The sequence below is a fragment of the Osmerus mordax genome, chromosome 7, assembly GCF_038355195.1.
Source record: "Osmerus mordax isolate fOsmMor3 chromosome 7, fOsmMor3.pri, whole genome shotgun sequence".
NCBI lineage: Eukaryota > Metazoa > Chordata > Actinopteri > Osmeriformes > Osmeridae > Osmerus > Osmerus mordax.
In genome coordinates this window covers 5442302-5570501 of record NC_090056.1, presented here as the reverse complement: position 1 = coordinate 5570501, position 128200 = coordinate 5442302, and the positions used below count along the sequence as shown (strand labels likewise).

The following is a 128200-nucleotide window of genomic DNA, read 5'->3' as shown; positions in this document are numbered from 1 at the left end:
CATTCTTAAACTTACTCCACCCAACCTTTCTTATTTATCCTCTTTTCCACTGTCTCTCAGTTGTTCTTCCCCACCTCTCCTTCTTTGGCCTCTCTTTCCCTTGTCTGTCTATTTCTCATCCTTCCTTCCCCCTTTTCTCCTCCTAACCTAATATTTTGAAGTGTCTATCGCCATGGTTACCTGTCTTTCTCCATGTCTGTCTTGTTGAGTGAAGTTTACTGTGTGTGTTTGTTTGGTTGTCACATTAGAGAACTCACAAAGCTCAGACTTTGTAAGGGAATTTCCCACAGTCTCTTTATGTCTGTCGTTTGTTCCATGGTGGTGTATTCACATGACAGTGAGGTGAAGACTGAGGAAAAAAGAGGCAGAGAGAGATTGTTGAAACTGAACTTTATTGTTCAATTTCTTTGTGCAACGCCACACCACATTCTTTGGATAAGTATAGAATAAGTGCATTACTCAAGGGTACAACAGCTGTCGTTGACAAGAAGCTGAGTTTCAGATAAGGTTAGTCGCCTGCCAGGGAGAAGGTTTGTTTAGATCTTGGTTGGAGCTGGTAACAGCTTCAGTATGGTCCCTGTGGTGCAAGTGGCTGCTGATTAGAAGCCTCACCAAAATCCCCCATCTTCATCTCTCTCTCTTCTCTCTCTCTCTCTCTCTCTCTCTCTCTCTCTCTCTCTCTCTCTCTCTCGTTCCCATTACTCCTCCTTCTTTCCCCTCTTCTCCTTCTCCTCTGTTTCTCTCTCACACACAACTTTGCCTTGAAGACAGGAATAGCCATCCCTCTATTATACTTCTCCTCTGATGGAGGGATGAAGGGATGGAGTGAGAGAACTACCATTGCTGCTGTAATTTGGTGGAGATGCCAGTGTTTTTGACTTGGGTCGGATGTTTGCTGGTTTACAAAGAGTGAGGCAAAGGAATGCACATACAGGCCCATACTTTGGAAAGCTGATATGGTGATTCCTCCCTGACTGACTGACTGACTGGCTGACTGGTGACTGGCTGACCACTTGACTAGTTAAAAAGCGAACTGACTGCTTCTCTGGCTCCTTGATGTTGACTGGGAAAGGAGACTTTTAACAGTGTAGGATCTGAACTTCAAATGCATTGACCAGTTAGTGACTGAAGAGTGAGCAACGCCAAACACGAATTATGAGACGAGGAACAATGAAAGTATCAAAGATACAGATATGATCTCTTGCTAAATCTCTCTGGGGCATGAAGGTCAGAGGATGGCAGTTTATAGGGAACTCAAGCAACAGGTGTTTTTTCAAATTGAGGCATGCTCTCAATCAGAAGGCAAGACAGGAGTCATAAATCAGTCAGGCTTAGCCTATCAGAAGGCTTCTCTCAGCCAAGGGCCCTAAATACCGCTGACCCTAAACGCCCAGGCTCTGACTGGCCCATAGATGGTCTCCTACAGCTACTGACCACACTGAGGAAAAGATGGCCTGTACTGCACAACTGTCCCTCCACAATCAATGTGAATCAATACAGAGAAATACGGTGAATGAAACCAAGAAGGCAATTAATTATATCATATCATATAATAATAAAGTATTACCTTGTTCTCCCAACTGGGATTCCTATACACTAATGGAAACTGAATTTTGAGAAACTGAAATTGAAAAGTGAATTTGGAACTTTGGTACAAGTTGAAAGCAATAAGATTATAAACCATTCTATTCCATTTCAATTGTGCAATTTCTAAATTAGCATACAACATTCACTTTGAAAATTTCAAATTTCATGTAAAACACTAAACAATCTAAAAATAAATCCCGCTGTGTAGAATTAACTTTGTACAGTAGAGTTGTGTGCAGTATTCAATAACACGTGACCCTCCAAAGCCAGGTAGTGTCTGAATGGTTAAACACAAAATACATTTTTGCAGTTTATGTGCTTCCGTTCTGGCTTTCATGTGTGTGTGTGTGTGTGTGTGTCTTAAATTCTGTCCATCTCCTCTGGTTACATTCCTCTAACATGGTCATAGCCAGTGGTGTTTTTTAAAAGCATGGTATAATTTGGTGGCTATTTTTACAGCTGAACCCAGACTGAAGCCATGCTGGGTTTTCAGATGTCCAAGCAAGTCCACATAAACTGCAAAAGATTATGCCTGTTTACCCCTCTCGTTTTTCTCTCCACCCTTACTTCTCTTGCTGAATCCATAACTAAAACACTGACACAGAATTTGGTCCTGTTATTGTGGCCTGAGGTCTCTGTGGGGAGTGAAACTGGGGGGGGTGAATGTTTATATCGCCATAAACACTTGACGTTCTGTGTTTGAAATAGTTAGCCTAAACCTAAAGAACCGCAAATACATCCAGGCCGTCGTCCAGGCGATAAGGGGCCTGTTTATATATGGCCAGGGAAACACGCTTGACCATGACTCTAGTCAAACTGAGATGTAACTGAGATAACCAAGATGAGGTGCGATGCCACTACAGAATAACCCCAATTTGATCAAATCCTTCGACGTCATAAATCGTCATAAATATTCCGTAAATATCCTTTAAGGTTTTTTTCATCTACTGTTTTCAAAATCAAAATTGTGGTCTCCTGTATTCGCGAGGTTATGGATGTGGTCAGCTTGGGATGAAAATATGTTTGTGTACATCGTTTATTTACATTCTCTAGGGTGTGTAAACACCACTGCACTAATAAAGGCTGGCAATGACTCTGTCTGGCTTGCTCCATTCCCCCCCAGTCAGTTATATTGGTGAGAGTGTGTTCTTGGTACCTTGGTGTGCTCTGGAACACTTTGGCCTAAAAAGTAATATAATAATGGCTGTTTCTTCAGCTCTTCTGAAAATCAGGAATGCGGTCAGTGCTGTTAAGGCAAACGTTTAACAATTGATTGTTTGAATGGTCTGGGCGAAGTGTGGAGGACGTCGACTAGGGAAACACACACGCACACACAGTCACGCTGGTAGGTAAACACATACGCTGACAGACGCACACAGCCTTTTGAACAACGTGTCCAGGGATCAGGACAGGGATCTGTAAAAGGGAGGCATTTCCGACCCATGTGGAACCCACTTGGAGACTGCTGCTGTGGTTCCATCAGTGGCCCAGCTGAGCGTCCCCAACGCAGCCCTTTGACAGGGAGACCAGGACATATGGCGGCCTGGGTTTGGCATTGCATCTCTCTCTCTCTCTCTCTCTCTCTCTCTCTCTCTCTCTCTCTCTCTCTATCTCTCTCTCTCTCTCTCTCTCTCTCTCTCTCTCTCTCTCTCGCTCTCTCTGTCGCGCTCTCTCTCTCTCTCTCTCTCTCTCTCTCTCTCTCTCTCTCTCTCTCTCTTTCTCTCTGTCTGTCTGTCTGTCTCTCTCTCTCTCTCTCTCTCTCTCTCTCTCTCTCTCTCTCTCTCTACTTTCCCTTTCATCATTCCCTACCTCTATCCCCTCCCCATGTCTGTTATCTATTTTATTCCTTCACCCCTTTCTTTCGCTGCCACCCCCCCTCTCTTTCCTTCTCTCTGTTTCTTTCTTCTTATCCGGTCACTGTTGTTCCCTCTATCCCAGACCTGGAACAGTGAGAGCTCAGAGAATACTTGATAACAAGGACCTCATGGTGTGTTGATAGAATTAGTACATTTCCTTTTGGAAGTGATGTATCGAAGGTCATTAGACAGAACTTGACAGGGTTAGAACCATGATAGGATTAAGGAGGTTTATGATGACAAGAGGAAAGAGTTCCTGGTTTGGACATTTTAAAGTTCATGATTCTCTAGATGATGGTTGGTAATAAGTTCGGAAGGCTTGTTTTATGGATGAATCACATTAAACTGTTGTTTGCTATTGTTTGGATTAGGGTTAGGGTTAAGTATGTGTCAATTATACTGCAGATCAGGGTTACTGCAGAATAGGACACATATTCCCAGTGACCTCAACTGCCAGGAGGAGTTTATGGTCAGAGATGACATCATGGAGTATGTCTGTTCAGGCTTGTACACACACACCCCACACACACACACACTCACTCACTCACACACACCTGTGCCTCTCTTCTTTCTAACAGACACACACACACTTCTTTCCTCGCTAAATGAATGGTTACAGTGTTTAACCTGGGATCCAAGTTAACTTTTTCCCCTGGCTACTGTCGGCTCAGCCGTGATTGGCCAGTGAGCAGAGCCTTGCTTTCAGGGAAAGGGGATTGGTCCGGATCTGGCACCATCTAGTCATCCTCATCCTCCTCACTCTCAATGCCTTTTTTGTTGGCAGACATGTTGTCAATACAACTCCCTTCAACACAGTATTATTCTTCAAATGTGTCATCAATGTGTGTGTGTGTTTGTGTAACACTGTATAATAATAGATGTGTTTAAATTGTTTTAATGTGAGGACACACATTTCTCCATTTACACCTTTTCACTCACTCTCTCTTGTTTGTACTTTTTTCATTTCACCTTTTGGTAACTCTCTCTCTCTCTCTCTCTCTCTCTTTCTCTCTCTCTCTCTCTCTTTCTCTCCAGGTGTGCATGTGAAAGATGCTGGCCCACTCCTCCCTCCTGCTGTTGCTGTGCCTGGCTCGCCTGCCCTCCCCCACCTCCGCCCTGCCCTTCGAGCAGAGGGGGTTCTGGGACTTTGCCATGGACAGCATGGACGGCGGCGGGATGATGACGATGATGAGGGATGAGGAGGAAGGCTCGACCATGGAGGAGTTGCCCCCGCCTGAACTCCCAGTCTGCCCCTTCGGCTGCCAGTGTCAGCTCAAAGTGGTCCAATGCTCCGACCTGGGTGGGCTGTCTGTGTGTGTGTGTGTGTGTGAGTGAGTGTGTGTGTCTGCGTGTGTGTGTGTGAGTGTGTGAGACTGTACTGTAAGTTTGTCCGTGTTCCACAGATGGACCTGAAATACATCTATTATTCAGATTCTACGGCATTCTACAGCATTCTACAGCATGTCATAAAGTACCCATGCAGATGTGTGTGTTTGTGTGTTTCATACGTGCCGTTGTTCTATTTTGCCGGAGTGCACTTTACACAGGGGGTATTGTGATATTTGGTGATGGAAGAACAAACAAGTTTGGTAAGAGAAGTTGTTCTGAGAGCTAATTTGGCCAGGATAGTCTTGTATGACTTCCCTGGCCAGGGAGAGAGAGAAGCAGAACTTTCTGTTATCGGAGAAATTCTGAGGGATGTGCGTGTATTTTGATAAAGAATGGCATCTCTTTGAGGGATTTTGTGTTCCCCGACATCGTGCGGGAGAGGAAGGAGGAGGGGGAGAGAGAGACAGCGAGAGACGACGAGGGGGAAACGAAGCGAGCGAAGAAGCGAGCAAAGGAGGAGAGACGAAAAGAGGGAGGAGGGAGGAGACACTTTGATGGGAGGAGATGAAAGGTTTCTATGTAATTTCCTCTCTTCGTTTTTTAAGGAGCTGTTTCATGTTGTTCTTGGGACACGCACAGGATGCCTGACGGAAAGAAGGGCAAAGATGGAGCAGAGGAGAGGAGGGCTTAGAAATGTGGAGGCTCGGTGAAAGAGGAGGAACGAAAGCCACGTGTTGATGTGTGTACAGTGTCTTTAGGGCGGGGGGGGGGGAGGGGGGGGGGGGGGGGGGGGGGTAAGGAGTTATTTGTGGTCCACTCAAGTCAATACAAGTAGCTATTTTAACTTGTGTCATGGACTTGTCATATTGTAATGGAGTCACTGAGATCACACCACAGATTCCACTTTTTACTGCGATTTGAGGAAGTGATTTTTCCCTTTTATTGTGAGAGTAGAATATGACATACAGTCAATGGATACCCCCCCCCCCTCTCCCATTGATTTGTGTGTGTTTGACAGTGGATATCCCTTCTTTCAGCCCAGTCGACTACAACAGCCTCCCAACACAGGCCTGGAGGAGCGTAAAACGACGAGCACTTCTATCAGACGCTCGTTTGTCTCCCGATGTTTTATCGAATCTTTTTTTTTTTTTTTTTTACAAGCTAGCTATGGATTTCTTGTCTGAGACTCTGACTGACTGAGTATAAGTGGAAGCATATCATTAGCAAGATGTCAGTGCTTATTTAAAACAGATGTATATCGGCTGTGGTGTCTGTTTCCCTTCAGTGTGTGTCCTGTCCGGGTGTTGAGTGTTTGTGTAGGACCGTATTTAAGGGGCGCTGGGGTTTAAGCTGGGGCGGTGATGGGCCCTGTCCCGTCAGTTAGCGGTCAAAGTGTGGAGGTTTGTTGGGGGCCGTGTGGGAAAGAGTGGTGGTTTGGGGGTTTGTCTGGGAAGGCAGGGGCAGGGAGGGGGGGAAGGGGATGGTTCCAAGTTCCGTTCCAAAATGTAGTGGAAGTGCTGTTTGTTTGTGTTAGGGGTGGAGGGGCGGGGTGGTGCATCTTTAACATCTGTTCCATCTAGTAAATGGTGAGAGTCACTGTTGTGGTAATGTGCTGCATGATAGATTATTACAGTAGAAAAAAGTAGAACAGAGTATGGTAGAGTTGAGCAGAGTAGTGCAGAGTAGAGCAGAGCAGAGTAGAGTAAAAGAGAACAGAGTAGAGTAGGGTATGACAGTAGAACAGAGTAGAAAAGAGTAGAGCAGAGTAGAATAGAACAGAACAGAGTACATTACTTTGACAGTGCATGTCCCCCCCCCCCCCATCCGTAAAGCAGAAACCTCGGTGTCTGGAACTACCAGAGTGACTGTGGATGGTTGTTGGGTCACCAGTAGCAATGATTTAGCAGCATTTGGACCTGGTAAAAGCTGGCAGTAGCTTAGTCTATTTAAGATGACCTGACAGTGGGGACTGACTGGCTGAGAATTGAAGCACACACACATATACACACACACACACACACACACACAGATGCACACAAACATATTCACACACACACACACATAGTTTTGTGATGGTCTTGTTAAAACAGAGTTGGTTCAGTTTTCCTAGAGTTTCCCAGAGAGTCTGCATTTCTCAAGCCTCTTCGTTTTACATAACGTGGGAATATTGGTTTCAGGGGCTGGTCTTGACAGAATGCTGTACAATTCTTAATTGCACATTGTGCTAGAGGATGGGATGCACTTTAATAACCCAACATGTGATTATTATGACACATTTGAAGGTTAAATAAATACTAGGGGCGTTATTGTGCCAGTAGATTTTCAATAGTGTGTGTGTGTAGGTTGTTGGAGGGTGGGGCCAGATACAATTTACTGCCATGTCTTTAAACTCCTTTAAAGGCAATGACTTTGCTCTCTCTGGACTAGGGTGTGGTCTCTGATGAAGATATAGAAAGCCAGTCATGTTTTCCTACAGTAGGTCAGCTTGTGTTTGATAGTCACATTCTCTTAGTGTGATAAATGCTATGTGTTTGTTTGTGATTGTGAGTGTTTGTTTGACATGCATGTGTGTGTGTGTACAGTATGAGTGTGTGTGTGTGTGTGTGTGATGGTGTCATGGTTATGCACTGCTATATATCCACACTAGATTTGATGTAATTTTGCTGACAGTGCTGAAGTCATGTCCTCTGGGACAATGAAATCCAAACCATCTGGACTCCATCTGCTGTTCCAGTCTGGGTGTGAGGGTGTGTGTGGCCGCATGTGTCGCAACATGTGTGTGACTGTGTGTTTGTAACTGGCTTATCCATTTTTTTTCAGCATACTGCAGGCTAATTCCCTCAGAATGTCTAATAGGCTTGTGTGTTATAATTATAAATCTTTGCTTGTACAGGGATATCAGATGTCACTACTGACTGTGTGTGTGTGTGTGTGATGGGCCTGCAGGTCTCACAGAGGTGCCTAAGAACATCCCCTCTGACACCAAACTCCTGGACCTGCAGAACAACCGCATCACTGAGCTGAAAGAGAATGACTTCAAAGGCCTGGCCAACCTCTATGTGAGACAGACCAGCCTCTCCCTCCACATCTCTCCCAAAGGCTTCTTTCATTGTCTCCTGTCTGCCTCCCCCCTCCCTCCCTCCTCCTTCTTCTCCTCCTTCTGTTTACCTCACTTATTTCTCCCTCTCTTTACCGAGTGCCGTACTTGATTTTCCACCCACATCTTTCTCTTTCACTTTCTCATCGTTGCCCACCCTCTCGCTCTCCCTTTTTCTTTCTCTCTTTCTCTGTGCCTCCTCTATCTCCCTCCCTCTCTCTCTTCTAACAATCTGTCTTTCTTTCTCTCCCTCCTCCTCTCTTGTTCCCCTTCCCCCCCTCCCTCTCCATCTCCCTGTCTTTCCTGTGTGGATTACTTGTGCTTACGCTAGGCTTTCATGCCCTGGGAGCCAGAAGGGGGATTTTCTTGCTCACGTCCTTTCCTCTCTACCAGAGAGACTCGTCTCGTTCACATCCCTGCGTGCAGGAGAACACACCAAGAGCAATATTGAGCCTGGCGGGAGACAGAACTCCCAACACTGGACAATGGCATCTTTATTACGAGATGTTTTCTTCAGCCATGTCTTGTCCTGTCCTGTTCTGTACTCTGCCTGCATACCTGCCTGCCTGCCTGCCTGTCTTCCTGTCTGTCTGTCTGTCTACCTGTCTGTCGACCTGTCTGTCTGTCTGCCTGCCTGCCTGCCTATCTGTCTGTCTGCCTGTCTCCATGCTTGTCTGTCTGCCTGCCTGTATGTTGGTCTGTCTGTCACTTTTCTGTGTCAAAATGAAAGGCTGTGATTCACCGTCTACTCTGGTGCTCAGTAGCTTCTGTATGCAAGAGAGGAGCAACCAAACTCACTTCCTGTACTCTCTCTTTCTCCCTGCGCTGTTTCTCGTGTCCCTTTTCCCCCTGTCTTCATCTGGCTCTCTCTCTCTCTCCTGATATCTTGTTCTCTCTCTCAATCCAGGGATTGTTGACATAACACACGATAGCCCTCATACTGCCAAGAGTACAATCAAAAGTGGTAAATCAGCAGTAATTACAGATGTATCATGCTCTCTCTCTCTCTCTCTCTCTGTTTTTCCCGGACACCTTCCCCAGGCCTTGTCCCTGGTCAACAACAAGATCTCCAAGGTCCACCCCAAAGCCTTCTCCCCCCTCAAGCACATACAGAAGCTCTACTTCTCCCGGAACTTGCTGACAGTGGTACCCAAGAACCTGCCCCCCTCCCTGGTGGAGCTCCGCATCCATGATAACCGCATCAAGAAGGTGGCAGAGGGGGCCTTCTCAGGCCTGGGCAGCATGAACTGCATAGGTCAGCCCCTGCTTTCTACTCTGTAGTCTGAAGTCTGGCCACGCCTTGTGTGATTGATCGATACAACTTGATTATTGCGGTGCTTGACTGCAAGTTTTTTATACAAATCAAGTCGTAACTGACCTTATTAGTTTTCTCCATTAGCTAATGATTCGAATTGGACTATATTAGGCTTGAAGTAAAGGGATAACAGCCCCCAGTACAGCCCTGGAATATAATTCAGTGCATGTGCAATTAATGGCAAATTGTATTGCTGTCCCATAGAGGACTCAGTATAAACAATTGTTTTTGTACATTGATTGTGATATATCATTATAATTCCTTTAGGGGAAATAGAGACTTTAAATGCATGCAGGGCTAAGGTGTTAACCCCGGCCCGATATTAAGGTTCTGACCTAGTGGCTGTCTGTTGTAGAGATGGGTGGAAACCCCATCCAGAACAGTGGATTTGAACCTGGCGCCTTCAAGGGACTGAAACTCAACTATCTTCGTATCTCAGATGCCAAGCTTACTGGGGTTCCTAAAGGTAACTGCACACACACACAAATTATCTGTGTCTCACACACACACTTGTTCCCTCACTTGGATGTGTGTGTGATTTCCCCCCTCTAGACCTTCCAGACAGTCTCCATGAGCTTCATCTGGACCACAACCAGATCCAGGCTATCGAGCTGGAGGACCTGAGCCGCTACAAACACGTGTACAGGTACACACAAACACACATACAGTACAAACACGTGTACAGGTACACACAAACACACATACAGTACAAACACGTGTACAGGTACACACAAACACACATACAGTACAAACACACACCCACACACACAGATCAACCACTGTCCATTCTTTAAGGCTGTTACGACTGAAAAATACACTATCAAGGCCTTTACTGGCACATTATTGGCCAATAGTGCCACTCAGTGGTGATTGTCGGCACTGTAAATAAACGGCATTGCAATTACCTTTATTCCTCTTTTCTCTTCTTGCCTCTTCTTTACTCTACTCTACACTTCTCCTCTCTTTTTCCCTCCCTCCCTCCCTCCCTCCCTCCCTCCCTCCCTCCCTCCCTCCCTCCCTCCCTCCCTCCCTCCCTCCCTCCCTCCCTCCCTCCCTCCCTCCCTCCCTCCCTCCCTCCCTCCCTCCCTCCCTCCTCTCTCTCTCTCTCTCTCTCTCTCTCTCTCTCTCTCTCTCTCTCTCTCTCTCTCTCTCTCTCTGTGTTTCGCTCTCTGTCTCTCTCTCTGGTTGGCAGGTTGGGCCTGGGCTTCAACCACATCCGTATGATAGAGAACGGCAGCCTGGCGTACATTCCCCGTCTGAGAGAGCTGCACCTGGAGAACAACCGACTCACTCGTGTGCCCAAGGGTCTGCCTGACATGAAGTACTTACAGGTGTGTGTGTGGGGTGTGTGTGTGTGTGTGTGTGTGTGTGTGTGTGAGCTTGTGTAAGTATAAGTCTCTTTTACATCATATTTACCGTACTTAGTTTTGTATGTGGTACCAAGGTGAGCACAGTGCTACTGTACAAGCCAAGCTACGTCCACCCTCAGCTAAAATCCTGTTCCCTGCCCCGCCCCGTTCCCCTCCTATCCCCTAGGTGGTGTATCTCCATTCTAACAACATCAGTCAGGTTGAGGTGGACGACTTCTGTCCCCGAGGCTTTGGGATGAAGAGAACGTTCTACAACGGCATCAGCCTCTTTGCCAACCCTGTGCAATACTGGGAGGTCCAGCCCGCAGCCTTCCGCTGTGTCAGCGACCGCTTGGCCATCCAGTTTGGCAACTACAAGAAGTAAAGAGAGCCAGAGAGACAGGGAGACAGAGGAGAGGAAGGGATGAGGAAAAAGGGAAGAAGGGGAGAGGAGAGAAGAGAGAGGAGAAAGGGAGTGGTTGACATGATTGATGTTGTGAGGGGAGGAGAGAGAGAGATGGGGGGTATTGGTTAAGGAAGAAAATGATTCATAAAATTGACATGTATTTGATTCTTTTTATATTTTCGGGAGAAAGAGAGGGGGAGAAAACAAGCAGAAATGAGCATGAAGTGAAAATGTTAACCTTAACAAAGGAACCTTGAGTGTGAAAGATTTCTGTTGTTTTGAGTCCGACACCGCTGATTGGACCATAAAATATAAAAGAGTTTTTGTTGTCAGGGACAAAACACAGATCTGTTTTTTTGTGGTTTGGATTTTCCGGAGAATGGTGCTTTTCCCTTTTGTGAGATTATAAAGAACAGACATAAAGTATGCAGGTATTGAACATTTGTGAAACACTTCATTCCACTTTTATACAATAGGTTTTAATGTTTTAGTAGTTATTATTGTAAATCATCATTTTGGTGAAGATTATATACATGCAAGCAATAGATACGTTATATACAGTTTTTATCTAAACACACTTCTTGTGTTGATTTTCGTAGTTGCATTCCATCCTTTACCTTTGTAAATGTTGAAGCTACAGTGAACGACATTTCCAGGCTTCTAATCATGGTCAGTTTCAAAGAATTTTGTTAAATCTGCAATTGTATAATTGGTCTCCCACATGAGGAACTAGGTGGTATTGACCCAGATCTTTAACATCAAAAGTCTGTCAGTTTTCCAGTAATTACTTGGTCTTTGGCACAGGAAACTGTATCATCCACCTTCCTGTGTGGACGTTGATTTGTGTCATCAAGCCCAGCACATGGTATTATACTGCACCTTTATAAAGGAATCAACTTGACCTGCAGGACTTGACCAGTAACCACATGGACACAGAGTGAGCAGTTCCTTCCTGTGCTTTGGGGCCAACAGGACTCTGACTCTCTTGGTTAAACACATATCATCGCTCCTGTCAACAAGAGCAGTGTCTGTGATGCTTGATGTTAACTGGGTTCCATGAGGAGGGTGGAGTTGCCATTAATGCTATACTGTATTCTGCCAAGCGGCCGCATGTGAGAATAAATATCTTCAAACTTGACGATTTGTGCGAAGCAGAGAGAAAGAGAGAGATTGAGAGAGCAAACGTGCCCCTAGTTTTGGAGGCTGGTGTGTGAGAAATAAAAGAGAATTACAACCGTTTCTGAAAGTTTTGAAGTATGTGAAAGGGAGATGCATTTGTGTTGGATTGGTTGGTTGACTGTGTTCTTGATGTAAAAAAAAACCCAGTACAATCACTAAATGCAATGATGGATGGAATGTTTTATCTACACATATTAGTGTAAAGAAACAGGGGAGAGTGATATGTAAAAGTCTCCTTTAACGCTGTCTGATGTCTCTGACTAAACATTAGCGCATTCTTCATACACACACCATTCCATCCACAATCAGCTGTTGGCGCATTTTCAATTTGCCCCGCAAATCACGTCATCGCACTGGCCGACCACAAGTCTCTCCGAGGGGCAAAATGCTAGGCTACAATGTGAGAGATGGACTGTTGACATCGGACGGATGCGGCCGTAGCGGTGCTTTTGCGTGAGAACAGCCCGATGACCGTGGGTTCTAGGCTATGGGAGGATTTCGTCCGTAAGATGAGAGATTACGAAGAACAGTCGATGTGAGAATCAGGAGCATCTGGACTATACTGTGTGTGTGCTTCTCCTCGCTCGGCCCAACCGATCTACCATCAAAGCCGGGGGCTGAATTTGAAATGTCGCAGGAATATGGGGGTGAGCCGAAGAGCAGAAATCACATTTAGGTCTTTAAATGTAGGCTGCAAACGCAAAATATACAATATTCAAATGAAACCATTTATAAAATCGAGTGAATCATCTGCAGACATCACAATATTGTAACTATATGCGCGTTATTTCTTAACGATTGCACAATTATTCTTTTAGTTAGCCTATTTGTTATTAATTGCATTATAGATCATATTAATTGATTCCTTCACCTGTCAGTTTTGTCGTCTGATCTTGGAAACTTGAGTAGCCTATTTGCACATGGACGCATTGATTCCTTTGACTTTGAGACCAGCCTCATTAATGTCATATTAAAATGTTACAACTGTAAATAAATAGGCCATGATGGTTTTATCGGTTTGTACACCTGTCTGGAAAACAGAAAGTATGGTATTGGACTTTATTTGATATTCGTAAACCACAAAAGTCGACGGTCGCTTTAGGGATCGGGGTAAAAGTTCCTTTATAATAATATATAATAATCAAAATGTCTAGGCCTGTATATTTTTTATGAAATCACAAAATATTTTATTTCGGAAAACAAAGAGTGTGAAGGTAATATCAAATTAATGCTGCTAAATGTTAATCCAGCAAATATTTATCATTGCTTATCCTACAAAAAAATGAATGAGCCAGATATGACGACATTCAGAGTATAGCTCACTACTAATTTCTCTGTTAAAAGGCACAATGACAGGAAGAGTAAAAAAGAGTCAAACTAAACGTTCCCAGCTTGACAGCACCAACACACAAAAACTCAAATAAAACTCAGATATGACAATTGTAGGCTAACATTGCACACACACAGACAGTATTACACTTTTTACAACAATACTCTGTGGACAGTGTAGAATCACATAGTTTAGATGTAGCAAAAATGAATTACTCATTCAGTATGCAATTTTAAGTTATTATTGTTTTTTTTACATTTCTTTTGCAGTGACTTGTCTGGTCTTGAGACAATGGATGTACCTGCTTGGCTACATGGTTGCAACCTCCCATTCATAGTCATGGATACCACCCTCTGAACTTCCTGAGGCTCCCCATCCTCATAGCCCTCCCCACCCCTCCCTCTGTCTTCCCTTCTCCACCTCCCTTGCCTATCCTTCCTTTACTTTTCTCTATATTCTCTCCCTCCTGGTCTTCTCTAGTCTCTCTGTGTTGGTCACTCTATCTGTCTCGAACACGCCTACACACACACACACACGCACACACACACACACACACACACACACACACACACACACACACACACACACACACACACACTCATTTAAACACACACACAAGCAGTCAACTTGATCTTTTCTCCCCCCCCCCCCCCCCCCCTCTCTCTCTCTCTCTCTCTCTCTCTCCCATTCTCCCTCCCCCCCACCATGCCTTGTTTTGGCCGTTCTCTGGACTCCCCATGCACGCTGGCCCTCCTGGTGGGCTTCCAGTTTGCCTTCGTGCTCTACTTCTCCCTGGGGGGGTTCCGGGGGCTCGTGTCCGTGTTGGTCCACACCATCGAGCCCGAGTTCGACTACTCGCGCCCCCACGATGTCTACACCAACCTCAGCCACCTGGGGGTGCTGTCGCTGCCTGTGGCCCACACAGGCACAGGACCCCCAAGCACAGCAGCGCCTTTAAAGGACTGCCTGATCCCTTCACCGCTGCTGGGTGCGTGCGCGTGTGTGCTTGTGTGTTTCTAGCAAGGGTTTTCCATTAGGGACGTGTGTGTAAGTGTGTGTCTCTCTCTGCAGAGTAATGCACAGCAGTGTAAAGGTTTTCTCCGGTTTATGCGAGACTATGTGTGCGTGCGTGCTTGCATGTGTGTAGTCGCCTACAGTACATTTGTGACCCGTCCTGTTTTTCCCAGTGTTGTGACCAGAACCGCATCGTTTTCATTGTTCTTTTTTGGGTCTCCTCCAGTGGGCCCCGTTTCTGTCCGTCTGTCCTCTCCTCTGTCCCTGGAGGAGATCCGACAGAGGAACCCTCTGGTGTTACCGGGCGGACGCTACCGGCCGCCGGACTGCGAGCCCCGCCACCACACGGCCATCGTGGTGCCTTACCGTAACCGTCAGACTCACCTCCGCTCTCTCCTCTACCACCTCCACCCGTTCCTGCAGAGGCAGCAGATCCACTACAGCATCTATATCGTGCACCAGGTGTGTGTGTGTGAGTAAGCGTGTTAGGAAGGGTTTGTGTGTCTGCCCTGCTGACTTGTCCTTTTCGTCTCGCTGACAGTAACCCCCCTCGCTCCCCCTACCCCCCCCCCCCCCCCTTCCCTCCCCCGTGTCTTCCTGTGTTGCAGTGGGGGAACGCCACCTTCAACCGGGCCAAGCTGCTGAACGTGGGGGTCCGCGAGGCTCTGAGGGACGAGGACTGGAGCTGCATCTTCCTCCACGACGTGGACCTGCTGCCTGAGAACGACCACAACACCTACACCTGCCACAAGCAGTTCCCTACACACCTGTCTGTAGCCATGGACAAGTTCAGATACAGGTAGCTTACGCGCGTGTGTGTGTGTGGTGTCTGTGTGTGTCAGTGTGTGTGGGTTTGCGACATCTTCACCAACTGCACCTTCACATCTTCAGTTCCCGCACACACCTGTTTGTGACAATTGTACAAGGCTTTCATGTGCTTATATTTTATTTTTATTGTTGGTAAATCGAGATGAAATCTTAACAGAAGCAAGGATAAACTTTTTCCTCCACTTACCATAGTGGTGCTTGTGAACATTTGGCGAATTAAATAAGCTACTGTACAACAATGCTTCTAAAGCTATAGACATCTCAGAAAAAGCTATTTCTTACGTACACATAAAACATTTTTGTGAGGAATTATAATCGTATTCTCGATGGTTACTTGCCGCTGCAGATCTACATAATGCCATACATCATCCAAATGCGCTTGTAAGTTTAAAGTGAAGTATTTGTCCCCCTTAGGCTGCCGTACCCCCAGTATTTCGGAGGGGTGTCAGCGGTCACCCCAGATCAGTATATGAAGATGAACGGCTTCCCCAATCACTACTGGGGATGGGGCGGGGAGGATGACGACATCGCTGCCAGGTGAGAGGAAGTGGGTCTAGGAAAGACAGGAAGAGGAAGTGGGTCTAGGAGAGACAGGAAGAGGAAGTGGGTCTAGGAGAGACAGGAAGAGGAAGTCACTGTCATGTTCAGCCTCACCTGTGAGAAACATGGGGGTGAGGGAGAGGAGGGCATTCTGGGAGTGTTACAAAGCAACCTCCAGTCGATGTAGGTGAGGACTAGCATCATCACATACATTTGTGGCATGTTCCTCTCTCTCTCTTCCACCTCTTTTTCTGTTAACCTCTCCCCCGCTCACACAAGTGCATTTGTTGTTCATTTAACGTTTGCCGCTTCCGGTACTTTTTGTCGCGTCATCACTTCTGTCTGTGTTCATCCCACGTCTTCCATATTCTTCCCCCTCTCCACCACCAGGCCATGGCTGTGCCATGTCTCTCTTTCCTGCTGCTCTCTCTCCCTGCTGCTCGCACTTTCTCTCTCCCAGTCCTGACATCGACAGATGAGTATACTCACTGGGTGTGCAAGAGGTCACCATCAGAGCTCCTGGTTTGTATACAGGCAACACTTTTTTTCCGGAAGGTCCCTTATGATTTTGCAAACCAACTGCAAACAAACGTTGAGCTAGCCCTATCCTTCATGCTAAACTACATCAGCAAGAAAGAAACTTTGAAGTTGCAGTTGCTATATAGTAACTGTCTGGCTTGAGCAAAGATGCGATTCCATACTCAAACCAAGCGGGTGCTACAATGCACATTTTTACCTCAAGCGTACAGATATCCTGAGTCCAAATCAAACCAATCTAGGACAAGTCAACATGGGTTTGTACTTGTATCATTATAATATGCTTCCCCTGAGCTTAGACGTCAGCTACTTTTTAGTTATACTTATTTTTGTGACCCCCTAACTAGTTACTCTATTCCACAGTGTCTACATTTGACAAAATGGCTTTAACTTGGAGGGACCTGAGATGGAATGAGGGCATTCATTTTACTGTTCACTGTCACAATTTTTAAGCCTACATAAGCTTTACGTGTCGCATCATATTGTATGTATATATGCATATTGTACGGCTCCTTATCTGCATGCTGTCTACTGTGTTGTCTTGGTGTTCGTGCCCTTGTTTTGGATTTGACAATATTGTTTTGCAATAGAGTACAGTATTTAGTACTTGTATTGTGTGGTATAGCAGTGCACTACAGTACAGTTCAGTTTAGTACATTACAGTATAGTACATATTACCTAGTACCTATGCTTTACTGTGAGAAAACCTTGTTTTGGAATAGTATGTCTGTCCAGTAATGATCATGTCCTGTATCCTCTGTCTGATTCCTCCTCTGCCTCTCCAGAGTGCGTCTCTCTGGGATGAAGATAGTACGCCCTCCTGTGGCCATTGGCCATTACAAGATGATCAAGCATAAAGGTGACAAGGGCAACGAGCAGAACCCACGCAGGTATGAATGACAGGGGGCAGATGAGCATGTCACACACACTCTCTCTCACACACACACACACACACACTGGCAACCATACATAAACTGGATACACACACACCGTATCACTCTCTCCTCTCCTCCCTCATTGGAAAGGTTTGACCTGCTGAAGAGGACCAGGCTGAATTGGCGCTCTGACGGCCTCAACTCACTGACCTACGACCTTTTATCCAAAGAGCTGGAGCCACTCTACACCAACCTGTCTGTCAACATAGGCGACGACCCCCGTCTTCCCCTGGCCAAACTCCCGCCCCCTGTCCCCAAACACGGCGTCAAGAGAGCTGGGGGAAGGCCTAACTTCTCCCATCACGGCACCCAGAGGGAGGGGCAGATTGGGAAAGTGTCTTTGCCTGCCAATGTGACTACAGCCAAGCTTGTCGGTGAGCAGACAGACCCCGCCCAGTCTAAGAAGGCAGCGAATGAGACGACAGAGGAAAAGATGGGTGTGGTCAAATAGGAGCAGGAAACCGATGGAAATACGGGCCGCTTCTTCAAAGTCTTAACTGGCCGTGCTCCCTTTTGATCAGCGCCGATCAAAAATTACATTGATTGTCATCGAGTTTAGTCCTTTCACAGTAACACAATGGAGACACAGGAAAAGGGGAAGAAATCCACTTCAGACTACTGGAATGCATTCAAGAAAGCTGTTGGAACTGCCTTTCTGCTTTATGGAATCCTGTGTGTTCCTACTGTGAACGAAAACGACGAGCGATGCTAGTTAGCCACATCCGTAGGTGAACATCGAGCACTGTTTCCAACCAGCCTCAAAAACATGGCACTCAACCCTGGACAGCATTCAAAGTCCACCACAAGTCCTCGAAGCATGTATGTTGAATATGAAGCATTAGAAAGAGAGAGAGAGAGAGTGTGTGTTTGCTTGTGTGTTTATTTTAACTTCAAATGCCTGAATAACTCAATGAGGATTCAGACAAACCTCTCTCTGCCATTCGGACACCAGGTTCGCAAACTATCTGCCCACTGCTGCTGTCAGCCAATCATATTCCAGCTGACTTTTAACTTCAGCCAATCTGCTCAGACGCTGCTGCTGTTGGTCCGCCCTACTGTGTGGGTTTGTGTTTCTGTGCCTTCTCTCTTTAACGTCCCATTTTATAGATTTGGATGAAGATTCAGATCTCATAAATTAAAGGTCTCAAATTGCTATTGGGGGAGGCTAAACTGATTCCAAATCTGTGCTAAAGTACCTATCTGGAGCAGCATTTTATATGTTGTGCAACGATCAGCTCTCTCACACTCCAGAAATGATCAGATGACTGTAGAGTTTATATTTCTATGAAGAAAAGTGTGTTTATTTGTTTACATTGATGTATCTATTTACTGTTTGGTGCCTCTTTAGATTGTGATCTTTTGATTTTAAGACAATCCGAGCGTAGAAGTGAAACTGTGTTACTTACCGATTGCCTCACAAAATAGATGAATCTCATAACTATCTTCATGCCTGCCAGATATTGTAGACTTGGCTATATGTAGTTATAGTTTGAATATATATACTGTATATGTACATATATTCTCTTTATGTGAATGAACTTGTGCTCACTGATTTTGGTGATTTTCCTTTTTTGTAGCCAGTATGAACATTTTGGGTTATACTGTAGACATGTGACTTAACATTTGCCAGTTCATGATTGTGTTTTGATATGAGAAAAGCTGCTGTTATGACAATGCACTTGGAAAGACATTAGGTGTTCTTTATTTCCACTATCCACAGCAAGGTGTCCTTGGTTCGTGCTATGGGGTTATATAAACCTTTCTAGTCTCTCACTCAATAGGCACCAACCTCTAAACATGGGGGAAAACATCTTTCACCACAGCGCAAAGGAAAGGAAGATGAACTATTACATTTAGACATGATGAGAGAGATTTACGATATGTGATTATGAGTCCCTTTAGTATTCATATACACATATTTTGTTTTCCATCTCTTCCATTTTGAATGTAATGTTCATACTAAAGCACTGTTGGTGATGGAAATGACTGCTTGGAGCATGTAGTAGAGGGTGCCTGTGTTGGTTTATATTTCCTGCTGCTGATGTGTACAGTATATCACATCAGTATATCACATCAGTATATCACATCAGTATTTCACATCAGTTCCCAATATGATTGGATAAGGGTCTAATAAGTACATCTGAACATCATATTTATGTTACTAGAATAATTCAAAAGAATCTGTAATATCTTGTTTTTAGGATGACTGATTATATCGTATTGTACAATAATTTGACTTTGACTTACTGTAACTTTTACTCATACGTAATATTACAGATAATAAGCTAATCTGAATGTATTTTCAGTCAACCACTGTTTGTACTAACTCTACTATACTATACTCAAGCGTAAACTATACTCAAGCATAAAAGTAAAAAAGTAAGGAAAGTGAGCTACATTTCATTTAAATGTTTAATTTATTTTACTTGTACCATTCTAGACACAGTACTATACTGCATAGTAATGTACTATACTAACAGTTAATAACTGTAGCTGTTCTACAGATTCTGTCATAAATACTGTGGATTTGATTGAACCTAATGATGGATTTTATACTTGATTGTACACCCAGAGAGCGATGCAGCAGGTATAAATAACGAGGGGAATGTACTGTGTGAAACACACTTCATATACAGTACAGTACAAATACAGTATTTGACCTTGGAATCCAATCCTATCATTATGTATCATGCATTATGACGACTATTATGATATTAATGTTCAGAAGCGACCAGTGTTCAACAGTATGGATCCAGCTCTTGATCCAAGTCATGTCTACACCAGTAGACATATTCCAGCCAACAAGTCGTATTCATCATAGCATTATAGACCGTTCGTGGTATTATTATCAGTCGAAAAATCGGAACCTTTTAACTTGAGAGTAGCAAACAGAACAAATAACTGTGTTGACAAATCTGTGTTGCTGCCGATAGTACAGTATTTACAGTATGTGCAATTAGCAGCACAACCTGCTAATGTTTGCCTACTGTATCTTTGAGAGTTAGGATACAGATAAATGGGGGCTACTGTTAAGCATTGTGCTCTTTGGTTGTAGCTGAATACCTACTGTTTGGTGGCATATCACTTTTTCAGTGTTTATGTAATTATTTCTGGTACATATCACTTGTTTGCAACCACTGACAGTAATCTTTACTAAATACTCTGATCAGACTAGTGAGTATTATAGGACATAGTGTGCTAAACTGGAGATTGTTGTATATTTACTAAAATAGCTAGTTTTATATAATAGCTAGAGATATTTTGATGAGAATGCATTAGGGAGATATACTATAGGCAAAATCTACCAAACTCACTTTTCGTGACATATCTTAGGTAATTTCAGTGCAATGTTTTTTTTTATGACGATAGGATTGTGGGAGTAGACGAGTAAACATTTTTTTAAGAACCTTTTGTATTCATTTAATGGTTATGCACCATGCAAGCAGAAGGATTGACGTGTGACATGTAATGTACAGTATTGGTTGCATCTCAGTTGCGTTTAGGACAAGTACATTATCAAGCTTTCAGCTGGATTAGCGTTGTAGTTGGTGATGACGTCCTCTGGTTTGCTGTATCCACTGGTCTGGTGCATGTCTGGGATGAGGACAGGTTGATGGATTGGTGTGTGTGGAAAGCAAGACCAGCAAAGTAGGCCATCCAAGACAGTCAAGGGACTATGACTTGTAGTGTGGATGATACATCTATGTAACATGACATACTGAGAGACAAACAGACCAATAAAACATCAAAACAAACAAAAAAGATGCCTTGTTTCTTTTCTCTTTCGTCCATAACCTGCCACTGGCAAGGAGTGCACATCCGTTTAATAGGTTTTAAGTTACACATCCATTATAATATTTTGCATTCATATTTTCTTTATTTACACAGATACTGCTAATTCAGTCACTGAGATTGCTATGGCATCAAATGATTAGCCTATCAGTGCAGCAGCTAAATGGGAAGTCACTAGTGCAAAAATGTTTTCGTTTGTATTTTTTTCACATCATTTTAAATGGTCGTGATTTAAAAAAAAATACAAAAGTTACACTCCCTTCCATTTCTTAACCCTAGTTGGTTTGATAAGCTAGCATTTTTATCAAGCTAAATTATCTAGGTGAACTAGGTATCTTGCTAAATCGCTTAATTCAATGACAAGTAGACCTAGGCCTATAGATTCCCGATAAAAAAGTATTGATAAAATGGCTTCAAAGTGATTTATTTTTATATACTTTTTGAAGTACAGCTGATCAGACCCCCTATTTTCTCTGAAACACAACTCAGAGATTCAACCTCAATGCAAGAAGGGTACCAACCCTATATTGTGGAGCATATCTGCAGGCTCACATAGCAAATCTACAAAATGTCTCTATGAGTCATTAATGACATTACAGCCTACATTATGTTTTTAGTAGAGGTGGTGCTGTATGCGTCTTTAAAGTGTATGTGTGTACTGTAGCTACACTTGTTCTCAGCTAAATGAATAAAGATATTTGCTCATCCAGCATCCTAAAAGCTTCACACACACATCTAACTTCTCTGTGATGTCCCTGTGTTCATTTCCAGTGTTGAGGTTTCCAAACAGCCCTTCCACCAGGATTCATGGTGCATCACTGGTTCCCAACAGTGAAAGTACTGACAACAAACACGGCAGCACCTCCCCTTTAAGCACTGCTTTTGCCTGCTTCTCTGCTAAAAAGCTATTCAATGGCATCGGTGGACAGTATTTAAACTGAGTAGGCCCTATGAACAAACACACAGCAATGTACCATCCAGGAGTCTACACCAAGGGTTCTAAATCAGATAGCAATGTCAGAGGCTGTTCTGTAGGTTGTAACGTACGTGTGTATTCACACATGACATACATCTGTGTCCAAATGATGACATCACACTGTATGTTCCATAACAGGCCATAAAAAGCAGGATTAGAGAGACAGCTAGAGATGAGATCATGCTTAGAAATAGATTTCTGTTTTTTGTGTTTGATCTGTTTCATAATCTCTGAGTCAGAGATGCATAGAATCACGACGCTGAATCTGCCCCTTTAAAAGCAAGGAGATGAAAGGGAAGTTCACACCAGTTCAAGGTGCTCAACGCACCACAATAAAATGACTCATCGACAGCTCCCAAAGTTGTTGGCCCGTCATTTGTACCGTGTAAAAAATAATCACAGATCTTTGTACGTCGATGTCTTTCTCAGCAGAATGGTGGCTGTTTGGACTGACGTGGGGGCTTGCTGAAGTGACAGGGCAGCAGGGGCACAGAGAGGTCTGAGACAGGCGTTAGTCTCCTCCTGTTAGCTCCTCAAAGACATGACTGACCTCTCCTATCCTGCAGAATCTGCGCGTGTGTGTGTTTTGCGTGTATCCGATTCGTATACACACACATATTGTATTTACGCATACTGTACCCGCATGTACGTGGCACGCGGGGTTAGTTGGGGAAGTCTGTAACCTTCTGAAGATTCCAAACGGATTTTTATGGTAATCATTCAAACATTTTTGTCATGAATACCACAAATACTCCTTGAAGTCCCCCTTTACCTAATCAGTCATGTCACTTCACCTGCTCCAGTGTCCCTGTCAGCAGAAGCACATACACGCAAACATGAATACTTACTCATGTACACACACACATACTTGCTTACACACACTCACACACACACACACACACACACACACAAACACACACAGTGCGTGTCTGGAGCAGGAAGCTTTTAATCTGAGAACGTCAGCAAATTAAGAGGGGTTAAGAGTAACCAAATATACAATTAACACATTAATGTCCCACTGCGTAAAACCTAACTTTAGAAGAACTTCTTTCCACCCATATATTTACTGTAATTACTATGAAATCAGTGTTTTGACATTTTTTGTGAGATATCTTTTTAGATTTCTTTCTATGTGACACCTTGACCAAATCTCGTATAAACACATCCCCCGAAAGTCGTTCCACTGTGGACGTTTTAACTCTTCTTCCTCAAACCACCGGGAGTCAGATGGCTGAGTGGTTAGGGAATCGGGCTAGTAATCAGAAGGTTGCTAGTTCGATTCCCGGCTATGCCAACCAAATGACGTTGTGTCCTTGGGCAAGGCACTTCACCCTACTTGCCTCGGGGAGATTGTCCCTGTACTTACTGTAAGTCGCTCTGGATAAGAGCGTCTGCTAAATGACTAAATGTAAACCAGGTCAGACTGAGCAGGGCAGAGCACCGTCACAGAAAAACATCTGAGCAGGATCCTGACGCCTCGTCACCGACTGACATGCTGTTATAAACAGGAAAACAGAAGCTGTCGTGGCTGTGGGTCGCTGGCACCACAGACACATCCCATCCCGTAGCAGCAGCAGTTCAGCTGCATTTCAGCTGTTTCTGGGATCCATATTTTCAGCCCCAGTGGTCAATGTCCTCTGCCCTGGGCCCTGTACTATTCACAACTACATATACATCAAGTACATTAATTCCGCTGTTGTGGCCGCACAGTGCGGATCTAGGTCATGCAGTAATTGCAGCTTGTTTTTTGTTGTAATCTTTTGCTTTTTTTTTTGCCGACGCTTATAATAATGCCAACATCCTGTCCTACACAATCTGACCTTGACGTCTTTCAGGTGATTTCCAGCGAACGCATGTGTACATGTGTGTGTAGGCGTGCGTGCACATGTGTTTGTGTGTGTGTGTTGTTAAGATGGGGTAGGTATAATGAGACACGGGGTGAAAGAGAATAAGCCGCTGTCTATACTTAGTGTTTGCCTGCAGCTATGTGGTCATGATAGAGAGATAGTGTACAGGGGGTGGATGTGGGTGTGCAGGCAGAGCGAGAGAAGGAGGATGACAGAGAAGGGAGGGGAGGACGAGAGGAGGAGAGGAGCCGGCAGGGGGGGGGTTTGGAGGGGGGGGGGGTGGGAGGGGGGGCTCTGTGACGCACGCTGATCCACTCTGCCGCGCTGCCATTGGCTGCGGCCGCCGCCAGTCGCGGTGACAGCAGAGGGAGAAAGAGAGGGGGCGAGAGAGGGAGAGAGAGGGAGAGAGGCGCACAGACAACGCTGGGGGAGCAGATTATGAAGCGGAGCTCGGCAGAGGCAGTCTCTCCTGCATTGTCTCGATGGCTGCACACGCATTCCTCCTCCTCCTCCTCCTCCTGTCCCTCACCCTGCTGTCTGCACTCAGCCAGCCAGCGCTCTCCTTCGATCAAGTGCCTGACATCCTCGATAGAAGGTAGTGCGTCCCATTGTGTGAATGTCTGTGCCTGTGTGGTGGTGGTGGTGGGGGGGGGGAGGGGGGGAGGATGGGGGGCGAGAGGCAAGCAGAGATGCTGATGTGTCATGAGGGTCTTTTCTCTCTTTCTTTCTCTCTCTTTCTCTTTCTTTCTCTCTATCCCTCTCTTCCCATTTGTATTTATCGTGGTATGTGCAGACATCATCTGAGGCTTCACCTGTCTTTACTGGTGATTTTGTTTACAGTTGGACGGGGTCTAGATTTGTCCCCTAAGGTGGCATGTGTCAGAAATTGGTCATCGATTTGGGGGCTGTTGTTGCTGTACAGTGGTGTCGGTCTGATAGGAAAGAGGTAAATAAGGCCAGGACAATGGGCCTGCAGGAGAGAGACCTAGCCTCGCAGTCTTGGAGCAGGTAAACAAGGATGGGACTGTGAGGAGAGGAGGAGAGAGGAGGAGAGGAGGCCAGGCATCGCCGATTGTCTTTTGGGGTTTTGTTTATTGATGCAGTCAGAGAGAGGGGAGGGAATTCTAGCCAGCCATGGGCTGCATCATGCACATGCGATCCTGCAGGTCAAATCGAAATGAAATATTCTGCTGGCAAACCAGGTACAGCGCTAGCACAGAGGAGAGAGACAGAGTTAGTCAGGATACGGAAAGTGCGTGCAAGATGTATCACTTGAACTGTGGATTTTGATTGACCAAGGGCATTGCAGTGCTAACTTTAGTTGATTCAATTCATTTCAGTTGGACTGGAAAACGTACTTAGAAAAGTACCTAGAATATTCTTGTGTTCATTGTGTGGGATGTTGCTGATAGTTATAAGACAAAACAACATGACAGACTCTCCAGCCTACCATTCAGCGCCACTCTACATTCCAACATGTTCTATGCACACATGCCTCTGAGATGCTTGTGGAGGCGTCTGTTTATGTACACAAAGCTAAGAAGTTCATTCAGAAATTCTAGGGCTGAGATTTCTGACAATTTACAATGGATTTTCTTCCGTTTTTCTATTTTTAGTACTTTTGATCACATGTTTAAGTCCTTAATCCGTGGACAGATATGTGGCCTACCTTTGCTTTCTCACAATTCACACTTGGTCACGAAGAGCAGAAGAAATGTAAAATGTGAGTTTCAAATAGTCACATCGACTCACTGTCCAAATGCATTTGCTGTCACGTTTATGCATTAAACAGTCCGACAACTCCAACTCCTACTCAGCAAGATGAAAATGCCTTTACAAAGAAGGGGCTCTCATTTCTGATGTCTCCCTTCCTGGGGTAGTACATCCAAGAAAAGGTAAAATGGTTGCCTCACATTCAGGAAGAGGCATAGTGCTATCTTGGCTACAGTCATTAGACTGGCGCTGTGGGATAGTGGCCACAACCAGAGTGACTGATGTAGAGTTGTGATGTAGAGTTGTGGTAGGATGCTGGTGGGGGTGGGGAATTCAAGAAGGAGAAGAAGGATACTTTTTTTTGGGAGGAGAGAGGCCCACTGATTTATTATTGAGTAATTGCCCAAAAAATACAGACTCTATCAAGTTTTTTTGACATGACCATACCATGAGAAAGAGGCATGACTGTGTATCATATACAGTATGAGTAAAATCTTCTACGAACCCAATTTGTACCCATTGTGCTACAACAGCGAATTCTTTTTTTGCCAAACCATTTTTTCCCTCTTATTCAACTTAAAAATACTCTCATTGTGAAGCATCCGCACATACTTTAAAAACTATATAGTCCTGTTATCCGAGTAAATCCCATTTGATTTCAAATTCATTTCAAGTTTAACTCCATTCAAGAAGAGATGCACGATGGGGACAAACAGGGCGGCAGGCAGAGGAAGACCTGGTGTGAGGCAGTCCTGGAGGCAGTCCAGGAGGCAGACAGAGGCAGGCAGGGAAGCAGATGGAGGAGAGCATGAATGAGGCAGACGGAGGCAGGCAGGGAAGCAGATGGAGGAGAGCATGAATGAGGCAGACGGAGATCCCTGAGAGGTTTAAACACCTCAAGGTTGACCTGGAGCCACGCCTCGGCCATTAAAACACCTCAAGGTTGACCTGGAGCCACGCCTCGGCCATTAAAACACCTCAAGGTTGACCTGGAGCCACGCCTCGGCCATTAAAACACCTCAAGGTTGACCTGGAGCCACGCCTCGGCCATTAAAACACCTCAAGGTTGACCTGGAGCCACGCCTCGGCCATTAAAACACCTCAAGGTTGACCTGGAGCCACGCCTCGGCCATTAAAACACCTCAAGGTTGACCTGGAGCCACGCCTCGGCCATTAAAACACCTCAAGGTTGACCTGGAGCCACGCCTCGGCCATTAAAACACCTCAAGGTTGACCTGGAGCCACGCCTCGGCCATTAAAACCCATGTTTACCTCTCGGTAAACACTTAGGACTTAATCAGAGATATTATCGACTATTATTGGACACACACACACACACACAAAGAATAAGACATCTTGGCATAGATAAGGATTTCGGTTTCCTGTGTCTACCTCTGATTTGAGGGAGAGAATCTGGAGAGGGTGTGTCCCTGTGTAAGATCAAGCAGAATGAGGCAGAGAAGGCTTGTTTACAGTTTGGTGTGCATCACACCTTGCTTGGTGGTGCACAGCAGAGCACTGCGCTGTGTGTGTGTGTGCCATATACTGCATGCACGTAGGGATGAGAGTGTGTGTGAACACGGCTCTGTTTCGGAGATCGCGTGTACATTGTTGTGTTTGTGTCCTGTGCCACTGTGGTGCGAGCGTGTGGGTGTGTGTGTGTGTGTTTTTCCGGTCAAGTTGGTGTGCGAGTTTCTTTGTTTTGTTTGCCTGTTTGTGTGTGTCTCCTGTACATCTCTGTGTGTGCGCCTCTGTGCGTGAGTGTGTGTGTGAGCGAGAGAGAGAGAGAGAGAGAGGTGAGCCAGGGAGTGGCTCGGGCATGGCTGTGATGATATAAAGGGCTGTTCAGCACAGAGGCACCGTGTGACAGGCTGAGCCAATGACAGGGTTGCAGCAGCCCCGGGTTGCTGACCTCGCTAAACTGGCACAGGAACAAACGGCTGGGCTTAGTTAGCATGCACACACACACACATGCGCACACACTCACATGCGCACACACACACACACACACACACACAAAGAAACACAAGGTATTTTTCTCTAGCTTATCACAGCCAGCTGAGGTCTCGGTTTGGGCATGTAGATGTGTTGTGTTAGTGTCCGTTGTGGTTTCTGTTTATTCCGGATGTTGCGACAAAGTTTTGGAGGAGCCTAGTGGTTGAGGATTCATTGTGAGAATTTACAATGCTTTAAGATTATGTACAAACACATCTTTTTTGATGATTTGCTTTGGATGCACGGATGGCCCAACCAACGTGGTCCTACCCTCTTCCTTCCCCAACCTTCCACAGTATTTATGAGTCTTAAACTGTCAATGCATTTCACATTCTTTAAAACAGGCCACAGGCTCACTTAGTTAACGACGCTGGGCTCATTTAACATATTGTATTTGGTGTCAATCACTGTTGTAGTGGTCGGATGTTTAGGGACTTGCATTCATAAATATGAATAAGGCTTGTAAATCAAACATGCCGTTCAGATGTCGAGTTTTATTGAAGGTCTGTGTCATTATACATCGGTTTATTTCATGTTTGGTGTCTGGGCGGAGGAACAGGTGCAGGTGATAAGTCATACGTGCCAAGCTGCCTTCTCACCCAGTACTGCCAGCTGCCGGCAGTACTCCGAGAACGAACACACACACACACACCCGTGCATGCTGTACACACACACTCTTGTTAGCAGTCTCACTCAAAGTTCACATCACATCATCCGTGGTATCACTTAGTCATACCAGATTATCTCCCGGTCATCACAGTGTCTGGCTGTCTTCTGGTTTGGGAGGACTTACCGAGTACTTGTAATTTGATTTAAAGTGAGGACACAGCAGCTTATTTGCCAGTGTCATTCCAGTGACCTGGTCCTAAGTCAGAATCAAAGCCACTGAGTGGGCAAGAATGAACTAGTTTCCCTACATGACACAGTTATCACAGACTAGAGAGAGTCAGCATGACTGGGTCAAAAAGGGGTCGGCGCGGCCTCCTTAAGTTTTAGTCCAGTGTAGGTAATGTATGTAGAGATGAAAGCACCATCAGATTTTATTCATGCTCCTTGTGTGAGTTTATACCCTCCAAAGCTGGTTAAGGTAGTGTCAGAAAGGCTGTTTTTTGGGAGCACCATTTTAGTGGCCCTCCGGAGCATAAGGAAACTACACTGGAAGTCTATTACAGCAAAGTTTCGCATGTGGAACTTTGAAGGGACCTTTTTGGTCTACAAATGAAGGTTCATGTATTGTAACAATCTAGCTAGAAGAAACTCATGAATTGAAAGTTTTATCAGTACACAATTATTTTTTCTCTTAGACATAGAGTCTGATATACAAATACTCTTTTTAAAATGCATTTTTACTTTACTTTACAGTACTGTGTAAAATGTACATTGCAATACTGTTCTATATTTATACAATTGACTTTATTTGTATTTTATCTTTATTTCACAAGTTTGTGAAAAAGACATCTAGCACGTGTCAGGGGAACATCCCAAGCCCATTGGAAAGAGTGACACTTTGGTTTGTCATTGTGCTTAAAGTTTGGGGTTCGTGGCAACGGGGCCACATTGGGTCGCCCAATGGGAATTTGACCTTGCTTGGACTGTTGCTTCCTGATTTCTGACGGAATAAAACTGGATTAAAGGGACAGAAGACAAAGGTCACATAAACCAAAAAGGACATGCCCAGGCCAATTGTTTAACAAGTAATTAACCAATTCCAGTAATGACAGCCCCTATCTCAACTTCAACTATCCTTTAATTCATGACCTTACAGTGATGTCTAATCCCTGTCCTTACTTTAGCTTCTCTTTCTTCAAGTGTAACTTCCTAATCCTAATCTTTAAACAGGTGGCCTGGCACTGGTTTACTGAGAATGACCCAGGTGTCTACCAGAGATAACCGCTCCAGACAGGCTGGCTTAGGAAACCCTGGCAACACCCTGCTTGCTCCCTCGTAGCAACAACCCTTGTTTACCACCAACTGCCTCTCTGACAATAGAACGGTTGTAAAATACAGTCAAATACGGTGGCAGTTGATAGCAGACTGACAGAGATGGAGAGTCTAAGTGGAAAAGGGTTAGGGTTACTGTACTGAGGCTTCCTGTGAGACACACAGTAGTTATATGTGTTTCTGTGAAGTTCCTGAATAACTGTAAGACCTGCAAGTTTCCCCAAATGACTAGCTTCTAAGAAATATCCCAAAACATGTGCCATTGTTTCTGCAAAATGTCCATGGAACATCACTAGTAATACTAGTTGTTTGCTGGTCAGTTGTCCCAAGGTTATGTGGGATTAGCACTTGTTCCCACGCCCACACAACCAGTGTTCCAGTTGAGTCCAATTACACTTGTCAGGTTAGAGTATTTCTGAAGCCTATTGCGGTGCAGCATTGGCGCCTATTTAAACCACCAGAAACAAAACACTGCTACGGAAGCCGACCATGACATGGCCAATAACGGATTCAAACTCAGGCCACGGAAGTCAGGTTTCAGTCCACGTCATACGCATACTTAACCTGTGTGTGTACGTGTAAGTGAATGTGTGTGTGTGCGTAGTCTCATGGTAAGTCCATTGCCACGGCATTATGTCTGATTACACAGTTAAAGGGATCTGTCTAGAATTAGACACCAGGGGTCCGGAAGCCATGCCTGGGAAGGCCCACACCAGCCTTCCCAGGGCCAAGGCCAGGGCCAAGGCCAGGGCCAAGGCCAGGGCCAGGGCCAGGGACAGGGCCAAGGCCAGGGCCATGGCCAGGGATAGGGCCAGGGCCAGGGCCAGGGCCAGGGCCAGGGATAGGGCCAGGGCCAGGGCCAGGGCCAGGGCCAGGGCCAGGGCCAGGGCCAGGGCCAGGGCCAGGGCCAGGGCCAGGGCCAGGGCCAGGGACAGACTGACCAACTAGTTAACATAAGGAATGACAATGGATATCTGTCCTTTGTGAATGTCGATCAGACCTCCTGGTAGGACTGTAGTTAGTCCACAGCATCTGAATCAAAACATCAGCTGTGGAGGCACGTGCATGTGTACATACTGATATCAATAGCAGCAGTGAGGGAGATGTTGTTTGGGAGGACAGCGCATATTTAGTGCTTCAGAGCAATTCTAGCAAACTCCCATGCATTTGCATTGCTAACAAGCTGATATGGGGCAAACAGCAGCGTCTCAGTTGGGGTGGACACAAACACAGTCTGGATGAATGGATGAGTGCAGTGGGAAGCATGGTGGGAATGCTACAATCCAAAATGGCTTGAATAAGAATGAACAATCATGCCCCCCCCCACCCCCCAGCCAACACAATTGCACTTTCTAGGTAGGGATTCTATGCAATGGGACTCAATATTGGATGCCTTGATAATGTTCTTTATATTTTTCTTATTTTATTTATTGTGTGAGTGTGTATATGACAGTGAGTATTGTTTTAGAGGCTGCACAAGTACATTTCGTTGTATGGTTTTACTGCACAATGACAAATAAAGTCTAATCTAACCTAGCCCTTCGACATGTCTGCTCTTGTTTCTACAGCTCAAATGTCCCTCATCAGTCAGTGAGAATCAGAACAAGTAAGTCACAACACTTTGAAGTGACAAGAGACCTGATTTAATCAAAACTGTCATGTTAATGCTAATACTGTACAACGGCCGGGGTAGCAGCCCCTGCATGTCCACATCCATATGAATGTCTTTAATTGCTACACTGTAACATCTTAGCACTGTTCTTGTATAGGATATTTTGTTTAAAACCAGGATATGTGTTTCAGATCCAGATGGACTGGGTTTGGAAAGTGAAGAAATTGTTTTGTCCCCTGAAGAGGAAAACCCACTGAGGAGAATACTACAGGTAGAAAGCGCTCTGTACTCTCTCTCTCCCTCCCTCCCTTACACCCTCCTTTCTGTCTCTTCCTCCTTCCCACCATTCTCTCTCCCTCCTTTCTCACTCGACAACGCACAGCACAGCGTGCTACAAGGTCCCTTGTTCAACGAAAATGTCCCACGTTCTAATGTCATATCTCTGCCAACACTATAGTGTTTCCTTTCCTGTTTGCGACACTGGAAGTGTTTCCTGCATCACAGGCACAAAGCCTATGAGGCGGTCATCTAAGAATGCGAGGCTGTGACCAGCCAGCTTCATCAGCCCTTTGAGGGACATCCCAGTCATGGCCTCTGAGATAGTACAACATCTCCATCTAGAGGACAATGTATTTGTAAAGCAATACTCTCTACCTATCGCTTAGGAGTTCTGACTGTGCTCCCTACAGAAAGTTGCAAAGAGGCTTTTTTTCTTTGGGTAACCCATGTCTATTTCTCTCGATCTCCCCCTCTCCACACAACTCTGTCCGCCCCTCCCTGGCCCCTCTCTCTTCCACTTTATCCCTCCACCTCTCGCCCTCCTTCCACATCTCGGGTCGATCCCTCCCTAACCTCCACCGCCCGCATGTCCTTCCAGCCTTACGGATGGCATCACCAGGGCCAGGACCTGAGCAAGCGGAAGCTCCTCCAGTCCCTCAGCTCTGGGCCCTACTCCCCCCTGAGCGTGGTCTACAACGGCAACACCTGCATCCTGTTTAAGGCCAAGCGGCTGGCCATTCGCTACAAGAACCACACCTTCGTGGACCTGACGGAGAAGACCTTCGGGCCCGGCGCCCCTGTAGACACCAAGGGCTCCATCTGCACCAAGGAAAAGGCAACGTAAGGCACAGTTCTCCTCTCTACGTGCCCTTGTTTTGGTTGACCAAGCACTAAGAACTAGAAGAACGTTCAAATCAAATTCACCCTATAGAAATGTATGTGAGTTACTTTTCAATAGAACCAGGCTTGATGATGAAACCAGAATAGTAGACTCCTCTGTTGTTGCAGAACTGAACCAAAATCATAGATGACAGTAATTGTGGAGGGTTAGTTGGACGGATCCTTTGGTGTCATTGCAGCCTGTGGGACGGGGCAAATTAGGTGCAACAGGAACTGAACTGGGACCCTATTTTGTGATTGTAACTGGCTGCTTCAACAGCAGTGTGGTGAATTCTTCTCATAACAGAATATGAGATGCGTTTGTTTCTCGGCAGGCAATCTCTCTGATGGTTGTTTGTTTTGGCACACAGGCTCTCCCTGAGGTTTGGAGATGTGGAGGACCTACGAGGGCTCGTCATCCGGTACTTGTTTTTCCTCCCTCCTTATTCTCTCCCTGGTTGACCCAGTCAATATCTTGGTCACATCTCACTTTTTTACATCTGCTTCTTTGAACTTTTGATCGTTTGAACTTAACCAGATGAAATACTGTATGTGTAGACAATCTTTGAGGAACGTCAGTTTCTCATAACATAGCATCAAACACACAATGGAAAAGTACAATCCACAATACTACACAATATACAATATGCACAATATAATGTAGTATGTTGTATACATACTCAAATATAGTGATTAAGTCCTCATGAAAGAAGTTCATGCTATAGTACAAAGTGATGATCCTATGAACATGATCACCAGTTTGGAAATATTCCCTGCATGGTGACGTCCAGTAGACATGAATCATGAACAAGCCTGTCCTCCGACGCAGGCTTCAGATGTCCAACAGCTTCTACGAGTCGGCGGGTCAGAACTGGTTCACCCTCGACAGCGTCCACATCCATTACAACTGGACCCAGGAGGCCACGTTCAACGCCAGCGAGGTGTACGCCCCCGCCACCTCGTCCTACCACTGCCAGCACGTGAGCAGCCTCCACAAGTACGACACCCTGCTGATGCCCAGCTCGCACGGCGACACCTCCGCAAACTGGCACATCACATTCACCGACTTCCAGGTAGGGGAGGATGGGCTGTGGGTTGTGTGGTTGCTCGTCTGACAGTACTGTCTGGGTGTGTTTGTTTGTGTGGTTGGGTGGTGGTAGGGTAGGAGGTCTTCTTCTACGTTTGTCTATCTGTATGTCCACCCCCCCCCCCCCCCCGCGACTTACCCCTGTCACCTCCTCTGAACCTCTCTCCTCCGCCGCAGATCCAGGCCTTCAACGTGCAGTCAGACAAGTTCGCCTCGGCCACCGACTGCGCCACTTTCCTGACGCCAGCCATCCTCATGGGCCTGGTCACCTCCCTGATCCTGCTGCTGGTCCTGGCCTACGCCCTGCACATGGTGGTGCACCTCAAACACATCGACCGATATGAGGAACACAAAGCCACGGTCTACTTCCCCCGGAGCCCGGAGGCCGAGTTGCCGGACAAGAACAGCCTCTGAGCTAAGGTGGGAGGACGTGAGAGAGGGAGAGGCGAGGAGGGATAGGAGGTCAGGAGAAGAGGACGAGGGGAGAGAGAGAGCGCACATGGGTGAGAGTGGAGAGATGCATCCTACAGCTTCAGAACGCCTTATCGTGCTTCATGTTCAATGGGAATTACAGTTTGCCTCCGTAGAAGATCAACATATCGAGATAAAAGGGAAAAAAAACGTAAATGTCATATTTGTTTGCACCATCGAAATTGTGCTTGGATCCTTATTTCATATTTCTGTCAACATGCATCAAGGCACGTGACATTCCGCTTCTGTTAAAGGCAACTGGATCTACACCCTCTCTCTCGCTCTCGCTCTCTCTCAGAGGAACCCTTGGGGTCTAAGGTCAATGTCAGGGGCCCTGAAGGACTATAGTGTCTACAGATGTTCACCCCAACCAGTGTGTTGCATCACAGGCTTAATCCCACTAACCTTCGTCACATATTGACCTTACATAATCAGGTTTACCATAGTGTACTTTCCTCCACAAAAGCAAAATCCTCCATATGAGCAGATTGCGTAGCTGAAAAAGCCTTACATGCTACATGCTATCATAAGTTGATTTCTGGAGGCAAGTCTTATCTGTGTGACTATTGGGAAATGAGGAAGTGGGACGTTTCTACTCAAAAGATACATCTGGAATTCCTCACAAACCTTTGACGAGTCATGGCATAAAAATGCTTTTTTGGGGGGAAACACACTGGGTTCCGACACCTGGCTGGGGGGGAATAGGATCTGCTACTGTGCTTCCAGAGCCTCTTGGTTCTCCCACCCCGCCCCACACGTACTGCAGCCACGGCCGGACTGTGAAATGGCCTTTGAAGGACTGTCCAGACCAGGGGGTCTACAGACTATGGTAGCACAACATTGGTTAGCACAACACTAACTCTCAGCTGAATGAATGGAATCATGCTGCACAAGACGACCCTTCTGAGAGGGTGAAGGAAAGGATGCAGATATCTGGATTGACTGGAGTGTATGGACATCGAAGGTAATGGATCTGCCAACCACTTTGTTGGGTTTTTTGACTGCCAAACTGAAGCTAAACAAGTAGCCATACGGCATGGTACCAGGCTGGGGTGATGGGTAAGGAGTACATGTTACAGCAGTGTATAGAACAAAAACACATCATTTACAGAAGTATCACTCTGAGGAGATTTCTTCTTTTTTTTATAAACAGTGTAATCGAAAACTTTAACTATTAGGTACAGGACGTCTATTCTAATCCTCATAACCAAAAGGATATACATCACTGTAGATACTAAAGGTCTATATATGATCATAGTCATTTACTATCTTTAGATATCGCACAATTACTAAACATAGGATTGGTGGAAATGTGCATTAGTTTTTTTTACAGTAGTACCATGTTACATTGTCTGTCAATTTGTTTTAAATTGGGCCTGACATGATACTTTAAGAAATTGTCAAGCCAAATTTGAACCGTTTTCACAGTTAAAGAGCCAGAATATATTTGTTCTACCAAATATTCATTATTCTACTACACCATGCTAAACAAAGGTACAGGCACTTTTTAAGTCATTTTATTTGAGAAACTTGGGGAAATTTACAACAGCCTCATCAGACCATTGAATATATGTTGGTATCTGGAAATACTTCATCCTTCTTTCAGAAACGTAAATCTCACTGTACAGTTCATGCAGTGATGAAAAAGCCTGCTGTTCTAAGATTTTGTCACTCCACTGGAGCGACAAACCTCTGTTCCATTTATTGCATTTGTAAAACAAGACCCAGATGCCTGCATCTTTTTCTTAACTTGTCACGGCTTTTGCTGTTGTGATTAATTTCTCAAAACCGAATGAAATTACCTAAAAGTGACAGTTCCCTTCTAGAGCATGGCGTTACAATAAAAACATCCAGAGGGATTTGTTAAAAAACGGACATCTGGCCCTATCCTTTCACTAATGTAACCATACAAGGACGATACTTATGGAATGCCGTTCGTCCACAGGTGCATATAGCGGCCATTATATACAACATACCACTCTAGCTGCAGTAACAACATCAGTAAACTCACTAATACAGATTAATAACACTCAGCATGGCAGTGAATAGATATCTTACATTCGATATGGCAGTTCTGTCAATCTGTAGCAGTGTGAAATGTGTTGTTTGGTCATAAATGTATCCTACAAATTATGAAATGAGTGGCAGTGGTTTTTCAATTACCAACTGATGTAGTTTGAACAATAAATGATAATCAAAATAAACATGTTTTGTATTTTCTTTACTCTTAATTGGCCATAAATGGTCTTCAGGAGGAGAACTCGTAGTTTGCTCGAGGTCCAGAATCCCTACCAGCGTTGCTGCATCCTCGTCAGACGCCGCAGGCACCGTGTTATCTTGCTGAACACATGGTCTTTCCCCCGCATCCAAAACAGCCCCTAGCTGTGATGGTAGCCTTCCCATTTTACATGATATTTGCCGCAGGTTTCTTGCACTGATTAAACACATGCATCAATGGCCACCAAAGACTGAATTATGTTGTCCACTGCCAAAACCTTCCCTGTGGCCAAAGCGGTCACTTTGGTGTTTTTGTGGTCGGCGTTGCACTGCTCGCATCTCATCATCAGTATTGACCTGCTGACCGTGTCAAGAGGATGACCTTTTACACACAAGTAGCATGACAAGTCATTGTCATGCTACTTGTGACAAATTTCCCGACAACTTTTAAGATATCATCTTCCAATGGTTGTGCACCTGTGTCTTCTACTATGTGGAAACTGATCGGTGTAATGAAGTTTAGTACCATCTTGCCTTCATAAAATGGCAGGAGCCGCTGTGCCAGGCTGCAGTCCACGGCCGTGGGGCACTACGCCCACTGGCCCATGGCCATATACGAGAGGTTATTTTATGGCTCACATAATATGGATCACAATTTGATATATATAGCTGTCCAGAATGTTGAGAAATCGAAACATCTGCTGCAGAAAGACCCTCCACTACCGCATTTATACTAACCACTTGATAATCACAGGAATCACTGGAGCAAAATGTTGTGGACTCCTGGATATGTATTAATGAAGGGGACCCATGAAAACAGGATAGATCATATGATTCCCGTCATGTGAATTTAACTAGTATCCCGCTACAGTCACACTTTGTACGTGTTAACGTCAGCACCAGAGATACAAACCAAAAGGATCAACTCTTGAAAAACTCTTGCGGGGACTGCGAGGAGAGATGCAGTGAGGGAGGGAAGAGATAGAGTAGATGGAAAGACACGGTGATGGGTGAACAACGCAATTTGAATTCGAGGATTCGCTTGGAAAGATGGCCTGCATGGCGTGAGGGTGTTGCGATTGATGGGCGGCAGGGTTGAAGTGGAAGAGGTTGAGCTCTCCTACAGAGAGAGAGGTGGGCGTGGGGTCGAGGAGCCTTGAGGAGGAAGTCGTTTAGGCGTGTAGCCTCTCGCCATGGAGACAAGGCAGAGGTGCTTCCTGACAGGCTGAGCATGTCACGTCGGATACATGTGTGATACACCCACCTTCTCCTCACTCGAGGCTGAGACGTTTCTGTCCTTGGACGACTGCCACGGCTATTCCTGCTAACCGTCCTCACGGATGTTACTGTTCTTCTCGGGCCGGACTCGTGCTCTCCTGCCTGCGGCAGCCGCACCGGGAAAGTGCGCCCAGGCTGGTCATAAAGGTGGTCTGTCTGACGAGATGTTTTCTGTGTGCACTGGATTGAGGCTGAGATTTGAAAAGGTCGGCGTGGACGTGTTTCCTTGTGTGATGCGGGGCAGTATGACAATCTCAATCTGTTCAGTTATTTCAGGAACCCGTGCAAGCCACGCTGCTTAACTGCTTTTCACCGCTTTTTCAAACCGTCACACCGTCTCTCTATCAAACGTTCAGACCCACTGCTTCCTGTATGAGGTTACGTGCTGGCCTATGAATGCCCAGTTGAGATTCATTATAAGACCAACGAGGCTAACCACTGGGACTGTGTTCTGATGTTATGCATCACCGACTGGATGGTTGACATTTTATTATTGATTCCATATCAGTTTATCCAGTGGAGGTCCATCCTGCTTTTTCACATACAAGCAGCATCAAGCTTAGAAATGAGGGAGACCAAACTCTGGAAGGTAGAGGTTCTGACTTTATTCCCAATGGCAGTAGGCTAATGTACAACTGAGGAGAGAACAGACATAGTGGCAGGTAATCACATCACTTAACTCAACAGGTGAAAGCAGTGTCCAATAAAACCAACCAATCAAAATGGCAAGATTGTTAAACTCCACCCCCTTCACTTGAAAGAGTTTTTGAAGCATTGTAAGACATGTGTGTTGTACATGTCTGGCAAACATGTCTGGCAACTGTGTTCTTTTGTTTCACTGATCATGGAAACTATCAGAAATCAGAAACTAGCATTGCATACAGGTTTTCAACATTTAACACTAGTCTTATCACTGGTTCAATCAGCATGGTGTAATCTACTTAAGCCACAATTCTTAGCCTGAGTTATGACTACATTGTCTTTGAAAAAAGGAAATATCTGAGCCAGAATTGTAGGTGATGTGGTTCTGTACTCATTAAAAATGAATGGCTTCATGCACTAGCAAGTCAAGTTTCAGAAGTCACTAGCAATTAAATTGTTCTATAACAGTGTGACAGAATGTAATATAGGCTGATGCCTGGCCTAATACTTCAGAATATGAATTTAGTGAATACACTGACATTTGTAATATTTCACACCAGGAACAAAGTGTTTTGAAGAACACCAGTTCATTACTTTATACTTTATTTTCTCTATCATGTTTTTAGATTCAAATGCTATTTGTGGTTTTAATCTAATTGAACATCAATTACATCAATTAAATGGGTGGGTTCTATGCAATTCATTAGCACAACTCACAAAATTCAGACAAAATAATATGCTTCAAATATACTTAAAGGCAGGGTAGGTAAGTGTTGCAAACCTAGCAATTTTGTCTTGAGTTCTAAAGAATTCAACCCAAAATATCCCATCCCCTCCCTTCAAAGCCACTCCCCCAAAATACATGAACGTGCTGCCTAACTACAGCCGGGAGGTAGGTGGACAGACAGACAAGTAGCCCATATAATTAATTAATACATTACCGACCCTGCCTTTAATTCATCCAATTAAACTACAGAAACAACAATAGAAATGGGGGGGCTTCAAGGTCGGTTGAATTCACAATGAATGACCCAAACATATTTACACAAACCATCTTCTTGGCCCATGAAATGCAGCAAACATAAAAACTCCCACATTGTTCAGACTACGGTAGTCATACCATCTCTATGACTACATAATTTTAAAGTGAAGACAAAATATGTGAAGGTCTTTGAGATGTTAAAATTAGTATTTTTATGTCTTATCTGTCCCATTAAGCCACAACCTATTGTTTTAGATTGTAACGGTCTAATTATTATGCAAAGCCAGAACTGCTTGATATGCAAACGCACACCTTGCACACAGTAATAAGCCTCTGTCCTATGAACTGTATGGCTTTCAGTAATGGATACAATAATGAATTTCCATCCTAAAAATACAGCAATTTAAACACTAGAAAAACCTGTTCTACTGATCTCTCACAGTGTAATCATTCACAATCACTCTACTCATTCTCTGCAAACATATCCTACCCTCAAGTCTGGTGATCAATACAGAAATATTGCTATGGTTTTCATGATAGGGAAAATAACAAACTCGACTGTATCAAACCTGTGCACTTTATATATAGAGATCAAGGGATCATCTCCACACATGCCGCATACTCTCTCACTATCTGGGGCTCCAGGGGTTTCAGGCACAGACTTGAAAATCCATTGAAGGGAAACTGAACAGGGACCAGTGTCGACAGGCAATTATCTTCTTCTTATCCTCTTAGTCACATTTATATATTTTCTTGACACAGGATAGCCATGTGGTCTGTGAGACATTTGTTTGGGGTTTTCTGGGTCCTCATTCCTACATTGTTTTGTTGAGACAGTGTTTACCAGTGACAGGTAGGTTAAGAGCTTTCACTCAAATAAATAAATAGTTGCAACCAGGTACGCATTTGAAATCTTTGTGGAGTAACCAACCTACTGAGCGAGCTATTGAGCTTGCAGCAAATAAGACCTTTACTACAGGGCAAATAGTGCTGGAAGTTGACCTTTTTCCATTTGGAATTGTCAGTCAGAACCATTCCCATTCTCATCATCCCAAAGTGCAGACAGTTCTACTTCTATACCCCTCCTGTATGGACCATACAGGTACATGCATTCTTACTGTGGACAGAAATGGAGATGGATAAGTTGGCATTTGTCGGTGTGAACTTGGCCAAGCAAATGAGGTGACTGAGATGATATAATGACTGAGATATTTGTTTTCATATTTGGCTTCCATATATGAAATGCAAGTCTTATTTCCAGATTCACTGATGCCCAATTCACTATTAAATGAGACATCAAGACCACAACCCGACGCTACCCATTAGTCCTGAGCTTAAGGAATGTGCAATACGGCCATGGTTCCCATGGTGCCACGGGACCACCAACAAAGTGAAACGGAGAACAGGATCCTGGGATATGTGATCCCAGGATGCATCACATATGTGATATGTGATGATCAATTGCCTCAAACTAATTCAAGTTAAAGGTGTGGTGAAATACTTTGTCATATATTTAGAAAATGTATATTTTGAAATATTTCTAAGTAGGTAGAGGTGGGGGAGGGGGGTGTACCGTTGAGTATCTAAAGAGGTAAAACTGGTGCAAAGAGTACAAAGAATCTCATCGAATTTGTGATAACACTTTATTTGAATGGTCCATTTGTAGATGATCTACACATTACTATATGTTCAATCAACGATCGACAAATGTTAAATCACTATCAACTAACCCTCACCTACACCCTAACCAATTAGGAAATTGACATAACCAACTGGAATTTAGTTTCTTGAAAGTTTGATCATCTACAGATGAAGTGTTACCAAATTTGTGCACAAGTTGTCTTGTATGTCTCCTATGTGATGCAAGATTCCCACCAAAAAAGTGACCACTTTTTACACACATATGACAACATCTGTTACGTGCTTGCACGTTGTTTGCCCTGCCTGTCTTGTGTTCTGTTTTGTGTTGTTTTGTCTTACACATGAAACCAACCAGTGTAGCATCCCTTATGTTATCTAGTCAAGGGCTGGTCCATCTCATTTTACACCAGTGGTCCAGCCCTTTATTAGAAAGCTCAGTCAACATGCAGTGGTTCCATATCATCTGTCCCATCTCCCATCTCAGCTTTCTACCCTCTCTGAATCAAAACGAGAATTTTCAGTCAAATTTCAGACTTCGTCCTTAGCATGGAGTCTGCAATCCTGTCAAGTGAACTATAGCTGTGACTCTGGGAAGTGTGATGCTTTAATCCTGCTGGATCTCAATGCTCAATGCGGGGTTGGCATCCTACTCAGAAGTACTTTTCTGACGAGAACAGGAATTTCTCTTCTTCTGTACTCCTTGGGAACCGTTTTATTTCTCATTATGCTACCCATCAGGTCTTTTTCTGGAAAAATATTTCCTATTACTGGGCTGATAATACACAAATGTACCTTCCATTGAGACAATGTAATCGCACTTAACGTCCCTCTTTGAATGCCTTAAGGACTTCAAGGATGATATATCTAACTTTCTCCGCACCTCTAGGTCTCTAAGATCTACAGACCATATATTTTGCCAACTGCCTTCTGCTTGAGGCCTTTGCCCCCATTACTGACACATTCCATCTAAAGACTCTTCTCCATGGCCATGTCTGTCATGTCTTTCCATGTGTTTAACATGATCAAGGGGCCATTTTTTTACAGTAGAATCTTGCATGATATAGCATACATATAAAACACACATACTCAGATTCAGCTTCTTCATATATCATTTTCATGTGAAATGCTACAGTTACCAACAAAACAAACTTCAAGTCAAGGCAGAACAGGAAGGGGTAGTCAGGGATGGAGCATGTAGGTTATTTGACTCCTTATCAGACAGACCCATGCTACATCTGTAGTGTGCTGACCATGGGAGTCAACATTTCGACCGTTATACCGTCTGTAGTGGAGATCTCTACGGAATCTGATCCTGGAATGCCGTAATGCATTTGTTCATTTTTTGCTGTGGTTTGTGGACAGTGCTCTTTTGTGCATGTTTCTGTTGTTTAGAGGCGTGTACCCCTTCTCCAAAGTGCATACTTGTTCCCTTAAGTAAAGGAAACTCCAGTAGCTTCAGGGGTTGTTAGTGTTTACTTCTGGGGTACATGTGTACCCTATTCTGCCTGAGTGACTAATGAGGAAATACATAACAGCCACCCTTAGCTATAAAGGGCCTTAAGGTGCAAAGGTTTCTTAAACTTCATCGATAGCAAGACTGCACACTGTAATATTCAAGTGTTTATGTGTATTTGAGAGAGCGAGATAGAGGTAAGGGTGTGAGGAGAGACATGCTATGCAATGGATTATATACTAGGCAATGGATAATGCGTTGCCATGGTGATGAACGTAGGGTTGGTTGACATTGTAAAAGGAGCAACAGTTGGGTTTTCTTTCAAAACTATTTCAATTTCAGGAATATTGACCGAACCAACTGGCAACGTATGGATCCTTATACTAACCCACTTCCTCCATGGCTGTGTGTTTCTGGGGGTGTGTATGTGTTGGGAGCAGGAAGTGGTAAAGGGTCAGGAAGTTCAGGCTCGTTGTGACATGACAAAACAGAGTTCTACAGCTCAGTCTCTGAGGTGCAACAACAATCCAATGAGAAAGAAAGAGAGAATCACTTTCCTCCTACTTGGAAACATCCACACGTTCCTGAGGAGTGCCGAGTGGAGCACCCCAAGCCCCCTCCGTCCACCTACGCACATTGACTGACACGCAAAAGTCCTGTTCAAACTCCACTCACCCCGAACACACGCTAACCACACGCTAACCACACGCTAACCACTGCCCTCTTACAGGTAGTGGCAGTTTGGAAGACGTTCTTTCCCCTTCCTTTATCACTTCATGTTCCTCTTCTCCTTTTTCACCGTCCTCAGTCTGGATTGTGCACTGTTTTGAGAGAGTGCTTCTCAGTCTTGGTTTGGGGTGTTTTTTTGTTTGTTTTGTAGTGTGTTTTCTCTCCTGTGTTCTATGTGTGTGTGTCTGTCTATGTCAGGGCGTGTGTGTGTTTTGTCTCCTTTGGTGTGTGTGTGTGGCAGGGTCGGGGTGTGCAACGGCTCTGTGAGTCAATTAACCGCACCCCAACGCTCCCGCTAAAACAGCACACTCTGCCTTCGACCCCTTCCCATGGCTGAGAGAGAGAGAAACAGAGAGAGAGAGAGATGACTAAATAATTCACAGGAAATACATTCACAACAGCACTTCTTGCTCATTAGTCACACTCAAAACCCAACCAAAATAAATTCAAATCAAATTCAAACCAATAGCACGTTTTATCTATTACCTCATCAAATTAACTGCATTAATTACTTACCAGCACCTTATAACATAGAAATAACTCATAACTCATCATGTCCAACGTCATTGTTAAAAACCCATGCAAAATGTAGAAAACACACAGCATCACTCCTCACACACACTTACAAGTCTACTAGAGAGGTTACATCTCCCTCTGCAGGAACCTAAACAGAACTGAACATAAACATGAAACAATTTCAATGTCCTCTGTTTACTTAGCCAGAGTCCTGTCATACACTTGTCCCAAAATGTCTCCTGACTGTCCTGTCACCCACCAGGGAGTTACAAATACAGAGTGGCTTCGGAGGAGGGAGAAGAAAGCAAAAGTGAGGACAGTGCGTGAGAACATACACGGCAACGAGGATGGGAGGGCCAGCGACATCTCAAGAAGGGACATGACAGACAAATGGAATAATCCAAAACAGGGCGAGAGAAGGAGAGAACGAAACACGTGGAAGTAAAGCAAAACGAACTGAGTGAGTGAGGGGGTGTGTGCACGAGGAAAGACATTGATCAAGTTCAGGATGGAAGTTTAGAACTTCAAGGGGGGAAAACAATGAGGCAGAAACGAGGCACGCACCAAACAGCCTAGAAGGTCAGGGTCCCGGAGAGAGAGGGGGGGGGGGGGGGAGAGAGGAGAGGATATCGACTGCAGATTGAAAGAGAGGAGAGTATTTACCAGAATGGTAGGGGCCACTCAGCCAGTAGAAGGGGAGGACGGGGCATGACTCTGTGCCCTGGGATTGGATCCTTCTCTCTGGAAGTACTGCGAGGGGGCGGAGCCTAGCTTAAGAGCCACTGCTTTAGGGCGGAGGGCAGTTTGGTGTTGTGGGGGTGTTTTCAGGGGTTTGGGGGGGGGGGGGCACACAAAGTAAGAAAGGATTGAGGCAGAAGAGGACAGGGAACGAGAGAGATAGGGAGGGTGGTTGGGGTGAGGAAAAAAGTCAGAGGAAGAAAGCCATGTACAGAGAAACAGACAGTAAGACAGACTGAAGCACTGACTGGACTCTACAGAGGCAGATGTCGATGTGTAGCTTGGTTCACACAAGCCTCTACACATGCTTCCTCACTAAGCACTTGTTAAGCCTGTAAAATCCACAGCATTTAGCCTAGAAAGTAGGGCACAGTGGTGTACATTGGATGGAGTTACTTGTTAATGTATATAAACAAACACAAATGCACAAATATTCACTAAATTGATTTTATTGACCTACAGTACGTATCAGGTTTTATCAGAAAACATAACAGATGCAAGCACACTTTTAGATAAGTCAAAAAGCAACAGCTATTGTGATTGTTTAAATGAATCACTTTCAGGTGTCACTACACTGCCAGTAGAAATGCTGGGGTTAATTGATTGTATTCAAAGTCAAGATCTGGTTATGGAACTTTCCGGACTTCACTTCCATGACTGAGATGTTCCAAATTTGAAGGGGTGGTACTGGCTACACATTGCAGTTCCAGTAGCCTTCCCCCAGTTGAGAACTCATGGACTTGCTTATGTGAACACAAACTCTCACGCCAGCTACAGTTAGTCAGAGTAACCAAGGGGCGTGTGAGAAGCAGACATAGTTCAGTAAAAGGACAAACACCTAAAAGGACGAGTGCGTGACGAGACTAAACAGTGGCAGAAGAGATACAGGAAGCAAGATGAAAGAGGTGGCAACTGACAATACTGCAGAAGAAGAGTTGGAAAATGGAGAGTGACCGAGAGCACACCCTTCAGGGACGGTGTTTCTTCCCTTTGTTCTCTATTCTGAACCCCAAAGAAGAAGAACAAAACATCGACATATTCTACCCCTAAACAGCCTCCTAGCGCGCTCACTAACCCCAGCATGACTCACCTGTCTCTGTGAAGCCTGAACCCCTCTTTCCTGGATCTCTTTGGAGATGGATGTCCTTCACTGTGAAAATGGAAGAAGCTGAAAAGAAATGAATGAGGGAGTCAATCTTCTGCAGTATTACAATTCAGGATGGTACAGGACAATCCCTTTTGGAAAGCAAGAAACCACGATCAACCATAGTCCTTTCTATGGTCTGATATCTATATTGCTCTGTTTGAGTCATAGGTCATTAGTTTCTCTGGGTCTGCAGTTGGACTATCATTGATATAAATTAAAGTGCAGCTTTGGCATGAGGTAACTAAGGATATTTACCTCAGTTACTATAGTGTTTTCCTACATGTTGGGTTACCCTGAAGCTAAGCACTCTATGAATCCAAGGAATAGAGTTCCCAGAGTTATCAGAGTTACATAATGGATATACTCAGACGTACGTTGTCTGGTCACATAGGGCTTTTAGTCGATGCAGGCCCTTGCTAAAGATTTTTCTTTGGGAGACAGAATAAATAATTACTGGCTAATGTGCTTACAGTAAAAATACTCAGGTTAAAATGTGTAAGCAGCAGAGCACCCACTTTAGGAGACAGATCCACCAAATAATAATGATAATTCAGTCATCTAGCAGACACTTTTATGGAAAGCTACAGCAGTACAGGAGGGTCTAAACCCGCAGTAAAGTGCTCTAAACACAGAGCTATACCCACCCTAAATCTGAAAATGCATAACAAGAATACAAGAGTATTATGTTCAGTGTAAACAACTTGAAACATCCTACTAAACGAAGGCTTGGGCAGCATGCTTGCAGGGTACTGAAAATGTGCACTACAGAGATAATAAATTGTTTCAGAGAAACCCAGTCCCAACATGTTCAAACCCAAGAAAACCGAAAGAAAGACAAGGTTTTTATCTGCGGCCAATAGCTGTTTTTGTGTACAGTAAAGAGTACATAGAGACTTCTTTGTGAAAGGTGTGGCAACTATATTTTTCCTAAGCTCACAACAAAGTATACCAAGGAGTTAAGACAGGGGACCAAGGACTTGTAAGTAAAGAAGACGGGATAACACAAACCCGTTTCATGCAACTTTCCAGTTCAGAAAAACAATTTTCCCGCTACTATGCGCTGGTGTGTAGGCAGACCAAGCACAACAAAAGCTACTGTTGTTTTGTCCTGGGAAAGAAGTTTACTCCCAATCAGGGAACCTGAATGGAATTCAACCACCGATAAATTGAAACGAACCCAAAAAGTAACCCCAGTAGCAAGGTGAACTAAAGCTTTAAGGTACATGGTGGGGTGTTGCTATTGTTAAATCAGGATCAAGTCTGTGGTGATGGTGGATGTGGGTGAGTGAGGTGGATAAACTCACTGTCAGACAGGGTTTGAACCTGCTCCCCCAGACTCTTGAAGTAGGGGTGTCGGAGGGCGTCCTCTGCTGTCACACGCTTCTTCGCTTCAAACTGTAGGAACGGAGACAGAGAGGGAGGTGAGCAGATATTCTATGGAGATCTGGAGGGTTTGACGCCTTCAATTGGTTCTTTACCTGAAGTAGCAAGGAGAGCAGGTCATGGCCGTCACTGTCTATCCTGTGAGAGAATACGAGTGAATCAGGCGTGTTAGCGTGGCTGTTTAACACAAAAGGAAATGTTACTTCGAGTTCGGAATTGCATTCGTTGGAGTTTACGTAACATTCCTAGACCTGCAGAGCTCCAGAAATACAGAGCTCGAAATGAAAATCGGTCATAGCTGGTGGAACTATTTCATGGCTATTGTATTGTATGGCCAAATTAGATTTTTACATCCAACATACAATTTGAATTTCTAGAATACATCTTTGGATGGAGTGGCCTGCCCAATGTGTGGTGTAAAATTAGGAATTCAGTTGTTGTAGCTGCAGTGTGTATGTAGCAGGCTAGCTGCAGTCCGAGCTTCAAATCTTAACATGTCACGGGATAACAACAGGCCCGTAGTAGCAGGCAGACAAATGCTCCGAGCAAATCATAGAGGAGACACCAAAACTAAACGCAGAGAGCACTCCGTGACCAAATGTGCATTAGCATGCACGCTTGTGCCTCACGATACAATGCAGCTCAGACATAAACACACACACAAACCTGGGTGCATGGTTGACGAGAGGCTCTGCACGATACCGAGGGAATTTGTGGGTCTTAAACTCTTCACTGGTGGTGATGCCAGGCCAGGTTTCCTCTGTAGGTGTACCTGAGCGAGGGAAACTCTGTTTGCTCAAAGGAACAAGAACATCTGCAGACGTGTTGCATTTATGATGTGAATATAGCTACAACCATCCCAATTATGATATCTTCACACCCGACTATTGAAGACCGAAAACAGAGAAAATGAAAAACATATTTTGGACACATCGAGCGCACTCTGCTCCCTAAACCACATCAGATTCCTCAAGGGAAGAAAACAAGGAGAACTACAGAGAAGGAAATGCAGTCGGGGAGAGAGACAGAGAGAGAGAGAGAGACAGATAAATAAAGAGAGTGAGAAACAGAGAGACAGAAGGGATTGAAAAATAATTCAGCTTCTACACGCACACACACAAAAAGTGATGAAATCTTACCTAGTATGCGGAATATGAGATGCAGTTCATCCTCCACCGTGGAGCCGGGGAAGAGAGGTCTTCCTGTGATCATCTCATAGAATATGCAGCCCACACCCCTACACAAACCACACAGTCAGTGTGTGTCAGAATCCAAAAATCTCAACAATTTGGTATTCCCTTTCTTTCTCGGGCGCAACAAATGAGCTTTTCATCTTGAGTAGGGGACAAACACGCAGTAGGCCAGTGACAGAAGCTATAGGCTTTGGCCATGCTTGTGTTTGTTGGGTGAAGAACAACATACAGGACTAATACAGGTATCGAAGCTATACGCTGGAAAACTTTGTTAGTGAGTCGGTACAATTCATAGGTGCTCATTTACATTTCCTGTATTTTGATCCATATAAAAACGAGTTTTTGTATAAGAATTTTTTTTAAACATATATATAACACAGTTGTTAGCTATGCTTTGTATTTAAATAATTAAAATTCCATAGTTGGATTGAAGCGCAATAGCCTAATCATCTACTCTGCCACGCTTATGGAGACAGATTGGCACAGGACATGTGGTCCGGCACAAGATTGCTGACAAGTTTCAACTTTGATTCCACGAAACCCATGGAAAAGAGGACAAGCATGCAGAGCGGGAGGTGCAGGACTTGTCTCCTGATGAGAGGGAGGAGGAGAGAGTACAACCGTGCCTTCAGGGATAGGAGTGGAGAGAGAGAGTGAAAGAGAGGAGAGTGGGAGAGAGAGAGAGAGAGAGAGAGAGAGAGAGAGAGAGAGAGAGGGAGTGCCTCTGTACAGTATGTGTGTATATTTAGATACTAGAGCACTTTGAAAGACAAGAGATGAAAGCCACCGAGCCAGGGGCTTTGAGAGAAGCACATTAGTCAAGACTAAGAGCACCCACCACATGTCAATGGGTGTAGAGTACTCTGTTGAGCCCAGCAGGACATCAGGGGGGCGGTACCATAGAGTCACCACCTCGTTGGAGTAGGTCTTAGTGGGGACAGACTTGGCCCGGGCCAGACCTGGGTCAAACACACCATACAAACAATTGGGACATTAACACAGTTTGAAACACCTGCTCACACGTATTTTACAGGCTGGATTATGTTTTTTTTTCATGTGAACTGGCATACACGTCAACACAAAACAGGACATTCTTAAGTGCAAGTTCCCCTTAACAATAATAAACATGAGAATTAAAATAATTGATTAAATAATGTTGATTATTCAAGGACAGATTGAGGTATGTAAATGTATACAATATGTGGTACATGTATAGTATGTTGTCAGTATCGGTGGACATAAAGCATGTCATTTAATATCTAATAACATAAAAACCAAGCAGTAGTGCAGACTATTAAGATCCTGCAAGGAACATGCATACTGTAACCGTGGGAACCAGGCCCTGAGTCCCAGTCTCAGGCAGGTCTGTGATCCTCTCTTGTCATCCATTTACATTTACATTTAGTCATTTAGCAGACGCTCTTATCCAGAGCGACTTACAGTGAATACAGGGACATTCCCCCGAGGCAAGCAGGGTGAAGTGCCTTGCCCAAGGACACATCGTCAGTTGGCATGACCGGGAATCGAACTGGCAACCTTCGGATTACTAGCCCGATTCCCTCACCGCTCAGCCACCTGACTCCCTATAGTTCCTTATATATATCATCCCTGACAGATTCTACACAGCACAAAAGCTCTCCATCACTACTGACTACTGCGTCTCTGTGGCAGCCTCTCGCTCGGCAAGGAACCTAGGCGTCATCCTCGATGACAACCTGGGTTTCGAGAAACACTTTGGGGCGAAACAATCTCGTTGCAACATGAAGAGGATGTGTCTGTTCTGACAGAGTTCTCCACGCAGCTGCTCATCCAGGGTACAGTTCTCTCCCGTCTTGACAACTTTCACACCCTCCTCGCTGGCCTCCCGCCGTGTGCCATACGCCCTCTCTAGATCATCCAGAATGGAGCCACGTGCCTAATCTTCAAGCACTTGACAGTTGAGGTTGAGATAGTATTGTTGTTCACCGCACCTGGTAGCTGAGATAGGGTTACTTTGCAATGCTGTTACTTTATTGGGTTACTGTGCCTGGTAAATACAGTCCATTCCTTGACTGACCACCGAAATACTTCAGATCCTACTTCAGATACTACAGATCCTTGATTTTCTTCTGTATAATAATAGACATGTATGCTTGAAAGATGTATTGTTTTCTAACAAACGCAACAAATGGATACAAATTGAAATCCCCTGTTGACTCTTACCAAAGTCAGCCAGTTTGAGTTCTCCCTTGTCATTGATGAGCAGGTTCTGGGGTTTGAGGTCTCTGTGGAGAACCTTCCTCCGGTGGCAGTACGCCAAGCCCCGCAACAACTGGAACAGGAAGATCTGACAGCGAAAGAGAGAGAGAGTGCTATCAGCACCATTCATACACATGGTCCACGTTGGTGTTTTCCAATAAACAAACTCACTTTGACATTGTGTACACTCATGATACTCCCACAGTCATCCATGTACTGCTTTAAGTCCTTCTCCTGGAAAGAAAAACAGAAGAACAGATGCTGGAAAAAGGGGAGTGGCTACGGTTTACTGTGTACATGGTGATCAAACAGCCAAGCACATTGTATACAGAACACATGCATTTATGCATTGACTCACCAGGTATTCAAACACCAGTGTTAGGCACTTATCAGTGTGGATGATGTCATGGAGGGTGACTATGTTGGCATGCTTCAAGTCTTTTAACAGAGACACTGGGGGAGCAAGAGAGAGAGAGAGAGAGAGAGAGACATGAAACCCATTTAAGTGTCATTCTGTACAATATTAAACCAGCCTACTCCACAAACAGAAATGGATTCATTAGAATTTTGCAGGTCAGCAGTGTCACATACACAAACACGAGAACGTACAGCTGGTTAGGAGGTCAAGGTTATCAGTGGGCTAGGTTATCAGTGGGCTACCTTCGCGGATGGCAGTGCAGGGCGCTCCCTCTTCATGCTCCAATCGGATCTCTTTCAACGCCACCAGGTTATCTGTCAGCTTGCTCCGGCCCTTAAACACTGTGGCGTAGGTTCCCTACAGAGAGAAGATAATATTGTGGTTGTGTTCATGGGTACGTGTTTGTGTGTGTGTGTGTGCAAGTCCACGTTGTGCAACTGTGATGGTATGAGGTCAGTCTTACTTCTCCGAGTTTATCCAGTTTGATGTAGGTCTCCAGTTTGCCAAAGCCGATTTCAGACTAGCAAAGAGAAGAGATGAGATCCTGTTACAAAAGCAGTCTTGCAACGCTTGTGTCAGTGACAATATTGGCACAACATGGCCGCCGGTCATTCTTCCTCTGTCCTGTGTGTTTCAGCACATGGGTTGGCATCGTTCCCTCATGTTTGGCTCCCTGTCCACAACACAACAGACATCACCTCATGTGCCAACTCCTTACCTCCCTGTCATATCCTGGTGATGTCACTATGTCTACAGTCACATTTTCAATCCTTCACACACCTGCAAGTTGCACAAACAGCCTTTGGCCACAGGGGGGCAGTATGGTTAAGGCTAATGTCCGTGTATCTACAATTGATGAATTTGGACCAATTCTAATAGGACTAATTCATACATACACCCTCTAATTCAGGCAGCTAATTTAAGAATGTAATATACTCCCTTCAAATGTAATTGCTACCCTCGAATTAAAGACTTGAGGTTATGATAGCTACTAATGAGTACTTCAAAGTATAATGTGTCTGCATTATTGATGGAGCAATTTAACGCGAGAGTGTGTCCCTTTCGCTTCCCATATCTTCTAGAATGTGTCACTCTCACTGTATCAATCTTGTTCTGGCCGCTTCTCAACCCTCTACTCCTCCATAGTCACGTGACCACTGTGTCCGCCTGCCCCTAATCGCACCGAGGGGAAGGGTCTCCAGTGACCAAGTTGGCTAATGAAGCGTGTGATCTCTTTAAGGCATGCCCAGAAGCCAGCGCTACGCGGCCCCACAGACGGGGATGACACACGTGCCCGCAGACACGCCAGGATGGGCATGGATCTATATGTGCAGCAGATTTAACAAGGCCCACTTTTATCTGTCACACACACGTGCACGAAGACAAAGAGTTTCATTTGTTATTTTTTCCAATGATGTGCTGGTTATCCCACTGCCTAACCTGGCCTTTTAAACCTAGCTACTGTACTTATTCCGAATGAACTGTATTGTGTGTGTGTGTGTTGTAATCTGAATACAAATCCCTATGAGTTAACGCTCGTATAGATTGCTATCGGCTAGTATTTCCAATCCAATGCAGGCTCAAACAGTCACCCACGGATTGCTACACACACACACACACATCTCCCTTGTCTGTCAGTGACAGCTGCTGTCAGTTTGTGTCTGGCTTGTTGGGGAGCTGTGGTGCTGTTCATGTTAAAAGACCCTCACTGCACCCCCCCCCCGCTGCTCCTCAGGGTTCCCCCGCTGAGGGGGAAACAAGCCGGCCGTCTCCTCAGAACAGCAGTAGCCTGGCACTGGCCAGACCAATTCGCAAATGCAAATAAAACATGAGCTCGCAGATTCATCTGGGTACCAGGCTGGGAGACGTGTATGTGTCCACGCGTATCTCTTTTGACTCATCCTTCCTTCACATGTGTGTGTGTCACACGATGGCATTAACAAACAGGCAGAGGGAATGAGTGAAGCGGAGAAAGAGGACAGGTTGGGACAGAGAAATACTGTTAATGAAAAGGCTGTGCCTCTGGGAGATTGGTGAGTCATGTCTTCGTGTTAGTTTATGCGGCCATTCTTGTCAGAGATATACTGTGTAAGGAGAGACAGAGACAGAGAGAGAGAGAGAGAGAGAGAGAGAGAGAGAGAGAGAGAGAGAGAGAGCAGAGAGAGAGAGCGAGAGAGAGAGAGAGAGAGAGAGAGAGAGAGAGAGAGAGAGCAGAGAGAGAGCGAGAGAGAGCAGAGGTGAGGAAACCATTTCATTAACCTATGTGGCCACTCTCCTGAGTTACAGATAATTCATCAACCAATGAACTGTTTGTTTCACGGCACCTGTTTCCTGGGAACTTTCCAATAGCAACATTAAGGGGGTGTTACCGCCAGGAGTCCACAGGTGTTCGAATTCAATCAGATTAAGAGTGACATCAATCACTCTTATTAATCATTTAAATGTAGACTATCAGGAAAAAGCAGGTAAACGGACACCTTCATTTGACAGCGAGTTTGGTAGCGCAATCTGGTGAATAGTTGTATTTAGACCATGGCTAGTAGTACTGTTTCAAGTGTTGTGTAACATTGCATAATGTTGAGACTTGATATGATGCAACATGTCTAATTCATTAAAATGACTGAACACTGAATCTTACTGGGAAACTCAGTAAATAATTGATGATCCCGGGTCAAAATAGTTGGTTTCAAGGTCACATTATGTAAATGTCCATGATTGGTTTTCCTCTTCTTCCTCTTCTCTCATTGTTGAAATGAAGTACCAAAAAAGGAAGGACAGATGTTGAATTCAGACTGTACAGTACAGTGTAGCCAAACCTACAAGTTAGCCTACTACATTTTTGCTGCCTTGGTAAAATGAGGAATATTAACTGGACTGGGCTGGCGGCCAGATGTACGCTAGATGTATGAGAATGATCTAGATGTTTATTCATCTTTATCAACTTTCAATTTGGAATAAAACATTTCAACCATGTTGCTTTCTGGTTTTATATCCTTGTATGAAAAGGCAGCAATATGCCTATGTGTTCTTTTTATTCCTCACCAGTTGGTTGTAGATAATTGCTTTATTAGTACACGTGACTTACTATTGTTGACATCAAACTTGAAAGTAGAGTGGTTTAAGGGTGGGACATGACTTCTGCTAGTCTAAGTAATAGTTCAAGTTTAAGTAAACAGGTTTATTTCTGTATTCTGTTTGCTTTCCATCAAAAAATGTTCAATCTCCCTAAGTGGGGCGTTGCCATCTATTTCTCTTTCCTTATTCCTACGTTGTCATTTGTATACTTTCTTTTCCTCCCCTACCTCCTCCTCCCTTCTCTCCTCCATTCAATCCTTCATCATTCTCTCTGTCTGGCCGGCTCACATCTCTTTCTCTGTTTCCTTCTGTCAGGTGTCCCAGTGTAACTCCAGGCAGGAGGAGCCCTGAGGAGACGGAGCCCTGAGGAGACGTCAGACTGCTGAATTATAGATACATGGAATCCCAAATAGCTGGACTCACCTGTAAATGAGACCTGAGTCTCAGTATGACTTTCCTGGTCAAATAAAGGTAAAAATACGACCTCCCTCCCCCATCCACTAGTGGCTACAAAAAACTGCCCAAAGGAAAATGCATTAGTACGACAAAAGGGTACATGGGCATCCTTCCCAACCCCCGACCTGCCACCCTGCTCTGCATTGTGGGTTGTCGCAGACAACAAATCCGTATTTTTCTTTCGAAAGGCAGCTAACGTTTAAACCAATTCTTCAAAGTGCCCGAAATACAGTCTGGAGCATCGGAGTCATCCTGCTAAACTCCCAGTGGAGGAGGAGGAGACAAAGGGAGGAAGCAGTCAGAGAGACAGAATGAAACACTAAGAGAAAAAAGAAAGAGCAAGACACAAAGGGCGAGAAAGAGACACAACGAGACTCAGCGAGCATCAGAACAATAAAGAGTGTCCTCGTTCTGAACCCAATGAGACACACAGAGAGGTACGAGCCGAGGGGCTGCTTGAGCCAGAGTCAAAAGAGAGAACAGTAAAAATAATATGGTGAGTGGGTGAGAATGAGTACTTTAGGAGCCAGCCCGAATAGAAGATTGGATAACAAGGGGGTCTGATATTGCATATTCATCACAATCTGCCCACCTCCATCCCCCTTTCCTCTCACCCCCCCTGTTTTTAAACCACAATGTTTCAGGACGGGTTCATGATAGTATACAATGAAATCAGCCCCCTACTGGGTCAAAGACATAACTGTGTGTGTGTGTGTATGTGTGTGTGTGTAAGTGTGTGGATGTGTGTGTGTGTGTATGTATGTGTGTGTGTGTGTGTGTAAGTGTGTGGATGTGTGTGTGTGTGTGTACCGGTATGTGTGTGTGTGTGTATGTGTGTTGGCCTCTCATAGTCTGCTCTCAGCCTGCCTCATCCCATTTTCAATAGAAAGAGGGAGAAAGGCCATAACCAACCTTTTAAGTTTCAAACAATGACACAGGAGGACGTGACACAGGAGGACTACATAGCTTTTGTTTCGCCACAAAAGTGCACAAATGTCCTAGCTGTTTTTTCAGCCATTTAACTCACTCACCAGAGAGGCGCGTCGTAGCCTGCGGCTCATTGGCTTGTCGAAGGGCGGGCTGTTCATAGCGAACTTCTCTAGGTAGCCCTCCGGCAGGCGGATGTCAGCAGGGAGAGACAGGCGCTTGTTTATGTCCTGGGTCAGCACATTAAATAGAAAGAAACATGATGTTAAGGAGAGAGACTGTTATATTTGAGCAAAAAAAACGAACAAAAACGGTATCACAGATTAGCTAGCATTAATAATGTATTGTATACAGCATATCTTACAGTGGATAACTTCAACATCCTTCTGCTTTCTCCTGACAACAACTTTACACAACACTTTTAGAGATTATATTACAAAAACATGTTGAGAATTAGTTATGAGATAGCAATATATCAGTTCAACCACACAATCATTTGTTGTTTCGAAACTGCTAAATGTTGTAAAGTGCTTGCGGTTGATAAGTTGTTTGGACTGATGTCCATGAGAGGAAACAAATCAACAGAACATTTCATTTGTTACTATTGTACTATACTTTGTAAGATGGCTAAAACTTGACACAACTTTTACTATACATTTAAGATTATATTTGTAAGATAAGATAAGGAAACTTGTATTGGACACACACAATGGGACTGCTGTTAAAGTAAGAATAGGTAGGAAATGTTTTGTCCCCTATGTGTAAGCTAATGATACCCTCTAAGAGTTGTTTAGCAAAACAGACAGCTCAGTTTCAGTGGAATGTCAATGTCAAATGTTTGGAGTGGCCCATCCAGTCATTTATGTTCCAGCAATGCTGTTCCAGCCACTTGCCTTCGGCGAGGCAGAATTTACTCCTTGGCTTATTTTGTAAAACCTCTGTCTTCGAGTTGGAAGAAAGTGCACAAGAATTGGGGGCATACTTGCAAATTTTTTTCTTCAGTTTTACCTAGTACAGCTTTAAAATGCAGATAACAGAGCACACAGTAAATATGGAACATACACGGTTAGTCACCCATTTACCCAGTTACATGGACTATGTTCCTGAACGCCACTGACCTCCTCTTCTGCACTAGAACTTGACGCTCTACCTCACAGTGTGACTGCCCTATAAGGCTGCCCCGAGTCACTCGAACTGCAGTGTCTTCATATGCTTCTCACCGTGTGATCTAGTCTAAGTGGGGCAGTGTGTACCAGAGGCTCAAACTATTCTTCAGGGGTTCTTCAGGTCTGTAGATCTTCAGAAGTTGAGCGAGGCAACTTTGGATTTGTATATGTATGTGAGAGCTGCATGACCCTTGAGGATTCAACGGATCACATGTAAAGAGACGGTTTACACGGCGAAAGGCTTGTTCACATCCTTTAGAGAAACAATCACAAACTGTCTATAGGCACCTCTCAATTCCTAACACTTGTTATTTAGACACTGGTTTTCGATCAGTATTTAGGGGGAAGTCTGATTGAATGAATCTACTCCTGATCGGAAAGTGCTGAACTTCAGTCGAGCGTGCGTCGCTACATTCTAGCTTGAAGGACACAACTACAAAGTGCCAATCACGCCCAGTTACCATAGCAACCGTGGACAGACTAGCCCCACAGGACGTGTGTGTGTATGTGTGTGTACGTTTCAACAGATGCGTTGACATCTGTATGGCAAACACAACATGGTGGAACACATATGAGCCTTTACCTTAAAAACTGTGACTGCTCAAACCACAAACACAAGCTTGCCCACACGAACAGACACACGCAGGCATACACGTGTCGCTTGTGTGTACCGCCAGTGCCAGTGAGATAATGAAACCGGGTGCAAACAATATCCAAATATAAATTAGAATAAATTATTAAACATCTAGGTTGATGTACTACATGAATTTATAACACAAGTACCACTCTGTATTTACTACACACATTGTGTTCAACAGTGAAGTATTCGGAATATAATCCATGGTAATCAGACCCACACACATGCCCTCATACTCACAATGCAGAACAGCTGTATTAGGTCCTTCATTGTCCTTCTGAACGTTAATCCTCTACACACACATACTCTCACACACACTTTGCCTAGTGAATCTCCCTGGCCTGCCACATCACTGTCCACTCACCAACTGACAGAACGAGAGAGAGGGAGACAGACACATCAAATGGCAGAATACCCCCACCCCACGCTCTGAGGAAGAGGGGGATGGAAGGGAAGTGAGGAGAGAGGGTTAGACAGACTCCTGAGGGGCTGAAGGCAGATGGGCAAAGGGGGGGCGGGGGGTATATGTAGAGGGGGAGAATGGCCGAGAGGAAACTGAATGTCTACCCTCCTCACCCCTCCTTTTCTCTGATACTGTATGTCTCCACCACTCCCTTCCGTGTGCTTCATCTCTTGGTTTATCATTGCACTACACATGATTATTTCTAATATCAAACATATCTCCCTTCTCTATCTCTATTCTACAACCCCCCCCCCCCACCCCCCCCACCCTTCTCTTTCTGAGGTAAACATGGTCTAAATTAGCCCAGTCCACTGTTCACAACCACAGAGCAGCCTGTATGTCCAGAGGCATTTCCTGCAATACTGCTGCTCTCATCACTCTGCAGCTGCCCCCCCCCCCCCCCCACACACACACACACAAAACCCACGTTCACAAAGACATAAATGAACACACAAGCACAACACATACCTCCCATACCTCCCAGATGTAGAAGCGCATACCACACACTGCAACACACACATACAATTGAGGTTTCAGACGTTCGGCTGTTGTGGTCTGACTGAAGTGTGCGTTCAGGTAACCGAGTGTCAGTCTAGTAATGGTGACCCTCCCTCAGCATAGATCATGACATCATACTAACCCCAGGCACAGTCAGCTGCTCTCGGAGGTGTTTGGGTGTGTTGGTGCGTGTGTCCCCGGGGCCCAGTACCTCGTTAGAGATGCGTCGGTGGTGATTGTTCCTCATGCGCACCCTGACTGGGCTCTGGACCTCATCAGAAGACGTCCCAGACGCCTGGTCGCTCTCACCGTCGGAGCCCATCTTCACATTCTCATGGACAATACCTGCAAGCACACATCCACACAACACGGTGAATGACCCATTCGTGACACAGTCATTTTAATTTGTTTAGGCCTGGTCTACCTAGCATTTGATGTGGAGAGTTATATTGCTGTACGTTTTCCCTTCAGTCCCTGGTATTATTCCTGATTCAGTTGATCACCCAGCTCTTTGTTAGATTTAGGGCTGGTGCAAAAACCTACTTGGTGGTCCAGTATCTCTCCAGGGACATTTCCTGGAGCCCTGATATCATGTAAGCAGTGCAGGCGTACTGTCATGAAGATGTTTGCAACTCCCTCTCTCTGATGGGGGGGGGGGGGGCTGTCACAATTCATCCAGTATCTCAAACAATGTGATTACAGATACAAATTACTACCTTGAGGCATCTTTTTTCTTTTTCTTTTTATGAACTATGGCAAAAAAAAACGTTTTTTTTTGCCATAGTTCATAAAAAAAAAAGAAAAAAGGATAGTCCTTGTAACTGGTACAAAAATACATTTGAAGGAAATGTTAGGAAATATCTCAAAACTAAAATACAACTGGTTGTCTGTCCCAGCCGTATCTTAGCGTCAGCTGTGTGCAACAAGGTCAAATCTAGCAACATGCCTTTCACACAAACATAGTGGTCAATATCTAGCTATGTGACTAGGGCTGTGCCCGATAACAAAAGAGCATGTACAAAGGCACTAATGCACTTGACTAAATAAAGTGCCAGAAATTCCACTTCATGGATGAGCAAAATAGTCATAGTGATTGCGATGGTCAAGCAATCCAAATGACCCTGCATGCAGTGCAAGATCTCCAGTCTCCAACCCCCAACCCTGTTTCCCCTCCAGAATCCTTCAGATTAATGAACCATGGTGCAACAGACAAGGCTTGATTGCGTTTTTGTGTGTCTGTGTGTGTGTGTGTCTGTGTGTGTGTGTGTGTGTGTGTGTGTGTGTGTGTGTGTGTGTGTGTGTGTGTGCGGTTGGGGGGGAGGAAGGGCTCTCCATCACACCAAGTTTCCTTCTCTTCATGGTTGGAGTCTCAGACAGCTTTCACAGATTAGGTTGTGTCTGGTGGGGGGTGGGGGGGTTGTGTTGAGATGGGGACAATCAGAGGTAAAGGCTGGAAGGAAGGTGGCTGAGTCTCTCCTCTCGTCTGGTTTATATTGATGTGTATTATTACGGATCTGTCTGCAGAGGGTGGGCGTGGTCCAAATGTCTGTGCTACATACTGATAGGCTTACCGTGCAGGAGTTGGATAACATCTGTGTTCTAATTTGTCATAGCCATTCGTACGGACCCAAAGGTTGAGCTTTTCAACTTTTACGACAGGATACAAACCGGTAAAACCTGCCGGCTGCCATTTTGAAAAGTACGGAATCAAACGCAGTTGTACATACCTTACATTGAAAAGTTACATACAGTTAAAAAATGTATGTATTATAAAAAATATATAATATAATAGTGTTTACCAGGAGTACTGTAACTCTCACAACATCACTTCTCTACCGTTTCCAGTCCAGCCACAAGGTGATGAGAAGTTAAGAGGGAGGCTGAAGGAATGGAAGGAAGGATGGATGGAAGGAAGGGGAGAGAAATATAAGCCCCCTAAGTGATTGGAGAAGCACAGAAGTCCGTGAGAAAGAAGGAGGGGGTTCATTTCTCAGTCTGTCAGAGATGGAGGAGGGTCATGTTGTGAAGAGACCTCGGAGGCTGATCTGAGGTCATTTTCAAGGGTTCTTACTTAATGGAGAAGGTCTGAACAGGCGGGAGGGTGAAGCCTATATGTTTAAAAGGGGGTTAAGGGTAATATCTCTCCTGGTACTATGGAGGGCAATGAGTACAAAAACAAAACATGCTGTACCTAAACAAATAAAGACACACACACACACAAGCCATAAAGTTGACAAGGATCCGATGACTTAGTCTGAAGAGGACCAAACATCACTAAATGTTGTAAATTATAACCACAAACTGTTTATTGTTTCTAAACATACTGGCACCTTTAGCTGATCCTGTATCTGGCAACAAAGGCTAACATGCTCAAAGATGCTAACTCCAGCAAAGCTCATTATTCCTTAACTCATTTTGCACTTGACTATGCCACCGTGTAATCCGAATTTTGTTATGCTAGTTCTATAAATACAACTCACGTAAGCACTCATTGTACCTATAGAGGATTCAGACTCAGTTTGGGTGCACTGCTATGGGTGCAGTCTTTTTCATCTCCATTCTCCTTCATTGGTTGACAAATAAAGGGAGGTAGAATGCAAACAAACCATGTACACAGACATACAGCATGCAGATGCAGTGCAGATATCCTGCTGAGCGCCAGTAAGCTTTGAGTATTGAGTAACACCATAAGACCTCTGCATTTCTTATTCTTTCTGCTTTCGGGAAATTCTTTACATTGTAGTGTATATGTTTATGTGTGTTAGAAAGGGAGGAAGAGAACCATTTTTAGGGTTAACTACAAATTGACGGGGGCTTTTTACTCATGACTTTGACAAACAAAGCTATTGTAATGTGAATTGTTAGGGGTCCAAGCAGCCAGGCAGTCGACACATTATGTTTGTCAGTATGGCATATTCTGTAATACAATTCTGACAATAAAAGACTTGAACTTGAACTTCTGACCCTCATCTTTGTAAGTCTTTTCCTGACAAAATTCAAGCGATAAAAAACGGAAATGATAAATCAATACCATGGTTACAAGTCTTTTTTCCATGTTTGTATGCATTAGTTGTCACAAAATAAAACTCAAAACATTAAGTAAGGTAATATGCCACTGCTCAAATAGAATGAAATACTTAAATGACATGTCATGAGTCAGGTTTAAACTGTAATTTTCCTGTTTGGGTTGTGTGCGTCACAAACAAAAAGGAATTGAAAATGTGAATGCCAACGACATGGTACATCAGAAGCTTCCGGTATGTCAAACAACCACAATGGGGTTCTGGACAATTACAGTATCTGGCTGAAGTGTCTACAGTGCCTAAAAGAGTATAGTTGTGGGGAGTTTGTGAAAACTTAATAGAGGTGAAGACCCTGGCTTCTCCTTCAGAGAATGGTAGAAACTATGGCTCTTAATGACACAGAAGTAACACGTAGCAGTACACTGAAAACCGGATTTCATCGTGTTTTCAGTGTGTCTCAATGATATTAACTTGATCCCCCTTGAGGTAAATACTTTCCTACCCATGTAAATTGTATATCTTGACATACATGCACATCTGTTGACTGACATGTGCTGATTAATTGCCCATTAACTTTGTAACATCTGCATAAAATGTGAGCATGTGTGTGAGCGTGTGTAGAGAATTAAGATGCAACATTAGAAACATAAACCACATGTAGAATAGAGCCATGATCACATTAGAAACTAACACTGTTTCCACACCGGAGCTGAGTAAGTGACACCAGACCATGAGGAAATTTAACCAGGATATCTCCATACTAAACACACACACACACACACAAACAATAACCAGTATTGCTGTTATGTCACAACCCTGCTAGTCTAAGAAGTCATGATCTCATTTGGTTGAGTAAACACAGAGGTAAAAAGGTTCCAACATGTACTTTTAGTGACAAATATATGTATCTTTTTACAAATAAACGTGACAAGGAGTTCTCCTGTCATTGTGCTGGTTTTGTTCAACTCTATAGAACACTAGGGTGTGGGTATGACTTAACAGTTACCACTTCAAGATATTACAACTCATAATCTGTTAATAGGTGAAAGTTCTGTTTAGCTTGTGAACTATAGTTTCAAACTGATCATTTGTGTCCCCATTCTTATTCACATACTTTGTACTAATTTCAAATTTACATTTACATTTAGTCATTTTGCAGATGCTCTTATCCAGAGCGACTTACAGTACAGGGACATTCTCCCCGAGGCAAGCAGGGTGAAGTGCCTTGCCCAAGGACACAACGTCATTTAGCACAGCCGGGAATCGAACCAGCAACCTTCAGATTACTAGCCCAATTCCCTAACCGCTCAGCCACCTGACTCAAATGTGAAATGTCACATAATGTAAGTAGTATTTCCGATAAAACATATTAAAGTATGTAGTATTTCATACATACTGGGATTTAAGTAGTATGTCAAAGGGCATGTGAACCAGTGAGCATCAATATGGGGGGGAGGGGAGGGGGGTAACTCACCGATGTGGCTTCCAGGTGGGTAGCAGGTGTCACGCCTGTGGAGCATGCGGAAGGGCGAGAGCCTCTGAGGGGCTTTCCTCTCCCCGATCCTCCCCCTGTCCCCACGCCTCAAGTCCCCTACACTGTCACCCATCTCCAGAACACCAGCCTGGGGGCTCCCTGAAGTGTCCATTTCTTTCAGAAAACACCTGTGTCGAGGTTTCTCAAAAGCACATTCGAAACCTACGGGAAAAACTCGGACCCGACCGGCGCGCACTGCCTGTTGGGATGTAGGTCGTCCTCAAACTGTCTCACTACCTCCAGAACAGCGCAGTCCACAGAGAGGAGACACCACACCTTGCTCTCTCACACACACACTCCAACCGGGGATAACTCTTCAACTACTCCAGTCTATCTCATATTACCTTTAGACACACCCTCCATCTCTTCCTCTCTGTCTCTCTCTCTGTCTGTCTCTCTCTCTCTCTCTCTCTCTCTCTCTCTCTCTCTCTCTCTCTCTCTCTGCGGTTGCTTACAGAAGGTCAAACGCAGCACGGGTAGGCACGCTGTTAAAGAAGCAGACCCAGACACACTCACAAATGGATCATGTCAGAAAGCCATCTGAAAAGCAACAGTACAATGTTTTTTGGGTTTGTTGGGCTCCCTATTCTCTATCTAGCTCCTGCTGTTGTTTCCCCTTGTTTCAGTGGCGTTCCCTTTAACAATCAAATCAGCATGCTCGGACTGCTCCGCTCCTCCTGGTCTCTAGGCTCCTCCCAGCCCTGTCCAGCATCACGGTCTACACTGTTCTTTGGCTCAGGCTCCCTCCCTCCCTCACTCCCATTCCATACTTTTCTCTCTTTCTTTCCATCTTGATCTCCCTCGCGTGTCTCTCTCTCTAATGATCACCTGCTTCTCAGTCCCATACCCTTATCTTGGCCTTGTTCTCAGATATAGAAATTGACTTAGTATTAAGTAATACATTGAATGTACATGGCTGTACATTTCTAACAAATACTGTTCGCAATGAGATGTTGAGAAAGTCGGCTCAATAGCTACTTGCCTTAATGTTTGTAGTGATGATATTTCAGCAGTATGTTCTGTAGCTGCCATCGATTCGTAGAGCAATAGTGAGAGCACTTGCCAACATAGTCAACATAGCATCCTTGGAAAGCAATTTTCCTTAAACTTGGGTTTAATGTTTTCTTAGCCAGCTGGTCTCATATCAGTTAATCTGTGAGAGTGCCAGAGTTATAAAGGCTGTGCCAAAATTCAGATGAGCCACATATTGGCTAGCAGACTTCCCAGAATGCTGAGGTATTTGCGTGAACAACTGCCGACTAAGGAGAAGGCCTTGAGGATCAACAAAACATCTATGAAGCTCGTCTTTTCATAGCATGCAGAAGTGCCACACTGATTGTCTCCACTCGAGACTGTTCCTGTCGAAATCTGGAACCGAGTGTCAAGTACATTTGAAGACATGCTAATGAAAAGATGAGGACAGCTATGTTAGTGTGACTCTGTGGGCGGATCAACACACCTTCAGGGATCCCCAAGCACAAACACAATCTTCAGATTGAATTGCACATTCTCTACCAGTCAGGTGTGGGTGGCTCTTGGAACTCTTTCCTTGTATTCCCTTCAGATCAGATTTTGTGGAACTAATAGTCAACACATTTAGAGATAAATTTACATTTACATTTACAAAAAGACTGGACTCACTGTACACAGCGAAATGTACTTGGACCACCATCATTTACATTTACATTTAGTCATTTAGCAGACGCTCTTATCCAGAGCGACTTACAGTAAGTACAGGGACATTCCCCCGAGGCAAGTAGGGTGAAGTACCTTGCCCAAGGACACAACGTCAGTTGGCATGACCGGGTATCGAACTGGCAACCTTCGGATTACTAGCCCGATTCCCTCACCACTCAGCCACCTGACTCCATAAATAAATAGTCCTGTGTCTTCTGCTACTGTGGTGGGTTCCAGCTAGTCACTCTTTAATGCACACTGTTGTCCACCTGGTGATGTAGTGATGTAATTTAAGAATTCTTTTGTTCATTGTTCAGAGAAAGGCAACAGCAGTGCACTGATTTGATGATGGAAAAAAAAGCACTTTCCATTTGAAATAGATTTAAAAGAACTCAATCCGTAATAGATAAAAAGTGCCAAACTAAAATTGGTTGCATAGGAGGCTCAAACATAGCTTCTTAAATGTTTCATGGCAACATTGGTCATTTTAAACACGTTCAAGCCTATCACTTAACCCTTAATAGCTCCCAATTTTCCCTGGTGAAAAATATAGTGCCAGGCCACATTAAACAACAGAAAGTCTTTTGCACATAGTCTTTTGCACATAGAGAACACTCCCATGCCAATACAGCATAATGATGGGGCTAAGTGCACGCATACTGAACACATGCTGACGCACACAGACTGCAGCATCCTTGATCTTAAAGCTGTTTAAACACCTCTGGATGTATGTGGAGTCAAGGACAAAAGCACTCCTTCCGTCACCTTCCTCCCTTCATCCATCTCTCTCCACCTCCATTTTCATCCCTCCCTCCCTCTCTCCGCTTCTGCCTCGTCCTTCTCTTCAAAATCTCACCAATGACTGGCTCTCATTTACATTGTTTTTTTCCCTGTATGTTTATTTATTCTTTTGAATAACATAAAGGCAGGCACATTTTTTTTGAAAATGCTAAAAACGAGTGGAGGATTCCGTAAGGCCTTGGCAGCATGCATGCACACAGGCTGGAGGAAAGGGAGCGTCGAGGCTCTAGTAATTACCTCTAAACCTTTTATCTGTGTCTGAGGAAGCTTATTATTCAATTACTGAGAGACCAGAGGCCCTACAGTATCTCCCTCGTTTTATTTATATTCGTTTTTTTCATATATTTCTGCAATTCCATCCTCCTTTTCCTGTCTAACCCTTCCCAGTTTATCCTGGCCTGGCCGGACCAGTTCGGCCCAGTCCTGCTAATGACACCAAACCTAAAAGTCGAATTATGAGAGAAATTCATAAGCATTCCGTTATTCTTATTAAATAAGATCAAAGAGAGAAACATGGGAGGGGGGTGGGGCAGGGAAGTGGAGACAGAGAGGGTGGAGGGAAGAGGAGGGGACGGTTGGGATAGAGGAGAGGAATGTGTGTGGGGGGGGGGGAGGGGAGATAGTAATAGGAGAGAAATTATAAGTACAATATAGGAATGTAGGGCATTCACAGTTTTGGCCAGTCGGCCGCTTTTCCTTGTCTGCGTGATGGACTTCTAATCCCCAGTAAGGGAGGGTGAAGGGGAATGGAGAGATAATGTGGAAGCAAAAGACGGGGCAGACTGACAGCTGTGTTGCTATTAGTGTCGCCACAGTAGGTGAGTGAGACGGGCGAGAGGCTATGAGAGTGACAGATGAATCACATGAGTCTAAAAGCCCTGTCACTCCAACCAGTAACCTTAATCAGCATTCATCCACGCACATCAACTGTTCTTTAGCGCCCCCCCTCCCCCCCCCCCCCCCCCCCAGACAGATGTACTCAGAGAGATGAAAAGTGTGTTTCGTTTGAATCAGGAAGGGTCGGCGGGCGAGAGGAGACAGAGGCAGGGAGAGACAGAGAGAAAGGAAGAGCAGCGTGAAAGGGCATCAAGAGTGGCAAGAGAGGGAGAGACCGTGATAGGGAAAGAGAAGGAACGGAACGGGGGAGAGGGAGGAGAAGGGAGGGGGTGGGCGCAACGGAGAGAGAGGAGGGTAATCTCTTTAGTGCGGTAGAGGAGCAATTGCATCATCATGCTGCTCCATTAAAGGGGGACGTGGCTAGACTGCTGAGTGGGACGCGATGAGTCAGCGAGACCACCAGTGGGGGCACACACACCTCCTGGTTCTGAGAGCAACATCAGACACCCACCCATCTCAACACTATCTCTTTAGTTCGAAAGTGAACCTACCTCAAGTCTGCCGGACAACTTGAGAATCCTCTGGAGCAGTGACGGAAGCAGTAGTGCAGTTAAGCAGCGCCGGCAGTACAAAGAGCGTGATCTCATTCTTCATTCTCTGTATTTCTCTCGAGCTCTCCCTTTTCTCTCGCTCTATTTTCCTTAAATCTCTCCCTTGCCTTCCATCCCTCACTCTCTCTCTCTCTCCCGCTCTCTCTCATTCTCCCCAGTGAAGCTCCTTAGCTGGGCCGAGTCTGGTGGCCGACATTTCTCCAGTCTTATAGGCGTATGGAGACCAAGTACAGTGAGCCAAGTGGTTGTGGAGCAGGTCTTTCTGTAATACCCTGGGCCCAGGTGTCAGGAGAGTCCATTAAGATGGTGACATTTCCTAAGATGGAAAGCACCCACTCACCCTTCCCCTTCTTCAGACATCCGACGTGGCAGCCCTTTCTCATTTCCGCCTACCCGTTTTTTGCCCTCCCCTGCACACCGACTCACGCTGCATCCCCCCCCCCCCCCGCTTCTCTCTCTCCTACTTCAACCCCACTCCCACAGAGAGAAATGAGCTTCCTGGGATTCCTTGGCCCCTAACCAGGGGCGGACAGGGCGTGTGTGTGTGTGTGAGGGTTTAAAGACATTCAAATACATGTTCTACGTAAAAAAAATATATAATTGTGAATGCTAAAGAATAGCCAGGCAACGCACACCAATGCTGTCCCTCTGTCAAGTCCAAACTTTAACTGGTGTGTGCTTAAGTGTGTGTGTGTGAGAGTGTGTTTGTGTGTGTTCCACCACCAGGGGGCGGCTTCTGTCCTGGCGGCTCAGCCGTAGCTCACATGCACAAAGACATGAAAGCTCTATGCTCTTAATTAAGAGAGGATGACGCTGACTCCAGACAGAAAACGGGTGTCCGCACCACACAGGCCTCAGATGAGAAAAAGGATTGAAAGCACTGAGTCCGGAGGCAGACATAGCACCGTGTCAGATACGCAACAAAGGAAGAACAGAGGAACAACATCGACACAAGTCAGATGGTTGCTACCCCCCCCAAAAAAGCAGTGGTTAAAAGAGGGTCAAGAGGATGGGGTGCAAACCTTTGGAAAGTTGTACTGCAGTGCATAGTTGTCCTCGGAATCTCTACGCATACATGTGCCGTGTGGGCGTACAGACGCTGGTTACAGGTGAGGGAATATGTGTGTGTGCTCATAGGCATGTGATTTGTGTGATTGTGTTTGTGTGTGTGTACCGAGAGATCCGGTCCTGTGCAGGGTGAGGTAGGGCCTGTCTCTGTCCAGCCCTCCAGCTTCTCTACGCAGGGCAGTTCGGCCCAGGTGGCCGGCGTACTGACGCAGGAAGGAGGGAGCGCTGTGAGAGGCGGGGGGATGTACAGCACACACCACCATAGGTTCTGAGAGAGATGGAGGGGAGAGCGAGAGAGGGGAAAGGAGGAGGGAGAGGAGCACCGGGACGGGAGAAGAGGACAGAGGAAAGGAGGAGGAGAAGAGACACGGGGAAGGACAAAAGAAGGAGGAAGGAGAGGGTCACAGAGAGACCAGAAAGAGAGGTAATAACAGTGGGTCTAACAGCAGATAAAGAACTGGGTAGAGATAGCAGTAATAACTCTGAACGAGAGAGACGGTCAATGTTTGCTATGACTATTAGGTACACTGGCTATGTACACTGGCAGACATGACCATAAAGGCTACAATGGAGGAGATAGGAGAATAGGAGGACAGGAGGAGATGATCTGTACAGTAGGAGAGGCAATGTGTTGGTAGCTGGTGACAGCAGCTGGATCAAAGTCCAGAGATCAAGACAGAGAAGCACATGAACATAGACACAGAGTGATGGTCAGACAGACACATCTAGACAGACAGTCAGAAACAGAGAGAAAGAGATGCGGATTCAATTCAAAAAGGGGAATTCCAGTTGTAGCATGCTAGGTGGTAGACACTAGACTAAGAAATACAGGAATGGAGCAACCTTTGATAGACAATGTCGATGATGATTTTTGATGTACAACGGAAAGGTGCATGATAGGTGTATGATGGGAGTGATAGTATCATGGAAGCATGAGGGTTCTGTGAAATGCCTGAGGGTTGAGGAAATGAGTGACACAATGCAGTGAGTCAATAGCCCCTCATCAGCTTAACCGTTCTCTGTAGTTATCAGCTAAATGAGGCTGTTTGACAACTTGTTACAGTGTTTTGCTCGAAGTGGTGGCAGCAGGCACATTTCTTATCTTGTGCCGCCAAAATCTGTGAGTGTCTGTGTCTACTGTAGCCTTTCCAGGGATCGTCCTTCTATTGTGTGTGTGTAGTCCTCCTCTATGTCCCCTAATCCCCCCTATTGTTGTCGCATATTATCTCAAAACACAGCTGGCCCTAATCATTCCCCGACTCTCAACATGGGACGCAATACTAAACATGGAGGTCATGGCAAAAACTGACTCTGAAAGTGTGGATGACAAGCTCCTCTACGTTCAGCTAGCTTTCCAATTAGCGCCTTCGGAAACGTGTGGACCTTTTTCAACAACTTCACCGCCAAAGCTTCGGCGACAGAAATGTCAGACATGTGAAGGCAGAGAGATGGGTGGCGGGACAAGATTGAGATGTACTGGGAATGTAGAGCAGTTGGAAGTTTCCTGTTTCTCTTCACGTCCCCTTTTTGCCCTCCCTTTTCTCTTTTCTCTCTGGATTTGAACTCCAGCGCTTGCAACAGTATAGAGGATGTTATAAACTGCAGTAGAAGAAAGATGTGAAGGAGTGAAATGGGAAATTCAGGGTGGGGATGGCGAGGATAACATCAACAAGCGATGACCATGGGAATGGGATTGGAATTGTAACTATATGGAAATGATTCATGATATTGTCACTAGAAAGAGAATACATCAAGGAAAATTAGAAAATGCATTCTCCTTCAACTGTCGTGTACCCACAATACTGTTTCTGCCAATTTTATACAATGTGTTTAATGAATCCTTTTGAGCTAATTTAATGAAAATGGCCGTAGACAGTTCTTTTTTTTTTTTACATTTTGGTCAGTTTGGATATCCACCCAGCCTGCTTGAAAATGACAGGGTCTGTCATAACATGTTCTCACACACATCGTTACTTTAACACAGCTCTCAGTCCCACTCAACTGACATTGCATCTGTTGATATTCTAGCTGTTCAAGATCTTCGGTATTTTGGAAGATCTTTGTCTCTATGAGAGATCAAATGCTACTGAAGGCTAGAACATGAGGGTCTGACGCAAGGGTCTGACCCATGGGCCCGTCACGACTCTCCTCTCTAAAACAGTTGTGTTTGTTTCTCACCATTGTCTCTGGAGGCAGATGGCTCATCCAGGGTCATCTGCTCGGCCAGTTCAGAAAGCGAATCGTCAACAGGCCGCGCGCTGCGTAGAGACATGGACAACCTCCGCTTGATGATCTTCATCCTGTCCATCTCGCCAACGCAGGCTGGGGCCCAGGGGCCTGGAATCACACAGACATCCTCACTTTAACGACCACGATCGTTACTCCTCATTATCAACCACAACCGTGTCATCATTATCAACACAATGGATGCATGACAAATGCTGAAAACGCATTGCAGCAAAAGATTGGCCAAACCTAAACATTCTGTGTCTAAGTATCCTCACATGCTGTGCTCCCTGCCAAGAGCAAATATACCATTAAGGGGTAAATGTGTCAGGAAAATTGCTAGAACTGTTATAGTAAATGTATCTAGAACAAAAGCATTTTATAAAAACGACACAGCACAGCTGATGTTTGTGATAAAGATCAGTGAGTGTCCCATGTTTAAACACAAATTAACTCCAGTTATTCATGTGTGTTGACGGAGCAATATCGTATTCAACAGAAAGATTCAAGATATGACTTCTGCCATGCATTTAAACAGCACTATTGTTTAAATCTGGTCTGCAGTACACACACACACCAAATCAACCTTTTGTTCATGATGGCAGGGGGACACTGCACTAATTCTGTGTTTTTGTGTGCGTGCAGTCATATAGGCAAGAGTACATTAAAGGTCTAAACAGCGTAGGAGCGGATGCATTGTTTTAGTCCGAAATAATAATAATAAAAATATATAAAATAAGTAGTAGTAATAGAAAATAAACCTTTTTTTTTCTAAGTTGAATGTTCACCCAATTTACTGTCCTATATCTTCGAGCAATTCACTCAAAGTAACTTACTTTCAGGCCAAAATAAGTCAAGAGCCATTTGTAAATTGTACTCCTGTGTGCTAGCATGTAAGAGCTTATTTATTGTTGTGTTTGTGTCGTTGTTCTGTTCCTCCGGGTTTCTTCCTCTACTGCAGGCCTGAAGGGAGAGGCAGCTACGCCAGAATATTTCTGCCTCTGTTCCAGTTACGGCTCCTCATTTGTGCCCCTAGGCCACAGGAGCGCCCGCACACACACACACACACACACAGTTCCCTTCTCTTTGTGTCCGACCTTAGAATCCTCAACAAAAGCCATTCATCCCTTGGAGTCTTTCAGCTAAATTCAAAACGTAGTGACTCAGTACTCCAACACATCTCGGAATAGAGGATGGGCTTAATCTAAGAAGAATTACTAATAATCATAAATTAAGAGCTCTCCTCAAGACTTCTCTAACTGGGAGCTCTGATCTGTTTTATATTGCGGGATAGTGCGGGGGGGGGGGAGGGGGGGGGGGGGGGGGGTTGAGGGACTTCACTTTAGACCAGTCTCTGGATTTGATCCCCACCCCCCTCATTAGCATGTTCTCCCAGTTCATATAATGAAATGCCAAGGTTGCTGAGTTCATTTCATTCACCGCTCACTTTCTGTCTGTGGGAAAGAATGATTAGTAAATGTTATTCGATGAAGAAACAGAGATTCTTAATTCATTCATTCTTAGGTTCAAGCATTCTGAAAAGAAGAGAAAATGCTTCAGACATGCACATCTGAAGGATTTCAGTCTGAGGCTTATCTGTTAAACTAGCACGAGCAGACAGACCATGCAAATCTTCTGAGGTGGGGGTAAAAACCCTTGGAAGACTGAGCATGGTACAAGCATGCTAAAACAGATTTGTGTCAACAGCAATGCAAATATCTTATACTGTACTGTACTAGTTATAGTGTATAATACGGTTCTTATTTGTGTACACGGTTCTTATTTGTGTACACTTATAAGTGTACACAAATAAGAACCGTATTATACACTATAACTTATTGAACAACTTTTAAAAGAGTAAAACATGCTCTATATCAATTTGAATTCAGTTTGATAGACATGGACTGTGTCAGGCTGGAATGGTTCTCAGGTCTAAGATCATCTTCATCAGATGCACTTGGTATCTGAAAGTATTTGGCAAAGCTATGTCAGTGAACATGAGTAATGAGATGTCTACCAAGCATGTACAGACTGACCACATGCCAAACAGTGTCTCAACAACAGTGTGTTACTGACACACTGCAACGAAAACACAGGCCAACGCCCAACAAATCATAAAACAGACACTAGTCATCCACACTATTACCGTTTCAGTCCTTTTTTAATGACTTGAAGATTACCTGGGAAATCAAGTCAACAATGGGATGAACAGTTCAGCTGCATATACCCTCTAGGCAGTCACGGGCAGAGCCCTCCTGCTCTGCGATCTGTTTCATCACCAGCGCTACCGTGGTGATGAGCCAGACACTCCTGCCAAGGAAGGACAGGAAGACCACCTGATTTTATTATTATTATTCAGCACGCGACACAACCATTTTTGGGTTGCTCGGTTACAGACATGGCCGGGAACTGCGGTCTTCACAAGGCGGCGGAGAAGCAGGAGGGGGAGGAGCTCCGAATTTAAAATCCGCAGCCCTTCTCCGCCTCCTCCGATGCCTCCTCTCTCTCTCTCTTTTGCTCGACTGTCTATTGCTTAGATTGGCACGGCCAGTTAGAGACATGCTGTTCCTGTCAAGGTGCTTGGCTTTCTCATGCCCGCCGTCCTCTACCAGGTCTAGCCCGTTATTACATTTACATTTAGCAGACGCTCTTATCCAGAGCGACTTACAGTAAGTACAGGGACATTCCCCCTGAGGCAAGTAATAAGATTACGAGTCCGACTCCCTAACCGCTCAGCCACCTGACTCCATATCCGTTATTAGAAGAAACACAGATTTAGCTCCATGCAAGTTAGTGTCAATGATAATCTAAGGATAAAGGGCAGGAATCTCTGTCTGTCTGTGGCTCGATAATCTTGAGAACAGACCAACGTATAAATTACGTTGAAAATCGTTTTATATGACGCAAAGACGTTCAGTTTTGCATGTGAAGGTGTTTGGATGAGCTGTCTTTTAGACTGGGTGGTTGTTTTGAATTATGGTTTCATAAACAAAGAGTTCAAATGTACTTTTTGTGACTTGAGAAAGAGATGGTCGTATATTTCTGTAGGACTACTGTGTGCAATGATGTGTTTCAAAATAAGGATCCGTATAAGCCTACCATGCTCAGTGAAGTCATGTGTATAGTGGTTTCAATCATGGTGGAAGTCTTTGTGTAAATAATGCCTGGTATCAATTACTATCACAAAAGTTTTGTTTTCTATCAGTAAGACATTTCACTTTAAAGAATACCCCACTTATTGTGGGGTATTCTGTTTGACTCATCTATTGTTTTCCAAAAGAAAGTTCTGATGCTTGTAACCACACCTGCTAAAGGTCAGGAACTGTTTGAACCCAAACACTCATCCAAAAGCATTCAGACTCTAGAAACCAGCTACACACACGCATATGAACACACACATCACTATACAGACACACACACTCACACACACACACACACACACACACACACACACACACAAACAGGTCAATGCTCTCTAGACCTGGTACATCATAATAAGCTTGGTTAACCAAGTGTCTAAGGCCCAGAAACCAGCTTTCACCTTGATTCAATGTCAAAAAGAAGTATCTCTCTCATTCATGTGCACTCATGGACATACACATACACACACACATACACACACACACACAGTGGCAGAATGGAATGGGCACTCAGTGCCATGTTGTTCAGTGCAGCAGCCTAAGGATGCATGAGTAATGAACAAAGTCTGCCCAACTACAAAATCCCTTCCCTATGCCTTCCTGTCCCCGCCTCACACACACTCATTCCCTGTATCTATTACCGTCAGCTCTTCATAATCCAGAAGAAAAGAAATGATGGAGAAAGACAGAAAGAGAGAGAGAAAAATGTAAAATAGTTGCATGCGTTGGAATTTGACAGTAAGAAGCATGTTGAAAACATTTAACTGCGGCATTGTACATTCATTGAGTCTTATTATTGATGACAGCAGATCCGGTAAATGGGGTAATTTAAATTGATAAGGCCTGTGTGATAAATGTAATCACACACGTGATTTAGTTTGCTACAGTGTTCATATATATTTTTCATATAATAAACAGTGTCATTAACTATATATTCCTATCAGCGCAAATCGCGACAAAACATAAGGTCAGAGCTACGTCTAACACAGGTGACATGCAGGCATCTTCGCTGCCGCCTCTCTGTGCAATTTAACCCACGGTCTTGAAATCTAGGCTAGCCTACGTGATTTCTCTTCACCCATGGTGCGTGACATGAGCCAGCACTTCTCATGAGAAAATGCGCATTCGAGGCAGGACAACTATGGTTACCTCACATGCACGAGTTTGGGTTTGTGCTCGATGGTCTTGTCGACTGGTCAGGCAACGGGTTTCATTAGTGGTCGCTTCCTGTGCATATTATTTTACACGGGACATCCCATATCGAAAGTCTTCATCAATAATGTAGGGTAGCCTAATGCTTAACAACACTTTCTAATGCTGTAAAAACATCTGTAGATACGTGTCTTAATGTCCGGGTAACAGGATTTGAGGCTAAGCCTATTTGTTAACATGCAATTCGTTTAGACGAGGCTATATACCTTCTTTCTCATTGACAACACTGGTCTGCGTCTGTCCCGTTTGCGGACACCCGGTCTAGATCATCACAGATATACATTTATGAAAAATAAGTGTAGCCTTCAACAAATACCTCTTTAAACACTGTATTAGGCCTACATTTTCGCTAAATGGTGAAGATATTGCGGAAATAATGCAAAAACATTCCAGCATCTCCGGCCTTTTCCCTCTGTCCCTCCCTCTCTCCCCGTGTTTTCCTGTGGCTATACATCCGGGAGGGGAGAGTCTAGCAAGGCAAAGTAAAGTTATGGTGCCGAGATTTTAAATGTTGAAAAGAATACTAATGTGTATTGTAGCGTTTTTCCATTATGTAAATAGATACAAACCCAAATTATAGGAGTTGCGCTACATAGGCTATAATACATCGTGGCCCGTACAGTACAGGTTAGTGGGGTAGGCAGGTACAGCAACTGAGATCGAAACTTAATTAGCCCATAATCGAAGTAGGTGATAGTAGGCTATTACAATAGGAAGTCGAGAAACATCAATCGTTTTCTTATGTCGAATTTCTCTATGGATAATTCAAGATGCCAGTTACACCTGTAATGACATGTTCGAACAGTCAGTAGCCTAATAAAAAGCACGAATCCCCGACAATGGCATTCTGTGAAACAGAAGGCTGTCACATTACTAGTCGACTATTTCTATACACGTAAACTACAACCGCTTTATAGAAGTGGAACTGACCTGGTAAATTATTCGGATGCAAATGACAATATTATGAATTAAATCCTTTAGATTCCGTTAATCCGGCACGATTATCCACTGCGACAAGTTAAATACCGTTGTGGTGGATATCAACTAGCCCACAATTTCGTATGAAATAGGCCTAAGTATTACCACCAAGAGCTATTTATCCAGGGTAAGTTGGCGGGCGTCTTCTCAGTTTGATCTCTGTAAACGCGCAATGCTAGGCTACATTTTTGTTATACATTTAAATAGTTAACAACACACGGTCCCGTTCGGTGATCTGATCTCGGATCGCTCTGGGATCCCAAGAGAAAGCGATAGCGTGATCCCGGAAAACACCGCAAGGGGCGTGTGTGTGTAGGTGACTGTGGTGGGGGGTCATTAATTAAAGGGATTTTCATCCAAATATAGCCTGCCAAACATCTTCAAAAGCCTTCTAAATAATTAATGGCTAGAAATACCATCCATAAATTAATTCATTAATTCCTAGTGGAAACGTATTGGTAGCCTACCATGTTGTGTTGATGTTTTTATGTTATAGGCCATCCAAATATAGGTAGCCTATAGGCCTACATCAATTCTGCTCTAATTGAAATAAGCAACAAAAAAAACTACTGTTGCTGGCCATTTATTTAGGCTACTGTGTCTCCATGTAAGCATCCAAGTAGCCTGTGATTTCATAGCCTACCGCATAGCCTACATGACGATCTTTTGGCGCACCTGTTAATTTCGATATAGGCCTATACTGAAAATCGCATATGAAATATGTCACCTGGACGAATGAGAAAAATAACGCAATAAAGATTGGTGTTCCAAAGGTTAAACGTCAGCCTATCACATGTTCATGCACATTCAGTAGCCTGAAGTATCTGCCCAGTATATAACTTTTTTTCCTCATTGTGTGATCTTTCAAATTCCATTGAAGGCTCACAGAGTTAAGGGGGCACTATTAAACCCACCATGGGGAGATTAAGAGGATAGACATCAGAGTGTAGGGATTACAGTCAGATAACAGCTCTAAAAAGCATATCCACAATGAGATTAAAGGAGACCTATCCAGATTAGTGTGTTTACTGCTCTGTGGTAAGTGACTCCCTCACTGTTTTCTCTGTCTCAGGATAACCTACCTCGTACATGTGAATGATGTTGCCATCTTGTGGTAAATGTGATGTATTACCAGAATGGCTGTAAAATGCAAGCATTGAATTTAGCATATCTACATGTTTTGATGGATTATCTTGTGTTTTCTTGTAGCCTACTTGAGTTGTATTACTTTATGTGTGCTTACGAGACCCTGGTCTCAATGTTGATTCCTTGTAGTCTCAAGAAGGTCTAAATTAATAAAATGACCAACTGATGCCCCTCCTCTGACCTCACTGTTGGGTCTAGCTGGACCAGCCTGCCAAAAGCACAGGCATCAGCTATCACTCACAACAGCAATAGGGAAGTGCTCTTCTCAGTCTCCAAAACAAGACTGTTGGGAGTGACTCACACCACCTGACGTAATTAGTTCCAATGGGCAGAGCAACTTGCATGGTGCAGTGTGTGCACTGGTGAGAAAATGGACCTGTTATTTAGTCAGTCAGAGAGTGTGTTCTCTCATTTAGCTTTTCGTTTTTTTTTCGAAGGGAGTAATTGGCATCCACCGTAAAGCTTCTGTTTGTCATGGAAGGAAGATGATATCCTTTGGTTTAAGAGATTTCAGGTGGTCACCTAAGAGTTTGTGCCACAGTCCCATGGTAGTGTTTGAATGTGGTGCTCGATGTGACCAACAAAATACAACTTATACAAACATATTGCAAGAAATCCAATATGCTGGCTGAATGTAGCATGATATTCTCTGCTAAACACAATAGTTCTGGCACTTTCTGTGTATTATTTGCCTCAGAATGAAAAATTTGCTACAGTTATGACTAGAGCTATACAGCTACAGGTAGCTAAGTGTACATTCAAGTTCAAGTCTATTATTGTCAGATGCAAAGAACAACACAGTCTTGGCACTGAAATGCTTTGGACAAGACAACGTAAAGCAACCTGGCATCACATGACATAAAAGTACTCAAAACATAGGTTAAACCTATGATAAGCTAACATATAATATAATAAAACTCCTAAATATACAAAATAATAATAATACAGTAGACTAAACAACATAATATATTATACTAACCTTATAACCTATACTGACCTAGTGACAAGTAGGGTACAATTAGTGCAATATTGCTGATTGTGCAACCAGTAGCTGAAAGTGCAACCAGTAGCTAAAGTGACAGTGTGTAAAGTGACTAGTGTGAGTGTCGACAGTGTATCAATGTCCATATCAATGTTCATTCAGAAGCCTGATGGCCCTTGGAAAGAAACTGTAGTCCAGTCTGCGTGTGCGAGACCGAATGCCTCGGTATCGCCTGCCAGAAGGCAACGGGGTAAAAAGACTGAAGTATGGGTGGTAAAAGTCTCTTAGAATCCTGCCAGCTTTCCTGAGAGATCGTGTGTGGTACGTGTCCTGTAGGGCAGGGAGCTTCCTGCCGATGATGAACTCAGCAGACCGGACCACACTACGTAGGGCCTTGCCGTCCCTGTCTGTGCAGCTCCCATACCACACTGTGATGCAACCAGTCAGCATGCTCTCTATAGTGCATCTGTAGAAGTTAGTGAAGATGACTGAGTCCATGCCAAACTTCTTCAGTCTCCTCAAAAGGCGTTTCCTGGCCGCTATGACCACCTTGTTCGTGTGAGCAGACCAGGTGAGGTCATTGCTGATGTTCACCCGAGGAACCTGAAGCAGCTGACCTTTTCCACTTCGGATCCGTTGTGTATGCTCTTCCTCCTGCCGCCTCCTATAGTGTACAATCATCTCCTTAGTCTTGCTGACGTTGAGAGAGATGTCTCGTCTTGCAGTGGCTTAAAGTGTCGCTAAACAGATAATCATAGAGTCATAACATATATTATCAAATGACTGGCCAAAGTCCAGAAGGCTGACATTTTGTTGAGATAAAAGTTTCAAATTAATGTTTCAAACGTAAAAGTTTCAAATTTTCTGGGTGTTTTAGAGTCTCATGCTCTAATGCCAGAGCTATCCAGGCTTACCATGTTGTATCCAGAGGCATTCTCGTGAGGGACCTTTGTGACAGTATAAGTTTAAGTCTACAACATTGGTGAAAGTTTAAAATCCACGTGTTGCATTAAAGAGACACAATGAGGTGCTGCTGGGAGTTGAACCCTGGATCTTTTTTATGAGACAGTCGCTTTCAACCAGCTAAGCCACAGCACCTAACAACATGAAAGATTGGATTCAACTACTTGAAGCCTCTCAAAGTGATGGATCAGACTGCATAATGGAAGCACGCCCAACGTGGGGCTCCAACCCACGACCCTGAGATTAAGAGCCTCATGCTCTACTGACTGAGCTAGCCAGGCTTAATTTGATGCCATAAAAGGAATTATCGTCTGGGAATTTTACATTTAGTCATTTAGCAGACGCTCTTATCCAGAGCGACTTACAGTAAGTACAGGGACATTTTCCCGAAGCAAGTAGGGTGAAGTGCCTTGCCCAAGGACACAACGTCAGTTGGCATACATACAGAAACATACATAACGTTTGATATCACAAACTAACATATAATCAAAACTTAGGACCATGTCTTATCGTTTTCTTTGTATAATGTATTAATTGTATTAATTTATATTCTGTAATTATATTAGGCTATAAATAGATTTTCTATAAACTTAGACTACATTTTTGGACAGATAGTGTTTAGGCCTAGTAAGTAGAATGCATCCAGAAAGAAAGTGCGGGGTAATCATCGTTTTCCATCGGATCTGTGTTACAGGAAGTTGGACCATTGTTTTAGGATTTTTCCACGACTTTCTACTTACAAATACAAGGGGGTTGGGCTTCTTGGGGTTATATGAAAAGCGGAAGATCAACCTCGTTGTTAGAATTGTCAACTCAGGGGAGCGTTAAGTTTCGCCAAAAATGTCTGGAACTATTAAGACATTTTACGATTTTACAGCAAAGTTGCTGTCGGGCAATATATTGAAATTGTCGTCATTACAAGGAAAAGTTGTCCTTGTCGAAAATGTGGCGTCTCTTTGAGGCACTACAACCAGGGACTATACCCAGATGAACGAGCTACATTCGCGATTTTCCGAAAAGGGGCTTGTGATTCTAGGTGTGCCCTGCAATCAATTTGGACACCAGGTAGGCTATTCAACCTGTTTCCCATTTTCTGCAAAAACTGTTTAGGAATTAAACAAAATACCTTGAGCAAGAGCCTATTTGGGCAGATGGTGAAAAAGTGGTTATGCCTACAATGTTTTCCCAGTTGCCAATGGAGTGATTGCAAATGAAGAGATTAAACCTGCAGCTATATCTTTAATTTGGTTGGCTCCTTGACATTATTTCCAACAAACTGCTATTACTGTGTAATTGTGTTAAAATTTATTGTTAATGGTGTACAAAATAGACCATTTTTTTCAACAGGAGAATTGCAAGAATGATGAGATCCTTAAGGCCCTTAAGTACATCCGTCCAGGCAATGGCTTTGAGCCTAAATTCCCTCTTCTTGAAAAGATGGATGTGAATGGAAAGGATGCCCACCCCTTGTTTGTGTATCTAAAGGAAAAGCTGCCTGTTCCCAGTGATGACTCCATGGCCCTCATGACCGACCCCAAATTCATCATTTGGAGCCCAGTCTGCAGGAATGATATTGCTTGGAACTTTGAGAAGTTCCTGGTTGGCCCAGACGGAGAACCATATAAGCGCTATAGCAGGAGGTTCCTGACCAGCGACATTGAGGCTGATATCAAGGAGCTTCTTAAGAGGGTGAAATAAACTGTCCAATAATTGGCCTCTCTGGTGGTAGTAGATATGTGTGTTCCAACTGTAGAATTATACTGAGCAGCTTTGCTCTGTTAATCTTCAGTCACACATTTGCCACAGTTATGCTATCCCATCTCTCCTGTTGCCTGCACCAACTGCCATTGCGGCCTTTGTCCTAATCCTTCAGACTTTGCTCTCCTGTGTAATGTGCTGTTGTTGGTTAGCCAAGTTTACTAAATGAAGACACTCTTTGAAACCTTGTGTGTGGAGTATCTGATGAAAAATGTAAATGCCTAAACCTAATAGTAGTTTATTATATAGTATTACAAAGACTTGAATGCAGCAAAAATAAATATTATGTAAAGAAACTGTTTATCCTACTGGTTGTATTTTTTATACATGTTGGCCCAAATTTGATTTATTGAGGGTTTGTTAGCTACAATGTGGTGTAGCCTACAGTATAGGCTTACAAGTGGCACAATTTAATTTAATTCTATTTTAACAACTATTTAACTATTATAGCACACCTATTAGTATTCAAATGTAGTTATGGTAAAATAATTCTGAGATACAGTGTGCAAAAGAGCTGAATCAGGGCCTACATGATGAGAAAAATCAAGCACATAACTATTGGCCATACATAATAGGCCTACAATGTTACTAAATCAATTAATGAATAAACAGGCTGCTTTCTCTAGACTGAAAGGGACAGCAAGAGGTCATGCTCAGGGGATTTACAGAGAACAATGAACACATGGTGAAGAGCTCAGTGATTGAAGACACAGGTTAGGAGAGATACAGAAGTTGCTGAACACACACAGGATGCCCTTTGGCACTTATTTTGGTTGTTCACAATATGTGCTTCATGTTTTGGCTACTCGCAATGTTTTTGTGGCTATCTTGTTGTTATTATCAGTGACCTATGCACTTTGTAAAGCTCTCTCTTGGAAGTCGCTTAGGATAAAAGCGTCTGCTAAATGAGTAAATGTAAATGCACAAAGTCAAGGAACATTTGTATCCAGAACACTAGGGTAAATTGTTAACAGTTTATTCTGTGACTTTATCGCCAGAGGGCGCTAGTAGATTTGTTTCAATGTCCCACCGGGTACTCTTGTTTCTGGATGTTGTTGTTGTTAGGCAGGTTGTTAGGGGGTACCATGGGAAACTGCTAAAGCATAGCTAGCTCAGCTTGGATTCTAATAGATAAATATATGAGTTATATAATAATAATATATGAGTAGTGGCAGTTAATAAATGGAAGCATTGACTCTAGACTAGGAAAGTGTGTGTGACGTTAGCGAGGGGATAACGCCGGGGTTGCAGTCTTTGGTGCAAGTGTAGCTAGCTAACGGGCTAAGTCTAGATCAGATTGAGAGGCGCTGTGTCTGTAGTTTACGACACAGTGATTTAAAGATGGGCGAATCTCAGGAAAGCCTTCAGAACCCGTGTAACGAATCACTGTCGTATATGCCCCCGCAACTGCCACCGCTGCCGGGGCGAGAGCGACTGCAGATTCAGAAAAGCAATGTCTGCTCAAGGGCTTATTTTGTGGTGGTCATGGTTTTCTTCCATGTGTACATTATAAACGTCATTGCTCTGCTACTGTACGTGCACTACAGCAACGGACCCCCGGACATCAATTCCGACGGTGGCTCTCCTACAGCTGGAAGTCCTCTTTCCCGGTCTGACCAACCACTAGACACTGATTTGGATGATCGTCAGAGTTTCAGCCTGCCTCGTATTGAAGGAATAAGGGTGAGGAGCAGAGACGAGAACAATCAATCGTGTAGCCCATTCCATCTACCACATTTGATCATCTGCAATGTTGTGCACTTTTAACTCATTCAGTTTAACATGCATGCACTCTTGCTACTGTCTTAGATTAGTCCAATCCAGTATAATGTTATTAATGTGACCTACTTGTCCTTAGGTGGGTCATGTTCAGAAGGTGTATTTGGTGCCAGACAGAACACACCAGATGAAAACCTTGAGCCTCAAGCCTCTGCTCTTTGGTAAGCTTACAGACTGTGTCTATAATGGTAAATTGAAAAGTAGGCAGAGATGACTAAAACAATACAATGGGTAAAAAGAAAAGCACATGGATGCAACTTTAATTATTATTTTTACACATGGCAGTTTATTTCCCTGACCCGGAAGAAGCAAAACAAAAAACAATACTAGATGTTAAGTGACTGTTTTTCTATTGTTTAAAAAATATAGTTTGAGGATATTTGCTTATAATATATAGATATGTACATTTTGCAGAAGACGTTGTGTTCTGCAATGTTTTAAAGCTCAGTAGCATGGGGTTCTGCGGTCTACTCAACCCATCTCAAGCCCCATAGCTCTAGTTTCTGCACCGGTGTCTCTTCCACTTGCGTGCTGCCACCATCAGATTCCGGTCCCGTTTTTGCCAGGCAAAGGCCTTGTTGACCACCAGCCGCTCCCCCTGCATGGTCCCCGTCACCAAGAAGGTGCCGCCGCGGGGCTGGCGCCGCGTCATGTTCCGGACGCAGGTGGCGTCCCTCTCCAGCCACAGCTGCATGCGGGAGCGGATCTGGCCCCCCAGCAGCGGGCCGTGCTTCAGGACCTCCAGCTTGGAGGCCAGGGTGAACTGGGTCAGGCTCACCTGGCTGGACTCGAGCCTCGTCAGGCGCAGTTTCACCACTGGGGAGAGGAGGGAACGGTCACGTGGATGCAGCTCAATTCAAGAAGTGGCTCATTTCATAGGAACCTGAGGGAACAAGACTTGACAAGAGGGAGCCCGAGATAGTCAAGGAGGGTGTGGGGTCGGGTTCGCTCACCAAAATCACTCCTACAGAAGGTTTCTAGCAGGTCTTTGGCTGAGGAGGCCTCCTCTAACTCACAGTCTCGACAGCTGGCCTGGGGTACTGGGGAAACGCGCAACGTATGAAAGGGTTAACGTCTCTCATTCGAAGAGATTACTGGGTATGTCGTCAATGTGTTCATGTGTGTGTGTGCTTGCGTGCATCCGTTGTGTCACCTTTGTGCCCCCTCGCGCTGACGCTGACACTGGCGTTGGTGATGGATGAGATGCACATCAAGTGGTCAGCAGGAAACTGGTCACAACGTAGAATATCTGGCCAGGGGTAGCCATAGCAACTCATGATTGGAGCACAGCTGTCCCTCACAGCCTCGCAGATACTCCTGCAGGGTGAGACAAACCTGGGGAAAGATAGAACATGACAATGGGAAAAGGAAACAAGGATGGGTTTGAAGATGAGTGATGGTAGAGAACCTCCCAACATATATTCGTTTTCAGGGTCTCTTGTTTGGAGCCTTTTAAAAAGGCAGCATATTGACCTCATTGTAATACTTTGTGGATTTACAAGTAGTAATTTCACAACAACAACAAAAATATTTAGACGCCCCCCATCAATTATTATCAAGTTTTTAAGTTGAGATGAAACTGCTTTTCGGTAGTATAACTTCCTTATTGTGACGTTCAGCAGAGTGCAAGGATAGATAGGCGGTACATAATGTTGGGATACATTTGATTTGACTGTGGCGAACACTCATACTGTTGCGAGCTAGCTAACTAAAGAATCTTAGCTCTGTGCTGCTAAAAGTTGAAGATTGATAGATGAGTCGATGTCAGGATATTATTGGTTGAAATTGGTTGGTACAAGCTTACGTAAGCACACACTCGTTTTGATAGAAGAATACAAAGAAATTGTTTTGTTTTGGGGGGGCATACATTGTTAAATAGGTGTACAATGACCGGGGATGTGATCTAAAAATATGCTTTCCTTTGAGCTTGACTTGACTGGAAACATCCACTGAAAAGCAGACACTGATAAACCTGATATTCAGTCACTGGGGAACATGTATTTCACAGAATTCCACATTATCTGGACCTGGGAACTGTCCTAAATTCCTCATTTCACAAATATCTTCCATGTATGTCTCAAGGTAAAGTAGCTGTAGTCGTTGTATGTGAGCTGGCTGGGCAGTGTGTGCATACTTACCTGTCCAAGCAGATGGGAGCAAAGAGTGAGCAGAGGAAGATGCGTGCGTCAGGGTGACATTCCCTGGCGAGCAGGGGGAGCCAGCTGGCGCTCTGCTGCACGGCCTCCCCCGGCGACTCGTGCCCCAGCAGGTTGGGCATCCTCATGGTGTCGTAGCCAATGTCCTGGCACAGGGCCATGCCAGATGGAACGGGCACACAACGAGAGGAGCCGCGCGAGTCCCACTGCCCGCCTCCGCCACCGTGTGACAGGATTGACCCCGAGAGAACTCCTGCTCCGGTCCATTCCTCAACGTCACTGCCGGTCACTATCTCGATCTGAGACTCGGCAGCCCCAAGCCTAGCCTCAGCTTCAGCCCCAGCCCCGGTCCTCACCCTTGATCTGGCCCTCACTTTAGCCTCGGCCCCACCACCAGCTCCAGGCCTCAGGACGGAGGGGTAGCCAGACCCTACAAGAAGCAGGAGGAGCAGGACAGGCGCTGGAATGTGACGCCTCTGAAGGAAAGAGGAGCTAGATGGAGGCGCAGACATGTTGTTGTTGTTGCCAGGAACCCAGGTGAATATTCCAGGGTAGGAGAAGTTGTAGAGGGTCCTCACCTGCGTTTGGTGAGATGTGGTCTTCGCAGGACAGCGAGTGAGTGAGTGAGTGAGTGAGTGAGTGAGTGAGGAGAGACCAGCATAGGTGTATTTATACAAGGCGGCGGTGATGCACCACCTCTCTGTAGGCTTCGGGTGCATTTGCATAGCGGGGGAAGGGGAGCTAGGGGGTAACAATGGTTGGTTGGGGGGGGGGGGGGATGGGGTGGGGAACAAGGGAAAGTGCTTGAGGATCAGATGTGCTGCTCACCCATTTGCTGTAGTGTGTGTGTGTGTGTGTGTGTGTGTGATTCAAAGATGTCGGGGGTTTGTGTCCGTTATGTACTCATTTGAGTGAGTTGTCCTGACTTTCTGGTCCTTCCGTCCACACAGCTTGAAATGAGGAAAATGAGTTCCTCCCATGTCACGAACCCTTCCGTTCTCTCCCCCCTCCCTCTCCCCCTCCCCGCAAGCACGGCTATTCTATCCTTCTATGACCCTATTGCTTCTTATCTCCCCCAATCACCCTTCTTACCAAGTGACAGGCAAGTTTTTAAGACCTCATCGACACCACATCCTTGAGAAGAGAGAACGCAAGAAGCCTGTAATTAGCAAACAGACACATTTACCAGTTTTCACGCTAGCGTTGGTGCCTGTTTGTTTAATTACACGTGAATGTGGACGTCTGCATCCGTGTGCGTCTGTGTGTGCGTGCGCGCGCGCGAGAAAGACCCAGCATGAGTGTGTGAACATGCGTGTGGGACAGGGAAATGTTAGTGTGGCCCCGCTGTGCAGTCGTGACCTGATTCCTGTCCCAGACAAGCAGGTCACTTCCTCTCTGGAGAGAGGGGAAAGAAAGAGAGAGTGAGGAGGCGGGAGGGAGAGGAGGAAGGCTCAGTCCTCTTCATTCAGATCGTGGGCCCAGGGTAATGAGGCCTGACTGGACAATAGGGATTAGCCAACTCTCTAAGTACAGTATAAAGGCCCCAGGGGTGAACAAGGCCTCTACTGTACTGGCAGCCGTCTGCCTGGAAGCGTTTCATTAGGAGAGATTGGTAGACGCACATGACAACTAGGCAACTAGACAGGGCATATCGCATGGCCATATTTATATCGCATGCCCATATTTACCTGGTTGTGGTCATGTGATTATTCCTGGTATGTGCAAGGCAGTGTAAGGTCGCGTGTAATGCTAAGCTTCGGGTCATGTCGAAGCGGTGGAAATGGTGGATGAGATGCTACTGACTCTGCTGGGATCACTGAGGGGTTCGTGACGACGCTACTCCCCCACATACCAACTAACACACAATCAAACCACCCACTCTCACCCAGGGGAGGACAACAATGCAGCTGTGCTCTCAGTCCCCTGTGAGAGAGACATTCAGCGCCCCGGGGTCATTAGCATTGTCAATGGGCCTGGCCACACCGCAAATTGCTCTCTCGAGGGAGGGGGTGGGCGGGGGGTCGCTCATTATCCCCATATCCGCATTCACTTAAGTATCCTCTTTGCGCACACACACACACACACACTGCTTCACCTGCTTCAAATTGACACCGAGAGGCATGGCCCCTTCAACAGACACGGCAGTGGAAGTCTGGTTAACAGGATGTTAAATAATAACTTGTGCTAGGTGCACTTCTATTGCGCTGTGTCCAGTGTACTTTGTGCTATGTTGCCAATGCTGATGATTTTTTCCCTTTCTTTTATCCAGACAGTGACTTACTGATCCTCTACGGTTTAACCTGATAGGTCAAGTCTGATGAAACAGACATACATTAAGTATTTAAATTGTATTGGACATAATAGACTCTACAGGTCGATAATCAACTAAGCTAATCCATTTGCAGTAGTAATTTGAAAGATTACGTTTGCACTGTCGATTGGGATGTTTGTCCCCTAATCCACTCACACGACAGTTACTCACACTCAATCACTTTAAAATGAGAATGACTGGATCACCCGGCAATGACAAACTACCTGATGGTCTTAGCTTTTATGCAGTTTGTTGTTTGTAGTACAGTAGTGTTAACAGTGCTGTAACATGTGTACAGGAACAACTCTTGGTACGTTACTGCATCTATCAAGTTAGGATAGTGCGTTTTTGTGTGTTTTGTTGGAACAAACACCAATACTGAAAGGTTTTTCACCATAAGTAAGCCTAAAATTTCACAGAAAAAGTGGGTTTGCTGTTACACTAACAGTTCTAATGTGTCGTGCATAATATGTACGTCACTGTAATCGCCTGTTCTTCCTCTTCCTGTCAGAGATCCCAGGCTTCCTGTCCGAAGAGGAGTGTGGCGTGGTGGTGCAGCTGGCCCAGCTGAAGGGGCTGATGGAGAGCCAGGTCACACTGCCCTCTGGTGCCCAGGAGGAGACAGGGCAGCCCCCGCTGTCACTGAGCACAGCAGAGATCTTCAGCCTGCTAGACCTGGACCAGGACGGGTTCCTGCAGAGGGAGGAGGTTAGAATGAGGGGAGGGCTGGAGGTGGGCTGAGAGAGAAAGGGACGGGGAAGAGCTGGGAGATGAAGAAGTGTAGCAAGAGAGCCTGGAAATTGCAGGCAGAAAGAGAAGGGAAAAAATGAGGTCGAGAGAAAGATAATTGGCGTGAAAATGGTTCAGCTGGAATGTGTGACTTTGGAGGATGGTAGAGCTGTACGAGGTGAAGCTAATCTTGCCGTCGTCATCCAGGTCGTGTGTTTCTGTCTCTCGTCTCAGATCCTGAGTCATTCCCGATCGAGAGAGGGAACGTGGCTCGGTCCCGAAAACCTACGACAGACGCTCGCAGGCCTGGAAGCCAGCCCAGCAGGTTAGTGTCTGTGTGGTGACCGTTGGGATGAGCATGTGTGCTCAAAGCATGTCCATCCCAGTCTGTCCTTCTTACCTTGGGGAGCAAGAATCTGTGTGTGTAAAGGTTGGGTATGAACGTGGGCGAGGGGAGACGGGCGTTTGCGTGTTCCAGTCTGGAAGTGCCCTATCGCATCTCATTAAAATCTCTGACCCCCTTCCTTAACATTTCGACCGGATCCCCCTCCTCCTCCCCCTCCAGCCCAGGCACCCCAGAGCTATTGTTTCGGCTGGGGCGCGGTCTCACAAGGGTAGGGGGGCCGGATGTTCGCTCAGGCGAAAGTAAAGGGGTACAGTAGTACATGGCGGAAGAGGGGGGGGGGGGGGGGGGGGCAATGGGAAGGAGAAAGAGTGTGACAACACAGACTAGTACACAGGAATATAAAGACAATGAAAGGGGAAGAGCAGTCACGGAAAACGCCAGTAAATGGAATTCCTCAATAAGATTTGTGTGTCTGTGTTCCGGCAGGTGTGCTGAGTTTGGAGGAGTTCCGGCGTGTGTGCGACGGCATGTCCCAGAAACCCCTGCAGCAGCAGGAAGGTGGAGCCGGGCAGGGCCGGCCAAAACAGAAGAGCAAGCACACGTGGCTGTACCAAGGCCCAGGATCCCACCACGTACTACACACACTCAGGAACAGGTAGCACACACAGACAGTGCCTGTGGAAAATCCAGACAAAAAGTCACCTCTTTTCAACACCACAGCGTGGTGAGAGTGAAATACACTTTTTTCCCCCAGCCTTTTGTATTGAAAAAACACTGTACAGATAGGTTTAATATTAAAAAGTTGATCTTTTTTGGAAAGGCAATACACACACGCGGAAGAATATACATTTATAGTAGCTATTTCAAAGCATGCTATTTGCTGAACATTTATTCACAAGAAACCTAATCTGGTGGACGTTGTCCACCCTTAAATTCATGACACACCTTTAAACAGTGACCAGTTTAACTTTAGTGGAGCACAGGGGTAGAGGACCTGTTAATAGTGTAGCTTGTGCACACTCGGGATGTAGGCTATTAGAACAGGTTTTTGGATGGTTATGGTCTGTCTTCCTGTCTCCAGGGTAACTCGTTTGACACGTCTTCCGTCCCCATTGGTCGTGCTGAGCGAGCCTCTTCAGGTCCTTCGCTATGAGCAGGGAGGATTTAGTCACGCCCACCATGACAGCAGCCCCTCCCACTCAGGGACGACCTGTGCACACACGTGTCTGGCAGGAAACACATCTGCACTCACGGAGATCTCCTGCAGGTGTGAGCGTCTCAACGGTTCCTCTCCCTACATGCTCTTTCACATTTGCTTAGAATTTTGATAGAGGTACCAGCTCATTTGAATGTGTTTGGAATTTGTTTCCCGGAGGTACTTATTGAGCCGTGTCAGCATTTTCAACCTTATTTTTTAGTTAAACTAAAAGGAAAACATTCACAAAATTCTTACTTGGAAAATCACATCACGACCACAATTAGTTTTTCATTGAAAGCAGTCGACTCTTTTTAGTCACGGTTTGCATTGACCTTTTTGAACTGTTATCATTTTTCTTAATGATATAGTGAATATATCTGTTTCATCTCAGGTATATTACTGTGTTGTTCTACTTGAATGCTGTGGAGGGGGGGGGAGAGACCAGCTTCCCTGTGGCAGATAATCGCACCTATGAGGAGGAGGTGGGTGAACGCGGTCACCGGTCCTCATCAAAGTTTCAGTCCACTTCACAATAAGGGCTTTGAAAGACAGAACTACTTGTACCTCAGAAGTCGAAGCACCTCTCGATTCGCAACAAACGCAATTCCAATCTTGTCAGCAAATGTGTCTATGGTAGAAAGGTAATGAGTGTGTGTGTGTTTCTCAGGCTCTGCTGCAGGGGGGTGTGGATCTGACAGACACACAGCAGCACTGCGCCAGAGGGAATCTGAGGACAAGGCCCACTGCTGGCACTGCTCTCCTTTGGTACAACCACCTTTCTGATGGAAAAGGTAAGGGTTCTGACCCTAAACTTCATTTGACCGCTTCTCACACGTCTCACAGGGGCATTCTGTGATTCTTAGTGCCCGCTAGGCTCCCTCCTTCACCCCCTTCTCCTCTCACCCCCTTCTCCTCTCTCAGGGTGGATGGGTGAGCTGGATGAGTACTCCCTCCATGGTAGCTGCCCAGTCACCCGGGGGGTGAAGTGGGTAGCCAAGTCGTGGGTCAACGTGGACCCGGACCAGCAGCGGCAGGCCCGCTATCAGAGACTGGTGACCCACCGAGAGACTAGGGAGGCGGACAGAGAGGAGCAGAGCCACCCTCACAGTAACCTTCACCAGGACCTATAGTCAGAGCCGAGGGGACTCTGTGGAATACGACATTCCTTCAAAAATTCCAAGAACCATTCAAGAGAAATACAAGTAGAACGATAGTCAAAAGCAATCCTGTTTTATGACTAACATGTCACCTCAAAGCTATACACTGTAGTTAGTGTGACCAGCAAGTCTAGTCCAAAACACTGCTATGAAAATCAAACTTTTACTACGTCTGATAATTTTGTCCAAAAATGTTTTGCTTTTTTGTACTTGTTTAGGCTACTTCTCAGTGGTAGTCATTGGTCCAATGAAGGGAACATGGCTGCATTCAGTTTAGAATGAGAGATCTGTTAGTGTTAGATTACTGGGCATCATCCTGAGCCATATCAAATTCATAATCTGTGAATGTCTTCCTGAAGCACATTGTGTGTTTGCGTGTTTAAGAGTGTTGTGGTTTTCCTTGTGTGAGCAGGATAAGCATGGCATGGACATACTCGTGTTTGCTTATTCCTGTGGCACCACAGGTGCCGTAATATTGCACTCGGTTTGAATTTCATTTGTAGTTTGGCTCATATTTGCTCATATCTCAGGGGCAATCATTTTTGTTACACTGTGTATTTATTATCATCACAAGCTATGTGTATTTATTATCCGACATTTGAATTGATTTGGCGCTGAATGTACACGTTATTTATTTGTATTTATTTACTGTATGTAATAGTTGTAAATTCGTTGTTATACCCTTTTCACTCAGTTTAAAAACATGGGTAAAAAGTGGATGAGCTTTTGGTGTGAATCCTGGTGTGAGTTCTTCCAGTGTTTGACCATGTAGGTGGATTCAATCCACTTGCTGCAATAAAATATCTCGATTATTGCCAGCAGCTTTAAGTGATTGCATGTCTTACAAATAACATATAATTCAAGAATTATGATTATAACAAAGTTAAGAGAACCCTAGCCTACATTTGATAACATTACAGAAATGACATCGGTCCTAGGGGAACACCAATTGAGACCAATGTCTCTTTACAACGAAACCCAGTTAAGATAACCTACATAAGCACAGCAAGGTTAAAGTATAACCAGGCAGACACAAATATGCCAGTACAAACACAAAATCAAATTAAAGCTTCAAGTAGCATTGAGGTTTATGTTATGGCAAGTTATGTTTGAGACTTCAATGTTCAGAGTCCATACCTGGATCTGGAGTCAAATTGTGTAACTGAGTAAACGTCATTATGTTACTGTTTTAGTTTATTACAACCTCACTGTGTGATTTTCCTCATAATGTTCTCAATCCTTTTTTCGCAGACTACTCACATGTATTATTGACTAGAATTTGTATTGATTTACTATCAACATTATCACAAACCTTTTTTTACTTCTATAAACAGGACTCAATGCCAGTTCTCCTATGGTTTCACTCCTATTCACAGTGAAACCTCAGCTTTCAGTATGTGTCTGCTGGCCACAAGACACTTCTATACCCTCACCTGAGCTGAAACTCCAACCCATATTTCCTCTGATGATGTTGCTTGTTTACCTCATTGATTGAATAACGAGATTTCAGTCAAGACACTCACGTATTGATTCAACCATTTATTGCCATGGAAATAGGTTTGACTTTGGCAGAGTGGTTCTGTCTAAGGGGAAAACTCTCTGGCATGGAGCTAACATAGCACAAGTACATACAATAACAAGGCAGGACAAGGCTAACATTACAGTTTACATTACATTTAGTCATTTAGCAGACGCTCTTATCCAGAGCGACTTACAGTAAGTAAAGGGACATTCCCCCGAGGCAAGTAGGGTGAAGTGCCTTGCCCAAGGACACAATGTCATTTTTCACGGCCAGGAATCGCACCGGCAACCTTCTGATTAATACACCCGATTCCCTAACCACTCAGCCCTCTGACCCCCCAGATCTATCCCAACATGGGGTAGATATACCCATGCGGACAGGACATCAAATCAAACCTAGTTTAACAAGTAATGCCAATGGCTTACCCCCAGATAAGCACTGATATCCCACCTAAACCATCAGTGAAGAAAAGGCAAAACTCCCTAAAACGCATAAAATTTTAAGAAACCGTAGGAAGAGCAATTCAGTGAGGGAACTGGGAAGGACTGTTTATATAGGCTGACCACCGCAGTAAAATTCTAACCATCAGTGAGTTGATATTTAATTTTATTGAAGGTTGAGTACATGAGTGTACAAAATACATGAGTGTCATGTATCCAAAATATGTCAGCCTATGGTGTCTCTTTATTCAATTAATTTGTATTGGCAGAATCCTGTTTTCTGCTGGGATTGTCATTACATCCATGTCCACTAGATGGCAACCAACGTCCATTTGCAATAATCCATCTGCCAGATTCCAACAGAGTTTAGATTGCATCATTGACACCAATGAAAGAACTTAAAACGAATACGGACAATTTTGTCAGACAGTTGACAGACAGTTTAACATAAATGTTTGCGTCCTGGCTCTCTGTACCCAAACATTATGACCAATTCTTGGAATCACAGCTTGTCCTGCACCAAAGCTGGGATGATGGTGTTAAAGGAGGTGTTGAAATCCACAAACAGGATCTTGGCGGGATCCTGGTCCAGGTATTGGAGGATGAAGTGGTGGGCCATGTTTGCAGCATCGTCCACAGACCTGTTGGCTCTGTATAGGCGGACTGCAGGGGGTCCAGGAGTGGGTCTGTGATGGTTTCAAGGTGGGACAGCACCAGGTGCTCAAAAAGTCCATTACCAGAGACTGCAGTCATTGAGTCCTGTGATCCTTTTTTGGGGGGGATGGGGAAGATGGTGGAGGTCTTGAATCAGGCTCGTACTTGGCATGTCTTCTGTGAGGAGTTCAAAATGTCTGTGAACACTGGATACAGTTGGCAACGTGCTTCAGGGTGGAGGGAGAGACAGTCTGGTACAGCTGATTTGCGAGGGTTCTGACTCTTGCACAAACTATTAACATCTCGATCCAGGATGGAGAGAGTTGGCAATGTGGTAGGGGAGGAGGGGGCCCCTGATGTGGGCAGTTGTGGAGGTCCTAGTCCTTGCTGAGGTGGGGGAGGAGCTGGTGGAGAGAGTCACAGGGGGGATGGTGTCTGGACTGTTTCTTTGTCTTTCAAATCGACAGCCGAACTCACTCAGGTCGTTGGGAGAGGGGCTTTCAATTTGTAGTTAGAGTGATCTGTCTGAGGCACCTTCAAAAGTTTTCTGAGAACTGCTGTTGACGTTTCTCCCAGTACTGTCGTTTAGCATCTCTCACAGGTTGCTAAATCTATATTTAGACTCATTATACCAGTTCTTAACGACCCCCGACTTCTAACTGATAGTGTATGACTTAAAATGGAATCTGACGCCATTGTAGCGTGGGGGATTACGCCACCGCCTCGTAGGGGGACTATTGTAGCACTACCCTTGGACGATTGAGTCAGCGAAATGATCTAAATCCCTGCCCCCAATTCAATTGGTCTCTGACAGACCAAAACCATATTAAGAATAGAAGTCTCCCAAAATACCCGTATCCTCACGCACTGTGCAAATGCTAGTGGAACATCAGAACATAAAGTATCAAGTTATTATTAGTTTCGTTCATTGTTTGTCGTAACATCTAATATATCAGAAACGTTGATAATGTAAACTCACTAGCCTAAGGAGTTTTCTTTGTAGATTTTTTTTTTGTTTCGTGTTCCTCCTCTGATTTTTGCCTATATTGCAAAAAAAGTGTGTTCGTTTAAAAAGAGGATGTAACAGGTATAGAGCAATAGATTTGCCTCTATATCTGTTCTAGGAAGCCTCCAGTCTGCATGTCATACAAAGGGGAAGGGTAGCTATAGCTCATATGGTAGAGCATTTGATTTCAGATTAAGATATCGCATGTCCAAATCGCCTAGTTTTGTATAGCCTAAACGCGTGAAATGAATACTTTAGTAGGCTAAATTCAATGATTAGCCTATCATATATCCTACAGCCAAATCCAAGTAGTCTACCCTGTAGGTTTATGTATTTGACATATTTTACACTGTGCCATCGTTTGATATTGTATGTCGACACATCAAATAACCGCACACGTACACTCGAACATCGTATACTTTACTGTCTTCCCTAGTGTGGGGGTTGATTGAACGCAGCGACGGAGGAAACCATGAGAGATGATTTTGCGTTAGGATGCTGATGCTGTGTGCTGCGCACTCTGAAGCTCGCGCAGCACAGATTAGCCAATTGCGTTGTTCGATTGGCTGTGCTCGAGGAGGGAGAGCGTTGCTGGCAGCGGATAGAAGGACCAAACCAGGCGCGGTTTGCATTCTCCGTCAGAGCCCCGCCAGCGAAGGACAGTACAGCAATCTACCCAGCAAACGACTTAATGTATGTTCACGGGCATTTATTTGACTGAAATATACACAGGACGACCTACACCCCTCCGCTTACTGTTATTTCCATTTAACTGTCATCCATGAGATTCTTCAGGCTTACCTTCAAGTGCTTCGTCGACTGCTTTTGAATTCCCCCTCCTCAACGTCTGACTGCGACGCTTTGTAAATATTCAATTTTTTGGGTTTCGAACTCGCTGTCATAAAACACACTTTGTGATTTCAAGAAAACAGAAGACGGCAACAAAAGGACTGTACTATCCCTTCTCTATCTCAGACGCACTGAGTACTCTTGCTATCTAGTTTAACGTTACCACTCTAACGTTAGCTAGTTAGCCACCACCATTTGGTTTGACCAATACAGCTACCTAGCCCGCAATTTCTTGACCTGATAAATCATCATTGTGGTGCTAGTTTGTCAAATATGTCTCCCGAAGTGGAAGACAACAGCCCAGGTGAGTACTATTAATTGATGACGTGTTTATGAAGTCATCTGTATTTATTTAATTAAAGATTGGAATTTGAATGTATGCATATTATTGTTGTTTATTGTTTCATGTTATCAATCTGTAATCAAACTAAGTGATTTATCGATGTGGAATTATTAGGTTTTGGGTTACTAATGAGTATGAGAGAATGACAGACCCAACCAGGGGGCATTAGCTTAGTTACTAAACTATGGCCATTTGAACGAGTCTGAATGTCTCCCAAAGCACTCGAGTCAGTCTCGTTTGCCAACTGCAAATCTGCAACAAGCATAATAACAAAGTGGATTTCTGCAGCTCCAAAGTGGATTCAGTCATCCAATTTGAAATAAAGGATTCTTACCTGATGTCTTGGAGAGGATATAGCTACAGTACTATCCTCCAAAATAATCTATTTATTTAGTGTAGTACCAAGGTATGCCAAAAGAAATATCACCAACAACTTAAGTTCTTTGCCAAACCAAGAAGCATAGCTTTGTGCTTCTGCATTAAAACGTGCCTAAAAGTTGCCTTGTGGAAACTCCAGATCCAAATACTGGCTTTGGGACTGATTTGTTTTGTTCTCATCATATGTCTTTGTCAATGTTACATTAGCATCACGCTGCCTAAAATGCATCAATTTAAGTAAGATTTTGTTGCAAATATACCGTTATGTTTTGTAGGCATACTAGGTATAACCTGCTCGGCAAACAAACCCCATTGTATTTGATAGACGGATTGATTGACCCTTTATTCATTTAAGTTCTGCAACACAATACTGTTTTATGTGGGTGTATCCTGATAAGAGTGGAACAATTGACTGATACAATTGTGAAATCTGAGATGAAAGCTTTGCGTTAGATAGTAGGCCTAGATAAGCAAATCATTTCGGCTAAAGTTGGTGTATTCCAGCTGCAAACAACTTAACTTTTGGAGGAGATTCTAGCCTTGATATTTCTCTCAAGAATTTCACTCAAGGTCTTGTGCAATAATTGGCTACATTTGTCATTTGGTGCAATGACACTGTTTACAGTAAATCTGTTTAAACACTGTCCTTAAGTGAACTCAGAGTGCACACACACTTCCCCCTGACCAAGCTAGTGTGGCCCAAGACACTCTTTGTTGAAATGTTGTAAGAAAGTCTGTGTGATTTCTGCCATTGGTGTGTGTACGCGTGTGTTCCGATCAAAGAGTAAATCTTGAAGTAGTTTATTCCCATTCTACAACCTCTCTTTCTGTCCCATCCTTCTTTTCTCCCCATTACACCCCCCCCCTCCTTTCCCTGTCTCTCTTTCCCTCTACCTCACCCAATGTCACTGTTCTACCTCTCTGTCTGAATCTGTCTCCTTGCACCTCTCAACCCTTCTTCCACCCTACTCCCCCCCCTCCCTCTAGGGGACATCCTTCTCTCCCAGGACGAGGTTGGGATTCCTGTAGAAGAGGAGAGTGGTGGGGTGGCTCGCCCCCTGGTGCCTGCTCCTGGGGCGGGGGAAGGGGGCGAAGAAGGAGGGGGTGGCCCCTCCCAGGCCCTCAGCCAGGCCACAGCAGTGCCTGTGGTGGAGAGAGAGACCTGGACCAGACAGATGGACTTCATCATGTCCTGCGTGGGCTTTGCCGTTGGGCTGGGCAACGTGTGGCGCTTCCCTTACCTCTGCTACAAGAATGGAGGAGGTGAGCTCAATGTATTATTACGGTCTTGATACTAGAGCTTGAACAATGCAACACCGGTGCCCACACAGGTCTACAGCACATTGCACATCTAGTCGATCCATCCAGCCACTCACACCCACAAATGATTCCCAGTTACTTACTTGTACAGGTTCCAACACCCACAGATATGCAGCCACGGTGACGCTTAGACACGGTCACATTGGAAAGTCACCTTTATTGCACTCCAATGAGGAAACATGCAAAGAAGGCAGTTAGACTGTTACAGGCCGGTTGAGGTGACTGTAAGTTCATAAAGGAGTGGCAGGAGAGGAAAAGGGGGCGGGGAGAGAGAGAGGAGTGTGGAGACTTTAAGGGCCAATAGAGGAGGAAGACAAAGCAGGCTTGCATGGCTGTGTGCACGTAGCTCTCGCCCTGCCTCTCCCATGGAGTCACTCGAGCACAGTTTACGTCTGCTGTCCCTCCCCTGATAAACCCATGCCGTGAACTCCCCCACTGGATGTGTGTGTGTGTTTGCTGCCTACTCCCTCTGCCTTTCTCTCACTTGTTCCCCTCCCTCTCTCTCTCTCCCTCTTTATCTCTCTCTCTCTCTTTATCTCTCTCCCTCCCTCAATCTCCCCCTCACTTTCTCTCGGGCCAGAGAGGGCCACCTTTGGCCTTCATTTCTTATCTCTCCCTCTCTAAGTCTCCTCTTAGTTAGGAAGCGTTGGAATAAAAGTGAGCTTGTTAGCGTGTATAGACTCCCCCCCTCCCCTCCTTCTGTCTGTCTTGTGACCCATGTCTCTGATACCCACCTTCTCGTATCATGTAACAAAAGCCTGCCTCACACAGTCCCCCCACCCCCCCGTGCTCCTGCCCTTGCACCCTGCACACAAAGGTGCTCTCTCCCCTCCTCAGATGGAATATGAATACACTGTTACAATGAGCGTCCTGTGCCCCGTCCTTCCCTCTGTGTCAGCAGTGCCACTGCGACGCCACGTTTCGTGTCCTTGACCAACCCAGGGGACGTCTCGTTACACGACAGCGGAATCAGATAAGAGTGGGCACTCGCAGGCTTTCCGGCCTTTTTACTCACGCAAACAGGGCTGGAGACGAATGGAAGAGGCCAACAGTGAGATAGCTAGGTTACTATGGAGATGGAGGAAATTCATTTAGGAAAATGGTTTTATTGTCTCGCCTGGCCACTGAGAGGTGATTTTGAGAGAGGTGATTTGTGGAAGGGATATAGAATGCTTTGCGCAGTGCTCAATTTCTGGCAGATTTGCCACACATTTCTCACCATCCTCTCTCAAATCCACTCACTCTGTAGTGGATCTCTTTCTATTTCACTGGGCCGCAGTCAGTCTCTCTGACACACGTATACACACACAAATGCTTCCTTATAAGGCTACAGCTATCTGCTCTCCTCAGTGAATGAGCGAGGGAGAGTAAAATAAAGGGGAGGGAGGGGGGGGTACAGGGCACAAGAGAATGAGAATGACAGAATTACCTGAGCAGGGTACAGTAGCCAGACAGGTGATCTACAGATGGATTTTCTTTCTTTATTATCCCTGTTTTATAAGCCCTTGCTCCATCTCTTCCATGTGACCATTCTCACCCCCCCCCCTCCGTCGTCGTCGTCGTCTGAGCAGCTCTCTCTCTCTCTCTGTGTGTGTGTCATACTCATGTGACTCTTTCAGCTGACTCCTCCCCAGACTGTCTGCCCCTTGCTCTGTTATATTGGTATCACCCACGGTTACGTCAATTCTATACCTAAATAACATGCTTGTGTGTTTCTCTAGGATTGTGTATGTTTATGTAGGATCTTGCCCTTTTGGTTTTGCCTGTCTTTTTTCTCAACCACAGCCTGACCACTCATTTGCTTGCTGTACAACAGTCAAGATTATCTTTCATAAGACTCACAGCCCTACCAGCAGTAGCCTATTAGTTTGTCCTACATTATTTCCCCCCTTTCTATCCTTCAATCACTCACTTACTGTATCTCTTACTGTGTCTCTTTTGTACTTTCCGACTTTATCACTTTCTCTTTCTCGCATTCCTAGCTGCGGATGTCAACTGAAATGATTGCGAAATCTTTGTCTATGGCCTTGTCGTTCCACTCCTACAAATCCTTCTCTCTCATACACGCATTCTGTTTCCCAACTTCCTCTCTCCTTGTCACGTTGCCATTCATCTACCCCGTCCTCACTGTTTCTCATCCCCTTTGCACCCGTTTCCTCACTGCAACCTCAAAATAACCTTGAAAGACCCTTATCTGTCTACTATACTCCTGCTTGTGGCAAAAAGCATATCTGCAACATCACAGTCTAAAATGTTGTTATAATGTAGCTGTGACTGGTGTGTGATGTGGTGCTGTGCTGTATGTTGTAGGCGTGTTCCTGATCCCCTACATGTTGATTGTGTTCATCGGAGGTATTCCTGTCTTCTTCCTGGAGATCGCCCTGGGACAGTTTATGAAGCAGGGAGGGGTCTCTGCCTGGAACATCGCCCCCCTCTTTAAAGGTATGGTGTGCGTGGGTGCGTGTGTGTTTGTGTGTGCGTGTGTTAATAGTTTTTCATCCCTGCTCCTCCATTTCCCAGGTCTGGGCCTAGCCTCAATGGTTATAGTGTTCTTCTGTAACACGTACTACATCATGATCCTGGTGTGGGGTCTCTACTTCCTCCTCCACTCCTTCGCCGACCCGTTACCCTGGGCAACCTGTGGACACGCCTGGAACACCCCCAACTGCACGCTCGACTTTCGCCGTGCGTGTCACAACCACAGCGCCTCGCCCGCTGCCGCTCTCTCCTCCACCGCTGATCCCTCCATCCCCGCCTCGCTCCTCTCCTCCTCCTCCTCCTCCTCCTCCCCACCCAAACCTTCCGTAGCCGTGCTTGTGTTCAACGGCAGCTGCGTGGAGCCGGAGGGCATGCGATCTCCAGTCATCGAGTTCTGGGAGTGAGTAGTCCTTTTTTGAAACCTGTGCACCATCTCCAGGTACATCGTTCGGTGGACTTAACCCCGTGTCGTGTCGCTCCTGTGTTTTTCCCACATGTCCTGCGGTCAAGGCGCAAGGTGCTGCGTCTGTCTGGTGGTCTGGACGAGCCTGGAGACATCAGCTACCAGATGGTGCTGTGTCTCATAGCCACCTGGGTCATTGTTTACTTCTGCATATGGAAGGGGGTCAAGTCTACAGGCAAGGTCAGACAGTGTGTGCGTGTGCACGAGTGAGTGAATGTTTATGGGGTACTTTTTTAGAGGGGGGTGTAACCGGAGCGCAGCCAGGTCTGTGTTAGGGTCCCAGTGACAGTGTCAGTTAGAGTGTCATCTGCCCTCGGGGTCGCTCCTGTTTCAGTTCGACTCGCCGCGCCGCCTGCCTCCGACCTTGAGCCCGACCTCGTCTTCACACTCTGACCTTTGATCCCAAAGAGGCTTTAAAGTGGAGGATCAGCCTGTCTAGACTGAAACACACACGATTTCATCCATAACCCCCAACACTTTTTTCCACAGGTCTTGGAGATCTTTGAAAGCTTATGAAAATATAACAACGATAACAAGAAGGCCATGACTGATTGCAATTTATGCGTGTAATACATGCAGCAAAAAGATGGCGTCAGAGCTATTGCCAAGCATTGTCTGGAAGAAAATGTGCCAAAACATAATGGAGAGTGTGCCAAACAAGGCCTTGAATTTGATTGCACTGGTGACTGAAATTCATAAACATTGTTAAGGGGTTTTTAGAGTGCGTGTGTGTGTTTGTGAGGGTGGTCTGTTGAACTTCTGTAATAAGCTTTCAGCCAGGGTCCCCATGCATAAGTGTACAAAGTGTAAAGCGGCTTAGCTTCAGGAGAGAATGTCGGCCTACCTGTGTATGTGTGTGTGTGTGTTTCCATTCTTGTACATGCTTCCCTGCATAGTGTTTATACTTGTGTATGTCCGTTTTGAACAGTTTACTCATATACATACTGTATATGTGCACCCAGCAATACAAATGGTTCAAATGAGACTTGACATAAGGTTACATCAACTACCATGTTACTACATAATAATACCTATAGTAACGACTCTCTTAACTGTCATGGAGTTAAAGAAAGAGAGGAGTGGTCTAGTGTTGGGGGGGGCATCAAAAAGTTGAGAACTTCTTAGTGACACTGGGATAATCAACCAATCAAAGGACCCCATATGGAACACGTGATGTACACATTCTGGCTGTCTTTAATCGTCCCAGTGCTATGTAATATATTGTGTATGATTACCAAGATTGAACAAAAAACTGGTAGCTGGCTAGTGCCGTCTTAGCCATCACTAGTACAGCTAGCCGGCTGTACGGAGCTTCAATTGATCTTGTTTTGGTGACCCAACCTTCAACTTACCCTTGTAAGATCCACTTACCCCTCCCACGTTCTGTGCCTTGTTACACTTTAGTCATTTATACTGCTATTTAACCTACCATTTAAGTACAGAGGCCATTTCTATGTAACCCTTCTTCTTCTTTTTTTGACAATAGGTATTGCTCTGTAGTTAATGTTAATGTAACTTTAATGTAAAGTGAGGCCAAATGCATATAATATAAAGAAAGCTCTCATGGACCTTTTGAGTTTTGTGCCTCTAAGCCGATTAGTGACTTTCTCTGTTTGTGCTTGAGCTGGAAGGGGCTTTTCTCTCTGTGGCCCCCTGAGATCCAGCTGCATACCTAGTCGGCCTACGCTCTATTCTAGCCTGTTGTTGCCACGGTGAGGTGGCCCGGTACAACACTGGCTAGCAGGGGGGTGCATGAATCAGCGGAACTTATCCAGGACCTTTTTCCACTGAAGTTTCACAAGCCGTTTGCTTTTTTTGGGTCTTTTTTATGTATGCATGACAGATTAGTGGTGTTGTTTGCTCCAGGCCTATAGCGGTTGAGAGCATGCAAGGACGGCTGTACGTTGCTGGTTTGTACCTGCCGCTGACGTCCTCGTCCCTCCACCCTCAGGTTGTGTACTTCACGGCCCTGTTCCCCTACCTGGTGTTGGTGGTGCTGCTGGCCCATGGTGTCACTCTGCCCGGGGCTCTGGACGGCATCGTGTACTACCTGAAACCCAACTGGTCCAAACTGTGGGAGGCTCAGGTACGGAGGGGCACGGGACACCTGTCGCATAAAGAATCTGGACCGCGGATCCGATTGGTCGAAAACCAAAACGAAAAGTTACATTAGGCCCAAACAATGTAGGAATTCTCCCCCCCCCCCCCTTCACCTTGTTCATAGCAAGGAATCATAAACACGATGCCATTCGTCAGGAAGACCCTTTGGAATGATAAACATAGATTAACATGGCGTCATGGCGCAGTCGTGTACTGTGCACAGGTTTTGTGAAGGTTACTGAACAGGGTTAGCATAGAATGGCAACATCTACCCAAGGACTACAGTAATCAGTAGGCTACTCTGGCCCATCCCGTGCACCCCTACAGGGAAGATCATCTAGCCATGCCTGAGAATCTCACCTCTCCATTGTGAACAGTAGATCAGTTGTCCGTTAGTGCACGTGCTTACAGTGCCACTGTGTGTCGGTCACAGGTGTGGATCGATGCAGGAACTCAGATCTTCTTCTCTTACGCCATCGGACTGGGGGCTCTGACCGCTCTGGGCAGCTACAACCGCTTCCACAACAACTGCTACCAGTGAGTATCGCAACACGATGAGCACAAAACGCCACATTGTGGCTGGGTGACTTGATCACACTCAAGCACTTAAACCTGCCATATAAACCTTTGAGGTTTTGTACAAAAGAAAAGTGATTAGTTGACGCAGGAGTTCAAGGGATGTTGGGGCTACGGCAATTATGAATAAGAATTCATTTATCGTAATAGTCAGCCAAAAGTCTGTTGTCATGTCATTGTCCAAAACTTTGTTGGTCTAAGCATTCTGCAACCTTGGTTTCAACCAAAAACTCCCCATCCTTTTCCCCCCGTAGGGAATTAGAAACCTTCATTTGATTACAACCCATTAAACCTAGTTTCAGTTGAAGTCCGATTCTTGGGATTTTGGGAATTTGATTCTGACCGCCGTAGTAATCAGTAACCCGTCGTAGGAGTGCTGTAAGTGTGCACAAGTGTGTAGATGACAGGTGTGTGTGTGCGGGTGCCAGTAAAACCTCGAGGCTCTATCTCACTGGAGCAGAGGGAGGGAGACGACCCTCCGCTGCCCAGCTGAAGAGACTCACAGCTGCTTGCTGTTCAGGGTCAGCACAGATAGCAACTCATTCGCTTTTGAAGCCATGAACACCCTGTAGATGTTGGTTCCCCCCCCCCCCCCCCCGCCCCCCAACTGAATGGTATCAAATACCAAGCATGCAGCCTGTCAGTAGTGTGTGGGTCAGGATGACCCAGACGTTCCGTAGCTTCTGTTGGTGCCTGCAACTGGGTGATCTGTCTTCAGTGGGCAAGCGCTTCTTGCAGTTCATCAGAACGTTGTTCTTTGTTATAGTGAATGCAGCACATGATGTGAAGAAGGTTCTGCGATTAGGAGGATACAATTCGATGTAATTTATGCTTGGCCTATTATTGTCTCTTTTAGAGTAAAAAAATTAACTAACCATAACCGGTCCAACTTCTGTAGACAGATCTTACTTGGTTAAGGCAGCAGCTAGGATGTATGATGCCTGACGAGCATATGTGAGGTCTTGCTCCCTAAAATGGCCACTTTACTAGATGCCAAGCAACAAACTTGGATTTCATTAGATCTCAGGACTTGATGTTGAGCTTTTACAGGAATTTATGGAAGGTCCATATTAGGAGTAGCATCAAGAATATCCCCTCGCTGGTTTTCTTCCCCCTGACCTAAATAGGAAGTTTGAACACTCAAACAGAGTCTCTCCATTGACAGGGATGTCCTACCCTATTCCTGGACAGCTACGCTCCTCTATCTCTTTTGCTCCTACCTTCTTTTGTTTTTTTGAGAAGAAGAAATAAGAAATAGCTGAGCCAAGCGCAGAGTGCGGTCAGTAACAACTGTAATAACCGGAGTAGGAGGGAAAGCCTACAGGAGGGCACATCTCCAGGAACACGCTGAACATCCTCGGGTTTTGATTGGTTGCCAGCTCGGTTGCTCTCGCCACCATGACTCAGGCACTGTACACAATATTCCTGCGACCACCGAAACGAACAATCGGGGATTCAACCAACTCTGTGCTAACCCCTTATGCTAACCAGATGCACGTCAACACGCCGGATCACTTGTTTAGCTTCAGGTGCCTCTATGTCATCTAGAGGAACCAGCTCAACACTGAGTTCAGTCTTCAGTAGTCAGGGCCTGCCAAGTAGTCATGAGTTAGAAGGTATTTGCTGAGTTAAAGTGAATGTCGCTACAGTACATTTTATCCCCGATTGTGTTTTTCCCCTTATTTATTTTTTTGACCACATCAACCTCTCTCGTTGCTTGACCTGATTCTGATCCAAATGAAGAAAAGAACAGTTGTGTGTGTACCGTGTGCACACCCTCCTTGTTAAGCCCTCTGAGGATTGGGGCTTGTATCTGGGGCAATTCGCATTGCAGTAATACAAGCGTGGAAGCTTGTCCAAGTTAGGATGCAGCGTGGAGCAGTAGAGCATAGTGTGTGTGTGTGGGGGGGGGGGTAGGCACAAGTCAGTTCCAGAAAGAGGAACGCATTAAGGGGTTTCCTAAACTTGAGTGACTGATACAGAGAGACAGAGACCGGGAGAAAATGTATAGAGTTCAAACGACTGTAACTGTCCGCTTTGGAACAGTGTTTGTTTTGGTTACAAGCGTAACCAGCCCCGGCTAACATTTACAAATAGTCATTCAGCAGATGTTTCTATCCCAAGCGAAGTCCAAACAGTGTCGTCAGTGCAGCAGATAATCACAGAGAAGTACGCAGTTCCATCAGTGTTACAGAGGGAGGTGCCAAGGAACACTCTCCCTTTTACCAGACAGAGTGCAACATCAATAATATCCCCACCATAAGGCAGTAGCAGCCACGTATCTCAAGTGCAACATTGTATACATTTGCAGGTGCAGGGTGTATCTCAGACAAGACAAAATACAGGCGGTCAATTTCAAAGACACCACGAGAAGCGACATATCAATATGTGCTATGCACAACAAGGGGCCCTTAGATCCAATCATTACTCCATGTAGAGTTACAGGTTGTGTATGGGCATATTGGTAGTGTAAGACAGTGTGTAGTTACAGGTTGTGTATGGGCATATTGGTAGTGTAAGACAGTGTGTAGTTACAGGTTGTGTATGGGTGTTCACATAAATACCGCCTTACAGTAACAGGCTCCATCTTTGTCTGAACCCAAGCACTTCCACTCCCCATGTGATCTATTTTGAGAAGCAGTCTTAGTGTCTCCAGACCCCGACCTTGATGGTGAGCCTCAGGCGAGCTGGCAGGAATGCAACCCAGCCGACATGCCGCCTCAGCAGAACGTGAGCTCTCGGGCTTCCATCTCTGTGCTCACGCTCTGTCACCTCGCTGTTCTTTTCCAATCGCCTCTCTCCCGGTGACACGTTATTCCAGAAGCCTTCCGGAAACCCAGGAAGTCATTCCCAGCAGCTCGGTCCCTCGCCTCTCCCAGTGTGCGGCTGACGCTCCGCCCACGGCGGATGCACTGTGTGCCGCGTTCCTGTTTCTCCGGAGCTCCGGGGTTCACACGTTGATCGGCTCCCCTTCGCCTTAAACGAACACTTCCCGAGCGACTCTCGCTGCATTAGTCCGACACATCGGTATCGATCTGACCATCTATCCACCTGTCCCTCCTCCCTGTCCCTCGCCCGCTCCCTTGATCTCTCTCTCCTCTCTCAGACCCCTTCTATTTATGCCTCCACCGCTTTAACAACATCTCTCACGTCCTCTAACCTTGTGTTTTTTTTAATTTGGACTTTTATAGTAAAGTGTTTCCTCTCTGTCTCTGTCTCTCTGTAGGGATGCATTTGTGCTGGCCTTCATCAACAGTGGAACCAGCTTCTTTGCAGGCTTCGTGGTGTTCTCAGTGCTGGGCTTCATGGCAGCAGAGCAGGGGGTGGACATCAGTAAGGTAGCTGAGAGTGGTAAGAACAGCCCCTTCCCTCAAACCCATCTCACCTCCACCACCTCTACCCCTCCCTGGCTCTCCCTGACCCTCCCTGCCTCTCCCTGCCACTCCCTGCCCCTCCCTGCCTCTCCCTGCCTCTCCCTGACTCTCCTTGCCTCTCCCTGACCCTCCCTGCCTCTCCCTGCCTCTCCCTGTGCTGAATTTCTCTTGTGTGCTCTCAGGTCCGGGCCTGGCCTTCATAGCCTACCCTAAGGCTGTGACCCTGATGCCTCTCGCTCCACTCTGGGCAGCACTGTTCTTCTTCATGCTGCTGGTGCTGGGCCTAGACAGCCAGGTAAGACACACACACACACACACATACATACACACACACACACACACACCAAAACATATTCATGCATACCTCACACACACAACCACAGTGGATATGATAGTGGCCTCCTGCCATGCATCTGACTGTTGTACTGTATGTGTGTGTGTCGAGCGCTGGGCCTTGTCCTCAGTGCCTGCAGCCATTGTTCCTGACTCCTGGGCCCGGTCAATGAGCCTCTCTGTGTGCCTCACAGAGACAGAGTTGTTCAGTGTCCACTCCATTCATCCCCTCCTTCTCTATTTCCTCCCAATCTCTCTGATTCACTCTATCCTTTCTTGTCCTTCCCCAATGACTGTTAGAAAGGCATGTGATCCCCTTGTTTACCCCCGCCCCCCTCGTCATACTATACTAGGGGTATACTATATTATGTAATTGGACAGATTTAAATAGCAGTTTTCAACTGCAAAATAAGGTTTCCTCTTCACCCCTCCTCCCCAGTTTGTTGGTGTGGAGGGCTTGATAACAGGGATCATGGACATGCTGCCACCCAGATCAAAACTGGGCGCACTGCGCCGCGAAGTTGTCGTGGCGATATGTTGCACTACCTGCTTCTTCATTGACCTCTCCATGGTAACGGAGGTAAGCGCCCGAACAGGTGGACAGGAGGAGGGATGAAGACACCAGTTAGAAAGGGATAGGGGAGGGATGAAGACACCAGTTAGAAAGGGATAGGGGAGGGATGAAGACACCAGTTAGAAAGGGATAGGGGAGGGATGAAGACACCAGTTAGAAAGGGATAGGGGAGGGATGAAGACTGGCAGAGGAGTGAACATGTGAATGGCCAGATAAGGAAGTGAGCGTTTTCCTATGTCGAATGATGTTTTTAATTTGTGAGAAGATTGGTATCACAGCTGACCAAAGCCCACATCTCTCTCTCTTTCTCTCTCTCTCTCTCTCTCTCTCTCTCTCTCTCTCTCTCTCTCTCTCTCTCTCTCTCTCTCTCTCTCTCTCTCTCTCTCTCTCTCTCTCTCTCTCTCTCTCTCTCTCTCTCTCTCTCTCTCTCTCTCTCTCTCTCTCTCTCTCTCTCTCAGGGAGGGATGTATGTGTTCCAGCTGTTTGACTACTACTCTGCCAGTGGGATCACTCTCCTCTGGCAGGCCTTCTGGGAGTGTGTGGTGGTGGCCTGGGTCTATGGTGAGAGAGAACGCGCCCTCAGCACCTGACACCCCCGCACACAGGCTTGATCCAGTCAGGCCCGCCCGCTCTCTCAGTGACTCCCACATCAACCTCCCACATGGACTTGGCCTACGACGTCGTTGTCGTCTCGTTCTACATCTCTCTCTCTCGCTCTCCCCCCCGGTCCCTCGACCTATCCAATACTCTCTTCTCCCCGACAGGTGCTGATCGTTTCATGGACGACGTGGCCCGAATGATTGGATATCGGCCCCTGCCCTACATGAAACTGTGCTGGTCCTACATCACTCCCCTCGTGTGTGTGGTGAGTCACGCGTGTGAGCGTCCCCATGACATGTTCCCAGGATCTCCCTATCGCTGCTCAGCCCACGTGTGTGTGTGTGTGTGTGTGTTTAGGGAGTGTTCCTGTTCCATGTGGTGAACTACAAGCCCCTGACCTATAACTCGGTGTATGTGTACCCCTGGTGGGGAGAGGCGCTGGGCTGGCTGCTGGCCCTGTCCTCCATGCTGTGCATCCCCGTCACCGTCCTCTTCAAGCTGCTGCGCTGCCAAGGCACCCTCCGAGAGGTCAGTCCCTGCGTCCGCCCGCCTCCCTCCGCGCGTCCGCCTGGACGCAGCCCACGTGTCCGCCGAGCGGGAATGAAGGAACGACGCGCCGCCGTTGTTTTGTTGGTTCGAGCCGGTTTACGCGATCGGTCTGGTTCACCTTGAAATAACCGCACTACCCCCCCCCCCTCTCTCTCTCTCTCTCCCTCTCTCTCTCTCTCTCTCTCTCTCTCTCTCTCTCTCTCTCTTTGTGTTTGTAGCGTTGGCAGCACCTGACTACGCCTGTGTGGGGCCGACACCATCTGGAGTACCTGTCTCCCGAATCTGAAGCAAAGTTGTTGCCCCCTGCTGGACAGAGCAAGAACACCATGGCTTTTGAGAGCGTCATATGATCTCACTCCCCCCCCCCCCACCCCTCCCCCCCAAGCATCACGGAACACAGCTGAATTCCAAACACACACATACACACTACTGTTCAAAAGTTTGGGGCCACTTCGAAAATGTCCTCGTTTTCCATGAAAACACGAAATAAAATGACTTTGACTTCAAAAAACAGCTAAATGAAAGCGAAACATAGTCATTGACGAGGTTAGTAATAATGATTTTTGGAAATTTGAATAATAATTGTGTCCTTCGAACTTTGCTTTCAAAGAATCTGCAGCAATTACAGCCTTGCAGACCTTTGGCACTCGACTTGTCATTTGTAGAGGTCATCTGAAGGGAATTCACCCCATGCTTCCTGAAGCACCTCCCACAAGTAGGATTGGCTTGATTGGCTTACTTAACATGCCTGCAGTCAAGCTGCTCCCACAACAGCAACAGGGTGGAGATCCGGTGACTCTGCTGGCCACTCCATTACAGACAAAACCAGCGGACTCTTTCTTCTCTAAATCGTTCTTGTATCGTCTGGAGCTTCGGGTCTTTGGCCTGTTGTAGGAGGAAATTGGCTCCAATCAGATGCCGTCCACACGGCATTGTATGGTGGTGTTTCAGGGATAGCTATCCCTCCTCAAGATCCCTTTCACTCCTTCCAAACCTCCACTTCACCGCCACCAAAGCCATCAGACCATCACATTGCCTCCATGCTTGACAGATGGTGTCAAGCCCTCCGGTCCATTTTCACTTGGTCTGCGTATCACAAATGCTCTCTGTGAAACGCCTCAAACTTCGATTTGTCTCTCCATAACACTTCTTCCGCAATCTTCCTCTATCTAGTGTCTGTGTTCTTTTGTCCATCTTAATCTTTTCCTTGTTACTGGCCAGTCGGTGATACGGCTTTATCTCTGCATTTCTGCCTGCAAGGCCAGAACTCCAGAGTCTCCTCATAGTGAGATCTACGGCTTCTTTGTGATTTCTCGCATGGAATAACCATTTCAGAATCACAATAGATTGACGAGTTTCAGAAGAAAGATCTTTGTTTCTGGTCATTTTGAGCTTAAATCAATTGTACTCAAATCCACAATTGCGGATGCTCCAGATGTTCAACTGGTATGAAGGCCAGATGTATTGCTTCTTTAATCAGTGCAGCCGTTTTCTGTTTGGTTTTTGGGGGGTTTTCTACTGATCAATTAACCTTTGAAAAGGAACTTGGACTAGCCAACTCAATGTGCCATTGGAATACAGATTGTTGCTGATAACAGGCCTCTGTATGTTTACATTTACCAGACGCTCTTATCCAGAGCGACTTACAGTAAGTACAGGGACATTTCCCCGAGGCAAGTAGGGTGAAGTGCCTTGCCCAAGGACACAACATCATTTGGCACAGGAATCGAACTGACAACCTTCAGATTACTAGCCCGATTCCTTAACCGCTCAGCCACCTGACTCCACCTGTATGTGTTAATATGTAGATATTCCTTAAAATGAGCAGTTTCCAGCAACAATTAATAACATTAACAACAAACACATTGTATTTCTGATCAATTTGATGCTATTTTAAAGGACAAAAATTCCTTTGAAAACAAGGATATTTCCAAGTGACCCCAAACGTTTTGAAGTGTAGCCCAACATTGATAGTGGCTTGGCTTGACCAAGGAGGTGATGGGAGCAGTTGAAGGAGGAAATGAAAGTCACACACACACACACACATGTACACAGACAAGCCCCTGACCTCTGGACTGGAGACAGGACAAGAGCCTCAGACCTACTTTCAGTATCAGCTTACATTTCCCCTGCTTTCTCTTTCAACTCTACCTCTCGCATCTCCGGCCCTGACTATCCTTTCTGCGTCAGCACGCTCTGTCTTGTCTTGTGAATGTGATGTGGTGTGGAGTATGGCTGTAATTGTCTTGTCCTCTGATCTTCCTCTGTGTCTCTCTGACCAAACTTGACTGCATCTGTTCCAAGCCAGCAACCTCCTGGTGCTGAATGAGCGTAACTGATCAGACCGTGATAAACACTGAATTCATCTGAATGACGGGCAGTCTTTACTGCCGTGTGTGTGCGTGAGTGGGGACATGCACGTGTTGCGGGTGTGTGTGTGTGTGTGCAGGTGTGAGCACAGTTGTACTGCGTGTGTGTTGTGAGCCAGGAAGAGATCCTACTGTATTGTGTTCTGTGTCTCAACATGGACTCTTCTTCATTGCATTGTACAAAGCAAACTGAACTTCCATTGAATGCAACAAGAGAAAACGACCGCTCCACCACTTCCAGATGTACAGTATTTGAACTAACCTAAGTGTCCTGTTGATGTCGTTGAGCCTGTAAATCAGTGTTAATATTGGGCGGATGACGAGTTGATTCAGAGGGAGAGGGATCTAGTGGTGGAGGGCAACAGAAGGACAAGACGATTTGATCTCGGAGGGATCATTGGTACCAAGGAGTGAAGCAATAAAAGACCATGGGACATTGGTACATATCAAGTCTTTTTATTTGACTCAAACCCCACCGATTTAACTCCCAATCCACAGAATATATTGAAAGACAGTCGACTTACATAACTCATTCAGCGGTGAATGCGCATACAGTAACGCATGTTTGAAACAACAGATAACTTATTAGATAATAGGGTTGGGGGGGAATCGAATTATCAAATCGATATTCGCATTTGAATCGCGATTCAGTCTTCTAACGATTCCTATCGATTCACAAATGTTTGAGTTTTTGAGTTTACTCACTGCAAGAAAAAACAATACATTTCAAGGTTTTGATGCATTGGGATTTTTTTCTTCAACACTTAACTGCCTATGACAGTCAAATAGAAACAAGTAACACTAAACAGCAAACTGAAATCAAATGCAAGCATATATTGAATCGAAATTTGATAAAAAACCGTGAATCTAAAATATCGTGAATCAAAAATATTGTGAATCAAAAATATCGTGAATCGATTTTTAATCGAATCGTGAGTTACCAAAGATTCCCACCCCTATTAGATATCTTAGCAGATTGTTATGCTCAAGAGAATTATTGGTAAGTAATCATGGGAAACTGACTGGGGAGTCTATAGAAAAGATGTTAATTTGTTCTTTACATAAAGATTAAAATGCATCTGTCAAAAGGTTGTTACACGCAAAAATAAATCATCAATAGGCTGAATAACAATGAAAAAAATATTTTGCAAATGCCTTCCATAAACAGTCCCAGTTTTGTCCTCACAATCAACCTCTCACTCTCTCTCTACACTTCCTCCCTTGTTATAAATACAGATTTCTAGTCGTCTAGTGCTACATTCTCTCTTGCTATAAATACAGATTTCTAGTCATCTCGTGCTACATTCTCCCTTGTGCTTCCCCTCCCTCTCTCTCTATTTCACACATACACAGGAGGAGGACTGCAGAGACTTGTTGTCTGATACCTCATTATTACCTCATCATAAGAAGACCGTTTCTAAAGCAATGGCTCTGTTTATCTCTGGCAACTGACCACTGTGTCATAGTGGTGCATGCTCCTCACAAGAGGGGGGGGGGCTGATAGGACAGCCAATGGGAAGCAGGAAACCAGCAACATGAGGAAGGTGGAGGAAAGCTGACCCCTATTGGTCACATCTTGGTCCCATTAATCATATCCTAGACAAATAGGGACCATTTAGAAATTCGTGAGTGTCACTAATTTGAAAAACCTTTATTGATCCACATGTACATGTATAATAATAAACAATTACTGCTTGTGTGTGTATACTTACTGGTGGATACTCGTGGTTCTCATAGTTGTACAAGGCTGTTCCCCCCCTCAGTCTGAGGCTGTGTAACACGGCGTCGTGAATGGTGGGGAAGAGGAGACTCTTGGGGAGGGACTCAGAAAACAAGCCTGCAGTTTCCAACTGCTCCACTACGCAAACTGACAACATTAGGAAACGAGGTTAGCTCATACACACACATCGATGAAAGGTCATATTAGAGGTGGTAATGTAGTGGATAATATATATAGGTAACATGTTTTAAAGCCTGAAGTGTTAAATACGTGTGTGTAGCTTTAAAAGGTTTGGAACAGCGCTGGTCTCTGTACAAAATGGTGCTATCTAGGTCAGGAGAGACATGACCTTGATCCAGTTTACAGCTTTAGTTAGTGACTGGCTCTAACTTTCAGAATGAGTCAGAGATTTTCTGGTATTGTGGGATGATGTCTCACCTTGGCAACCTGCTATATTCATGTCAACGCCAAGCTCTCCAAAATCTCTGAATATCTAATGGAAGAAGAAAAAGGAGATGGAAAAAAAGATTTTATCGTTTGCCTCTCAGCCACTTTTTCCTCTCTCTTCTCATTGCCTTACTTGATTTCATCACGATTCTAAATTTGCCAGCCTATTCCAAGCATGCAGAATCTTTGTATGCCTTCAGCGCAACACAATCTATGAATGTGACAAAAAACAACCAAAATAGTCTCAAATATGTTTTGGGCCTACCCTCTCTCTTACCTTTATATCTCTTTTTCTATTTGTCACATGCTCTTTGTCAATCCATTCAGATAACATATTCACCTCCCTCAGAATGTGACTCATAGTCAATGCTTCTCAACCAACCACACACACACAACCACCCCACATACGTTTTTCAGTGTTTTCACTGTGACAGTGTCTGCAAAGTTGGATGTGGAGAAGTCCAGTATGATGGTGTGTGTGTCCAGTCTCCGCCAATCCTCTCCTTCTACTGCAGGGATGGCCGCCTGGTTCATGTCCACGGTGGTCCCAGTGTCTGAGATAATGCTGTCTCTACTGAAAGCCCAGTTGTCCTGCCCGCCGGTGGGTACTTCGATAATGGACAGGGGTATTCCGTTCCCCTGGTCTGTTTGCATGTCGTCAGGCTGGTCTTTGCCACTGGACTTGTCCTTCAAGCCCTTTAAAAGAACAAAGGGAGGTTTTACACAGACACAGATCCTCTGTAACGGTGTTCAGTGTCGTGCGTGGGCCTCACCAGTTTCTTGGCCATTTTCTTTTGTTTCTTTTCCTCTTTCTTTTTCTCACGCTCCATCACTGCATCCTGCAGCCTCTTCATGGTCAGCATCTTCTTGACGTCAATCCCGCTCTGTAATACAAGACAACACAGTCTGCTGTCAGAGGAACCGGAGAGAGTACGATAATGAAAGGAGTCATTTTGCACACACCTTCTCTTCCAGGGCCGTCTTGTAGAATTCTTCATTAGCATAGTAGAGGGCGGTGGATGATTGGAAGATGGTGATGCCTGCTATCTTTTTAGCCTGCAGGAATAAATGGGAGATTGTCTATGGGTCATTTTAAATATTGACACACTGATTCCTTTTCCCGGTGTAATGGTATAAACTTGACAGTGACAAAATAGGGGTCCGTGTGTCTCTCTCTCACTTCCTCATAGGTGTCCATGTCCAGGTACAGCTCTGTCCCAGGGACGTGGCCCAGGACAGAGTACCTCGGCCTGGGAGAACAGAAAGAAGGAGCAAACACTGAGGACTTGAGCAGACACAACAGCACTGTGTTGACACATGGAGGGTGGCTGGTCTAGACTCACAGTTGGCTCCTGAAGATGACAGTGAGCATGGCAAAGACGATAGAGGCGAGCAGGCCCAAATCCAGGTTTAATAGAATGGTGCACACCAGAGTTACCACCCACACCATCTTTTGGAGAAGCACACAGAGAGTCTATTAGGTGTTTATTAATCAGTGGATTAACGATGTCTGGGTGTATTATCTTCTATTCTATAATATTTCTATATAGTCCTTCAATGTAGATCTTCTATAGGTGTAAGTAGCCTGTAATGACTGCATCTTACCAGATCAATCTTGTTGCGTCTCCACAGAACTGGAATGTCTCCGAACTGCTCAAACATGTGCTTTAGGTTTACAAACACAATGACGGACAGGACAGCCTATTGGACAGAGGACACACAGACAGTTTATAGTGAAAGGTGAGACAGCATTTGTGTGTCGTAGGCACTAATAGGAGAAAAGCAAATGTGTGCAGGGGGGTGGGGGGGTCATGGGGTAGGGGTGCTTGAGAGTTACCTTGGGCAGTTTCTCAAACAGTGAGCCTATTTTCAAAATGATAATCAGCAAAAAAGCGCACGAGAATATCCCAGCAACCTGTCAAAACCCAAGCGACACGTTAGCCAAGAATCAGCGCGAGTGCGCGTCGACGGATTGTTTGTAAAAGTGGCTGCGTCTCCGAGTGTGTGTCTTGCCTGTGTTTTTCCTCCGGTGGTCTCCTGGACCAGACTGCGGGCCATGGAGCAGGAGATGGGGTAGCACTGGAAGAACCCCCCAACTGAGTTACTGAGACCCAGAGACAGCAGCTCCTACGGAGGGCAGCAGGAGAGGGGAGGTGAACACTGCACATGTGGAACCGCACAACAGGACATGAGGTATGGCAAGAGAGGAAGGCCCATTCAAAGATTTTGTTCACCCAAACATGGTTTGTAATCATTTTAGTAGGAATGTGATGTAAAAAAAAAGAACTTTCCCCTAAATGGCAGCGTGTTCTAATGCTCAGCAAGTGTGGTGTTAATATTCAGAACATGTTGCATTAAGCAGTCAAACATGATGTTGTGACTAAACATAACGCAGAGAGGTCACCAACTATGTCAACAGCTACAGTATGTGTAGCTGTTGACATACGGTCAACACCTTTCATGGAGGAACAAAGATTTCCCACAGTTCTTTCATACTGACTGTGTTCCCTCCCTGTTTCTTTCCATTAGAACACAACACTCCTAATCACATGACTCTGTCAGGGAGAGAGTCTGTGTCTGTGTGTGTGTTTAGAAGTGTGTGAGTGTTACTGAAGAGAGAGCAAGTCAGTCTGTATGTGTCAGTGCATATCCAGGAGTGGATCAGGAGTTTGGTCCCACTGTCACCCCACAGTGACAGTGTGACTAAGTGTGATGGTACATGCTAAACACGGTCTAACATAATGGCTGGATGAGTCTGGCTGTGCTGGACCAGTACCCAGGTTACTATGCAGCAATCACACTTAGTCATGGTACTGTACAACTCTGCAGATATACAGTATTTGTGTGTGTTCTGTGTATGTGAGTGCAAACATCCATGCAGGCATGTGTATACCGAAATAGTGACTGCTCTGGCTCATTCATTTCTTCCTAGTATCTCTCTCTCTCTCTCTCTCTCTCTCTCTCTCTCTCTCTCTCTCTCTCTCTCTCTCTCTCTCTACCTCTCTCTCCACCTGTCTTTCTCTCTCTCGAAAGTGTGTGCATGCACCTGTGTGACTGTGTTTGCGTTGAAGGCTCACCTGGTTACTGTCTACCTTGTAGCCATGTTTGACGCCAAATGTTTTGCCCAAGGAAATGACGACGGCGTAGCCAACGACAGCTATGGCAAACGCATCGCCTATTAAGTCTGGGAAAAGACTCAAATCAGGGACCACAGGGGCATTCATCCTGGTGGGGAAAGAGGGAAAGGAGAACATGGATGGGAGAAGGGGGGAATTGGGAGACAAGAGAGATGGGCGGGGTGGAGGGGCCCAGGAGAATATACGTTACGTGGGTGAAAGGTAGATCAGGATGGTCATGACTATGACCTCATCATTGTCACTTCTTGCGTTTACACATATACACATCACAGCACCGTGCTGTTAAATGACATCGTGGAAATGATACAGAACAAGTATGCATGCACTGAGAAACCTCTTACAGTTCCTTTTCATCTCTTGTTTTACACCAGGTTTACACCAGGCTTTAGTGGTCTAAAGACCTTCCAGTATACAGACACACACTAGAACACACACACACAGAGTACACCTCTTCCTAGTATTATCTGTTTCTATCTTCCTTCAGAATGAGGAGTCCCTGTTTACTCCTACTTTCTATTTCCTTACAGATCATTCTGACTCAGGCCTCTGTGTACAACACAGTACAGCATGATAAGGCCAGAGCCTGATACTGTATCAATCAGTTTGGACCCAGTGAACACATGAATACAAAGACACAAACACACTTGAACTTACCCGCTGGGTATCAGTCCCACAACGCTAATATGAAAGTTCTCCTTAAGATGGGTGTAGTATGATATAATTGTTGCTCCAATGACCTGTTGGAAAGGAAAGTGTGTGTGTCACTATTTCTACACAATATGCTTCAAATATATGTAGCTCAATATTAGGGGATGTCAAACATTAATTAGGCCAAGGGTTTCCTAAAGCTCATTATTGTCCCCAAAATCAGTAGATTCATGGGAATCCTTTGCTCTGCGTGTGCAGCAACAGACAATGGGAGCAGAACGCCCTCCAGTGGGTACTCAATCACCGAGCGTTGCAGAGGAGGCAGCGCCTGGCCGTGGCGCACCACCAGTGCCTGTCCTAGCACATTTGGTGCCCTAGGCGAGGTTTACCCCTGGTGCCCCCCCCCCCCTCCACCAAGTCAACGGCACCAAATTACCAAAGTCCAAATTACCCAGTGCACTAACTTTTTTATGCCAGCAGAGGGCGACAACTACAACACGGACATATGACGTGCCGTGTTTGGCGCTCTCTGCTGGTAGTGCGTTTGAAACTCAAGGACAGTGAGAGGGTTCATTTAATTGGATGCACTTGGGAAATTGCCGCCCCCCTCTTCATGCCGCACTAGGCAGCTGCCGATGTCGCCTATAGCAAGGACCGACACTGCGCACCACTACGCTCGACAGTATCAGACCAAGGCCGGGGTCAGGCAGAAGCGGGGGTACGACAACCACTGTCGAGGTCGCACTTTCTCATCCTACCCAGGATGATTGGGACTGGTCACTGGGACTGCTGGGGCCCCAAGCTGCCCCAAAACGGCAGGGGCAGCTTCCTCATTGCTTCACTGACATTGTTCTGGGCCGGCGTTTAGTAGTCATGGATGGAACACATATAAGGGGCCCATATACAGGCGCCCCTTTTGGTGCCCATCATGCCGTGCGGCAGGAAGAACTCATTTCCCAATCTTGGTTTTCTTATTTCAAATTAAAATCTGTTGGCTACGAAGTACACGGCCCCCACTTTTGCTCTTTGATTTCCGGGGATGTGGAGACTGGTGGCCTGTTGTACATTTCGCATTCTTTTGAGTCGACTTGTCATAAAAAGCTGTGCAATTTATAGGCCTATTGAATTTTCGCCGACGCAAACCACTCATCAGAGCATTTCAACTTCATACAGTGTCACATCTGTGAGAAATAACTAGGGTATACCCGTGTTAAAGGCAGGGTAGGTACGTTTTGTTAAACTAACAATTTTGGCTTGAGTTTGAAATGATACAACCCAAAATATTGCAAAACATCCCTACCTTCAAAAATCCATTGATGCAACGCAGTCATATTCATACACATTTTTATTTTTCGCAAACATGAATCAATCCAAACCACACGGTGCTGACCATATCTTGGTTTTGCACACATCAATGCGCCAGCATTGCACTTGTCACATAAAAGTAATAACGTGCCATCTTTAACCAGCTTTGATGCTGGGTCTACTTCATAATGGGTCTATGGTGTGGAAAAACGGAAAGGTACTTATGGACTTACCACTATAAGTTCTATAGGAATGGGAAGAGGCAACTTTTTGCTGTAGTAGTCATTGAGTTCCTTGACCACAATGAGAATGGGCGCTGTCACCAGGCTGGTCACAAGAGTGCCTATATTAGTCTTGGGGAGCAGTGAACAGATATTCACAAAGGTCTGGGGAAGATGGGAGGGAGACGGAGAAGAAGAGACGTTTGAAACAGCACCACCTACGACAGGACTGACACACTCAAACGCACTCAAAACATTGAAGGCTGAGCTAAGACAGATCCAAACATTTGAGCGTCAGCTTTCAAGTCAAAGACAAAACACAAGATCACATGACTGTTTCCTACCAAGAGTACATACTGCAAAGTATAACCTTACTTCAAATGATGAGACAAGTGAAACGTCATTTGCGTGCGTTTGTGTCCATCAAATGTGCATGTATGGGGGGGGCAGATGGCTGAGCGGTTAGGGAATCGGGTGAGGGAATCGGGCTTTTAATCAGAAGGTTGCTGGTTCGATTCTGGCCGTGTCAAATGACGTTGTGTCCTTGGGCAAGGCACTTCACTCTACTTGCCTCGGGGGGAATGTCCCTGTACTTTACTGTAAGTCGCTCTGGATAAGAGCGTCTGCTAAATGACTATATGTAAATGTATGTGTATGCATACTCACATAAACTTGAGAGAGCGGTCCATTAAACTTAGGTTGTTCAACCCCAAATATGTATTTGAGCTGTGCAAGGACCACTTGGATGGCTGCAGCAGTTGTGTATCCACCGACCAAAGGCACCGAAAGATATGTTGCCAAAAAATCAAACCTCACCAAGGCTAGGAGAATCTGGGAGAGGGTTGGGAGAAAGAGAAATGGCAAATTTGCTGTATGTAGTATTCAGTATTTTGTTTGGGGCAGTAAATAGATATAAAAGGAGCTTTGATGAAAACACACCTGGAAGATTCCCACCAGCAGACTGAGAGAGGATGCCACCTGTACCCTGTAGGCTAACTGCATCGCTGTATCTAACACCGCAGTTCCATTGGTCCCATTGTAAGTCATGAACTTACTGTTTACTGCCAACCTTTCTGTCACACTGCCAACCATAACACTAACCACCGAAAATGTACCTTGGGTATAAACACACACATAAGGATACATGTGTGCATTAGCATACAATACATTTTAAGTGTTAGTATGGCTTCAACCATCACTTACCCTTTCCAGGGTTAAGTCTAGGGTACCCTGACCAGAATGTATATATATTCAGGGACACGGTGGGTGGTATTTAGTCAGTGAGGGTGGTGTAACCTTCCTCAGTCCTCATGTCCCACTCTTCAGTCTTTCTCCTCCACCCGCCAACTCTTTCTCTCTTACCTATGGACACATGTCTGGAGGTGCCAAATATAATGTAGACCAGAACAGGGTAGAAGGAAGAGTACAGGCCAGTCACAGGAGGAAGGGATGCCAGAAGCGCGTAGGCCATACCTAGAAGAGAAATACATTTTATTACTCCATGGACAGTTTAACACATGTTTAACAACTAGATCACTCAATTAAATGATGTACGTGGACTATACCAATGAATTTCATATGTAATTCGATTTCGATTAAGTCGGTCTCTTATGGCGCTTTTCCACTGCATGGTACCAGCTCAGCTTGACTCTATTCGCTATACTTTGTTTTCCACTGCAGATTGTACCTTCTCGGTGTAGCTAGTCATCATATAGCGACTGAAACTGCCATAACGTTGTCTCCGATGCAACACACACCACTCTCGCTACATCCTTTCATTGGCAACTCAAGGAATGTTTGCGCTTCAATTCACGTGGCGTTTTGCCCGTTGACATTTACATAATAACGTTGTCCAGTAAATAAAAAGAATTGTGTGTGTGTGTACAGACGGACCCTGAGGCAGGTGCATGATCCCCACACTGATGCCCGAGATGATGTCTCCCATGAGATTCTCCCTGATGGGGTACAGGGGGAGCCAGGACAGGATGGGTAGATAGCTCAGGAAAATGCTCTTCAACCTGGGCACTGAACATCTGACACCAGGTGGTAAAGGGTGGTGGATGGAGGAAGAGGGTGAGGAAGAGAATTAGAGAGGAGAGAATGAGAAAGGAGATAATGAGGGAAGAGAGAATGAGAAAGGAGAGAATGAGAGAATGAGAGAGGAGAGAATGAGAGGAGATAATGAGGGAAGAGAGAATGAGAAAGGAGAGAATGAGAGGAGAGAATGAGGGAAGAGAGAATGAGAGAGGAGAGAATGAGAGGAGAGAATGAGGGAAGAGAGAATGAGAGAGGAGAGAATGAGAGAATGAGGGAAGAGAGAATGAGAGAGGAGAGAATGAGAGAGGGGTGGAGAGAAGGGCAGGATGTGGAGATGTGAGAGAAACACAAGTCGTAATGTAAGCGGTGCACAACATTTTTTGAAAAGTGAACATTTATTTCTATAGTCCTTCCACACTTAATTAATTTCAAGTACACACATCCTGTCCTGGCATCATTGTCAGGTGATCAGAAAATCGAATCAAGTATGTCTGTGCTAGGCTGGGATGCAAGCCAGTACTCTCCTGATCCACAGAGGTAGCCAGGATCCCATTAAACCAGAGAGGGCTTCACAGGCTGTGATCCAGGGTACTGTAAACATACCAACTTAAAAACATGACCTTGACTAAACCATAAGCGGTTTGGACATTTCTCGCCTTCTTTCTCTCATTCATGTTCTCACTTCCTAACTTCCTCTCTCATCTTCCTTCCTTTCTCATCCCATCCCTATCGTTTTATGAATTGCATAATATAATAGACAGCACAATCCAACGGCAATTGAAATGTGTCCTTATGTCAACTCAGTCTTGCTACTCATTAAATTTAACTCACAAAATGTTCCTTGTTGGAAGTGGCCTAAACCTATGTAGACATTAAAATTGAATGAGATAATAATCAATATCATTTTAGTGATGTTGCATTGTCTAGACCTCATGCTCTGATGTGGGAGAGACTGCACATTCAGCACCTGTACTTCCGCTCATAAGAAAAGTCCCTCTCTTACCTCAAAGAATCTTTTAACCGTTGTCTCAGGGGGGGTTTGTTAGAGTGTGTCTTCTTCCGGGCTTTCTCGTCCAGACAAGGCTCATCCAGAACGTCTCTCTCCACATAAAACTCTTTAGTCCCCTGCACCACCATGGTCAACCTGTCCTTGTTCTCCTTGACTTTGTCTATCTATAACTACAAGAAAGATTGCTGCAATGAAAATGAACAGGTATGTTAAGATGGTTCTCTGTTTCACAGGTGTTTGTCCAGGTTGGTTGTCTGAGAACAGTGAATGAACAGGTGTGACGGTCTCTCCCCTGTTCTTATGAGGGAAGACACACACACACATTTATACACCACGCCTCCCCATACAATTGTGAGTATATGTTTTTGTGTGATCTCTTGATGATTGATCTTGGCAAAAACTCCAGCATGACTCCGCACACACACATTTATACATAGGTGCATACATAAATATATACATACATACATGTAAAAATTAAATTAATAGTTACATATGTATCAATAATAATAATAATAATGAAATAATTGAAAAAAAGGGAGGTCAAAATCAAGACACAAGTAGAAACAAACGGAACAAACAAAGGAAAAACTGTGGACAGAGAACAGTACAGTAATACTTATATTTCTTGTATTACCTGTATGGCACCTTGAAAATAACTTATGTCCTCCAGCAATTGCCGAAAGTAATTGTTATGCAATATGGAAAATTATAATATGGAGCTGTGCTGAATTGGACAGACAATTCAGGGCATGTTTAGACATCCATGAACTACCTCAGCAAAACTGATCCAAAGTTCAGAGACAACAAAGACTTGTGATATTGAAAACCGTTTTGTTTTTACTCTAGTTTTTTATGTACTTCCAAACACACAGACACCAACTGTTGATACACCTTCTCCAAACCTTCAAGACAATATGTTTAACCTCTCAATTACACATCCATTGATCACAATCTAAATACCTAACTATATATCTTTGAGAGATGTACCGTTTCCTGAGGTAAAATATTTGGTGTACAGAACATTTTGTTCCGGTTTAGAATGAAGTACTTTCAGTGGTCTGTGGGTTATTAGTTTAGAAGTTGCTTTGAGATGTTTGCTTTAGAAATAAATACTTAGAAACGTTTTAGTGTTTGTTGTTGGTTTAGATGTTGCTTTGAGGGGTTTGCTGTAGAATTAAATACTTAGAAAAGTTTCATTTTCAGTCAACAGGGATGGACGGGATGTCAGCACATAGTGTACTGTATATGCTTTTAATTGAATAAAATGTACCATGGTTTGTTTATGAAGTCTAAACGAGGCAGTACTATTTGTTGTAAACAAAGATGTGCAAGATAATTTAAAAGCATTGAAAATTGGAAATGTGACAATAAGGATGTTACTTGTTAGACATGCATCTTTTTGACAGTACATTAATCTCCCCAGTTGAAACAACTGAACTAAATGGCCCACATCCTATCGTTAATTTGACAGATTACATTTTAGGTTAAAGTATAGTTTTATTTATGTTTCAGATGTTTGTGGATATGTCTCTCACCATCAGTGTCTTCCAATGTTATATGGTATTGTATTAACTTTGGGTACTGTATTTCGAAAATAGAGCAACCAAGGTCTGTCAAGGAGGAGTGAGAAAATACAGTGCATGGCAATTCCATAGAAGACCACAAACTCCCTCATATGGAGGGAGGGTTTTGTTAGAAAATGATTACCCGTTTCTTGTCACTCATGTAATGAGGTTGTTGGAAACAATATGGGGATGATAAAGCAATCCACCATTTTGTATTCTGGGATTGACCCTCCATTACTCAATATTGGCTTGAGTTTTTTTAAGATGGAGACCCCATTCAGATGTAAGATGACAAGCATATTTTTTCTGACATGCAAGGATTTATTTTGAGGTTTTACAGCAGCAGCAGCAGCAACAGCAAATAAGGACCCAGGAAATGCTGCAGCCAGTCACAATGATAGATGGTTTACTTTATTTAAACTTAAGCAATTCATTTGTATTGCCTCTTGTACATCACAAACCTCAGTTGGTCCAGCTACTTAAGATAGGTTACACAGATAATTATTTACTGATACTTTTTTTATATGGAAAGCTAGATATATAAATATAATACAAATTGACTTGATCATGAGTTCAAGGTCATGGCCTGTAGACAACTGTGAAACTGTGAATTTTCCGGTAACTATATTTCCACTAACCACTGAAGCTACTACAGCTTCTCAGAATAATGATAAAGGAAATGTTAGTGCTAGGATTGAGTCAAATATGGAATTAGCTAAGACTGGTTACCCTGTTTAGAAGCATTTAAAGAGTTCATTGGCCTTAGTTTGGACCCTCCAGACATCTCTCCCAGTCTCTGAGTAACTAGCATTCAAGGTTAGGAAACAATTCTTTCAGGAATTACCTGTTTTATTTATCCCTGGGGGATCAATAAATTACACTTTACTCTGTCCTAACATGGACTAGCTTTGATACTTGTATAAATGCAACGCCAAAGGCCCCCGATACCATCTACAATACTTAGAATTAGCGTTACAAGGAGACAGTGTTCACAATACACACACTAACTTTGGAAGAAGTTAGAATAAACATTTATTTGAACAATACTAGTTTTCCACTTGGAGGAGGTATCCCAGACTTCCTCCAGAACGGGAGACGAGGGAGCTACTTTTTGCTGCTCGCCAGAGAACTACTCATGTTTGGAGACTTAAACTTTTAGTTGGCCCAAATATTGTACGGCAGTTAAGAATGGTAGCCTATGTGCAGGACATTTGTTTTGTCTACATTTAGTCTGAGTAAACTAAAAGGGGTTTTCATCGACGGTGAAGCTGTATTCTCCGACCACGAGGACAACGCAGAAAAGCAAGGATAGCCTACATCGCCTGTGGTCTCCGTGGCTCTCCTGGACTGGACATTTTACTGCCTGGTGTGCATTGGCGAGAGTTTTGCCATCTTTGGCTCAAGGTTGCGTGAGTACTTTGACTGAGAAAGTAAAGCTAGTGTAACATAGGGTGACCAGATGTGAGTTTGTGAAAAAGAGGTCACTTTTTCGGGGCGGGGGGGCGGGGGGGGGGGGGGGGGGCAGTTGGGTGGAGCCGTGAAGAGGATGTTAGTCTCCCTCATGCTATCATCATAGGTAATTTGCCCATAGATGTAGTGGATGACACCATTATGAAAGTGTTGAACACTGTGAAAGTCTTTAGTCGTACAAAAATACATGGCCGCCGTGGAGACACCACTGGTCGGAAGCTGTTCAAATTATCACTGAGTTACAACCAAGTGTTGCACCCCGGAGATAGGTATTGAAGGAGAGGTTGGGCCTTGGACTCTACACTTCATTAAAAGTCTTGCCATTCCGGAACCTGATGCAGAATTCCACTCAAAACTGGTGACATTGTTGCAAAAGAGGGAAAGTCTTTAAAAGATGTTAGGGCCATTCTCTATGATGATCCGGCAAAACCCCCCCCTCTTTTCCTCAATTGTTGAAAGAAGTGAGAGAAGAAGAGAATTGGGTCAGTGCTACGGGAAGATGTGAGAAGGACCCCTAAAGTTGCTACCGCTACAGTCTCTGAGGCATCCGCTAGTACTGAATTTGAGAGTCTGAGAAAATAAGTCAGAAAACTGTCTGCTCACATGTGAAGTATAGCTACAGTGACTTCAAGTGTGGAAGTGCCAAAGACAAAGTCTGAGTCTGATGTCCAAGCATCTGAAGCCACTGCTCGCAGTGCTCCACCTAAAGTTAACACATTCAGATCCCCTCCACATGGAATCTTTTGTTACAAGCAGGGTGAAGATGGGCATACAAGGCATGAATGTCAGGGCTCTGAAGACTTGACAAAGGTAAACCAGAAGTTGTTGAGAATGCATAAGAAGCAGGGAAACTCTGCCGGAGTCCAGTAAAGGAACGGCTCGGGGCTCCAAAGAAATCACGTTCCACAAATTGTTCTCCTGTTTTGAATGCTGATTTGCCTGTAGGTTTAGTCAGACCCACCTCTGTTGTGCCTGTTCAGATAGAGGAAGTGTATACTAGGGCTTTGTTAGATACTGGCTCCCAAGTCACTATTTTTTAAAGATTTATTTGAAACACCTAGCCATACAGCTTGTTGAGAACCTTGAAATATGGGGGTTAAGTTCACATAAATACCCTTATGACGGTTATCTACCCCTTCGACTTGAGTTGAAGCAGTGGCCGGTGTGCCTTAGACAAGTGACACTTTATCTTTAGTATGTCCAGACCCTGTGAAAAATGATGGCATAGCCATTCTGGTTGGGACAAACACTAGTTTGGTGACAAAGTTTTTTGAAACTTGTCGAGAGAAAGCTGGAGATGGATTTCTTAGTACCTTGACTATCCATCCAGTGATGAAAGATGTTTATCAGACCATTAGCCAGACAATTCAAAACAGCAGTGAACGACAAACATGGAACAGTATGGTTTGTACAGCATAAGCCTTTGACCCTTTACCCAGGTCAACTGCTGCAAGTTTCCTGGTGATTTCAATGATCAGTTGGCACTCATAGACCAGCCTATAGACCAGTCGCAGCATGATGAACTTCTGGTTCGGCCCGAAGTGCATCCTTCATCAGTAGTGCCCAACAAGCACATAACTGTGACAGTCAAGAACATATCCACAAGGGAGATAGTCTTGAAGCTGGGAACTCCTCTTGCTCATGTTTTTCCTGTTTCGTTGGTGCCACAACTGAGTGCCACAACTGATAGTGAACGATGCTCCAACCTCACACTTGCCTCTTTGGATTTTTCTAACTCTCCTATGCCAGAAGATGCAAAACGCCACCTCTCACGAGTGGGATGTGGGGTGTTCTAAGAGTACAAAACATGAGATAAGACTGACCGATGCAAGACCCTTTAGAGAGCGATCTCGGCGCTTACCACCTGCTGACCTGGAGGATGTCCGGCAACACTTGCAGGGACGTATTTAGACGATTTGGTAGTTTTTGGAAGAACCATCGAGGAGCATGAGGAAAGATTGTTAAAGGTCCTTGACCGGTTGGAAGAAGAAGGCCTAAAACTGTCCCTGGATAAGTGCCAATTTGTAGGGATCTGTCTCCATCAGGAAAAAAACTATCTCGCACACAAATGAGAGTTTTTAGCTCTTAAGTGGGCTGTAGTGGACAAACTACACGACTACCTGTATGGGGCCTCATTTGAAGTGAGAACTGACAACAATCCCTTGACCTATATTCAGACATCGGCAAACCTTGATGCCACGGGCCACAAGTGGTTGTCTGCCTTATCAATGTACGACTTTGGTCTGAAATACAGGCAAGGGCGAAATAATATTGATGCAGACTCGCTTTCGAGGCGGCCGCATGCAAGTTCATCTTCTTCTGACGAATGGCTGGAGATACCAGCTCCTGGAGTACGAGCACTTTGCCTGCCTCTGACCATGGAGGAAGGACAAAGTCATCCTGTCTATCCGTGTGTCATTCCACAGATTGGGGGTGTCTCTGCTCTGCCTAAAGCCTACTGTCAGGCTACTGCTGTAGAGGCAGACCAGTCACCCAAGTTCAGCAAGAGTGAACTGCTAGCCGCTCAACAAATGGATCCGTGTCTGGGAGAAGTGTTGCTAACTGTATAGCAGCGCAAACCGGAAACTTCTGGATATGTTAGGGACATTAGACCTGAATCAAAAGCAGAAATGGAGTCAGCACATAGCACACCTTGTACATGCTTACAATTGTACTCCAAACAAAGCCACTGGATTCTCACCTTACTTCCTTATGTTTGGAAGGGAACCAAGACTACTGGTGGATGTGTGTTTTGGTGTGTCTGCGGATGTTACATCAACGGCCTCATACACCAAGTATGTATTGAAATTGAAACAAGAACTCCAAGCAGCTTACCACATGGCCCAGAGTACTGCTGCCAAGATGAACCAAGCAAACAAAGACAGATTTGATCAGAACGTGCGCTACCACCATCTGAGTCCTCGAGATAGAGGACTCATAACCTGGGCCTTAGAGGGAAACAGAAGCTAGCTGACCGCTGGAGTGCAAGCCTTACATAGTTGAGACCCAGATGTCTGATCTTCCCGTATATCGGTTGAGACCAGTGGAAATAAATGGACCAGTGAAGGTGATGAACCGAAATCACCTCCTCCCTTTAGGACAAGAAGTCCGCCTGAGCACTGACAGTAACTTTACTGCTGACGTACTAGAATCGCTCTCTGGTTCCTGATTCGGCCGAAGTTCTGAGCCTGAAGTTTATGAGTCTGTTGCTGAATTACCAGCAAATAAGGATGTCGAGGTAACTGTTGAAGCAAATGAGGATTGTCCTGTCAGTGACATAGAAACTGTGCCGAAAGAGTTGAATGTAGAGAGTGCTGATCCCCTTTTCCCAGTTAGGAAAAAAAGGGCAAGAAAACCTGATGAAAGGTTTACATATGATACTTTAGGGGAGCCCACAAGAGAAACCATGTTCATTCCTAAGAGTTGTGTTGTGTATTCAGTTAAAGTAGCGCCTGCTCAGATTTCTAATAACTATACCAAATTACACGCCTGGTGGTGTAGTCCACAAGCCTTATGCAGGACCTGTATGGATGTGCTAACCCTTTACACTTAAACATTTAAACTATGGATGTTTTCTGGTACTATATGGGACAGCATGGGGGCATGCTGCAATTTAGTGGGGGGAGTGTGTAGCTTAGATCCTAGCTATGCATATAAGCCATCAGAAGTTAGAATAAACATTTATTTTAACAATACTAGTTTTCCACTTGGAGGAGGTATCCCAGAATTCCTCCTGAACAGGAGACGAGGGAGCTACGTTTTGCTGCTCTCCATAGAACTAATCATGTTTGGAGACTTGAATGAATGTGAATGTGCAGGACATTTGTTTCGTCTAATTAGTCTGAGTAAACCAAAAGGGTTTTCATCGACGGTGAAGCTGTGTTCTCCGACCACGAGGACAACGCCGAAAAGCGAGGATAGCCTACATCGCCTGTGGTCTCCGTGGCTCTCCTGGACTAGACATCATTTTACTGCCTGGTGTGCGTTGGCGAGAGTTTTGCCATCTTCAGTTCAAGGTTGCATGAGTACTTTGACTGAGAAAGCTAGTGGATAGGATACGGGACTGTGTAACATCAGCCGTCGCTAACTATTGAGTTAGCCGACTGACACTCAATAGTTAGCGACGGCTGATCCTGGTTCACGGACTACTATTGGATTCTACGATGTGCACCAACGTGACGACTGGGCCCCAACGTATTTAGTATCCAAGCTTGGTTAGAATAAGAAGGTATCATTCTGTTTAATTTAAACTGTCACATATGTATTATTTGGTGGTTAGATGTTAGTGTGACGGTCTAAGGTAATATTGTTTTCATGTGAGACAAACTTATATTTCATTTGGACACTAAAGGTAATTGATCTGTGAAATTGTTTGTAGTTTGTTAAAAGAACTTAAGTATCAAGCACCTATGTATTCAATTCATTTTCATGAGTATATAAACAAAAGGTTTGCACTCATTCTGAAATCATATGTGCATTTGATGTCTGATAGGTAGACTGTTTTTTTAATATTCAACCTAAATCCTCTAAAAGTAAACCAAGGGAACACTAAATGTTGTTATGATTTAAGTCACCTTACATGGTTGTAAAATGTTTTAGTTTGTATAAACTGGATTTGTCACTAGTTAAGGAACGTAAGACTTTAAGAATAGATCTGGGGAGAAATTTCCTACCAGAAACACTGGTTAAGTAAATCTTCAGTGGAGGCACCCGCTAATTGACATAACATTATTAACTGGTTGTTAGCCTAATAAACTCTGAATTCTCTAGCTCTAGTTGGTAAACAGGAAGCCCAGTCAAATCATCCTTTAGCTGGAAAGCCAGGATCCTTATTGTTATACAAGTGTGACTCTGGTGTGTCAGAAAACCACTAGAAAGGGGTAACACTGTCGCTACCAGTAATATATTTACATTTAGACGCTCTTATACAGAGCGTCTGCGTATCGCGGAATGATAACTATACTGGCTAATTGAGCTGCCACCCAGTATTTAAAAACTTTTTTTTTGAAAGCCCCCTGTAAATCTGGTTTATGTCAGGGGAAAGACGATCTTTAGGGGATAGTTTTGATGCTCCTCCAATATGGAAATTCCTGCAATGGCTCAGCATCAAGTCCCAAGATCTAATCCTTAAAATCCAAGCCATGGTATCCAGCACAGTAGCCATTTTAGGGACCTTAAGTTCACATATCCTGTCAGGCATCATTCATCCCATGGTGCATCTTTACCCAGTCAGCTCTGTATGCCTACAGTAATGAATTGCAGCAAAAATACAAATTGTAACACTAGTGTACTGTTTTTCCAGAGGACAGTAAAATACTGTAAGGTCTGATTCTTGACCAAGTAGCAATTAGTGGGTCAAGCAATAAAAGACAAAAAATATTATAAATCAA

The 128200-nt window shown here is 44.9% G+C and overlaps 9 protein-coding genes across 15 annotated transcripts; 6 read left to right on the top strand and 3 right to left on the bottom strand.

The window, feature by feature from the left end:
• Window positions 1-4478: 4478 nt before the first annotated feature.
• bgnb (biglycan b) lies at window positions 4479-12178 on the top strand (the record flags this gene model as incomplete). Its single annotated transcript, XM_067239302.1, is given in 7 exon segments — window positions 4479-4743; window positions 7719-7831; window positions 8911-9124; window positions 9540-9650; window positions 9737-9830; window positions 10377-10515; window positions 10721-12178. Coding segments are annotated over 7 exon segments (1119 nt in total). The 3' UTR covers window positions 10919-12178.
• A 1975-nt stretch (window positions 12179-14153) lies between these two features.
• Window positions 14154-18351, top strand: b4galt3 (UDP-Gal:betaGlcNAc beta 1,4- galactosyltransferase, polypeptide 3). The gene is made up of 6 exons (XM_067239717.1): window positions 14154-14436; window positions 14689-14924; window positions 15071-15261; window positions 15705-15827; window positions 17153-17257; window positions 17393-18351. Exons 1-6 carry the CDS (start codon window positions 14154-14156, stop codon window positions 17751-17753), a joined length of 1299 nt encoding a protein of 432 aa, XP_067095818.1. The 3' UTR covers window positions 17754-18351.
• Window positions 18352-31012: 12661 nt separating this feature from the next.
• On the top strand, window positions 31013-34289 carry atp6ap1lb (ATPase H+ transporting accessory protein 1 like b). Its single transcript, XM_067240935.1, has 7 exons — window positions 31013-31018; window positions 31154-31172; window positions 31370-31449; window positions 32056-32297; window positions 32708-32758; window positions 33166-33409; window positions 33601-34289. Exons 1-7 carry the CDS (start codon window positions 31013-31015, stop codon window positions 33835-33837), a joined length of 879 nt encoding a protein of 292 aa, XP_067097036.1. The 3' UTR covers window positions 33838-34289.
• Window positions 34290-37986: 3697 nt separating this feature from the next.
• LOC136945446 (cyclin-dependent kinase 17-like) lies at window positions 37987-75025 on the bottom strand. 7 transcript variants are annotated; one of them, XR_010876826.1, is made up of 19 exons: window positions 74751-75025; window positions 69421-69579; window positions 67349-67510; window positions 57903-58036; window positions 55032-55157; window positions 50933-50989; window positions 50712-50826; window positions 50410-50504; window positions 50223-50285; window positions 50016-50139; window positions 48652-48772; window positions 47760-47857; window positions 47287-47392; window positions 46716-46758; window positions 46542-46632; window positions 45181-45258; window positions 44016-44137; window positions 41007-43169; window positions 37987-40957 (listed from the first exon to the last, which is right to left on the bottom strand). XR_010876826.1 is itself a non-coding variant. In XM_067239266.1 (18 exons), the coding sequence occupies exons 2-17, from the start codon at window positions 69548-69550 to the stop codon at window positions 44034-44036; spliced, it is 1647 nt and encodes a 548-aa protein (XP_067095367.1). In that variant the 5' UTR covers window positions 69551-69579; window positions 74751-75025; the 3' UTR covers window positions 37987-43169; window positions 44016-44033. The 7 variants fall into 7 exon arrangements, 1 of the variants encoding a protein (XP_067095367.1); XR_010876828.1 differs by lacking the exon at window positions 44016-44137 and adding an exon at window positions 43463-43510; XR_010876827.1 differs by lacking the exon at window positions 44016-44137.
• A 3626-nt stretch (window positions 75026-78651) lies between these two features.
• Window positions 78652-79948, top strand: LOC136945486 (glutathione peroxidase 1-like). Its single transcript, XM_067239335.1, has 2 exons — window positions 78652-78954; window positions 79237-79948. The coding sequence occupies exons 1-2, from the start codon at window positions 78730-78732 to the stop codon at window positions 79585-79587; spliced, it is 576 nt and encodes a 191-aa protein (XP_067095436.1). The 5' UTR covers window positions 78652-78729; the 3' UTR covers window positions 79588-79948.
• A 1040-nt stretch (window positions 79949-80988) lies between these two features.
• Window positions 80989-90080, top strand: LOC136946130 (transmembrane prolyl 4-hydroxylase-like). Its single transcript, XM_067240355.1, has 9 exons — window positions 80989-81330; window positions 81506-81587; window positions 86405-86601; window positions 86857-86947; window positions 87455-87623; window positions 88050-88235; window positions 88558-88648; window positions 88834-88957; window positions 89088-90080. Exons 1-9 carry the CDS (start codon window positions 80989-80991, stop codon window positions 89294-89296), a joined length of 1491 nt encoding a protein of 496 aa, XP_067096456.1. The 3' UTR covers window positions 89297-90080.
• Window positions 81923-83796, bottom strand: LOC136946422 (secreted frizzled-related protein 5). Its single transcript, XM_067240750.1, has 4 exons — window positions 83565-83796; window positions 82580-82761; window positions 82380-82466; window positions 81923-82242 (listed from the first exon to the last, which is right to left on the bottom strand). Exons 1-4 carry the CDS (start codon window positions 83741-83743, stop codon window positions 81923-81925), a joined length of 768 nt encoding a protein of 255 aa, XP_067096851.1. The 5' UTR covers window positions 83744-83796.
• Window positions 90081-93827: 3747 nt separating the features above from the next.
• On the top strand, window positions 93828-108110 carry si:ch211-117c9.5 (sodium- and chloride-dependent creatine transporter 1). Its single transcript, XM_067239119.1, has 14 exons — window positions 93828-94098; window positions 95503-95778; window positions 98146-98277; window positions 98356-98713; window positions 98824-98956; window positions 100728-100862; window positions 101310-101413; window positions 104679-104803; window positions 105009-105121; window positions 105599-105739; window positions 106192-106294; window positions 106498-106598; window positions 106691-106861; window positions 107101-108110. Exons 1-14 carry the CDS (start codon window positions 94068-94070, stop codon window positions 107230-107232), a joined length of 2055 nt encoding a protein of 684 aa, XP_067095220.1. The 5' UTR covers window positions 93828-94067; the 3' UTR covers window positions 107233-108110.
• A 2455-nt stretch (window positions 108111-110565) lies between these two features.
• Window positions 110566-118755, bottom strand: LOC136945350 (solute carrier family 26 member 6-like). The gene is made up of 18 exons (XM_067239120.1): window positions 118623-118755; window positions 118092-118202; window positions 117669-117844; window positions 117396-117560; window positions 116742-116894; window positions 115210-115292; window positions 114496-114643; window positions 113432-113545; window positions 113256-113333; window positions 113024-113119; window positions 112762-112868; window positions 112599-112668; window positions 112382-112474; window positions 112192-112302; window positions 111827-112114; window positions 111410-111464; window positions 110964-111118; window positions 110566-110847 (listed from the first exon to the last, which is right to left on the bottom strand). Exons 1-18 carry the CDS (start codon window positions 118672-118674, stop codon window positions 110821-110823), a joined length of 2082 nt encoding a protein of 693 aa, XP_067095221.1. The 5' UTR covers window positions 118675-118755; the 3' UTR covers window positions 110566-110820.
• Window positions 118756-128200: the final 9445 nt, after the last annotated feature.

Coding starts and splice junctions, on each gene's coding strand:
- LOC136946422 (XM_067240750.1), bottom strand. CDS start 83,743: ATGGCCCTGTGCCAGGACATTGGCTACGACACCATGAGGATGCCCAAC. Junction 82,762..83,564: donor GCTCCCATCTGCTTGGACAG/GTAAGTATGCAC, acceptor ATCTTTCCCCAG/GTTTGTCTCACCCTGCAGGA. Junction 82,467..82,579: donor CAGCGCGAGGGGGCACAAAG/GTGACACAACGG, acceptor GCGTTTCCCCAG/TACCCCAGGCCAGCTGTCGA.
- atp6ap1lb (XM_067240935.1), top strand. Junction 32,298..32,707: donor TGCACCAAGGAAAAGGCAAC/GTAAGGCACAGT, acceptor TTTGGCACACAG/GCTCTCCCTGAGGTTTGGAG. Junction 33,410..33,600: donor TCACATTCACCGACTTCCAG/GTAGGGGAGGAT, acceptor CCTCCGCCGCAG/ATCCAGGCCTTCAACGTGCA.
- si:ch211-117c9.5 (XM_067239119.1), top strand. CDS start 94,068: ATGTCTCCCGAAGTGGAAGACAACAGCCCAG. Junction 98,278..98,355: donor CATCGCCCCCCTCTTTAAAG/GTATGGTGTGCG, acceptor TCCATTTCCCAG/GTCTGGGCCTAGCCTCAATG. Junction 104,804..105,008: donor CAGTAAGGTAGCTGAGAGTG/GTAAGAACAGCC, acceptor GTGTGCTCTCAG/GTCCGGGCCTGGCCTTCATA.
- LOC136945446 (XM_067239266.1), bottom strand. CDS start 69,550: ATGGACAGGATGAAGATCATCAAGCGGAGGTTGTCCATGTCTCTACGC. Junction 55,158..57,902: donor ACCGACGCATCTCTAACGAG/GTACTGGGCCCC, acceptor GTGCTGACCCAG/GACATAAACAAGCGCCTGTC. Junction 47,393..47,759: donor TCTCATATTCCGCATACTAG/GTAAGATTTCAT, acceptor TCCCTCGCTCAG/GTACACCTACAGAGGAAACC.
- LOC136945350 (XM_067239120.1), bottom strand. CDS start 118,674: ATGGGAGACATCATCTCGGGCATCAGTGTGGGGATCATGCACCTGCCT. Junction 112,669..112,761: donor GTCATCTTCAGGAGCCAACT/GTGAGTCTAGAC, acceptor CTGTTCTCCCAG/GCCGAGGTACTCTGTCCTGG. Junction 112,303..112,381: donor AGACGGCCCTGGAAGAGAAG/GTGTGTGCAAAA, acceptor CTTGTATTACAG/AGCGGGATTGACGTCAAGAA.
- b4galt3 (XM_067239717.1), top strand. CDS start 14,154: ATGCCTTGTTTTGGCCGTTCTCTGGACTCCCCATGCACGCTGGCCCTC. Junction 14,437..14,688: donor GATCCCTTCACCGCTGCTGG/GTGCGTGCGCGT, acceptor GGTCTCCTCCAG/TGGGCCCCGTTTCTGTCCGT. Junction 14,925..15,070: donor GCATCTATATCGTGCACCAG/GTGTGTGTGTGT, acceptor CCTGTGTTGCAG/TGGGGGAACGCCACCTTCAA.
- LOC136946130 (XM_067240355.1), top strand. CDS start 80,989: ATGGGCGAATCTCAGGAAAGCCTTCAGAACCCGTGTAACGAATCACTG. Junction 81,331..81,505: donor CTCGTATTGAAGGAATAAGG/GTGAGGAGCAGA, acceptor ACTTGTCCTTAG/GTGGGTCATGTTCAGAAGGT. Junction 88,958..89,087: donor CCACCTTTCTGATGGAAAAG/GTAAGGGTTCTG, acceptor CTCCTCTCTCAG/GGTGGATGGGTGAGCTGGAT.